The sequence below is a fragment of the Lissotriton vulgaris genome, chromosome 3_1 (genome assembly GCF_964263255.1).
Source record: "Lissotriton vulgaris chromosome 3_1, aLisVul1.2, whole genome shotgun sequence".
Classification (NCBI taxonomy): Eukaryota; Metazoa; Chordata; class Amphibia; order Caudata; family Salamandridae; genus Lissotriton; species Lissotriton vulgaris.
Genome location: NC_141689.1, coordinates 1,566,269,998 through 1,566,414,176, shown reverse-complemented (window position 1 = coordinate 1,566,414,176; position 144,179 = coordinate 1,566,269,998).

The following is a 144,179-nucleotide window of genomic DNA, read 5'->3' as shown; positions in this document are numbered from 1 at the left end:
GCGTGGGAGGTGAAGCCTGCTGCTACTATATTCCCCGCCAGCCCTCTAACCTGCAACATCTTACTATGGACGGGCAGGTGTGTCTCTTGCAACAGGGCTACATCCACATGGTGTCTATTAAGAAAACTCATTACCTTCCGTAGCTTTCGGTGATCATTTAGCCCTCGCACGTTCCAGGTCAACAGGGACAGCGCGCGCTGGGTCTGCGGGCGTTCAGGCATTACAGCAGAAGACATCGTAAAGCACAATGCGCCATAGTAACTCCATCGGGAGGTGGTGAACCCTCAATCAGTGCTTCATCGCTCATGGCAAGCAGACAGACACTCCGCCCACGCGCACTCACTATTCGCCAGATACTCACTGCAAACCACAGGCCCTTCAATTTACGAACAGCGACAAACCCCTCAACTTTAGCCCCACCACCCTCCCCCCAGTCCCCACCCCACCCACAGCTGACCACCCCCAACCCGGCCAGACAGAGCCCCCCACAAACCCCCATCAACTCAGGTACCCCAAAGTAGCGGGCGATACAAGTCCCAACTCCCTGGGGAGTGTCTCAACCAAAAGCACAGGGGCAAAGCGTGCCGAAACTGCATAAAACCACCAGCGGTGTAAAAGTTCTTTTTCCTCCAGTTCCGCATCCCCTCTTAGCCCCCCAGTGTTGCAATGCCGCACACTGAATTCACCCAGTACCCCCCCGCCCCCCCGCCCGTCCCTGAGTACAACACAGTGAAGGCCTCACCGGCATTAGCAGATTGGTCCCGCAACCACTAGGCAGTAGGAGCCGCTGCGAATTTACTCCACCCGTCTTCTAGGAAATGTCTCCAGTTGGATCGCAGCTCATAATATGGAGACTCACAGTTTATCCACAGTAGCATGGCCTACAGCGACCCTTGCAAATAAGTGCAGAAAAAACTAGGTGCACTGCCTCAGTCCTGTTCCTCCAGGGTCGACGCCTCCCCCGAATCCTCTCCGTGCTGCTGTCGGTGCTCCTTGCGTTCTTTGGCCCAGTTTTTCAGTGATTTCTGTAGTTCCTTAGGGTCCGTGAAGAAGTACGATTTCCCGCCGGTGTTAATCCTCAATTTGGCCGGGTACAGCATCGCATAGTCGAGGCCCAGCTCGCGCAGTTGTTTCTTATGCGGAATGAACTGGCGGCGCTCCTCCTGTACTTTGGCCGTGAAGTCAGGGTACAGCGATATTTTCATGCCTTCCACCTGCAGTTGTCCCTTTTCCCGAGCCAGCCGCAGGGCCGTGTCTCTGTCCCTATAGTTTAGGAGCTTGGCAATGATGGGCCGGGGTGGCAGTCCGGGTTGAGGCTGAGGGCCCAAAGTACGATGCGCCCTCTCCACAATGAACATTGGGGAGAAGGCCTCCTCCCCAAGAAGCGTTTTCAGCAGGTTCTCCACGTAGAGCTCCATCTTGCCTGTCCGAGTCGATTCCGCTACTCCCGTTATGCGAATGTTCGATCTGCGGGAGCGCGCTTCTAAGTCCTCTTCCTTATCACGGATCACTTGGAGCAGTCTGCCGAACTGTCTACGGTCTTTGTCCCACTCGGTCTGAGCCTCCTCCGCCTCCGTGAGGTGTCTTTCTGCCATGTCAAGGCGCTCCGCGTGTTTATCTACGCGTTCCGCCATGCGGTCCATGCGGTACGATAACGCGTCTATCTTGGAGCCCACTGCCTCTATGCTGTTCTGGATTCCTTTCTCCATCGCTGCCAGCAGATCGCGAAGATCCGTAGGTGCCGTGGACGCCGTGGCTCCTTTCGGGGAGGCTTCCGCCGCCGGGGGCTCCGACCCCTTCGTCTTCCGGCGGTCAAAGGAAAGTTTGGCCTGCGTAGCATCATTTTTCCCCATGATGAAGATCCAGCACCAGGGAGGGTTTCTGTCTCACGATAACCACCCCGTAAACGTCCGGGCAGTGCCGCAGGGGCAGTGCGTCGTTCACTCCTCGGCCCCAGAAATGTTGGTGTTGGCGGGCCAAAAATGGCGGCTGCGGCGCAGGTGTAGCCTCCGGGGTGCGGCTTGTGTCGGAGTCCGCCAACCGCCAAGAACTGCGCCGGCCCCGACTGGGCGCGCTAGCGGCAGTGTCCCTGCAGTTGTAACGCCGCTGCGTGTGGGCTCCCAAGTGGCGATCACACGGACCGTGCGCCGCCCCAGTTTCAGCGTGTTGCGCTCTCCGGCCCCTCTGGAAGACGAGGCCGCACGTCAGGTGACGTCGCGCGGCCTGCTCCGCGGGGCAGGTCGCGGCTTCAGGCCTGGTCCGCGCCTCTCTCCGTCGCCGATCGTGTACGGGTCGTCACCCACAGCTCTCGGTCACCCCTGGCCACTCAACCGGGTCGGGGGGGCACCAGGGGTCACCAGGCCCCGAACTCAGCTAAATTGGCATTCAGTAGGATAGTTTATCAGGATAATTTAGGGGCTTAGGCGAGGAGCCGAAAGCTCACGCGTCCGCCATCGACGCCGGCTAGCTCCGCCCCCCGAATAAGCTTATATATTTACTACCACCAATGGCTTTTATGGTGATTATGAGGGATCTCTAAAATTGGTGAGGATGTAGGGAAATGTGTTTAAGAGATGGGGACACTATTTCATCGGTACCACAAAAAGACAAGAATTTTGTTTTTGAAGTGCAAGTGCACTTAGTGAAGAAAAAAATGCAAGGTTTCTTCTTTCCCGCCTGGACTACGGGAACACCCTTTACCTCGGAGCTCCGGTCTTGACCTTCACAAAGCTCCAAACGGTGCAAAACTGCGCTGCGCGGATGCTTATGGGGATCTCGAACCGGCAATCTGCAAAGCCCGCACTGAAGTTCTCCATTGGCTCCCTGTTCAGAAGAGAGTTAACTTTAAGGCCATGTGCATTGCTCACACAATGCTAACTGGGAATGGTTCCGCGATCAACCACTCCATGGTCCAGCCTTATAGACGATCTATACCTGGCCGCTGTTCCCAGGATTAAGAAGGCCAGGAGTGGCGGACGCCTATCCGCTTACAATGCTGCTGAGCTGTGGAACCGACTACGGAGGGAACCCAGCCATCTAGCCTTCTGGAAATCACTGCAGACTTGGCTCTTCCCCTAAGTGTGCTGCTATGTCCTTCACTGTTACAGCCATAGCCCTGGGATGCCCCTGGGTAGCTAAGCGCTCAATAAATGCTGGTTTCATTTAATTTAATTACAGATGTATTTTATAAAGAAAAAAAATGTTTCAAGTGCAAATATACTTTGAATCTCATTTCAGCATTCGTTAATGTACACCTGTTGCATTTGCCTATATGGAAATAATTACACATTGGGCTGGAAAAGTGTGAACGGTGCAGTATTTCAGAGTGCTCCTGGAATTCATTGTGAACTCCCGGAAAGTTGGAAACTGCGACTTTTTTTAGGGAGTGAATCGTGGGTGGGTTACTCATGTTATGTTATGTTATGTTATGTTATGTTAAAAATGGTTATACAGTGCAACGTTTACCGGATTGGTTTCTTGGCGCTTCAGGAACACGGCAGAGCTAAGCTAAGTCAGTGGGCTATTCATCGTACGCTTTTAGGAATAACCAGGTTTTCAGTTGTTTTTTGAACAGAAGATGAGCGTCGGTGGTGCGTGTTGATGGAGGAATAGAGTTCAAAGTTTAGGAGCTAATGTAGAGAACCTAAGTCCCCCATGTTTGACGCGCTTAAACCTAGGAATAATTAGGAGGTTGTGTCTGGAAGATCGAAGGATGCGAGGAGGGATGTACTTCTGAATTTTGTTCTGCAATGAACTTTGGGTCTTTTTTTAGCAGCGCCTTGTGCGTTATGCATTCAAGTTTAAAAGCGCTGCGTTGAGCCACCAGCAGCCAATGAAGTTGTTTCAACAGAGGTTTAATGTGCTGACGAGCAGGAGGTTGGAAAATAAGCCATGGCAGCGTGGTTCTGGATTAATTGCAAGCATCTCGCTTGAAACGCGGGGATGCCAGCATAGAGGGAATTGGCGTAATCTATTCGTGAAATGATGAGCGCCAGGACAACCAAGGTAAGGGCTTCTGTTTAGATGTGTGCATGACTTACATGTCACAGGTTCAGATATTGGGCTTGCATGATTAACACAACCTTGGCCCATCCCTCATTTGGTGTATGACACTAGTCGAAAGGGGAAATTATTTTTGGATAAAAATGGTCAGTCAATCCAGAACTGGAGCAGCGTTGCTGTGTTGGTCCATTTCCCCCCCAAAATAAACCTTGAGAGAGATCCCCTCCAGAAGCTCCCATGAGATTGGCAGTTTGCTCGTAAAACACATAGCTTCCAAACAATAATCAGACTGGCGTGAGAACATTTGTTGGGGCTTTTGTTAGTTCCCAGGCTGATCCTGTTTAGACCGTACACACTTGCTGCCGGAAAAAACAAACGTGCTTTTTGAGGGGTTTGCTGGTGCCACACGTATTAGGATGAACTTAAGCGGCAACAGGAAGGACAACCAGGCCCAACCACGGTCCACTTGTGGCGTGGAAGGTCTTACCTTAGGCTCCTGAAACCGCACTTTATATTATCCCACTATTTTTTTTTTTTTTAATCATTTTATTGAATTTTGGTACAATACATGGTCTTATACTTCCATCACACTGGTTTACAAGGCATAAACTGCATAGTTATCTTTATAGTACATTCGTCATTCCTACTAGCCCTGTAGAATTCTTGGTATCCTCATACTTGGTTATACTCGTTCGAACTCCCCCCCCCCCCCCAACATCCCCCAACTCCCCCCACCCTCTCCCGCACTGCAGGCCATTAAAAGACTTTCCTTCCATTATTTGTCACTTTCCCTTACTAGTCATTGGTGGACTGTGCAGTCTTCATGTTTACCCCTCTTTATCATAACTTGCTCAGTTCACCTTGATAAGCATATAACAAAATGCCCTTTATGGTAAGGAACAACCAAACCATCTTTTATAGTTTTAGAAAGTGGAATTTTTTTATTTTCAATATTTTAAGAAATGCACTTTATGGCTAGGAATAACCAAATAAAGTTTCTTTTTGATCTGTTGTTATTCAAACAACCTAGAAATCATGTTTGTAGGGCAAATCGGGAATTCCTTTTGTGCACATCCTATGCACATTTACTACAAAAGAGCAATATATCAAAAAAGTGTGACTTTGTTCAATTTTATGTTTTAGAAATGACCACAATGAGTACTTTGGATTTCTCATGTGAGACATGTAAATCTTATAAATCAATCTGTCTTGTATCTCTCTAGTCTGATAAATTTAAACATGCATATGTTTGTATACTGGTTTATGGTCTTCACAGGTACTAAATTTGTATATGTGCAGTGTGAGAAGTTGGCCTGATATATAATGTTCACTATACTAGTGAGCACTTTGTATCAGTCCAAACAACCCTTATTGATGATTGGTTGTAAGTCAACCGTAGACCAGCTATCCTAGTAGCATGGGCAAGAGCAGTCTTTAGGCTAGACTAGAGGGCGTGTTAAGCCAGCTGTTATACCATCACATATACCCCTTGAACACCAAGAGAAAGGACACCACACAAGTTGTTATGAAAATAAAAGGATATTTATTTAGAACACAACAACCCTGGACTCTTTATGAGGACAGGGTGCTAAGCACAATACAAAGCTCTTACGAAAATGCTTTAAGTCGCACAATTTACACAAATGCCCGAGGGGCACGAAAAACCATATACTCTAAAAGTGGAATGCGAAATTACTAGCAGGTAAGTATTACTGTAATAGACTTTAGGATCGCTAGGACTGGACTACTGAACCTTCAGATTACTAGCAGGAGGCCTAGGGGGATCGGGTGCAGAGTGTGCACTCTCACGCGGGATGCGGGACAAAAGTCTATGGATGCTAGATTTCGTAAAGTTAGTGTTATCGGACGAATCCGACTAGGTAGAGCTGAAACGAAAAAGGATCTGGACCTTTGGATAGTTAAGCTATGCTGGAGCACCGAAATGCTCAGGTTACCTAGCCCAGGGGCTGCAGCTGCATAGGTCTGAAAAGACGTCTGGAATCCTCGTTGCAGTCTATGGAGCCTGAAAGAAGAAGTTGCTGGCAGGCGACCAGTGAAGAGATTCAGAGGGATCCAAGCCTGGATCGATGATGGAGGATACCTGTAAGCAGAGGGGACCAAGTTCTGAATCACTAGCCAGTGATTAGATTGGCACCAGGATGGCACCGGAGGGAGTCACCTCGACCAGGTGAGTGGGCGACGCTGGGCTCTGCAGTCTCTCGTACCAGGAGGCGTTGTCGGCAACCAGGATGGAGGTGCGAGCTGTCCCACGAAGGTATCTGCTGTCGGCGTTGCTGGACCCAGGATTGGGGCAACAACTCTTGGCAAATGCAAGCCCACGCGGTGGACTCAAGATGGCGTCTGGAGTGGACCAGGAGGGTCCGGGGTGCTCCTCTGTTGAAGGGGAGCAAGGGCCAGTCTGGAGCAACCAGACCAGCGGTGTTGTCGTCGTGGTGCGTCGTCAAGAGGGCCACAAGCCAGCAGGCAAGTAGCTGGACAACGCGGTGAGCAGCAAAGAGCAGAAGGGCCCCACGCAGATCTGGTGGATGCTGGGGGGCTGGACTTCGGTGCTGGAGCTGCTCAGGGTTAGGGCTTCTCGAACCCCAAAGCACTCACTCGAGGATCCCTCGGCGGTCGTGCTGGATAAGCGTCGTGCAGTTCTGAAGATGGCCGGTCCCTCGAGGTCTCGTCACACCCACGGATCTCAGCTGGGCTGATGATGTAGGTAGAGGTCAGAGGTGCCAGGGAAGCTGGGTCTCGTTGTGCTGGTCGGTCGGATTCCAGAGGAAGGACGTGCAGCAAACCGCAGTGTTCTTAGATGGTGCCTGCGGGTGCAGGGTGACTACTCCTTAGTCACAAGGGAGAAATCTTGAGAAGAAGTCTTGAGTTACTTTCGTAGAAAGTAGTTTCAGGATTCAAAGATGATCTAATTTGGAAGGGGGCCCGCTCATATCTTTATACTAAGGAAAGGGGCTGGCACGCGACTAGGTCCTGCCCATGGGTGGGACCAGGAAGGGGGGTGGTTACACCACTCTCCCATGCCGGACTTTCCCCAGGTCAGGGGCTGGTGTGCCCCTGGAACTGGTTCTAGCCGGCCTATGCATAGTGAGCACCGGGGTGCCACTTGCAGTCACCTTCCTCTAAAGCCCTGCCTACCCAGGATACACAAAACCCTGTCTGGGATGGTGCTAGCACCGCCCCTGACAGGAAACCCTTTGTCCAAGCCTCCCTCGCTGGAAGGACTCCCAGCAGCAGGAGGTTAGACTTGTGTCTGTGGTGGCAGCATCCATTTTGTGATGCTGAGGCTTGAGTTAACTTTAACCGGGGTTCACAGTTACATACATGTTGTGTCCCTCTAGAAGGGTGGAATGCTAACCCCGTTGCCAGAATTGGCGAGGGGTTAGTATTCCAATTCGTATGACACCTTACTCGACATGTTTTGATAAAGCGATACCAGAGTTGGCATATAACCGCGAGGATTATAATGCACTTAAGAGTATATGGTACGCGTTATCATGGAACAGCTATTAGGACTTGGTTCCGCAAGCTGCAAACGGGCCCAGCTCATGCCAGAGCACCATCTCACATGATTCCAAGCACTCTGCCTTTAGGATTGTTAAGGCCTGCCATAGGAGTGACTGATAGGAATCTATGTGTCCCTTTTTAGGTCTCGCCTGTCGATGCGCATGCGCATCGAGCAAGCGAGACTATGGGGGCTTATCCACTCTTTATCCACTGCAAGGAATCGTGGCGATTCCTTGCAGTGCCCGTGACTTTTAAGCTCAATGCGCATGCAAGTTCCTTGGAGGAAAAAGAACTTCCACTACAGGCACATTCAGAAATATCTTGTTTAAACGTGTACTCTGGGTATGTGATTAGAGCGGGCAGCAGCTGCTCCTGCGGCGAGGGCTGCTGCTGTTCGCTCCTGTTAGTGATGCTCAGAGATCTCTTCAGCCTGCCCCGTACCCCCCCCCCCCTTTGTGCCTCCGTGCACAGTCCCCGCATGATAAGGCCATCGCGGCAGTTTTTGTTCAGATCGCATGGGCCTTTTCAAAGGAAACATGCCAGGCATTTGTTCACGTCTGACACGGCAAAGGCCCTTAGGCTGCTTAAACAAAACCTCCTTTAAAGCCACCTATGTTCATTTGTAACATGACTTTTGTGCTTTTGTTTACTTGTCAGTCCTGCTGCTCTAACACTTCAAGTGTTTTCTGCCCACATTTGCTGCCTGAAGTGTGCACTGATAAAGGGAACAAAAAACCTGCTCTCATGATTTTATTTGTAGCAGCCAGGGCATTAATATACATGTCATGCCAGTAGAAACCCGCCTGCCTGCTGGAAACCTTCATTACATTCCTGGAATCCTGGCGCACAGCCCTAGACAATACTTCTCAGTTGCTGCTCGAGTCAGATCTTTCCACTGGTGCCAACTGCGTTCCCAGTATTAAGAGGTACCCGTTAAATACCTCAGGCCGATGCGAACATTGTTAATTATATCTCCACCATTGTCATTGAATGCCCAAGGAATTTATTTTCATACACAGCACTAATTGTAGCATTTCCCTTTACGGCCCCAGCTCACTGTTTTCATGTTTTATGCACGAGCTGATGCTTTTCTTTCATTCCCACCCTGCATCCTGGCCTTTCCAACAGATGCAAAGTGTCACTCTTAGCATTATGGGCCATTGCATTTTTCATGAGGAAAATCAGTTCGCTCAGCTCCTCGCTCAGATAACATGATCAGTATCGGGAGTCGCTGCAGCACCAGTGGCTCGTTTATGCTTTTGCACACTTCCAACAAAAATAAGAATGGTATCCATTTATTTCATTTACAAACGCCTAATAAATGTAGCAATAATAGTAGTAGATTTTAGAGTCTATACTTTAAAGCACTGTACAGTACATACTAATTTAAATGCCTTTACCAAGTGTTTACAATTTCCTTGCCCTCTGTTAATTATCCTGTGGTTCGAGTGATGTTCATGATCCTCCAGCATGGGGAGAGGACACTTTTACAGAACGACAGTCCGGGCAGGTTAGCATTTTAAAAGAAATTATAGCAGTATAGTGTTCAAGTTTATGACCTGCAAGCTGCATATCTCCGCAGTGGGCGCGTAAGCCGCCTGAGCTCCTTTACAGATTTACTAAGGCACGAGCCTGCAGGTGACGTATGGCTGTAATTTTAACTGATAATCACTAATTGTTTTCTTCTAATAGCGCCAAGCACGTTATTGTCCTCAGCACACTGCACTGTGCTCATTATGTGTTGGCTCACAATAGGAACACGAACACGCTGCTTCTGTCTCCCTACTTACCAGTCCATTTGAAACCAAAGAAACTGAGGCACATGGATGCTTCACGTTCTATTTCATTCTGCATTTCTTAAGGGGATTTGCTTTTTTGAGATGATGTGACTATGCAGTCACCCCCTAACCCTCACCCCCTCACTCTCACCCCACACCCTCACCCCCTCACCCTCACCCCTCACCCCCTCACCCTCACCCCCTCACCCCCTCACCCTCACCCCCTCACCCTCCACCCTCACTCACCCTCAACCCCTCACCCTCACACCCTCAACCCTTCACCCTCAACCTCTCACTCACCCTCACTCACCCTCAACACCTCAGCCTCACCCTCACTCACCCTCACCCTCACTCACCCTCAACCCCTCACACTCACTCACCCTCACCCTCACTCACCCTCAACTCCTCACCCTCACTCACCCTCACTCACCCTCACTCACCCTCCCTCACCCTCACCCACACTCACCCTCCCTCAACCCCTCACCCTCACTCACCCTCAACCCCTCACCCTCACCCTCAAACCTTCACCCGCAACCCCTCACTCACCCTCACTCTCACTCACCCTCACTCAGCCTCAACTACTCTCACTCACCCTCAACCCCTCACCCTAACTCACCCTCACCCTCACTCACCCTCACCCTCACTCACCCTCACTCACCCTCACCCTCACTCACCCTCACCCTCACTCACCCTCACCCTCACTCACCCTCACTCTCACCCTCACTCACCCTCACTCTCACTCACCCTCAACCCCTCACCCTCACTCACTCTCAACCCCTCACTCACCCTCACTCACCCTCACCCACCCTCACCCTCACTCACCCTCACTCACCCTCAACCCCTCACCCTCACACAGTGCAATAGGTCTCGGAGCATTTGAGTTAGAGCTTTTAGAAATGTTTATGGCTTTTTTTTTTAATTCTTTAGCATTGGCTACAGGAAACAAAAATGCTAAAGATTTACAAAAAAACCCATAAACAATTCTAAAAGCACTAACTCTAATGCTGCGAGACCTATTGCATTTCCAATGCTTGTTTGGGTTAGATATAGGTATACTATATCTAAAGCAAAGGGTGATTACACCACCTTGCCCCAGCTGTTGTGCAGCCAGTTGTGTCAGATTTAGATGGCCAGCCAGGGGTGGCATAATACATGCTGCAGCCCCTGGTAGGCCCTGGGTACACCTATGCCCTGAGTTACAGGGTCTGATAAGGTGGCCCAGTACCAATTGGTAAATGCACCTAAGGTACACGTGTCAATTTAGTGAGAGAACAGCTAGGCTGTGGGTCTGATTAGCAGGCCCACAGCCAGAGAAGTCGTAAACCAGTAAAGCAAAAAGCAAAAATCTGGGGTGATCATAGGATTGCAGACCCTACTCTCCTACATGACCCCCCCCCCCCAAACTTTGGGACAATAAACTAACCTTGACCAGGTGAGTCTTCTTGCTCTAAGTGGAAATACCTGGAGAGCCCATCTGCATTGCCATGATCAGTGCCAGGTCTATGCTCCACTGTAAAATCCATCCCCTGTAGGGAAATGGACCACCTAAGCAGTTTGGGGTTTTCACCCTTCATCTGATTTAGCCACAAGAGGGGCTTATGGTCGGTCTGAATCTTGAAATGAGTGCCAAACAAGTATGGCCTCAGTTTCTTCAGGGCCCAAACCACAGCAAAGGCCTCCCTCTCAATAGCTGACCAATTTTTCTCTCTGGGGGTCAGCCTTCTGCTTATAAAAGCAATGGGCTGGTCATGACCATCAAAATTCAGCTGAGATAGAACGGCTCCCACACCCAACTCAGAAGCATCTGTTTGGACAATGAATGGTTTGGAGTAGTCTGGACTCTTTAGGATAGGTGCTGTGCACATGGCCTGCTTTAGGTCATCAAATGCTTTTTTATTTTTTTATTTCAAAAGATTTTATTGTTATAAATAAACAAATGAAGATACAGAATATAAATAAAGTGATACATTTGAGAGCAAATAAACAGACCATCAGAAGATGAAATCCAAAAATAATTCATATGAAATGCATCCATATATAGTAAATAAAAGTATTCTGCCAGAGATAAAAATATGCATTCATGAAGACCAATCAGGTTAGCTTATATGTAATCCATCCACAAATGTATCACTATCAGCTGATATAGTCAGAGGAGGAAAAAAGCAGAAAAAGAAGGAAGAAAAGCGAGAATAAGAGGGAGCAGATGGAAAAAAGAGGATACAGAGAAGAAAGAGGGGGAAAAGGAAAGAAGGATTTTCCAATGGATAAACCTTAAAAATAATGAATAAATCCGAACAAACAAGACACCATTCAGCCAGACATACGAAAGGGATATTGATCAACCAACCCCTGTGATGACAAATCCATGTAATTGTCTAGAGCGGTCCATACCCCACTAGCAATCGACGGAGAGAGATGAGCTTAATCGACCGAAGTATGAGCACTGCGTAAGAAGGCAACCCAAGCCCACCAAGTATGATACGAAACAGAGGAGAAGGATTTCCAGTCCATAAGAATTACTTTCACAGCAACGGTCAATAGAAGATCTAATAATTGTAGCTCCATGGGCTCCAAGGGGAGAGGAGATGGAGCCGCAAGAGGGCCCAATAAAATTAATGGGAGAGAAAGTTGAAATTTAATATCAAAAATGAGCATAATATGTTTATGTATGAGGTCCCAAAAGGGTTGGAGTAGAGAGCAGTCAAAAAACATATGTGAAAAATCTCCTGGCGATAAGCCACAACTCCAGCATAGATTATCTTCTTTGAGACTAAGCGAATGTAAGCTCACAGGCGTCCAATGAAGAAGATTAATAGAGAAAAATTTAGATTGCGTTAACGATGGGGCGATTTTATTGCGAAGAGAAAGTTTACTAATCATCTGCCATGTATCTGAAAAAATATGATCGATGACACTATGGTCAAAATGACGTAACCATTTATGTTGAGCAACCGTATGAGGGGAAGATGAAGACGTAGATAAAAATTTATAAATTTTTGAGGCTACATGACCAGATTTCAACCAAATCTGAAAAATGAGTAATCGTAGAAGAATTAGGATGAAGACGTACTTTAGCAAGTGCCACCTTGATTTTAAGAAAAGTATAAAAATCTAAATTAGTTAAGGAGAATTGTTGAGCTAAAGAGGAAAAGGGTAGAGGCTCATCATTAGGACCATAAAGATGTTTAACCAACGATATCCCTTTAGCCGCCCAGTAGGAAATCAAGGAAGGATCAATATTAATTTTAATTTTAGAGTTCCGCCAAATAGACGACCATCTAGATTTATGAAGTGGAAGCGCCACCAACTTTTCTACCTTTCGAACCGCAGACAGAGTTTCTAAAATAATAGAGCGGGAAAAAGGGATAGATAGAGTAGACGCAGTGCAAAAAGATGCAGTCGGTAATGGAGAAGCCAATTCCTGCTCTATGAACAACCAGGAAGGCACGTGACTAACGGGACAAGAAAACCAAAGAGCACCTTGGGAAGCCAAAAAGGCAGTTTGGTATTTATCCCAGTCAGGCAGATTAACCCCTCCCATATCATAAGGCTTCCGTAAAAATTTATAAGCAATTCTCGCTCGTTTATCATTACATAAAAATTTAGACGTCAAAACGTCAATTTCATGAAAAAAGGAATCTGAAAGTTTCACCGGAAGCATAGAGGATACGAAGTTAACAATAGGTGTAATCATCATTTTAAGAGTCTGAAGACGACCCCACCAGGAAATGTGTTTCGGTGACCAAGTATCTAAAAGGCGGCGAATTTTAAGAATAGTCTGGTTTTCATTATAGGCAATTGTATCATCTAAAGTAGAACAGAAATAAATACCCAAATATTTTAAGTGTTTAGACTGCCATTTGAAACCAGCAGAACCCATATGTGTGGGGAAGCAATAGGCATTCAAGGGAAACAACTCCGTTTTATCCTTATTTAAGGTGTATCCAGAAACCTTTGAGAAAAGGGCAATCGTATCCGAGATAGCAGGTATAGCCACAGCAATATCATCTGAAAAAATAAGGACATCATCTGCGTACGCCGCAGTTTTAATGCAATGAGGACCAAAAGAAAACCCTTTAATATCCGGATTCAGCTCAATCAATCTAAGGAGAGGGTCAATGGATAACAAGAATAAAAGAGGGGATAAGGGACAACCCTGTCTGGTACCCTGGCGAAGATTAAAAAAAGATGACGTAGCACCATTAACTCGTATATTAGCTCTGGGCTGGGCGTATAAGGACATGACCATGTTAATAAAGGAGTCACCAAGATTATGTGCATATAAGACAGCCCGCAGAAATGGCCAAGAAACCTTATCAAAGGCCTTTTCAGCATCAAGCGCCAAGGCCGCAGCTGGGAGATTAGACCTTTTGGCAGCACCAAGAATGTGAGAAAATGTGCGAATATTGTCACGCGCAAGACGGCCTTTCACAAAACCGGTTTGAGAGGAATGTACCAATGTAGGAATGAAGGATTCTAATCTCTTGGCCAAAATTTTAGCAAAGATCTTAGCTTCCATATTCAGAAGGGAAATGGGGCGAAAATTTTTGGGATCTGAATGATCCTTTCCCTCTTTAGGGATCACCACAATCGTAGCATCCGCCGCAGTACCAGAGACAGATCCATTCTGAATAAAAGCATCAAACACAGACTGAAGTTTGGGAACAATCACAGGAAGAAAGGTTTTATAAAATAGAATAAGGTAACCATCAAGCCCTGGAGCTTTCCCCGAACGAGTAGCCTTAATTGCGGAGGTAATTTCATCAGAAGTAATAGGGCCACCTAAAAAAGTATTATCTTCTCGAGAAACCGATTCCACAGGAACAGATTTTAAGAACTCTTGACATTGTTCAAAAAAGCCTGATCAGAAGGTGAGTACAGGTTATTGTAAAAATCCCGAAAAACTTCAAGAATTTCTCCGGTCTGAAATTTTTTAACACCAAGATGATCAGTAATAGAAGAGATTTGGAAAGACTTGAAGGAAGAATCTTGGACTTTCGATGTAGCTGCGAGCATCTTTCCAGCTCTATTTTTTAACAATAACCTTTTGGATTTCTGAGCTTGAACCCCAATATAGGCTCTCTTGGTAACTATAGTGTTGTATTTGTATTTTAGGTGCTTAATTGACTGAAGGCAAGATGTATCTTTAGAGTGACGAAAGGAAGATTCCAGAGTTTTAATGTTAGTAGCGAGATCCGCAAGTTCTTTTTTAATATCAGCATTCCTTTTAGACATACATTTAATAGCCTGGCCTCGGAAAGTACATTTGAACGAGTCCCAGAGAACAATCGGGGAGGAAACTGATCCTTCATTCTCCAGAGAAAAAGTGTCAATCGCGCTAGAAAATTCATCAACCTGGGTAGTGTCATATAGAAGTTCTGTGTTTAACCTCCAAGATCTAGCTTTCGATTTGGGAGCAAAGGACAAGAGAGTAAAAGTAACCGCGGCATGGTCAGAAATCAGAATAGGATGAACAATCGGAGAGGAGGAAGCAGGAACAAGGGAAGAATGAACTAGTAAGTAATCAATACGAGAAAAGGTAGAGTGAGGTGAAGAAAAGAAGGAAAAATCACTACCAGTAGGATTATGAAGGCGCCATATGTCTTGCAGATGAGAAAGGGAACACATATTAAGCATTTGTTTATGGGATTTTGGAGGACGAAATTGAAAAGCTGAATTCCTATCAAGAATGGGAAGCCAAAGTTTGACCGATGCTGTAAAATCTATTATTTACCTTCCCCTACACCTGTCAGATCACTCAGCGATTTTTTTGGTGTATAAAGGGTCGTCTAGAATAGTTCCAAGACGTTGGTCCTTTGATCGCTCTCTCCTTACGAACTCTGAGGATGTCTCCTATCTCAAAGCTGAGGTCCAAAGCTTTATTAGCATTAATGTTGGCTCAGCTGCCTTGGATGTTGTTTGGGACTCCCTAAAAGCATGTTTGAGAGGTCTGATCACAGGGAAAGTGTCTTTCCGTGCTAAACAATACAGGGAGGAGGTCGCTACCATCGAGGCAGAGATAGTTAAGATCCAAGCTGATATCGATTTACTGTCAACCCCGTCTGAGGCTGTATACAAGCCGCTTAGAGAGAAATTGTTGAGTTTAAAATCCTCTCTGGGGACAGTTCTTGGTAGGAGAATTCAGCAGAGATGGGAGGCCAGTAGGCTGGCGCATTTTGAGTATGGGGAGGGCGCGGGTAAGCTATTGGCATGGAAGGCCAAAACAGAGCAGGCTCGGAACAACATTGCCAAAATAGCTTCTGGAGGTTCTATAATCTCCTCAGACGAAGGTATTAGATCTGCCTTTAGAGATTTTTTTAACGGGATATATCATGAAGATAAATCCATTAACCCTGCTTTAGCCAAACAGTGGCTTAGTAAAATCTCTCTTCCTGCCTTATCTGCCGAGAAAAGTATGCTTCTAGATAGAAACATTTCAGAGGATGAGGTCAGGACTGCCATTCGGAGCAGTAAAAAAGGCAGAGCTTCAGGACCGGATGGTCTCCCGGCTGAAATGTTTAAACTTCTGGAGCAAGAGATAACACCTCTGTTGGTTGCTCTATTTAACTACATCTTGATAGAGGGTCATTCTCCCCCTGAGTCATGGAATGGTGCCTCCATTACGCTAATTTTAAAATCGGGCAAGCCCGCCACATCATGCGGGTCCTATAGGCCAATTTCTATACTTAATGTAGACTATAAGATATTTACTACAATATTGGCCAGGCGGTTGGCAGGGGTTGCTCCGGAGTTGTTACATCAGGACCAGAAGGGGTTCGTAAAAGGACGACAGCTGTACGAGTTAACCTACGATCTTATTGGGGCCATTGATATGGCCACGACTGCGTCCCTCCCCTTGGCAGCTATAACATTGGATGCCACCAAGGCCTTCGATATGGTAAATTGGATCTACCTTGCGGAGGCCTTGGTGAAATGTAACATCGGGGAGGGTTTTCGGCGCACTATTGAACTTTTGTACAAAAGGCCCTTTGCTCGAGTCCTGGTTAATGGGGTACTTTCGGATCCGTTTAATATCTCTAGAGGGACAAGGCAGGGCTGTCCCCTTTCCCCTTTACTTTTTGATTTATACATCGAGCCCCTAGCACAACGCTTGAGGGATGCCCTAAATATTAAGCCTTTTGTATATCATGGCTGGGAGCGTAAAGTTGCACTCTATGCGGACGATGTGCTTATTTTGACATCTAATGCACAATCCGCACTCCCAGAAGCTCTTTTAATAGCTCAGGAGTTTGGGGATATAGCGGGCTATGAGGTGAACGCTGCAAAAACGGAAGTCCTGGTTTGGAATGATGACATCGGCGATACTAACATCTTGCCAGGGTCTTCAATGCGATACTTGGGCTTAAATATCCCGAAGGATATAAACAATCTAGTTACATCTAATTTTTCTGCTGTAGCAAAGCATTGCCGCCAGTTAATGCGTTCTTGGGAAATGCTTCCATTAACTCTTTTAGGAAGGGTTAATTTAGTTAAAATGACCATCCTACCTAAAATTTCTTTTTTATTTAATACAATACCATTATACTTTGAACCTGCCATGATTGCGAAGTTACAGTCCGACATTACATCTTTTATCTGGAACAGGAAACAATCGCGGATCTCCTGGAAAAAACTTAGGAGGCGTAGAGAGAAAGGGGGGTTGGTGGCTCCGGACCTCCAGCTCTACGCCTGGGCTTTTCAATTATCGCATGTTAGAATGCTTTTAAAGATGCCATTAGATTCGGGGGTGGGTGCCTTGTTGTCTGCCTTGATTGATGGGGAGGGTTTAGGTAATTCAGGTTTATTATTTAAATTTGGAAATCAACGCTTTTTTAAGAAAATTAAGTTAAAAATCCTACAGGGTGTATCCAAAACATGGGCCAAACTGATGGGCACATTAAAAATAGGTTATTACTGCGATAAGACTCCCTTATGGGGATTGCCGGAAAGTCCGGAGTGGCTGGGCGATAGCTTGGCGATTCCGATTAAAGATGCAGGGTTGCTGGTTTGGGGGGACTTGTTCTCTGAGGGCATCCTGCTCCCATGGGAGTGCTTGAGAGAGAAAGTGGGTCCTAACTTCTCAAGATTTAAATATCTTCAGATATCAGGTTGGATGCAAGCCTTCTTAGCGCGGCCATCTTTATTGAATAGGTTTCCTATTGGAGGCTATAGTTATCTGGTCTCACAGCTAGTCGACACTCCACCGTCTAAGAAAGAAGTTTCCTTGTGGTACAACTTGATGCTGGATGAACTTGATGGCGACTTTTTGTTACCAGAACATCTTTGGGGTTCTACGCTACCGGGTCATAAGGTGACTGAGTTGTGGTCCATTTCATTTAAAACATTGTGGGAGTTTGTAAAACCAGCTTGGTTACGTAGGAACCACCTATATACGTTGCATAGGGCCTACTACTCCCCACTCAGGCTCTCGAAATTCAATCCCGGAAACCCTGTAATGTGCCCAAAATGTGGATCACCGTTGGCGTCAGATGCCCATATGTTCTTCGAATGCCCCTCTCTAAAACCTTTTTGGGAAGATATTGTCCGTTTTCTCTCAGATGCTCTTGGAACTATAATTACTTTTGATTTGGCTATGGTTATCTTTGGGCTCTCGCCTGAGGTCCAAGGACAGGCAAAAATTATTTTGTTCTATGCTGCTTTGCTTGCCCGGAGAGAGATCTGCAAAAAGTGGAAAGAGGTTACACCACCTGCATTTTTAGATTGGCAGATCTCGGTTTTACATGTTTCAAGAATAGATCTAGAAAGATCTGGTAACCAGGCTAAGAGAGCCTTTTGGCACCGTTTGGTATGGGTAAACTGAGGCCCGTTTTTTTTTTTTTTTTTTTTTTCCCCCGGTCCAATGATTATTCACTGTTGGGGCTTCCGAACCTGAATACCCGGACTCTCTTGTTTGGTGTCCTTGGTTTATATTAGCCCCATCAGCCGGGCATGGTGGTGGTGGCACTTACCCCTTCCTATCTTGATTCCTCATTATGTGGCCCCTGAAGGCATATCTTTCTGAGGGTAGTGTTCAACCTTGTGTTGTTACAATCTATACCCTGCCTGGTTTTTAACCTGAGACGGACTGTTGTGTTCTTGTAGGTGGCCACATCTGGAATCAATAGTGATTAATGAGGACAAAAAAAAAAAAAAAAAAAAAAAGAATGGGATCCATCACCAAATTAAAATCTCCCTCAACAACAAGGTTACCAGAGTGAGGCGTATCATTCAATTTTTTGGCAACTGATTTCCAAAAGGCCGGATCATCCTTATTAGGGGCGTAGATGTTCATAACATAAAGATCAGAAGAACCATCAGACAATCTAGTTAATAACCAACGACCTTCAGAATCATGATCAGAAGAAACTATGGACAATCCTGAATTCCTGGAAACCAAAGTGACAACCCCATTTCTTTTGCCACACGCATCAGAGCAAACAACATCTGAAACCCAATCTTTCTTCAAGAATAATGCTTCTTTGGTAGATACTTTTGTTTCCTGAAATAGGACTAAATCTGAAGAGAGATTTGCAATAATCCAAGATCTTGGATCGTTTCACAGGATGATTTAAGCCCTTAACATTAAGGGACAACACATTCAAGCCAGCCATCGACTAGTATGGAAAACAATAACATAGGCTATAAATAATAGACAGAAAGCAACCCACATGAAGACAAACATCCAAGCATCCAACAACAATGTCCAAAAAGGAAAAACTATTGGGGAAATCCGAAAAGAGAAAAGAGAAAAGAAAGAAGAAGAAAGAAGAAAGAGAAGAGCCAGCATAGGGGGTCTGAAAAAGACCAAATTCATACTAGGGGGAACGTGGGACGACAAACAGGGGAGCCGTCATAAGAGCAACTATAATAGAAATCAGCAATCTACAACCCCACTGTATAGCAGGACGAAGTATAATTAATAGGGAAGAGAGAAAACATGACTATGGAATAAAGTTAATTAGAGGATTATAAAATATCTCAACATGAAAATCTATGAGAACAACCTGCGTATATCATGCATGTATCAATATAATGGAGAGGTATAAAGACATGTTAAGAGTAAATAAAGCACATCCATAAGAAACAATATACCTATCAGGGAACAATACAAGAAGGAATTATATCATATAAGCAATATGCAAAAAGCGAGAGAAAACAACTAATCAATCAATTGACGTAAAATATGTAGAGCTGGTTATGTGTGATGGAGAAACTCATGTAAGAGTATGGCAAATATAATTGAATATACAGTAAAGTATTAGAGAACTGTAAACTGCACTATTGACATAAACATTAAATCTAGTAAAATTATACAATAAGGAAAGAAATAAGCATTAAGTGAGTGAACAAGCAGGAAATAAATAAGTGAATTGGACAATTATTAGAAGCATAACTCTAGATACATAACTGGAAAGAATAGGTAGCAGCGTAGCAATAACTGTAACAATCCATAAGACAGGACCGAAAAGAAATAAATGATGGAAGAGTCAAAATACATAGCAGCAGAAGGCACACAAGAGTTTATCAATCAAACTCATATTAGATGGAGCAAAGGGAAAGAAAGGTCAAATATAAAAATGAAGACAAAGTAATATCATGGAGACTGCAGAGAAGGAATGAACCGAAACATAAATGAAGATAAGAAAGGAAAAGAGAGCTGAAATAAACCAATGGTAACCAAAAAAGAAAGGAAAACATAGAAGCACGAACAGGACAGTCAAATTGAAAGGTAACCTAGAAAATAGGCAGTACCACAAAAAGAATCGAAAAGGCACAAAGAAAGTACACCAAGACATTGACAACCTATAGCATAAAGGGAAAGGGGAACAGGTAAGAAAAAACGAAGAAAAAGAAGAAGAACCACACCACCGTATTAAGTTAAAACATCGTATATAAACTAAGTGACTAAAAAAAAGAACAATATTCGTGTACGCTAACACCACTACTCGAAGGAAAGAGACAGACCTACCAGCTCTTAAATAGAGCAAGCACATTACATGGACATGCACTGTCTCAGGTACAAAGACGTCAGGAGTAAACGAAGCCTCCAGTTGCAGATCCGTCTGCAACAAGAGAAAAGACATGTATAGAACTAACAAACACAATAGAAGCAATATAGAAAACAAGCAACCCACAGAAGAGTAGAGAGAAAATCAAGAGAATATCTCAAACGTGGGAACGAATGAAACAGAAGAAAGGGAGGAAGAGTAGAGAGAGTGAAGGAAGAGAACACATCGCACATTTAAGTGGCAACGTCAAACAGAAAACATCAGAACACAGAGAAACATTAAGAACGGTGGACCATCATGCTGTAGAAAAAGGTAGGGCTAGGACCTTTCTCAAGTTTTGCCCGGCGCTAACCGCCCTTGTACCATTCAAATTTACCAAGCAATGAGGCAGGCGCCGGAGACCAGAAGGCAGGAAACAGAAGTTTATTCCGACGGAGCAGAACACATCAGATCAGACAACAAGGTATCGTCTCGAGGTGCTCTAATAGCCTCTCGGAGGCCTGGCCTCTTATACACTGGTTTATGGCATGTGACCTTCCTTTATTACAATCACAACTGTGTAAGGCAAGGAAAAAAGTCATCCCCGCAATCCTCGTGTTAATCCCACCCCCATATACCTTCACAATGGAGGTCCTCAACCTGCTGATAAGAGAGAGAGTCATCACGCAGCTGAGTGTTTCGTCGAGTCTTAGGATGTGTGCGCCTGATCATGTCACAGGGGGTGGGGAGGCCTGGATCAATAGAGGGTCCTTTGAAGGAGAGCGACCTCATACAATAAGGGCCGTAAATGATATCTCTCGGCTTAGGCAATGGCCTCGGACCTGTGTGGACAGTCGGACACGGGGTGAGGGGCCATCAATGGAGTGGTATTCATGCTGCGTGGGCAATCCAGCGCAGAGGGGAGGTTTATCAACAGAGGGGCATTCATGGGAGGAGAGGAGGTGTTGGTCAGGCGCTGGCGTGACTCCCAAGGACAGGGTCATGCAGATAAGGAGGAGGGATGGGGGAGCCAGGGTGCGCGGAGGATGCTTGCTGGGTCAGAGGGGCGCGCTGGCGATCGGTCGTGGACAGGGAGACCATGATATCTAAAATGGCTGCCGTGCACGTAATACATAGGTGACCTAGAATGGCTGCCGTGCGCGTAGTGCATAGGTGACAAGCTGGCGCAGATGATGTTCAGATCGCAAACTAAAATTCCACAGTCCTCCCTTTTAACATGTCTCGCCAACTTGTCAGTTCGGATTTATCCCCATAAGGCCACGTATTTCTACTTCATAGAGGGGGCTCATGTGCTCATTTCGGAAGTCCAAAGTCTTTGGGCACATACAGCTAGAAAGAAGGCCGAACAATGGTGGCAGACATTGGATACCTAAGCAACACCCACATAATATTACAACAGGTATCAGCACGAAGGAAAACAACTTCCAACCCCAATTTTTCAAAGTGTCCCAAAACCAGCTCCCAAGCGACCATCCTTCCTGCTCTTGGTGAACCTCTGAGGACAGTCTGTGGAGGTGTTCAATGGCTTTGTAGACTGAAGGCGAGTTGTCAGGTACGTAGGTGCAGCAGCTAGATCCGATGATGCGGCATGCTCCTCCTCGGTCGGCTAGGACTACGTCTAGGACGAGTCGATTTTGAAGGGTCACAAGGCGGACCGCCTGAAGTTCCGCAGTGTTGTTAGCGAGGATGCCAGCCGTGATGTTGATCGTTGTTTCTACGGCCTGGGTCAGGTGTCGGATAGCACGGCTGTTTGCCATTGGACCCCACAGAGGAACAAGTCCCTTTGCTGCATCCAGGAACTGTGCTCCGGTGGAGTCGGTTTGTCCAAGGTCGTCTGCACGCCTCTGCCGGTGGTGGTTGGCAGGGGCTACATATGTGGGTGGAAGAACGAAGGCAATATAACAGGTGCCCTTCCATCCTCTTGGGAGCCAGGTGTAAGCCTTGGTGCCACACACAAAGTACATATTCGGAGAAGCAACAAAAGAAGGGGGTTCAGCTGAGTCCAATGTTCTGGTGACTCGGCAGGCGCTGTAACCCACCAGCTGTGTTCCCTGGCCTTCTAGGCACACAAGGCCAGTGACATTGATCACGGACAGAGCCACAGTCAGGGTGGCGGTAGTTTGTTTCTGCAGATGAGAGAAGGTGGTTCTGGCTGGATTGTGGAGCACCTGTACTTCGACTCGTTCTTTGGCTGGAATGTCTTTGATGAAGGTGGTGCCTGCGAGCGCAGGACACAGGGCAGCTGGAGCCTTTCCTGTTTTGTTCAGCCAGAACCCAGAGTAGAAGTGTGACACTGTCCGGCTGGAGGTGGCATTGTCCCGGTGGCTCTCTTGCATGAGGATCAACCAGGCGAGGCAAGAGCCGTGAACTGAGAAGGGTGAAGGGATGAAGGGGATGGAGTGTCCAGTGGCATGCGGGAGCAACCCGCAGATCCAACAGTTCGTAGCATTTGCAGCAAGGTTATGTTGGTGCAACAGTTGCACGAAGGAATTTTTCCAGAATTCCCTGCGCCTTTCTCGGAGCTGAGGCGACAGAGAGATTAGGTGATGCTCTTTCAGGGGTGTTGGCTGTGCGGTGGGTAGCAATGCCTCATGAGCCGGTGTGCTTTCCTCCAGAATCCAGAAGGAGGTCATGAGGAGGAGGCAGAAGAGGAAGACAATGAAGAGTGCAATTGTCTTTGATTTGTGCAGGTTGTCAGTCTTTGGATTTCTATACTGGGTATTTCCCGTTGTTTCCATCATCTTCTTATCTGGCGCTTCCATCATCTTCTTATTTGGCGCTTCCATCATCTTCAAGGGGCTCGGTAGTGGGCAGAACCACAGACTTCGTTTAGCTTCTCTCCCGGCAACCCTTGATTGTGTGTAGGTCACCGTTCTGAGATTTTAACTTAGTCCGTGGCCTACTTAGCCGAGACTCCCTCCTTTCGACGCAGGAAATACCCTTCTCTGGTGGGCACAGTGGGATCAGAGAATTTTGCAAGTTCGAGTGCCTCAGTATCTGGGTAACAGTCCAATATCGGTCGGTCTTTGCTCAGGAGCTCTTCTTGGGTGCTGACATTTTCCGTCGTGGCCAGGTTTGCAGAGACCTTCCGGCAATGATGCGCGTGCAGCCAGTGCTTCTTCCCCTCCACTCGGAGTGCCGTTCGGGTGGTGATCAGCACTTGCCAGGGGCCCGTACACCGAGGTTCCAGACTCTTGGTTCGCTGGAAATTTCGTATCAATACGAAATCTCCCGGTTGGATGTCGTGACCGGGGCCCCTGGAAGCATCGGGGATGGCCTGCTGCACCTGTTGATGAATGACAGACAACGTTTTAGTTAACTTGCACAAATAATCAGATAGTAGGACGTCTGGGACGTCATGAATGGAGGTCGGTTTGGGAGCAGTCCAGAGATTCATTGGCCGCCCGAACACGACCTCGTAGGGGGTCAAATGGTGCTTGGTGGGAGTGGAGCGCATTGATAACAAAGCCAGTGGGAGGGCATCCGGCCAGTTAAGTCCAGTGGTGGCCACTATTTTTGCCAGTTTCAGCTTGAGTGTGGCATTGTGGCGTTCCACTAGACCAGCGGATTGGGGGTGGAAGACCGCATGGAATCGTTGCTTCACCCCCAACCCCTTCAGGATTAGTTGGATAACCTCAGCTATGAAGTGGGGGCCATTGTCGCTCCATAAAATTCGGCAAAGGCCATAGCGAGGGAAGAATTCCTTCAGTAGTACTTTGGCAGTAGTCATGGCAGTGTTGTCACGGGTTGGATAGGCTTCTACCCATTTGCTGAAGGCACATACGATGACTAGTACATACTTCAGGTTTTGGCATCTCTCTAGTTGGATATAATCCATCTGAAGGACCTCAAAGGGGTGATTGGGGGTCCCAAACCCTCCCCGGGGCACTACAGTTCCTTTCCCGGGGTTGTGTTGCAGACAGATAAGGCATTGCCGAACTAGGCGTCTGGCTGAGTCAGGGATTTTGTCGTTATGCCAGACTTTGGAAATGAGTTCAATCATGGGTGCAGATCCTATGTGTGCGGGGGAGTGAGCCATGGTCAGTATGGGAATCAGATATGAGTCGGGCAGCATCCATTTGCTTGCATCCTTCGTTCGCCAACAGCCTTCCTCATCCTTCAAACCCACCCCTGCCCACTTAGTCAGCTCGTGAGGGGTGCTGGCCGATTGAATGTCCCTGATCATTATCCTTGTGTCACTCCATGTTTCTGCTTGTGACCTGGTCACGTACATGTGTGTCGCTGTCCTATTCTCGGCTGTGGTTCGTGCAGTGATGTCGGCCAGTGCATTCCCTTGTCCAACTAAGTCTGTCACCTTTTTGTGTGCCTTACATTTAATCACCGCTAATCGTTTGGGGAGGAGAACTGCTTCAATCAGAGCGGAGACTAGATCTCCGTGGAGGATCGGGGTGCCGTGGGACGTCAGGAATCCCCTCTCTCTCCACAGGAGCCCAAAATGGTGGACCACTCCGAAGGCATACTGGCTGTCCGTATATACATTCGTGGTGGTCCCTGCGGCTATGGTGCATGCTCGGGTGAGGGCTATCAGCTCTGCTGCTTGGGCAGATCGTTGTGTGATGCAAGCTGTCTCAACTACTGTTCGGGCTGTCGTTACTGCATAGGCAGCTGAGGTGGTGCCATCTGGGAGTTTGATGCAAGAGCCGTCTACCCATAGCTCTCCATCGGGGTCAGGGAAAGCAGTGTCTCGGAGGTCAACCCTACTCCTAGTTTGTTCGTCCGTGAGGGTCACACAGTCGTGGATGGGGGGGATGCCGGGGTCATTTTCAGGCAGGGGTAACAATGTGGCAGGATTCAAAGTCGTGCATCTCTTTAGCGTGATGTGGGGTGCAAGTAGCGTCAGTTCATACCCTGTCAGCCGTGCGCTAGTCAGGTGCTGGGTTTTGGTCTGGTTCAAGAGGGTGTCAACTGCATGGGGTACTAGCACTGTGAGAGTGTTGGAAAGTACAATTCCCTCGCTCTGACGGATAGAGACAGCAGCGGCGGCTACTGCTCGAAGGCAGGCAGGTAAAGCTCTGGCTACAGGATCAAGAGTGGCGGAGAAGTAGGCACAAGGGCGCTGCTTAGGACCAATTGATTGCGTTAGGACAGACAATGCGCATCCCTCCCTTTCATGGGTGAAGAGGGAGAAGGGTTTGGAGTAATCCGGAGTTCCTAGGACAGGCGCTGAACAGAGTGCATCCCGTAATTCCTTAAAGGAGGCTTGACACTCAGCGGTCCAAGGAAGCGGGGAGGGGGCATTTTTGGTCAGTAGGGCAAGTAATGGTTTCACAATGAGGCTGTAATTAGGCAACCACTGTCTGCAAAAAGATGTTAGGCCAACCAAAGAGCGGACCTGCTTTTGTGTTTTCGGGATGGGGGTATCTAGGATGGTTTGGATTCGGTCGGGTGTAAGTTTCCTCCCTTCTTTGGACAGAAGATGGCCTAGGTAAGTCACCTGTGGCTGACAGAACTGTAACTTCTTTTTGGAGACTTTATGGCCATTTTCTGCAAGAAAGTGTAGGAGTTGAACGGTGGCTGTCGTTGCAAGGGGGGTGGTGTCGGCCGCCAAAAGGATATCATCGACATATTGGATCAACACCACTCCCTCTGGAAGCTGGAAGGCATCCAGCTGTCTTTTGAGGGCCTGGCTGTAAATGCTGGGACTTTCAGTGTACCCTTGGGGAGCTCTACAGAATCGGTACGAGCGGGATTTTAGAGTGAAGCCGAAGAGGTAACGGCTGTCTGGATGGATGGGGATAGAGAAAAACACGTTCTTAAGGTCGATAACAGTAAAGGTGGTGGCAGTGGACGGGATGAGGGTCAGAATGGTGGTGATATCAGATACCACAGGATATTGGGGTACAACCACTTTGTTAATCTCTCGCAAGTCGATGATGAAGCGGTACGCTTTCTCATCTCCTTCACCTTGCTTCTTAACAATAGGTAGGATTGGGCTGTTGCAGACGTTGCTAACCACCTCTTCAACCACTCCTGCGTCTACCAGAGACTGAATGATCGCTACCAGTGCCTTCTCACCCTCTGGCGATATCCGATACTGCGGGAGTTTCGGGAGCATAGCGTCCTGTCGTACAGTTATGTGAATAGGATCAATCATCATTCGCCCCACATCAGAGTCATTTTTGGTCCACAGGTACGACGGTAGGGTGTCAAGCAGGGATAGGTCAGCGTCAGTTATAGAGCACATGTGTCGTGGGGGACGGGATCTGGGCATGTCTGGGTTGTCGTACAGGATGACTCGTATTCCATCTGGGGAACACCTAATGGTAGCTCGAAAATGCTTCAGTAAGTCAATGCCCATAATGGCGTCAGGGGAGTTGGAGGAGAGGAGAAATGTCGCGTCAGTAGTGTTGTTTTCTAGGTCAAAGGTAATAGGTACGGACAGGGGGTTAGTGGAGGGCGTCCCGTCGAAACCTATCGACGTTATGTGTGAGCCAGACAAGGGTGCCCTTGGAATCAGTCGTTTCGATAACACACTACGTGTCGCCCCAGTGTCTACCAAGAATGGAGACTCTGTACCCAAGACCTTAGCGGTGACATAAGGACCTTGCTGGTCAACACAGAGCTCGACTGGATCCCTCCCTTGCCCCTGGCAGTCCTATGCAAAGTCGGGGGCATGTTCACCTTCGGATAGCTGATATTGGTTCTGTCGGGGACGGTCAAATGTGTTCAGTCTTCCTGATCTGTCATTATTGGTGTCGTTGGGGCTCCCTCGTCCCTGTATTCTATTCCTCGGACCACCCGCCACATCCCTGGACTCCCTATTTCTGTTCATTTCTATCAGAACTGGACACTGAAATTTCCAATGACCGAGCCCTTTGCAGAAGGCGCATTGGTCATTGCTAACGTCTCTACGTCCAGTGTGGGGTGCCGGGGTGTGATCTTTAGGAGGTAGATCTCTGGGGGTGGTTGATTGGTAGTTCCCCCTTTGGTGTTCCCGTCCTAGCGCTATACCCTGTATCTGGGCTATCATTACCCTTTCCTTCAAATCTTTCTTCTTTTTCTCGGACGCCCTATCATTCTCATTCTTTTGGTGCTCGTAATACTGAGCCATCTGAAGGATAGCTGCGGGTTTGGAGGCCCCCCAACTACTCTCACTCCTCTGTATTTTTTGGGAGACCTCCTGTGTTAGTCCCTTTACGTAATTTTGCACAAACAGGTGCTGTCCGGTTGCGGTGGTCATATCTTGGCCACTGTAGTCGGAGAACACGGTCTCGAATCGGGAGAAGTATTCTGACACATCCTCCTGGGGTTTCTGTCGACAGGCCGTGACTATCGACCAGTCTACTTTTCTTTCCGGGACCAGGGTTTTTAACTTCTGGACTAGCTTGTCTGGGAGTTCCAGTATGTCCTTCACTGGTTTACTCCCCGGCTCTCGCTGTCTATCTAGTTTACCGAGTTGGTCCCAGGTATGTCCAAACAGATCCGTGTGGTCGACCTTCCGGATTTGCTTCCACACATCAGCTGGCAGGCATAACCCAAAGAACAAGTCAATATCTGCTAAAGTCATTATTGTCGAACCCAAGGCTGTGCCTAATTCGGTAAAAAATGCCGTCGGGTTCTTCCTTAAGTCGGGCAAGGTTTGCTTAAAGGTTAGGATGTCTTGTCGGTCCCATGGCTGGTAAACCCAATTGTACACAACCCTCCCCTTTGCATTTTCATTATTAATATCATCGCTCGTTCCCTGGCCCCGTGGCGGGATCCAGTAAGGAGCCGCTTCTCTGATAGGCATCATAGTATTGGCTACTTCTACCGAGGTCGTTTCAGGGACTGTAACCTTGGCTTCTGGTTTCTGTTCCGCGAGGTGGCGGAAGACCTCAAGCATTTGCATGAAGAGCTCCGTCGCCTCACGTTCAGTCCCATCTCCAACATCAATCTTCCTATACAGTGTTGTGAGTTTAGCGGGACCCTTACTCTGATACCTATCTTCATACGCGTTCAGGGTGTGGTAGCTGAACCGCAAAATGAAATGCCGTCTATGGCTGTCGGCATGTGAATTATATACGCTCATTGTGTATTCTTCGCTCTCCCTTCGTTCTACCAATGTCTTTGCTATTTCGTTGATCCCATCCCGCTCATCTTTGCTTAACCTACTTAACCTGGCGGATGATTGTTTGCTAGCCTCGGGGTCGTCTGACGAAGTTGTTAATGTGGCTGGTGCGGAGGCCGTGAGGGCCGGTGCACTAGCACTAGGGCCACTTTCACTCACACTCGGGGCTTGCAAGTTTTGTTGGCTGGGAGCATATGGAGGGGGCATGTAGATGATCGGTGGACCTAGCAATAGCTCATCGTTTGCCCGTTGTTTGGAGGGTAGTTCAGGGTAGAGCGCAGAGGGGGTCCTAACAGGACATTGGCCTGTTGACCCTGATTCTTGGTTTTGTGTAGCTTCTTTTCTTTCTTTTATTTCTTCTTCTAGTTGCTTTGCGGCCAGATGGGCTGCCTTTCGTAATTCTTTCCCTATTTTTGCTTCTTCTCTTTTCTTTCGTTGTTCCGTTTCTTTGCGCCACATGCCGATACTGTCGAGCATAGTGGGCGTGGTCTTATTCTTCTGGAGCGCTATTTCTAATGTTTTTATTTTATTTTCACTAAAGGAACCTATCAGTGGCCACTGACTTTCAGGGTTCTTTTTCGTATATTTATGCCATAGTCTAGTGTAGGCTATAGCGACTAGTCCATACTTAGTGAACATGTCCTTATTAGGGGTGCCCTCCAGTGGAGCTGGATGGTTCATCTCTAATAAGCGGTCCGGGCTAAACAGGCTACCAACCAGTGGGGAGAAGATAGGCATGACGGTTTACACCGGGGACAAAAGTCTGCACTACCTATCTTATCACGGCGGGCAAAGACTAGACAGAATATTTCTATTCTCCGTTGTTTGCCGGCGGTGAATACCTCAAACGAGCCAATACCGAATAATCGGTCAATCAAAACAATTCAGTGGGGAGAATAAGTGGGCACGAAAAGTTATCGTTACCTACTCTTTCTCTACCTGCAAAGAGAGACCTTGTTCTTCCCCGTTTGCAGAAAAAGAATCTCCAGACAATAATCCACGAACGATAGTTCGGGAAACAGTGGGGGAGGAAGATAGGCACGACGGATTACAATAGGGACAAAAGTCCGCGTTACCTATCCTTCACTGTTTGCAAAGAGAGAGCCTGTTTGTTTTTCCCCGTTTGCAGACAGCGAATCTCCAGAGGTTTCAACAAAGCGTAATACTAGTATTATCCAAACAAAACAATTTTCCTCAATTCGTCGTGTTTACACGACCTTACCCGGACCGCATGGACGGTTTCCTGTCCTCTGGATCCAGCGCCCGATTGTCCTCTCTCCTTCGTGATGTTCGCGGCACTCCTGATGGTTCCCAGTCAGGACCGTAGATCACTCGAGAGAGGTCTGTTCAGAACTAGTGAAGGTCGGATGATCGGCTGTCAGACGAGGGTCTATCGGACATGAGCTCTTCCCGATCGTTGCAGTCGTTCACTCTGTCATTGGGACCTCTCCCACTGGATCCACGTGTCGCTGATGGGCCCCACGCTTTGGGACGCCAATTGTAGAAAAAGGTAGGGCTAGGACCTTTCTCAAGTTTTGCCCGGCGCTAACCGCCCTTGTACCATTCAAATTTACCAAGCAATGAGGCAGGCGCCGGAGACCAGAAGGCAGGAAACAGAAGTTTATTCCGACGGAGCAGAACACATCAGATCAGACAACAAGGTATCGTCTCGAGGTGCTCTAATAGCCTCTCGGAGGCCTGGCCTCTTATACACTGGTTTATGGCATGTGACCTTCCTTTATTACAATCACAACTGTGTAAGGCAAGGAAAAAAGTCATCCCCGCAATCCTCGTGTTAATCCCACCCCCATATACCTTCACAATGGAGGTCCTCAACCTGCTGATAAGAGAGAGAGTCATCACGCAGCTGAGTGTTTCGTCGAGTCTTAGGATGTGTGCGCCTGATCATGTCACAGGGGGTGGGGAGGCCTGGATCAATAGAGGGTCCTTTGAAGGAGAGCGACCTCATACAATAAGGGCCGTAAATGATATCTCTCGGCTTAGGCAATGGCCTCGGACCTGTGTGGACAGTCGGACACGGGGTGAGGGGCCATCAATGGAGTGGTATTCATGCTGCGTGGGCAATCCAGCGCAGAGGGGAGGTTTATCAACAGAGGGGCATTCATGGGAGGAGAGGAGGTGTTGGTCAGGCGCTGGCGTGACTCCCAAGGACAGGGTCATGCAGATAAGGAGGAGGGAGGGGGGAGCCAGGGTGCGCGGAGGATGCTTGCTGGGTCAGAGGGGCGCGCTGGCGATCGGTCGTGGACAGGGAGACCATGATATCTAAAATGGCTGCCGTGCACGTAATACATAGGTGACCTAGAATGGCTGCCGTGCGCGTAGTGCATAGGTGACAAGCTGGCGCAGATGATGTTCAGATCGCAAACTAAAATTCCACAATGCCACCACCACTGTTCCCTCTAGGCCGCGCGCGCGCGCACCTTCAATGACGTCAGCGCGCACCACCTATCGTGGAGCGCGCACACAGGCCGTCGCAAGAGATTCGCGCCGCCCGCCGCTTTTAAAAAGCGAGCGGCGCGACCATGACATGCAGCACATTTCCAGTGGTGGTGGCGGCGGTTGGCGGCGGTGCGGGCGTGAGAAGTTGCAGGTAAGGAGAATGTATTTACCGAGGCGGGAGGCGGGAGGAGAATGTATTTACCGAGGCGGGAGGCGGGAGGAGAATGTATTTACTACGGCGGGAGGCGGGAGGGGAATGTATTTACTACGGCGGGAGGCGGGAGGGGAATGTATTTACCATGGCGGGAGGCGGGAGGCGGGAGGAGAATGTATTCACCACGGCGGGAGGCGGGAGGCGGGAAGCGGGAGGCGGGAGTGCTCATATCGGGTGAGGAGCCTCTCTGGCAGCATTTGGTTTTCGGTATAGGAGAGGGCAGTGAATGGACCTGGGGCAGCGAGGGCAGTGAATGGACGTGGGGCAGGGAGGGCAGGGAGGGCAGTGAATGGACTTGGGGCACGGAGATTCATAGACCGATGCCATCGTACAAGTCATTTTGAAGGTGCTGCCGCCACGAGTGCGCACCACTTTCTCCTGGTTTCAGGCTTTTCGAAAACTTAAACAACACGGAGGTTTGTAGACGGCACCGAATAAGATCGATACACACTATCGGTTGGGGTCGTTTCAATCTAAATTTCATTTCTGCCTGTAACGCCAAGATAAAACTAAAATAGGTTGACTGCCACATACATTTTACCGTCAATCTTTCTCCCCTCAAACTTAGTGGTAGAGGATATAATCTCCATGATGTTATTAGACTCCCCGAGATAATCAACCGGATTGTTGTCTTTGTGTAGTAACACAACATCAGGTCAGTGTCAGTAAAATATACTTTGCGAAATAATGGTGTATGCAACCTGAATTTATTACCAATTTGTTAATTCATCACAAAATCAGCTTTTGACCTGAATGTTCTCCCTTTCTCTTGTTGGTCACACATAACACACAAGATCCTTCCAGTCCACCCTTCCAAGCTACTTTCATCATTCACAAATGCTACTTTGAATTTGCTGTGCAGCGAGGGCAGTGAATGGACGTGGGGCAGGGAGGGCAGGGAGGGCAGTGAATGGACTTGGGGCAGGGACAGGAGGGTAGTGAATGGACCTGGGACATGAAGGGCAGTGAATGGACAGGGAGGCGGAAGGAGAATGTATTTACCGAGGCGGGAGGCGGGAGGAGAATGTATTTACCACGGCGGGAGGCGGGAGGAGAATGTATTTACCACGGCGGGAGGCGGGAGTGCTCATATCGGGTGAGGAGCCTCTCTGGCAGCATTTGGTTTTCGGTATAGGAGAGGAAGAGAGACCTGAAGAGAGAGACATAAAGCGCACTGAATAGACACAGGGTCTCCAGGGCAGGACTTGACTGGACGTGGGCAGGGAGAATATTGAAGGAATTCGACTTGAAGGACAGTAGACAGGGGCAGGGAGGGCTCTGCGTGAAATGAATGAAATGCAACATTCCTTTCTCTGTTAACTGAATCAGTTTAGAGTGTCAAGCAATCTTTGCTGCTAAAGGACAAGGCTGAGCTGAGGTCAGCTTTTCAAACATGCACGTCCTTACACTTTTATTAAAGTCATTATTTTAGCAAGTTGTTTAAGCACATTTAAGATTTCCATGAATTGCGTTTTATAAGTATATAGTGATTAGTGAATGGACCTGGGGAAGGGATGGCATCAAACGGACATTGGTGAGTGGACAGGGTAGTGCACTTGGAGGCAGGGAGGGTACTCTATGTAGATGAGGCAGGGCGAGCAGCTGGGGGGTGGGACAGGAGCGCCCTCATTCATCATGGTACAGGGAGGGCAGCGAATGCACATGGGAGGAAGAGAGACCTGGGGGGGTGGGGGGGGCACGAATGAAACACTGGGGCATAAAGCGCACTGAATAGACACAGGGTCTCCAGGGCAGGACTTGACTGGACGTGGGCAGGGAGAATATTGAAGGAATTCGACTTGAAGGACAGTAGACAGGGGCAGGGAGGGCTCTGCGTGAAATGAATGAAATGCAACATTCCTTTCTCTGTTAACTGAATCAGTTTAGAGTGTCAAGCAATCTTTGCTGCTAAAGGACAAAGTTTTGTTTTTTAAAATAGCTAAATGGATATCTTTGTCATTTACAATGCATTATGCCAATAGTTATAACTTTTGCGAATGTGACACCTATAGCATTTGGAGTGCAACATGTTTTGTATGTACGTGACTTAGATGGCAGCTCTGGTTGTTAGGCCACATCTCTAGAGAGCACGAGCGTGCAGCAGGGGAGAGAAGCACAGAGAGTGCAGCAAGGAAGGGAAGCACGCAGAGGGAGCCCAAGAGTGAAGCAAGGGTGAGATGCACGGACAGGGAGCCTGAGAGTGCAGCAGGGGACAGAAGCATGGAGAGGGAGACAGAGTGTATCAGGGGCGAGAAGTACGGACAGGGAGCCCAAGAGCGAACCAAGAGAGAGAAGCAGGAGAGGGTGTCTGACATTATAGAAAGGGAGAGAGTTGAGCATAGAAAGGGAGAAGATGAGTTTGGGAGAGAGGCATGAGAGGTGAAAGGCAGAGCAATGGAGATAGACCTGGGAAAGGAGTAACCATGGGGCAGATGAAGATGAGAGCAACAGGGAAAAACTAGTGGTGTTGACTAATGCCGAAATGGTATAAATGATGCTGTGTTAGTGCTCATTGACAATCGTGTGTACCTTGAGGAGAGACAATAACATACTCCAAAGAGATGTAGTGGCGCCAAAACTTCCACTGTGCTAAAATCTAATGATGGTACCACCATTGAAGTCTTGTGCTTTTCTAAACTTGAAGTGTACTTGCCAGTGTAACCAGTTCATGTCATGGCGTGCTTATCCAATATTGCAAACTGCCCTTAAGACCCTTATTGTGGCGCTGTATGTGTGAAAATGCACTATCTTTTAGCTTTTTAAAGAAAAATTTTGGAGTGCCATTTGGCGCCGCAGACACGCGCGGTTTGGTTCCTGGCGCACATAGCCATGGTTGCAGCGCACAGAGACCCTCCACTGCCGCACACAGAGGAAAAAAATTAGAGGGAACATTGGCCACCACCCAGATCTAAAAAGACAAACTTAAGAGATCTGAGAGAGAACAAACACATTACAGGCATGGACATCCATCTCAAGTGCCGGAAGTACTAGGAGTACGCAAAGCGTCCACTTGAAGATCCATCTGAAGCTCCATCCGATTGTCCAAAAAAGAGGCCAGGTCAGCAGGCTCATCGAAAACTCTAGAACGGCCTTTGAAGGTAATTCGAAACTTTGAAGGACCAGAGAAGGAAAAGGGGATATTCATCTCAAATAATCGCTTCCGTAGGTTTAGAAAGCCCTTCCTTCTTATCACTGTGTCTCTGGCAAAGTCTTGAGAAATGGAAATACGATGGCCATTCCAGGAAACATTCTTAACCTTCCTCATGTGCGCCAAAATTTGCTCCGTATGTTGATGATGCAGTGGCTTAAAAATTATAGCCCTTGGTTGTGAGGCCGATTTGGAGCGGAAGGTGGGGACACGATGTGCCCGCTCTATCTCAATATCTCTTTTGAAAGAAATTTGCAATGTAGCAGGAAGCCAATTGGATATAAAATCAATCATAGAAAGAGCCTCTTTCTCAACTTCCTCAGGAAGGCCAAAAATGTGTAGATTGGATCTACGATTGCGATCCTCTTGCTCAGTGAGGTCTCTCCTCAATGCCGCCATTGAACGCTCTAGTTGGCCCAGAGATCTAGATTGTTTCTGCACAACATCTTCTGCACCACTAATACTTGTCTCTGTGGCGGATACACGAAGGGAGAGAGCCTTAAATTCATTCCTGATGGCAGACACTGGAGTTCTGGACTAATTAAGGTCCAGAGGTGCCAGGGATACAACACCCGAAGACCCCTGAGTTCTACCTGTCTCGGTGCACAGATAAACAGAAACACGGGCTTCTCGATGGTGGCGTCAAAGACCAAAGGTTTATTACTGCAGGGATACAGAAGTCACAGAAACTACACACGGGCAGATTCTAGGAGCCTGTTCGATTTGTACTAAGTGGGTTGCTCCTTAAATACACAATTTTTAGCTGTAGGCAACATTCTTCACATTACTCGTACATTTCTTAAACTTTGTATCCTAAACAATAAATATTTGGCGTCTAACAGTAACAGTCAACGAAGTTCTGATGTCAAACATTACAAATGAGGGGTTTCCACGGTTCAATCATAATCCCGTATCATCTTCTCATTCAAGAGCCGGACCGCCTCATCGTAAATTTCGTTACCTCCCCATAGTAAAAGCCCAGAAGGAAAGGAGCAGAACCAGGTGTAGGAGATAGGAAAACAGGATAAGAGATGTTTGTGGGTCGTAAATAGGCAAGGCTACTGTCTTCGGCCGCCTAATCATGATCAGGCCAACGAGCACGAGAACCAGTATAGCAGGACTGGCCTCAGGCAGAGGAGACAGCATCTGTCGAGTCATGCAGCCACAGCGTTTCTGAACTAAGGTTTACGTGTCATTAACAAGGTGCATCGCCGGGCTAAAGCCTACGTGTCCTTTAGCGAAATGAATTGATCAGAGGTCACTGTTTGTTCATTGACTATGTGAGGGCAAGAATACAAGATGGATGCCGTATTCCGAAATGGATGCCATTGGTGTACCGGAAGTGTGCTCATAATGAGAGTGCTCTTGCTCGTAGCATAGCGGAAACACCAGGATATACTATATGGATCATTTACGGTTCACTGGTACCGGAATTATAGGTTTACGACAATGTCGAAAACACGGGTTCGAATCGTCACGGAACCTCAGACCCTCCTTTTGCCCTTACATAGGCAATTACTCACTCTATGTCAGGGTCTATCTCGATGTTCATCAGGTCAGTGATATGTTGCTGTAGCATTATTCTTTCTCGTACCTTGTCTCCCAACACAGGCGGTTTCCTTAAACAGGTTGCAGCACAGAGGCTACACAAGGCAGGACCACACTGGATAACAAGACAGCATGAGAACAGGAATACTAAGACAATACCGATGACCATCAGAACCTTCCATCCCCACGCTGATAACAGAGTCCAAAGCCATTCCATTAATGACCAATTTCCCTTGTCTACATGAATAGAGTCGGAGATCTTATGTAGCTTAGAGATTGCTTCGTACACTGTTGGAGCATTATTAGGGATATAAACACAGCAGCTCGATTGGATCATTTTACATACCCCACCTCGATCTGCAAGTATCACATCAAGAACCATACGATTCTGTAATGTCATGAGACGATCCGCCTGGAGCTCAGCTGTTAAGTTACTAAGGGCACCAGCAGTTTCTGTAATAGTAGACTCAACTACCCGTGTTAGCTGACGTAAATGTCTACTATTGGCCATAGGCCCCCAGAACGGAAGGAAACCTTTGAAGAAGTCTCCTGCTTTCTGACCAGCAGTATCTTCCTTGTCAAAGACACCTCTTACAATTCTGGTCTTGTGATAATTTGGGGCAGCTGTGTATGTCGGAGGCAACAGTCGAGCAATATAACATGAACCTGAAAAGTCAGTAGGCAACCATGTATATGCTCTATCTCGACAGATGAAATAGGTACCCTTAGCAGTTAGGAAGGCAGGGGAAGAGTTTGATGGATACACATAAGTTTCAACACAGTCACTCTTCCCTAGCCGAGCTCTTGGATTCCTCCCATTACCTTGCAAACAGACTTGACCTCGGTGAGGTACGACCCAAACTGGAGTGGAGCTCTTACGCTTGTTTTCACCCAAACTAATGCTATACTCCGTAGCATTCCAACTCAAATAAACTCGTAGCTCATCCTTAGGAATGAATGGGGTGTTATTGACGTCTTTAATCATGTCAGTTATTCCCTTTATCAAGGCTTTATTAGCGGAGTTATACTTAGTGGAATGTGGAGGACGCGGGGGATAGGTCTCAAGGGCATAGACAAATACAGTCTGAAAGGCCCGATATGATCCATTATAGCTAAAAGGCAAGACCAGGTAGGGGATGCCCTTATCCATGGTATGTGGTATCAAACCACACACCCAGCAGTCCATTGTGTTAACTACCAGTTGGTGTTGGTGCAAGAGCTGTACAAAAGTGTTATTTATAAATTCTGAGCGTCGAGCTTGCTCATGTTCAGGAAACGAATGAAAGGAATGGAGAGAAACTACAGTAGGAGAAACAGGAACATGGGGAGATACTGTAGTTGTGATCGGTGCAAAAATCAAGTGAATACCAAAGGCAATTCCACCCACCAACGTTATTAAAACAATCAAAAATGTAATTGCACAGTGCATCAGAAAGCATTTGTTATGTAAAATTTTGTATAATCTATTCCTGCGAGCATAAATTACATTCTCTCGACGCAGCTCAGGAAGCTCCATCTTCTACAACCGCTCGTGACCACTGATGATTTGTACGTAGTTGAAAATGCCTCTATCAGCCCTGGGGGTTCCCAAAACTAACAGAAAGACCGACCTTGTGTCTGGCCCCCGCAAATTCAACTAGGCACAAAGCCACGACCCTACGGCGACCCAGACGGCAAGGTAACAGAAACAACAGAAGTAAACAGAGGAATACAAAAAAAATGTTTAGTAAACTTCATGGCCGGAGGTAATGTAATAGATCAAATATGAAAAATGCAGTTTCCTGCTTTTATTTGTCCTTAGAATGAGAACGAAGGTTGTATCTCAGTCTTCCTGGCTTCGTTTGATCCGGGAATAGTCTATTTCCAGCAGGAGCAACAATGTTCGAATTCGCAGGTGGCAAATGTTCGTTCGATGCAATGTTCTGGTCAGTAATCAAAGAAACAGCTTCAGGGGGGAAGTCAGAGTTCGGTGAATCAGCTGTCAGTTCTGCATCACTAAAGGGAACATATCTAGGAACAGATTCTGTCTCAGAGGCACCAATTCCTTGTCTAACCCAATTGTCATGAGGGAGTGGAAGGGGTACACGCTTAGTGTGAGTGGTGTGGACCCAATTTTTTCGGCCAGCCACACGTACAGCAGTCCTTGTCTCCAAGAGCACCTGAAAGGGGCCCACAAACTTTGGTTGGAGATTCCTGGTCCGTCCGAAGTTCCGGATGAGGATGAAATCTCCGGGTTTCAGCTGGTGACCTGGACTTTCCGGTGGCTTTGGCAATGCATCGAAAACCTGTTGGTGAATGAGACTCAATTTAGCAGTCAAGTCAAAAAGGTAATCAATTAACATTGGGTACTCTAGCTGCTTAAATACTCGTGGTCTTGGTACCCCCCAGACATTTGCAGGGCGACCGAACACAATCTCATATGGGCTAAGCCCTACTCGAGAGTGCACAGTCGCTCTAGTGGATAACAAAGCCAATGGCAGTGCGTCTGGCCAGGACAAACCCGTGGAAGCTTGGATCTTAGCAAGTTTCAGTTTAAGAGTACCATTGTACCCTTCAACTAAACCTGCTGACTGGGGGTGGTTCGCACTATGACATTTTTGTTTAATCCCTAATCCTGCACACACACTCTGCATAACTTTCCCTACAAACTCACTTCCATTGTCTGACCATACAATCCGTGGCATTCCATACCTGGGGAAGTACTCTTTTAGGAGGATTTTAGCAGTGGACAAAGCAGTGTTATCCTTTAGCGGATATGCTTCAATCCACCTCGAAAAAGCACAGACTACCACTAGGACATATTTAAGGTTATTACATCGGTCCATGTGGATGAAATCCAACTGAATCACTTCGAAGGGACAAGAAGGAGGAGCGAAATGTCCAGCGGGTGTGGGGGTTCCCTTACTAGGATTATGCATCAGGCATACCATGCAGTTCCTAACCACTCTTTCTGCACACTTACTGATTCCATCATTCCTCCAGACTGGGGCCAACATTTTACAAATCCCTTTTGAACTGATGTGCGCTGCTCCATGCGCCATCGTTACCACCGCAAGCACATACGCATCAGGCGACATCCAACGCTGATGCTCCGACAAGTCAATCCAACATCCACTCGAGTCCAATTTACCCATTTTCTCTTTCCATGCAATCTTTTCTTCTTCAGTCACCTCTTTCTGAATTGCTTTCACACTTTCCACTGTGTCCTCACACATTCCCGCTTCAGCAATCCATCTCGCAGACGTCGCAACGTACATCCCACTCATCGTATTTCTGGCTGTCTTTTTAGCTATCTCATCAGCAAAAGCATTTCCACGACCAACATCATCCGTAACCGCTCGATGAGCACTGCACTTTACGATCGCAACTTCAGTCGGTAAGGTTAGAGATTCCAACAAGTCATTGACTAACTGACCATGCTGGATCTTAGTCCCATGGGACGTAATAAAACCTCTTTTCTTCCACAGTCGACCAAAACTATGCGCTATGCCGAACGCATACTGACTATCTGTAAACACATTCACTCTCTTTCCCTTAGCTAAAACACACGCTCTAGTCAATGCAATTAATTCTGCAGCTTGGGCAGAATTCTGACTCACTCTTGCAGTCTCCACAATCGTACTCAAAGTCGTTACTGCGTAGGCAGCTGTCACATCACCATTCTCCAATTTAAAACAAGACCCGTCAACATATAACGTGCCATCTGGATTTAGTAACGGAGTGTCCTTAAGATCAATCCGTCCTTTTGTCTCCTCCTCGGTTCTAAAACAACAGTCATGAGGTTCAGAATCACTCGACTTCTGGCTAGTCGGCAATAGTGTTGCTGGATTCAGTACGTTGCATCTTTTAATCTGAATGTGACTCGCTAGAAGTGTCAGCTCATAGCCTGATAATCTAGCACTGGTGAGGTGCTGAGTTTTCGTTCGGTTCATGAGTGTATCCACGGCATGTGGAACCATGACTACTAGCATATTGTTCATGACCAGACCAGCAGATTGTCGAATGGACACTGCAGCTGCTGCTGTAGCTCTTAAGCAACTCGGCAACGCTCTGGCTACTGGGTCTAAAGTTGATGAAAAATACGCACAAGGACGTTGTTTATCACCAAATCGTTGCGTCAAAACACTCAACGCACAACCTTCTCTTTCATGAACATAGAGTGTAAATGGCTTGCTGTAGTCAGGTGTACCCAACACAGGAGCTGAACACAGTGCATTTCGTAACTCAGAGAAACTCTGCTGACATTCGTCAGACCATGGCACCGGACTCGGAACACCTTTTCCAGTCAAGGCCACCAATGGTTTTGCCAAGAGGGAAAAATTCGGGATCCATTGCCTGCAGTATGAAGTGATACCTAAAAACGCACACACTTCTCTCTGTGTGCTAGGAGCATTCATCTGCGTAATTGCTTTTATTCTCTCCGGGGTCAACCGTCTTCCCTCCTTTGACAAGAGATGACCTAAGTAGGTCACTTCTTGGCAACAATATTGCAGTTTGGAAGGTGACACCTTGTGATGTAAATCCGACAAATGATGCAGTAGGGAAATTGTAGCTGTTTTGCAAGTTTCCTCGTCATCAGCAGCCACTAGAAGGTCATCTACATATTGCACCAAAGCAGAACCAGGAGGAAGCACAAAAGAATCTAACTGACTTTTTAATGCCTGACTGTAAATGGATGGGCTTTCACAATAGCCTTGTGGAGCGCGCTTAAACCTAAAACTACGACCTCCTAGAGAGAAGCCGAAAATATCCCTGCTTTCCTCGGCTATCGGAATGCTGAAGAAGGCATTCTTCAAGTCGATCACTGAAAACCATGTGGCTGTAGCAGGAATCAATGTCAATAATGCAGTAATGTCTGGAACCACAGGAAACTGTGGAATCACAATTTTGTTAACCTCTCTAAGGTCAATCACAAATCTGTAGACTGGAGGTTTTGAAGGATCAGTGCGTTTCAGAATCGGCAGGACAGGGCTGTTACAGATATTCCCTCTAGTTTCTTCTATTACGTCTTTCTGGATCAAATCTTGCACTATCAATAAAAGCACATGTTCACCTTCGCTAGAGATCCTATATTGTGGAATTCGTGGGAATTTAACATTTGCTTTCAAACTTACTACATAAGGAGGAATTTCCAAAAGACCTACATCATTAGGACCAGTCCCCCAAAGAGTATCAGGGAGAGAACGCAGCTCCAGTGGGAGCGCATCCTTTGACAAGTACATTGGAGAGATGACTCTCTTACCCAACGTAAGCTGTACTCCTGAAGGAGAACAGTACAGTGTCGCATACAGACGTTTTAACAGGTCTAAACCAAGTAGATTTTCATTGCAACCGGTCGTCAAAATCAGGGGTGCTTTTAATTGACAAGGCCCAACAGAAATAGACAAAGGACCAGAAACAGGATTGTGAACAGGGGCGCCTGAAAAACCTACTGAAACGTTCGTTAAGCCGGACAAAGGTGCGCCAGGGAGTTTCGCATGCATGATAGAACTTTTTGCGGCACCAGTATCCAACAGAAACGGTTCGACCACACCTGATGTAGCTACTGCAACATAAGGCCCACTCTGATCTACTGGAACTGATACTACTCCCTCTCTTTGTCCATGGCTGTCCTAGTACTCATTTTGTCGAATTTCCTCGCTAACCTCACAATAATCTTCAACATGGTACTGTTGAGATCTACTAGGCTGTACAGATTGTCCGTTTCGCTGATCGAAATAATTAGAAGGACGATCATTAGTCTGCGGAGGCATAGTACCCCGTCCTCGGCCTCTAGGGGTTTGCGTAAAACCACCACGACCTCTCTGAGCTGGACCACCACTAGTTTGCGCATTTAGGACTGGACACTCATTCTTATAATGACCTTCCTTTTTGCAGTAAGCACACTGATTCCATTGTACCTGCTGTCTTTGGTAACCGTAATCAGTCCTCTGATATGGTCCTTGCTGTGAGTTTGTCTAATTCGTGCGAGGCGGATATGCCTGTTGCAAAAGGACTTTAGTTTTTAAATCTTTTGTTTTCCTTTCTGATTTTTCTTTCTCTTCTTTATCCCTATTTTTATAGTACTGAGCGGTTGCAAGGATTTGCGCAGTCGTAGAGACAGCCCACGCACTTTCAGAATCTTTTAATTTATTACTAAGCTCTGGTAACAAATTATGCACAAATTTATCGACAAACAATCTCTGGCCTCCCTTCGTGCTCATATCCTGACCACTGTGATCTACGAAAGTTTCTTCAAATCTAGTGAAGAAGTCGGAGACGCTTTCGTCTTTCTTCTGCTTGCATGCGGACAGTTTGTCCCAATTAACGCGCAATGCTGGCATCAAAGTTTTCATTAAATCAATTATCCTGCCAGGTAAATTAGCAATTAGAGGTTCGGGCTTAGAACCACCAATCTGTTGACCATCTGCCGCTACTATAGCTGCCCAATCACCCCCTAGGGCAACTTGATGATTTTCGTTACGAATTTTAGCCCAAATAGGTTGCGGCACTACATTGCCAAATAGCATGTCGATGTCTGCTAAGTTCATAACACAAGCTTGAACCGTCTGAGTCAGCTCTTTATAATATCCGGCTGGATTCTTACGCGGTTCTGGCAAAGCCTGTTTTACTGCTAACACTTCAGCTCGTTTCCACTGAATGTGTATCCACACTCTCTGGAACTGTGCTGGAGCGGCTACAATACCATTGACCGCATCAGCTTGAATGGCTTCGCGCCATATTGGCGGAACCTCCCTCATCGGGTACTGACGACCTTTTTTTGTGCTACGTTTCTCTAGGTCCCTTGGTGAGCGGAGAGAAGGATCAGACCTATAGCCTAAAATCAGTTCCATCGCTTTTTTTACGTCCTGACCTACTATCATACCTGCAGCGAATTTTTGCTGAACATGAATTAAATCATCCGGAACTGATTCAGAGTCATCCTCATCCCAATCCTCACGCAAAAGGGAACACATTACATCGAACACATAGCGCTGTGTCGGTTCATTCCATTGCATAAATGTATCCAATACATCTCGTACATTATACCTTCCAACTTTCGAAATCCACCTAAGGGCCGTAGAATCTAATATTCCTCGTTCTTCAATATTAGGAAGCTGGCTACGTCTCTGAGTAGATTCAGAGGCAGGGGTCTTAATTAGAGTTTTGTAAAAAGGAGATAGAATATTAGTGACAGATTCGGTGATTTTCCGACGGACAGAAAGCGGAGACATATAGCTTGCAGAAGTTTTGAGTAGAGTAGTAGTTGGAACAGATGAAACAATAAGAGTAGGGGTAGCAGGCAAAGCAACTTGCGAAACAACAGGTATAGGCGGAGCAGGCATAGGCAAAGGAGCAGGCAACCCTGGAAGAGGGGGTGCCGGAGGAATGTTGTTAACCACAGGGAGTGCAGGAACTGGATTCAAGGGAACAGGAGCTGGTATCCTAGGCTGACCAGCAGCCGGTAACAAAACATGTGGCAAAGGTGGAGCCGTAGCACCCTGTGCATACGGTGGAGGTGACCTCAACAAATAAGACAACAGGGGATCCTTTTCAGGGTCCTCTACTGGCTTAGCAGCACATGATGGCAAGGCAGGGTAGCACTTGTCAATAGCTAAATTATGTTCTCTATCAGATATCTCTCTCGCTTTCTCAGTTTCATTTAGTTGCAGCTGCCTAGCAGACTGCATTAAGGTCGACCCTTGCTCTTTTTGCTCTTTCTTTAATTTCCTAAGCTCTCTTTGTTTGGATTCTTTTCGCCAACAACGGAAAGAATCAAACATTGCCGGCCGGGCTTTCTTCTTAAACAATTTTATTTCCAAATTATCAAGGATTTCAGGTTCAAAACTACCATGTAGTGGCCAACTAAGGACGCCATCCTTTTTCGTGTAACGGACCCACACCTCATTGTAAGATATGGGACCCACACCGTGTTTGCAATAGAGCTCCTAAGTAGGAGTTCCAATCGGAGGAACCGGGCATGAGTCCTCCAACCAGGAATCCCTGTTGCAACCAAAACACGAAAACATACAGTTTTTCCGACTTACCATTTTGACAAACTGGAACACAGAACAAACACAAACAAAAGATGCGCAATCGAACTTAGAACTTAGGCCTACCAAATGAACGAATGTATCGATACCCAAACCAAACCAAAGATTATCGTAACAACCAGTGATAATCTACAAAACCAAGTCAAATCAGAGAACTGAAAGGATTATCCGAACAAAAGCAACCAATTGATAAATCCTTACAAAGTAACCAAAAACAACTAGCAACCACTTAATACTTAACTGAGGCACTGAAGACGTCACCAAGGAGAAACCCGTCTACGTCTCGCCGTACTAAGGTCTGCACCTCGGGTCCAAGACAGGGCGACAGTCAAGGTAGCGGTCTTTTGCAGCCGTCTGAGCGGGAACCCTCGTGGAAGAGAACGTCGGGCCACTTTTGCGATATACCGGGATCGATGAAGTGGGGCGCCTCCCTCTGGAATCTTCACACGAAGCTTCTCGAAATCTTCAGGCTTTTGGACCGGTACCGAATGACGTCGCCCCACGTTGGGCGCCAATTGGAGTTCTGGACTAATTAAGGTCCAGAGGTGCCAGGGATACAACACCCGAAGACCCCTGAGTTCTACCTGTCTCGGTGCACAGATAAACAGAAACACGGGCTTCTCGATGGTGGCGTCAAAGACCAAAGGTTTATTACTGCAGGGATACAGAAGTCACAGAAACTACACACGGGCAGATTCTAGGAGCCTGTTCGATTTGTACTAAGTGGGTTGCTCCTTAAATACACAATTTTTAGCTGTAGGCAACATTCTTCACATTACTCGTACATTTCTTAAACTTTGTATCCTAAACAATAAATATTTGGCGTCTAACAGTAACAATCAACGAAGTTCTGATGTCAAACATTACAAATGAGGGGTTTCCACGGTTCAATCATAATCCCGTGTCATCTTCTCATTCAAGAGCCGGACCGCCTCATCGTAAATTTCGTTACCTCCCCATAGTAAAAGCCCAGAAGGAAAGGAGCAGAACCAGGTGTAGGAGATAGGAAAACAGGATAAGAGATGTTTGTGGGTCGTAAATGGGCAAGGCTACTGTCTTCGGCCGCCTAATCATGATCAGGCCAACGAGCACGAGAACCAGTATAGCAGGACTGGCCTCAGGCAGAGGAGATAGCTTCTGTCGAGTCATGCAGCCACAGCGTTTCTGAACTAAGGTTTACGTGTCATTAACAAGGTGCATCGCCGGACTAAAGCCTACGTGTCCTTTAGCGAAATGAATTGATCAGAGGTCACTGTTTGTTCATTGACTATGTGAGGGCAAAAATACAAGATGGATGCCGTATTCCGAAATGGATGCCATTGGTGTACCGGAAGTGTGCTCATAATGAGAGTGCTCTTGCTCGTAGCATAGCGAAAACACCAGGATATACTATATGGATCATTTACGGTTCACTGGTACCGGAATTATAAGTTTACGACAATGTCGAAAACACGGGTTCGAATCGTCACGGAACCTCAACACCTCAACTTGCAGCATATCCGTGTTTGTTTTGGTGGACTGAGCAATGTCGTGAACATCATTCAAGCGCGTCAGAATAGTCTCTAGCGTGGACGCAGTGTCCTTCTGAGAAAACTCAGGCGTGGGAGATGGTTGTTTCAATCTCTTTAAAGATGTTTTAGTATCTTTGGCATTTGAGGGCAAGCCCATATTCTCAGCCATAAAGGTAACGCCCCAAAAAGCGACAAAGCAACAAACACTGCAGGTATTCAAGAACAGCAAAAGATTAAGGAGAGTGGGAGGGAGCCCACGACACGCGAATAAATTCTCACTCAAAAACAATAGTATAGCGCCTCACAACCAACAGGGCAGAGCAAAATATATTGCCAAACATATGCGAGGAAAAAACAAGATATAGCAGAACTCCTCCAAAATAAGCCACTGCGTAGTAAAAATAAAGGGCTGTCACAATGTAGTATTGAAAAGGTAAAAAATCATTGACCAGATGAGAAACATCGTAAAAATAACGAAAAGAGTCATGAATAACCAACCAGAATCTGTTCCGACGTATTCTGTCAAGTGTGTGACAAACGCGCTGTCAGCTGAGGAGAAATTCTGATCTCCGTCACAGGAATGCAAGATGGCGGCCACTCGTGAGAAATACAGAGCAGTGCAAACAGCCGGTAAAATACATCATTCCACCAGCTGTCAAGGACGGAGAAAGACCGTAAGTTACACACGACGTGTTCATGCAGGCAGAGACGTCTCTCTCGGGAGATGGGGCTCCTGGAATCAGCGTAAAAAGCTCCGACGGACCCTGTTCGTCGCAGAGCTCAAGCGCAGACCGCCATGTCAACGCGGCGCGCAAGCCACGCCCCGGTCATCGAATGCTTTTTGACAGCCTGCTGTCCACTGAACTTTCTTTGGCATCTTTTTACTTGTCAGTTCATTAAGTGGAGTCACAATTGATCCATAATTTCTGACAAATTTCCTGTAATAACCAGTCAGGCCCAAGAAAGCTCGAACCTGAGTCTGGGTGGTTGGAGGAGCCCAGTCCTTGATGGACTGTATCTTGCTCTCCAGTGGCTGAACCTGGCCTCCACCTACAAGGTGGCCCAGGTATACAACCTGTGTCTGCCCTATCTGGCACTTTGTGGCCTTGATAGTGAGACCTGCTGCTTGCAGTGCCTCTAACACTTTCCTCAGGTGGACCAGGTGATCCTCCCAGGTGGAACTAAAGTCATCAAGATATGCTGCACAGAAGTCATCCAGCCCAGTGAGAACTTTATTCATCAGCCTTTGGAAGGTGGCAGGTGCATTTTTCAAACCAAAGGGCATTACCACAAATTGATAATGCCCACCAGGGGTAGAAAATGCTGTCTTGGGCTTGGCATCCTCAGCTAACCTGATTTGCCAATACCCAGCTGTCAGGTCAAATGTGCTTAAGTAGTTGGCAGAAGCCAATCTATCTATAAGTTCATCTGCCCTTGGTATTGGGTGGGCATCAGTCTTAGTGACTGCATTGAGGCCTCTGTAGTCTATGCAAAACCTCATCTCTTTCTTACCACCCTGGGTGTGAGGCTTTGGCACTAGAACTACTGGACTAGCCCAAGGGCTATCTGAGGGCTCAATGACTCCCAGCTCCAACATTTTCTGCACTTCTGTCTTAATGCAGTCTCTAACATGATCAGGCTGCCTGTAGATTTTACTCTTAACTGGCAGGCTGTCACCAGTGTCAACCTCATGGGTACACCAATTAGTTTGACTGGGTGTCAGAGAGAACATATGTCTGAAGGATTGAAGAACTTGTTTGCAATCCTTCTGTTGATGGTCAGAGAGGCTGCCAGAAAAGACAACACCATCTACTGATCCACCATCAGGATTCTGAATGAGCAGGTCTGGGAGAGGGTCACTCTCCTCTTCCTGTCCCTCATCTGTGGCCATGAGCAAGCTCATGTCCTTCCTGTCAACATATGCTTTGAGCCTATTCACATGGAGTACCCTGAGGGGACTCCTGGGAGTTCCAAGGTCCACCAGGTAGGTGACCTCTCCCTTTTGCTCAATGATTGTGTGGGGCCCAGACCATTTGTCTTTGAGTGCTGCTGGGGCCACTGGCTCCAACACACACACCTTCTGTCCAGGCTTGTACACAGTCAGGACAGCCTTTTGGTCAATGCAAGCTTTTTGGAGTTCTTGGCTTGCCTCAAGGTTTTTAGAAGCCTTTTCCATATACTCAGCCATCCTGGAGCGAAGACCAAGTACATAGTCCACTATGTTGGTTGCAGGCTTTTTGAGAGGTTTCTCCCATCCTTCCTTCACCAAACACAGGGGTCCTCTTACAGGATGCCCATACAGAAGTTCAAAAGGGCTGTAGCCAACCCCCTTCTGTGGGACCTCTCTGTAAGCAAACAAAAGGCAGGGTATCAGGACATCCCATCTACGCCTGAGCTTTTCAGGTAGTCCATGAATCATCCCTTTTAGGGTCCTGTTGAACCTTTCAACAAGCCCATTGCATTGTGGATGATAGGGTGTGGTGAACTTGTAGTTGACACCACATTCCTTCGAGATAGCAGTCAAATATCCTGACATGAAGTTTGCACCTCTGTCAGAGACAACCTCCTTAGGGAAGCCCACTCTGGAGAACACTCCAACTAGGGCTCTTGCCACAACAGGTGCTGTAGTGGTCCTAAGGGGAATAGCTTCAGGATACCTGGTGGCATGGTCCACCACCACCAGTATAAACTTGTGCCCTGATGCTGTCTGGGGTTCCATTGGACCAACAATGTCAATCCCCACTCTTTCAAAGGGTACCCCCACCACTGGCATTGGTATAAGGGGGGCCTTTGTTGTGCCACCTGACTTACCACTGGCTTGGCAAGTGACACAGGAGCGACAAAACTCCTTGGTATCTTCATTCATGTGAGGCCAGTGAAAGTGTGAGACAATTCTGTCCCAAGTCTTATTCTGGCCTAAGTGACCTGCAAGGGGAATCTCATGGGCCAAGGTGAGAAGGAAACCTCTCAGAGACAAGGGGATGACCAGCCTCCTGGTTGCACCAGGTTTGGGGTCTCTTGACTCAGAGTATAGGAGTCCATCTTCCCAGTATACCCTGTGGGCACCTGTGGCGTTCCCTGCAGCCTCAGCAGCAGCCTGCTGTCTGAGGGGTTCAAAGGAAGGGCAGTCTAACTGTGCCTTCCCCAGGTCTTCTCTGGAGGGTCCCCCTGAACCCAGAAACTCAACCTGATCAGGTTCAAGTTCTTTAGGCGGCTCAGTTTCCCTCAGCTCTTTGAGGTCAGTCTCCTCTGAGACTTGATCCACAACCTGGGGCAAGGGGGAAGGCAATGCCTTAACCCTACTACTCTTCTTCTTGGAAGGTGTCTGGTCCATTGTTCCAGGATCCAGCACCTGTTCAGTGGGGCATCTTCTGGCCTGTGACCTAGTCACAGCAAGGACATGTGCTGGCACACCTAACATGTCCACGTGAGTCCTCTGCTCCACTTCTGACCATAGGGATGACTCCAAATCATTGCCCAACAAACATTCAACTGGGAGGTCTGAACTAACCACAACTTTCTTTTGGCCACTTACCCCTCCCCAGGAGAAATCAACAATTGCCATACTATGGTGGGTAGTGACATTGCTGGCATTGGTCACTAGGTACTCTGGTCCTAGCATGATCTGTCCAGGGTCCACAAAGTTAGGTGTCACCATTGTGACACTGGCACAAGTGTCCCTGTAGGCCTGAGCCATCTTTCCATTTATAAAAGGTGTCTGCCTGTATTTGCCCAAAGTATTGGGACTGGCATCAGGAGATATATCCACATCCCCTGTACAGACAAGGACAGCCTGAGTGAGTGTGCCAACTAAGTTGTCATACCCCTCAGAACCCAAGGTTAACCCAACTAATCCCTTGGGAGGTGCACTACCACTACTGGCTGTACAAGGGGGTGCAGTTGCCTTAGGGGCTGTAGTGGTAGGAGTTTGCCCTCCTTTCTTGGTGCACTCACTAAACCAGTGAGTCTTACTTTTACAGTATTGGCACCACCTTTTAGACTGGCCTTTTTGAGTCTTCTTTTTCTGCTGTGAAGCCTGACCCCCACCCTCTTTGGTTTGTTGGGGGCCTGTCGAAGACTTCTGGTCATTTTGCTCATTCTTAGTATTACCCTTTTGGTCTGCTTTCTTCTGACCACCCTGGTTCTGGTCCTGGTTCTGCTTAACCCTTGTTCTGACCCATCTGTCTGCCTTCTTTCCCAATTCTTGGGGAGAGGTCAGATCTGAGTCAACAAGGTGCTGATGCAACAACTGGTTCTGACAATTATTTAAAATCTGTTCCCTCATGATCAGATTGTACAATCATGTATAATCAGTAAACGTACTGCCCAGCAACCAGCCCTCCAAAGCCTTAGTGGCACAATCCACAAAATAAGACCAATCCTGAGACTGAGTTTTCTGGGTATCCCTGAACAGCAACCTGTACTGCTCAGTGGTTAGGCCAAACCCATCTATCAGTGTATTTTTCAGGACTTGGTCATTGTTAGCATCCTCAGCTCTAGTAGTGAGGAGCTTATCTTTACCTTTGCCTTCAAAGGAGAGCCACAAGACAGCTGCCCACTGACTCTGGGGGACGCACTGGACAGTGCAGGCCCTTTCCAAAGCAGTTATCCATTTGTGATATCATCCCCTTGTTTAAAGGGGGGCACTATCTTACTCAGGTGTCTAGTGTCTAAACTCCTGTCCTTTTCTCTAGGTAAAATGCTGCCACCAGTGGGATCTACCCCACTCAATTTCTGCTCTCTAGCAAAGGCAAGTCTCTCTTTGGCCAGGGCAAGTTCTTCCCTTTCAATCCTCAGATTGACTTCCCTCATCTTGGCCTCATGCTCTCTCCTCTGAGGGGATGTCATCCCTCTGTGAGAATAGGTCTGAGAGCCATTGGTTCTAATGGATCCGTTAGAGCCTCTGGATAGAGACCTAACTCGTCCATTACCAATGTTAAGCCTGCCTGAGAGTGATCCTGGGGGTCCCCCAAATCCATTCTCATGCCTGCTTAAGTTGGTCCTGGTGAGTCTACTGACTTCTACCTGACCTTTGTCTGCCTCATCCCCTAACAACTCCTGATCCTCTTCCTCCTCATCACTCTCTGTTCTGATGGCGTTGAGGTCAGGGTCCCCAAGGGTTCCCTCTAAGGGGGGCATGCTCCCATCTGGATTAGAAGGGCCTGTGTTAGAAGCCCTCCTGGCATCATAAGTCTCTAAGAGACCAATCAGGAATGGGATTGTAGGGTTAGAACCCTGTTTTAGCTTCCTGGAGGTACACAAATGTCTCATCTCCTGGAAGCTAAGAGCAGCATATCTGGAAGTGACCTGTGGAGGGTCAACTGACATAAGGGGGGCCTCGGAGTTCCCTCCTTTGTCTGACATGCTTCTAGTGTGGTGTAAGTGATGCACCTACCTACACTATTTGTTTGCCTACTGATCCCTTGCTAAGAGTTGTAGTCAGGGTGTGCTAGGCCCTGTTGAACTACAACAGCTGGTTCAGTAGAACTCAGAGTATTCTAAGCTAAGTTATATGTACCTGGGTACTTATGTGATCTTTCAAATGATATTCTTAGGATACGTGTGGTAAAACAACAGCAAGCTCAAATCCCAACCGCTGCTCACCAATGTGAGAAGTTGGCCTGATATATAATGTTCACTATTCTAGTGAGCACTTTGTATCAGTCCAAACAACCCTTATTGATGATTGGTTGTAAGTCAACCGTAGACCAGCTATCCTAGTAGCATGGACAAGAGCAGTCTTTAGGCTAGACTCTAGAGGGCGTGTTAAGCCAGCTGTTATACCATCACATATACCCCTTGAACACCAAGTGAAAGGACACCACACAAGTTGTTATGAAAATAAAAGGATATTTATTTAGAACACAACAACCCTGGACTCTTTATGAGGACTGGGTGCTAAGCACAATACAAAGCTCTTACGAAAATACTTTAAGTCGCACAATTTACACAAATGCCCGAGGGGCACGAAAAACCATATACTCTAAAAGTGGAATGCGAAATTACTAGCAGGTAAGTATTACTGTAATAGACTTTAGGATCGCTAGGACTGGACTACTGAACCTTCAATTTACTAGCAGGAGGCCTAGGGGGATCGGGTGCAGAGTGTGCACTCTCAAGCGGGATGCGGAACAAAAGTCTATGGATGCTAGATTTCGTAAAGTTAGTGTTATCGGACGAATCCGACTAGGTAGAGCTGAAACGAAAAAGGATCTGGACCTTTGGATAGTTAAGCTATGCTGGAGCACCGAAATGCTCAGGTTACCTAGCCCAGGGGCTGCGGCTGCATAGGTCTGAAAAGACGTCGGGAATCCTCGTTGCAGTCTATGGAGCCTGAAAGAAGAAGTTGCTGGCAGGCGACCAGTGAAGAGATTTGGAGGGATCCAAGCCTGGTTCGATGATGGAGGATACCTGTAAGCAGAGGGGACCAAGTTCTGAATCACTAGTCAGTGATTAGATGGGCACCAGGATGGCACCGGATGGAGTCACCTCGACCAAGTGAGTGGGCGACGCTGGGCTCTGCAGTCTCTCGGACCAGGAGGCGTTGTCGGTGACCAGGATGGAGGTGCGAGCTGTCCCACAAAGGTATCTGCTGTCGACGTTGCTGGACCCAGGATTGGGGCAACAACTCTTGGCAAATGCAAGCCCACGTGGTGGACTCAAGATGGCGTCTGGTGTGGACCAGGAGGGTCCGGGGTGCTCCTCTGTTGGAGGGGAGCAAGGGCCAGTCTGGAGCAACCAGACCAGCGGTGTTGTCGTCATGGTGCGTCGTCAAGAGGGCCACAAGCCAGCAGGCAAGTAGCCGGACAACGCGGTGAGCAGCAAAGAGCAGAAGGGCCCCACGCAGATCTGGTGGATGCTGGGGGGCTGGACTTCGGTGCTGGAGCTGCTCAGGGTTAGGGCTTCTCGAACCCCAAAGCACTCACTTGAGGATCCCTCGGCGGTCGTGCTGGATAAGCGTCGTGCAGTTCTGAAGATGGCCGGTCCCTCGAGGTCTCGTCACACCCACGGATCTCAGCTGAGCTGATGATGTAGGTAGAGGTCAGAGGTGCCAGGGAAGCCGGGTCTCGTCGTGCTGGTCGGTCAGATTCCGGAGGAAGGACGTGCAGCAAACCGCAGTGTTCTTAGATGGTGCCTGTAGGTGCAGGGTGACTACTCCTTAGTCACAAGCAGGGCCGTTTCTAGGTATTTTGCCACCCTAGGCGAGAATTGAAAAATGCCGCCCCCTCCCGTTTACTACCATCACTCCGCATCTCTCTCTTCTGAAGTTCATATCGAGCCCTCCCTTTAGAGCTCCCTACTCTGCACCTCTCACCCCTCCACTGGTTCATTAACTCTCCCTGAGTCTATCACCTTTTGTTCCAGTGTTCCTCGTTCCCTTGCAACCCCCCCCGCCCTGGCCCTATTCAAAAGGTCCTTTCCTTCCTGTTTCACCAGCTCCCATCTGTTCACAGCCCCTGCACTCCTGATACTTCCTATCATACCACCTTCTCCCTCAATGATTCCCTCATCGCCTCTTTCATCTCTGCTCTTGGTGTTTTTTATCTCCACTGAACTTAGAGTACCCAATATTCCCCCTTTTTTAACCCCTGCCTCCCCGTCACCTTTCATCACTTCCTGATGTCAGTGGTCCTCACCTTTCGCCTTAATTCAACACTTACCCCTCCCCACGCTTCTCTAATATACTCCTTTCTGCGAGCTCACCCATTCTCTCAGCTGTGCCCCCGGTGGCATTGGGAACCCCCCACTTCAGCAGCTTAAGCAGAGGCAGCACTGACCCCATGGAATGGCGAACTTGTACCTACTTAAAAGTGAAAAGGTCATTTGGGGGCCTCTTCTTCCTGCAAGTAAAAATACCAGCGTTAGCGAATATCAGGATGAGGGCGGATGTGTGAAAGGACGGATGCACACATGCAATGACAGATGGATGGATGGAAACAGTATGGCTGAATGGGGCAAGAGGTCAGTGTATGGAAAGGTGAAGGGGGTGGATGGATGAGTAGAAGGAAGGGGGAATGGATTGACCCTCCGAAGGAAGATGAAAGGCTGAAAGGAACGCTTTTAAGCAGGGTTGGATTAGCAGGCTTTGCGAGCTCGGTGTGATTAGAGGTAAGTTACAAGTGAGGGGTCTTTTAATTTTCTGGATACTCACTTGTGTCCCTTCCTTCAGCACCCCTGCCCTCCATTCACCAGGTCATGCTCACCCTTTCTTTCTTGCCTGCCATCACCCACTAGCTTTTCTTCTCTCTGCTTCTGTGCGTGCCTTCCCTCCCTTCAGTGGTTCCTGCTCGCACCCTGCTTCTTTCGTGTTGCATTGCCCTTCCTTGCTTCCCTAATGCACCAGATGTGTCTCTTGTTCATGCGTGGTCTGCTCTCTTCTACTCACCCCTCTTTTGCAGTTCTTGATTTCTCATCTTTCTCCTCAGCTCTCTCACCCCCTTTCTCGTCTGCCACCGCCTTGAGCCCCGCTGCCTCTCCCACATGCACCTGCACACCATTCTTCACTTGCTGCTGCCCTACTACGTTCATTTAGACCCCACACACCCCCTCCTGCCTACCAGTGCCTTAGCAAGGGTGCCAAGGGCCCTACTGTGAGCAAGGAAAACAGCCCCCGTGGAGTAAAAAAAGAAGCTATATTTGGACCCTTCTGTGTCTCGGTGCCACTGCACCCACTGAACAATTAACAGCTAGGCCTCTGCTGCCCATTTCAGCACCCCTCCCCTCTCCCTCTGTCACTGCAACGCTGTGCTTTCTCTGCATTCTCGGCCTCCTAGAGGAAAGGAGCTCCGTGGTTGGAAGGGCTGGAGCGGTAGGCCTGTCGCCTTGTGGACTGCCGGGGCAGAGCAAGGCAGGGCGGGTCAGGTGGGTCACAGGAATGGCAGGCCATGGTGGCGCCGTGTTAAGTGGGGGACCAGCGGAATAGTGGATGCAGGCGCTTCTGGTGGAGGTGGAGGGGGGGGCGAGGGCGAGGGCTGCAAGTGTGCGAAAGTGTGGGGACATGGGCGTAGGAGACACTAAATTTCTGGGGGGGACAGGGACAACCTTGTGGACTTTCCAGTGACCCTATACAAATCGCCCATTGTGAGAGACCGTACGCGCGTTAAATGTATACAATCGCATAGTTATGAAGAGAAATATTAAGAAAGGCAGGAAAGTAGTGGACTTGGAAGATGTACTGGCTACTCAAATGTGGTACTAAGATCATCCTTCTCAGTTGCTAAATGGTGACAAGTACAAAGAAATGAAACTGAGGGACTTGAGACAAAAACTTCACTAGCAGTATCCTGAGCAGAGATACCATCAGGTGTAAAACTCCACATAGTTTTAAGAGCAATAGAGAATTGTGAAACACAGAACTAGGAGAGAGTGTGAGTGTGTGTGAGCCTCCACGAAGGCTCAAACATGGTGCAGGTAACCTCTAGCCTATAGTCCACCAGTACTCTGCCATAGCCTGCCCTTGCACCCAAAATATGTAAGGGAGTGAGTAAAAATTTAAAGTCACTTAGCTGAAAATCTACTTTGTACAGTGTTCAAAAGCATAATTTTTCCTGAAATCCCACTTGAGTGTCCCTAATTCAAGATGACCCACAGCTGTCACATACAAACACAAACAGAAAGCTTGGAGGGCATGTGGCACTTGGCACATGTTTTATCAAGAAGATGCCCATGCAGGGCTGACACTTCTAAAGGTGGACAGGCACCGACTGGTGCAGTAAGGTCATAAGGGCTACACACATTTTAAATGCTGGTTCAAGAGTGTGAGTAAATCTCTTGCACTTTTTGTGAATCACAAACACAAGCAGCTTAAGTAGGAAAATCAATTTTTAATTTGGGAACACTGTCAGGCCATTAATGGTAAAAGATTTGAAAATGGACAGTGCTTTAAATGGGCCGGTACTCACCGGTACTGAGTACCGGCACTTCCGAATTTTCTGTCCGCCAGTACCGGCACTTTTCTTAGTTGAGGGAAGAGTACCGGTACCCTCATTGAGAGCACAGCAGGCTCAGGTTCAGTGACTCTTCCAGCTCAGGGCAGACGCCGCTTTGCTTACGAGGAGCTTGCAAGTCACAGAGCGCATGAAAGGCCGTTTGCAGAGTCGCTGCTGGAGATTACAGCAGTGCTCAATTGAATGGCCCCCCTGCAGAGGTCTGAGAGGGCTTGCCCTGTGTCATGCTGTGATCAACAGGACAGGGTCTAAACCGACCCTGCACTGTTGATCAGGTGCGCAACGGCTATCAGCTTAAAGTGTTCCTCCATCAGGCATGTGAAATGGGCTGGGGCTGCCAGTCATTAATCCTGTCCGATTTAGGGAAGTGCACGAGCAGCAGCGCCAAACAATCCTCTACCTTCCCAAAGATGTTTTTTTCACCTTTTAGTTCAGCACAAAGGCTGCTTTCCTTTGTGTGCCCCTCTGTTGAAGCAGGAAACGAAGATGTAAAGTGGATAAATTATGTTTATTCAAGTAGTAACATCATAAGGGGCCAAACGCAGGTGGAAATAGTAACGTGTGAAGAACAGCTCTCAAACAATCCAATCAGCAGAACATTCTATAACGTTATTTATACAAGATAAATGAACGTCCCAACAGATGCCATAATCAACACTAGTCTACCAATGAAATAAAGATGTGTTTTTTTCAACATAAACGCATCCCTTATGCGTTTTGATATGTGCTGTAACTGATATAGAGGTCATTATGTATCATCATATCTTACCCTTAGCCCCGCCCCTTTCCCGCACCTCTAATTTTAATGAGTACCTGCACTTATTTTTCCCATTTAAAGCACTGATAATGGGGCAACTCAGTTTACACTTGCCGCGCCTGCAAAAAGGGCCCTCATATTTTTCTCCGGGTTCAGAAAGGTTCTGCCTGAATAAATGTAGCTTACCATTAATGTTATCAGCGTACTCTATAATATCATTAGATACACAGTGGTCAAGCCATGGGTCTTCCATTTCCCTTGTTGTGGAATGTCATTGCTGGCCAGCACACTGGAGCTGAGTCTGCGTTACACAAGAGGAGGGTATGGGTTTTAGGCAGAGCCACTGGAATCCTAAAACTGGGGAGCACAACATTTCACTGTCATGTCACACCTGGCTGATCACATGTCAATGTCAGGTAAAATCAAAGTTCAGCAAATAGCAAACTAAAATTGGAGTCAAAGAACAGAAGAGAGGGAGAGGCGCAACGAGAAAGCAAGAAGGAGGGAGGGGGAAAAACGAGTACAACAGACCGACAGATGAATGCAGTGTAACAGCCCTTGGCTTTACTTACAAGTTAACCGAACCAAAAGTCAGTCACTTCAATGGGATAGGTACTCACGCAGGAGGGACCTCACACTTAGTGGGAGCGTGCTGCTGCAGCCCTTTCGTCTTCAAGCCGGCAACAGACACGGGGGCGAGGAGTCCGAGGTCAGCAAATCAATCAGTGCACTGCCACTGGCTAGGTTGTATGACGATCCATTGGCCTCAAAGTCATCACGGGCGTTCGCATTGTGGCAATTACATCGTAAAGGCAGTTACACCACCCATTTTCACATCGCACGTAGTTGCGACGCAAATGTGGCCATGTAATAGGATCGCGTGTCACATCGGCGACTATACTTAGCACGTCTTGACAACGTTTTTGCGTGCCCTTCTGCCTTATGTTGCCCTCGTTTTTTGTGGCCTTCTGCCCTCTGTTTGCCTCGTTTTTGCGTGCCCTTCTGCCTTATGTTGCCCTCGTTTTTTGTGGCCTTATGCCATCAGTTGCCCTCGTTTTTCGTGCCCTTCTGCCGTATGTTGCCCTCGTTTTTTGTGGCCTTCTGCCCTCTGTTGCCCTTGTCATTCACCCATCCATCCCATCTATCTGGGCACCATACACCCATCCATCCATTTTGCATCTTCTGCCCTCTGTTTGCCTCGTTTCTCGTACCCTTCTGCCCTATGTTTCCCTCGTTTTTTGTGGCCTTCTGCCCTCTGTTTGCCTCGTTTTTGCGTGCCCTTCTGCCTTATGTTGCCCTGGTTTTTTGTGGCCTCCTGCCCTCTGTTGCCCTCTTTTTTCGTGCCCTTCTGCCCTATGTTTCCCTCGTTTTTTTGTGGCCTTCTGCCCTCTGTTTTCCTCGTTTTTCGTGCCCCTTTGCCCTCTGTTCCACTCGTTTTTCGTGCCCTTCTGCCCTATGTTTCCCTCGTTTTTTTTGTGGCCTTATGCCCTCTGTTTGCCTCGTTTTTGCGTGCCCTTCTGCCTTATGTTGCCCTCGTTTTTTGTGGCCTTCTGCCCTCTGTTGCCCTCGTCATTCACCCATACACCCATCCATCCCAGTAATCCGGGCACCATAAACCCATCCATCCATTATGCATCCATCCATTAATCCACCCGCCCACTCCACCCACCCAGCACCCATACATGCACCCATGCATCCATTCACCCATACACCCATTCATCCCAGCCATTCAGCCACCATCCACCCATCCACCCATCATGCATCCATCCATTAATCATTCATGCATCCATCCATGCACCCATGCATCCATTCACCCATACACCCATTCATCCCAGCCATCCAGCCACCATCCACCCATCCACCCATCATGCATCCATCCATTAATCATTCATGCATCCATCCATGCACCTATGCATCCATTCACCCATGCACCCATTCATCCCAGCCATCCAGCCACCATCCACCCATCCACCCATCATGCATCCATCCATTAATCATTCATGCATCCATCCATTCACCCATACACCCATCCATCCAGTATGCATTTTTAAATGGCATGTGACTGTGATGTTTTTAATATTCCGTTTTGCCATCAACATCGCATACAAATCCCGTTTTGCCAAAACCCCTTGTAAAATCCGCAGCATTTTTATATGGCAAAACGGCAAAACCATTTTTATAATCCCGGTCTTTTATAATAAAACCCCTTTAATAAACCACTGCATTTGCCAAATATAAAACCACCACTTAATCCGCTGCATAAACCACCGCTTAATCCGCTGTATTTGCCAAAGATAACCACCGCTTTGCGCTGTAATGCCATTAACATCGCATGCATTGTAATTGCATGCGATGTTAATGACATCGCGCAGTCTTAGCATGCGTACTAAAAGCTTGCGATTTGAAGGACGATGCGATGTCAAAGTCGCGGTGTTTTGACACCGATGCTCTGGGTGCTTCCCCACTGGCTACAGGCAGCTGAGGTGAGAAATAAATAAATCCCGGAGCCTCAGGGGTGCTGCGCCACACAAAGAGTTGAACAGGGCATAGGCAGGGGGGCGAGTGGCCTCTGACGTCACCTTATGCTGTGACTATCGGATCATTGGCGGCTCACAGACAGGTAACTGGAGAGGCGCCAGGTCAAGTGCAGAACCATTAGGTCACGCAGCTCCGCTCGCACTTTTTTTCGTGAGCTACAGGCCTGCTAATCTCCCTCTCAGAAGGTAGACCCACCCTTGTCCCCTGCGTCCCCCCCACTCCAAAATCTGGGGGGGATATGTCCCCTGCGTCCCCCACAGTTCCTACGCCCATGTGTGGGGAGCAGTGAGAGGAGTGAGCAGCAGATTATGCGTGAACATTGGGAAAGTTGCGACTAGCAGAGTGAGAATATGTGTGTACACTAGTACCGCCGGCCGCTCCACACACCACTATGCTAGGGTGCACTGCACAGCATGGATGTACAAGCAGGTGCGCTTGCACTCACTGCCTTCAAATTTTAAAAAAATCCCCCGTTTTGCCGCCCTAGCCCTTTTGCCGCCCTAGGCGGCTGCCTAGTCCTGCCTAATGGTAGAAACGGCCCTGGTCACAAGGGAAATCTTGAGAAGAAGTCTTGAGTTCCTTTCGTAGAAAGTAGTTTCAGGATTCAAAGATGATCTAATTTGGAAGGGGGCCCGCTCCTATCTTTATACTAAGGAAAGGGGTTGGCACGCGACTAGGTCCTGCCCATGGGTGGGACCAGGAAGGGGGGTGGTTACACCCCTCTCCCATGGCAGACTTTCCCCAGGTCAGGGGCTGGTGTGCCCCTGGAACTGGTTCTAGCCGGCCTATGCATAGTGAGCACCGGGGTGCCACTTGCAGTCACCTTCCTCTAAAGCCCTGCCTACCCAGGATACACAAAACCCTGTCTGGGATGGTGCTAGCACCGCCCCTGACAGGAAACCCTTTGTCCATGCCTCCCTCGCTGGAAGGACTCCCAGCAGCAGGAGGTCAGACTTGTGTCTGTGGTGGCAGCATCCATTTTGTGATGCTGAGGCTTGAGTTAACTTTAACCAGGGTTCACAGTTACATACATGTCGTGTCCCTCTAGAAGGGTGGAATGCTAACCCCGTCGCCAGAATTGGTGAGGGGTTAGTATTCCAATTCATATGACACCTTACTCGACATGTTTTGATAAAGCGATACCAGAGTTGGCATATAACCGCGAGGATTATAATGCACTTAAGAGTATATGCTACGCGTTATCATGGAACAGCTATTAGGACTTGGTTCCGCAAGCTGCAAACGGGCCCAGCTCATGCCAGAGCACCATCTCACATGATTCCAAGCACTCTGCCTTCAGGATTTTCAAGGCCTGCCATAGGAGTGACTGATAGGAATCTATGTGTCCATTTTTAGGGTTAGATATAGGTATACTATATCTAAAGCAAAGGGTGATTACACCACCTTGCCCCAGCTGTCGTGCAGCCAGTTGTGTCAGATTTAGATGGCCAGCCAGGGGTGGCATAATACATGCTGCAGCCCCTGGTAGGCCCTGGGTACACCTATGCCCTGAGTTACAGGGTCTGATAAGGTGGCCCAGTACCAATTGGTAAATGCTCCTAAGGTACATGTGTCAATTTAGTGAGAGAACAGCTAGGCTGTGGGTCTGATTAGCAGGCCCACAGCCAGAGAAGTCGTAAACCAGTGAAGCAAAAAGCAAAAATCTGGGGTGATCATAGGATTGCAGACCCTACTCTCCTACATGCAGATTAAAAGAATTCTTATAGAATAACCTCTATGGTGTAGTGGTCCTTGTTTGGCGCCGACCTAGGTTTTCTCATTCTGTGCATTTTCATGATTTCCTTGGTGTTTGTCAGGCATATACTCTTCAGATTAGATGGCCTGGAGGTCTTGCTTATTATTTTGTTACGTAATAATTTGCCATTTTTATTCTGCCTTTCTCAAGAAGGAAGATGCCAGTGGTGAAGGTGCATCAAGAAATGCAACTGGGTTTGTTGTTATTCACTGGTTTTGCTTATCTCTTCACTCATAGGGCCTAATTACGATGTCAGGTGGACTTATGTCCGCCCAACACTGTTGTGGTCTTGGATCCGACTGACCTCCGGTCGGCGGTCCCGACACCGCAATTACAATGTGACCGCACATGGTGCGGTCGCGTACTGCCATTTTTCTATGGGAGCTTGTGCTGTGGCCGTAAACCAGCCTCAGCACAAGCTCCCATAGAGAAATGGGAGAATCTGTTCATCCCTGCACCATGTGACAGGCACACCAGGATGCTTGCCACATGGTGCAGGGATTAACAGGGGGCCAACAATGGTGCCTCTTCGACCCCAAACTGGAAGCCGCAGGGTGAAGGGGGCCCTGCTAGGGGCCCTCAATGTCTCTTTCCGACAGGCTTTCCATATTGGAAAGCCCAACATTGAAAGCCTGTCAGAAACCGACTTCATAATTCCTATGGCGGAAACGCCGATAATAGGGATTATGGGCAGGCCTTGCGTCGGAAGCCATCTGGAATGACCGGACGGTTTTACTTTCGACTGCCTGCATCGTATTGCGGTGGTTGAAAGTGAAACCCGCGATGGGACCCAGAATGCCTCCGACCTGTGGTCGGAGGCTTTCCGGGTCTCATCTTAATGAGGCCCTTAGTAACAAACAATTAGTACTAGGATTTATGGTTTTATTTTTTCTATTGCATGTGTACTCTACTGTTAATATGAACAGAGAGGGATCTATTCACAAACTGCACTTAGTAGTACATTTAGTAGTACTACAATAGTACTACAAAATGCTATTCATAAACCTACAGCAGGACACTTTCGTCTGCCTTCCACCTCCTCCTCTCCTATTTATTCAGGGCCTCATTTATGAAAAGTGTTGCATCACTGGTTCAAAACAGCGAGGCAACACTTTTCATTGCGCCCTCCTTGTGACACATCCATGTCACAAGGATTGACCAGATACGTCAGAAATCCTGACTTATCTGGTGGTGCAGTAATGCTGTATTGCTGGAGTGTCTCGCTAAACAGACGCAACTCTAGCAATGTGCCATTACACGTGGGTGAGCCCCATGTAAAAGAGCCTTCGTCAGTCCTTATGCCTTCTGTGAAGAAGGCATAAGGATTTGATGCAGTGAAATCTCACAGATTTTAATGCACCACTTCTACAAGTCTTTTTATGGGGGAATGCCCACCCTGCATACATTATACCTGGCACAGGTATAATATGGCTCAGGGGTTTAAAAAGTGACGCATCTACCTAGATGCGTTACTTAGTAAATATGGCACAGTGTAGCCTATTTTTTACGCCGCTGCAGCGTCACAAACAGTCACGCAACAGTGGCGTAATTCCTTCATAAATAAGGGTCTCTATACGAATATCTTTGCACAAGTAAGTCTACATTTTCGCAGTAAATGAAGAGGGATTTGGGGAGTGGCTGGAAAATGAGATATACTACGAAATTGGAGGGGTTTGGGAAAGAGTAAGGATAGGTTTAGGGAGACTAAGGCGGGGTTTAGTGAGGGACAGAAACCTACCCACAAAAGAGCACGCCTGTTGCTAATCACAAACTCTGCTTCTGAAACTACTACAGCTAAATAGGTTCCAAAACAGTCATACATTTCAGTTCAGACCAGGAGTAAGTCCTGCACCACACAAGACCAACCACTGGAACTGCAAAGTCCTTACATAGAAACAAATGGAGGCAGAGACTTAAAATAAAACCTCATTGGAAATAATGATACAAATAAATTAACATTGTCAAATATAAAATGTATATACATTTTATTTAATGTTAAAAAAAATTATATAGAATTTAAAAACAAATATTTCTTTATTATACATTTAATATTATACATCTAAAAAAATAGATTTTAAAATAGATGTAACTTTTAATTTTTGGTAAAACAGTTACATAAAATCTAAATCTATCAGTAACATTTAGTCATTTTTTTAAATACTTATTAAATTAAAATAAACATTTTACTGCAGGTGGGATTTCATCTTTAAATAAATTGTTACATTTACATTATACATTATTTTAATATATTTAAATTAATGTTTTTTTATTATACATTTAAGATAATAGTGCATAAACATTTTTAAATGTGTTCTAGGTTTGAAAATATATAATATTTCACATTCATTTTTCAAATTAAAACATTTTTAGATGTTTTTAAACTTGAATAAACTTTTCTACATTTCCTTATTCTTTACCACAGGGAAAGGCTCCACCTCAGTAGTTAAATCAGCTTTGGAAGAGACGCGAAACGTTTATGTGTTACACATGTATTCATATATTTAAATATTCTGATTGATTAGCTTCTTGTTTATCATTTCCACAGACCCCTGAGGAAGAGTCCAGGGAGTGACCCGAAATGCATTGGGTGGTTGAATTTATGGATTGAAAATACCATTTGATGTCCACATAATGCTGAGTGGATTGGAGTTTATTGAAGCAATTGAATAACTTCTGAAAATAAAGAAGAGATGATTCATTAACGAGATGGTTTATGACCGTTTTTTAATTTTAACGTTGCTTGAAATATAGATAAGGAACTTCTTTAGTTCCCTGTAATAAGTGTGCACATTCTTCGGGGAAGGATTTTCCTAACCAGACCACTAATCTCTTATGACTTTTGGCACTCCGACAAAGTGTAACGGATGGAGCAGCACAAAATGAACTTGAATTAATCTGTTTATTGGCATACACAAAAGGGTGCCCAGAGAACCATTAAAAAAACATATTACTGGTGCCATAGGATATAACTCCTTTGTAATACACTGGATTAGATATCCTGTCTACCAAACTCTAAATCAGACCCTTATTATTTCTGGCTGAAGAATCTTATTTCCATTTCTAATTCTGAGATTCAGAATTCATCCTGAGCTCTCAAGAGAATTTAAATCGGCAGATCCTGACTGTTGTGACATTAGACCTAATCTCACACAAATTTTCATTCATCATTCCGGATAAACTCAGTAGCACCATACCTAGAAATCAGAACTCCACCAAACTGGACAATGCACTTGCACAAACTACTTTATTTATATATATTTCTATTATGGGCAAAAGCATTCAATATAACCGCCTTCAACACCGGATAACCAATATTGTTTTTTTTTGTAACATTCCCATGGCATTGTTGTTGCAAAGAGTACAAATTGATTTATGCTTAACAAGAGGCAGAAGACTCTGAAAAACAAAACATTTATTGGGAGTTACTATTGTTGGAGTGATTAACAGGACACAATCCCAGTGTAACTGATAGTGATAAAGGCACAACTTTGTTGAATAGGAGTGGAATTAAGTCCCAATAAAGAGGAGTATAATTGGATGATTCTACTAAAACGAATTTTTATGATAATATGTACTATCAATATGTTAAAGACATCTGGTGGCCTGCATTTTATTTGAAGAGAAAGGGCCAGATGTACTATCATACTAGTCGCAACCAGTTTCGAATTTTGCGAACCGGCCTATGTACAAATAGCTCAATTCATAAAATTCTGAATCGAATAATCTCATTAATATTCAGGAGGTAGATCTCAAATTGCAACTAACCAGTATAATATACTATCACAGGGATCGTGGCCTGCAAGAGTCCACAGACCCCTTCTCAAAGTCTGTGCAATGCAATAGCTGACTATTTTGATGAAAAGGTTCACACACTTACCAAAGATTTCCCGCCTCCGCCGGTTCAAGGTGAAACAGGGGACTCTAGAGCAGACACAGCCACGGCCAGTATGTCTACTTTTTATCCGATTAGTCTAGAGGAATCCCAGACAGCAATTCTGGCAATCAAATCAGGCTCCCCTTTTGATTCCTGTCCGCCCCTTGTCTTTCATGCAATGATGGATACTGTCAACCCCATCATAAACAGTATTATAAACTCCTCACTCCACCAGCTTCAGTCCCTGATGACTGGAAACTAGTAGCGGTAAAACCATTACAGAAAAAACAGCTACCAGACCCAACAATTCTCTCGAACTTACGACCCATCTCTCTACTACCGGTCCTCTGTAAATTAACAGAGAAAGCCGTAAATAAACAGCTCACTGCTTTTTTGGAGGCTAATAACATATGGCACCCAAACCAAGCAGGTTTTAGGGCTCAACACACTACGGAGTCAGCTCTCATTTTCACCTCTGAAACCCTGCGAGCTGCAATGGACCAGGGAAAGAAGGCTGTACTGGTACTTTTAGACGTGTCCGCGGCGTTTGATATGGTCTCGCATACCATCCTTGTGGACTGTCTAGCCGCGGCGGGGATAGCTGGGAATGTCCTGCGCTGGGTAAAAAGTTTTCTAGCTAACAAGTGATCACCCTAGGAAATTTTAGGTCGGAGGAAAAGCGGGTCACCTCAGGAGTACCGCAGGGCTCTTGTCTGAGCCCTACGCTTTTCAATGTATATATGGCCCCCCTGATTGCACTGATATCATCCTTTAACATCAACACCATTTCGTATGCGGATGATACGCAGCTCATCCTGGTGTTGGATGACAACACCGGCGAGGCTGAAATGAATCTCAAAAACTGCCTCAAAGCCACGTTCCAATGGATGAGCAAAAAACACCTTAAATGCAATTCAGGGAAAAGCGAGATTCTGGCATATGGGAAAGATAATTTGCTTAGCCCCACTATTTGGTGGCCAGAGGATGCTGCCGTTAGAAATCTAGGGATCAGATTCGATGCTACCCTAGCTTTTAAACAACAAGCATTAGCTGTGTCAGGAACCTGTTTCAGGATCATAAAAGGTCTAAGAAAATTCTTCGACCTGATACCGCTCCCAGCACGGAAAATGGTTGCAGTAGCGCTCATTACATCACGTTTGGTCTACTGCAACAGCCTCTATGCAGGGACAAACAGGTCGGTTGGCCATAAGCTACAAATGGTGCAACACGCAGCTGCTAGACTGGTGCTGAGATGGCATAGGAGGACATCAGCCACAGCTGCAATGGATGCCCTCCACTGGTTGCCAATACACAAGAGGGTGCTTTTCAAAATCCTCTTAATTACTTTCAGGGCATATCATGGAAGAGGACCCAGCTACATCCAGAGCATGTTTAAACAGTACAATCCCTCACGAAATCTGGGTTCTGCAAAAGCTAACCTCCTTACCATCCCCAATTTTAGATTAAAAACTAGGGGAGGAAAGGCACTGGCGGTTCTGGGCTCAAAGGCCTGGAATAGACTACCTTCGCCCCTTCGCCAAATCACATCTGAAGCAGTTTTCAGGAAGACCCTAAAACATGGATATACAGTCTACCTGACGTCTTGTGCAAAAGCCTAGTCTGAATTAATACACTGGATCTGGCCGTCAGTTGACTCAGTGCCTCATTCCATCCCTGCCTAGTCTCTCTCGTAGCGCCAAGATGCTCCCTGGAGTGAAGGCCGCGCTTTATAAAAACCCTATTACATTACATTACATTACTGTGTCTGTGACTGTGTGTGAATAAAGACAACTTAAAAAAATGCAACCCATTTTCCTTTATAAGAAACAGGACTGCATTGAAAAAAACGCTTTTTAATTTTTCACTGAGAGTAGGCAGTGACCTTGATGACCACTGCCTACTCTCCCTGAAACCTTTTTCAGCATTCACAAAGGGAACAGGGGTCTAAAGAAGAACCCTTCCCTTTTGTAAATGGGTTACTACTCTAGCTTGGGGTTCAGTAACTTTTCAACGGTTTGCAATTGGAATTCCACTTACAAACCACTGATACATTGCATACCGATTTAGTATTTGGAATGGATCCACACAACACACTCCTTCCAAATACCACATCAGTCCCAAATGCAATCACCCAAAAATGTAATTGTAAAACATTAGTGACTCCTACAATGGGATTTGTAAATTATAACATAACATTTTGTGGTTGCAAATTCTGATTCTGTGTGGTTGTAAAAATGATTAGTGCATGTGGCCCTAAGTACTTGAAGTAACCATTGTGGATGGTTGGAGGAGAGGAAATGATAGACCCTCAAGGCTGACCAATATTTTTTTTAGAGGGAATCAAAGACAGCAGGTCAAAAGATTGGCTTTGTAAGATTCATAGGCAGAATATTTTTAAAGAAGTAGTTTAGAAAACTACTGTGTAAGTTGGAATGGACCGGACTTCAGCCCAAGTATTAAAGGTCTAAATAAGAATGTGTAATATGAGTAAACCTGGAAATCATATAAGGAAGCGCTTGAGAAACATCAGAGGACAGGAAAACGTATGCCTCCAAGTATATATTATTTGAGCTAACTAGAACTGCGACAGAAAATTAAGTTATTGCCATGGAGAACTGCATCAGTCTGTTTCAAGTACATTTTACTCTACTGAGCGCCTTGAATTGGTGGGCTTTGTGCTTGTTGGGGAATGCTAGTTCTGTGATTATGTGAGAGCAATGCAATGCCGTTTTGATAACAATGTGTGCCAAACAGACTTAAGAAGTCACATAGGTTTCTGCTAAAACATTTGTTTGCAAAAGAACTTGGAAAATACATCATGCAGGTTTAGATCCCTCAAAGCTCCCAAATGTATGTGCAGTAGGTTTTTGACAGCAATGGCCCGAATTCACAAAGAAAGACAGAAGATTATAGAGAAGAGATTCGCATGGACATATGTTTCAAATTTTGATAATTCACACATTTTCAATGAAGAATGCTTGTGATGCAGCACCAGTTTCTGGAAATGTCATGTGCCATTCCCATCAGGATCCTAATCATGTAGTGTGGAGTTCTCCACACAGTGAACTCTGTCCAGGGAAATTGATCCCGATCTGGGATCCACTTCTGCACGTAAATTGCTCATCTTCCCACCCTATTGTTTCCAGGGTGAACGAGAAAGCTTTGTGACTGTCCACAAGGGTGCATGTTGGTGGGTTTTCCAACTTCTAAAAAAAAAACTAACTACATCTTTGAACGCCTATTTCTCCACTCTTGAGTAGGATTTATGGGGGCAGAGACACTCTTTCGGAAAAAACTCAAGACCTGGCTCTTTCCGTACTTAGGCCTGCCCTTCTAATTTGTATCACTGTACTGCTCCCAACAAGGTCTTTTAAGCCGCAGTGCGGGGACACACTAGTTAGTGTAGCTGTGCGCTTTATAAATGTGTTTATTATTATTATTATTAACTCCCCATTCGTGGTGGAGATATCAACACATGTAAATGAGTTTACTTCTGCCAAGAGTAACTCTGTCAATTTCTGGCAGGTGCAAAGCACATACATTAAGATGTAAACTTAAGTTTACAACCTCATTTACCTTTGTTAATAGGGATTTTGTCTTGAAAATGGATGGAAGAAGTAGGACATGTACTTCTGCCTGAATCTTTCAGTATGCTCTCTTATTGTAAAGGGCTCTGATGCCCTTAGGCCATGTTCGTGCTCCATAGAACTGCACAAAGGAATGATTTTAGAGAGGGTCCGTATATCAAAATGGTCAACTGAGCTCTCAGTTTGATACCAGACTCTGGTGCTAGAGAAGTAAGAATGTTAAGAATTGAGGAGGAGCTTAGCGCGCATCCAAGATGGTCGCGTGAGCTGTGAGCTCCCGAGACCCTCGCTGCCTCCACCGACTATCCTGGCATTAATCCTCTTTTAGACGACGGGTTCTTCTAGCCGCGACTCTCCTGATCTGGAAGACTCTTTTCAGAATTTGATTTGGACGCCGGATGCCTGACTTGCTCCTTCCTGGAGCCTAGAGGCCTACGTTGTGGCTAGTCCCGGACCTTGGGCATTAGGAGCACCCCGAAAGTAGTTGAACAACAACGGCCTGTGGCATGAGACGGCTGCCCGGGGCCTACTTTCGGTTTCGTTTCTCCTTGGCCGCGAGGATTGGAGATAGCTGTTTTCGAGCCTGCTGGCGACTGCCACTCCCTGATTGATCCCCATTGACGCCCTGTGTTTCAATACTTTGTGGATTTTTCCTTCGAGGGAGCCATTTATACCAGATCTCGGAAGTCCCTGCGGGGCGGGCAAATCACCATGGCGGCTAAGTCTGAGGGTGACAAACGGTCTCTCAAAACTACAACTCGTGGTGGCGGGACCCAAGCCTCCATCATGGACAGATTTGCACGTAACAAGGGCTCGCCGAGTGGGACTGGTAAAACCTCGGAAGGCATGGTTAGTGGCCCCCCGGATTCGGACGAACCGACTCTTCGAGACGTCATGGGTGCCATTGCCAGCATACAATCGTCGATGGGCCAACAATATGAGACCTTGGTAGCCAAGATCGACACAGTGGCGGTGAACGTGGGCCTGATCAGGGCCGATCTGGCTAAAACCAACGAGAGGGTGAAGTCGTTGGACATTAAGACTGCCAGTCTCACCACAGATATATCCGAGCTCCAGACTGAGGTTCGTACCCTTCGATCCTCTAGCGATCAGTTTGCCCGCCGGCTCGAGGATTTTGAAGGTCGTGCTAGGCGCAACAACGTACGCATAGTCGGAGTTCCGGAGACATCGGCGGATCAATCAACGGACCTTCTTGTTGAAGACCTGATCGTAAACCATCTTGCCCCCAAAGGCTTGAGCAAGCTATTTGCTGTGGAACGCGCCCATAGGATTCCGGGTGGCAGACGCACGCAGGGGACGGCCCCGCGGCCCATCATTGCGCGGATCTTCAATTATAGAGACAGAGACGCCATTTTGCAGGCTTCCAGGACCAACGGCCCCACCGGGTTGGAGAATGCCTCCGTCAACTTTTACCCTGACTTTACTCCCCTGGTGCAGAAACAGAGACTGGCGTTCTCCGGGGTGAAACGAAGACTGCGTGATTTGGGCATGAAATATGCCATGCTTTTCCCTGCTCGACTGCGCATTGAACACAATGAGCGGGTGCTCTTCTTCGATATGCCTGAGGTGGCCAGTGACTGGTTGGACACTTTATCTATGCCTAGAGACAATGCGGATCACACTGGTGGTGCGGAAGGTGGCCGACGGGACCAGGAGGAGTAGAGGCACCGGTGTGTGCCTCCATTGTACTGTGCTACGATGGTTTGTTCTCCTTGTCTGGGTCGATGACTTTTATAATTTGGACCCCGGGGCGGCGGGGTGTTCGGGACTTCTCCTCCTCCGGGGGTGTTTTTCCATCCCATCTGTAGTTTAGTTTTTGGGGTAGGGCGACAGGCACACTGCTGGATGGGGTGGTTACTTGGTTCATCGCAGGGGTGCAGGGTGGGGGGTTGTTGTTCTGGGGCTTTGGGGGAGGGGGGCTGGTTTTTTCTTTCTTTGTTCATATTGCATTTGGGGCTACGTATTGCTGCATATTCTGTGTTTCCTTCGTGGGGTTCGGTGGACCTGATTGCACGCTTCCGGGATGGGGGGTAGGGGGCTACGGGTCTTGAGCTGGAATGTCCATGGCTTGGGGGACAAGATAAAGCGGGGGATTGTACTCCAGTATGTGAAACGTCATTCTCCCGACATCGTACTCCTGCAGGAAACCCACCTGGTTGGGAATACGTTCCATGCTATGAATCGGAGGGGCTACATGTTGGTGGCACACTCAGGGTTTACTTCGGGCTCCAGAGGAGCTGGTATTATGCTTCGTAGTTAACTTCCCTTGGAGATTGACGACATGATATTGGATGACAGGGGTCGATATGCTGCAATTGTCGGGAGGTGGGAGGGAAGAACTGTAATTGTCCTCTCGGTCTATGTCCCCCTGGCCTGCAGGCTACTACATTTGTTGACTTGGGTAAATTGTTGCTGGGGCTTCCTGAGGGGCTTCTAGTGATGGGAGGAGACTAACTCGGTGATGGATGGTTCGCTGGATCGACATCCTCCCAGGGTTCTCACACCATCCCAATCCTGTCTCAGTGGGTTCCTGGATACGTTTGGTATGGTAGATTGTTGGCGGATGCTTCACCCGGGACAGGCCCAATATATCTTTCACTCTGGGGCACATGGGAGCTTGGCTATGCTTGACTATCTTCTTGTGCCCGCTGCCCAGGCCACGACGGTGCGAGAGGCCTACAGGCATTTCGGACCACTCCCCGCTGTGGGTTCATATTGATCTCCATCTGAATGCCGAGGGCCGGATCGCCCCAGTTAATCCCTGGCATCTCCGGGTTCCGGAGACCAGAGCGGGGTTGGTTAAAGCCGTAGACCTTCACTTTGCTGAGAATGTGGGATCTGTGTCGTCCTCGGTGTCCCTCTGGGAAGCTTTTAAATCTGTGATACGAGGCCAAGCGCTATCGCTTATCACTAGCTCCAAGAAGCGACACAATGAGGAGGTTGAGTGGCTGGAGGCCGAGGTGGAAACTCTAGAGAGAGATCTTGAAACTGGAGTCACGCGAGAGAAGTTGCATGTTCTGCAGTTAAAACAGTCTGATTATAAGGCCTTGGTCACGAATGCAGCGAAAGCTATGAGTCGGGAGCAAATGGGCCGTCTGTATGATGTGGGCGATAAAGCCGGGAAGTTGATAGCGTGGTTGGACAAGCGAGAGAGATTGAGTCGTGTGGTGCCTGTGATAGAGCGAGTGGATGGGGTACGTGTGACGGATCCACTGGAGATAGTGGAGGAGTTTGCCTCCCACTTTCGAACGGTGTATGCTCCGGTCTCGGACCGGCCAGAGGAGGACTCCCGTCTTTTGCTTCGGGATATCGTCTTGCCTTGTCTGTCTGATTCTGATAGAGAGCTAATGGAGGCGGATTTTTCCACTGATGAAGTAGCGCTTGCTATCCGCTCCATTCGCTCGGGTAAAGCTACGGGACCTAACGGCCTGCCCATCGAGCTGTACAAGTTGTGCCCGGACAAAATGTCGTCGTATCTCCGCTCAATGTTTTTGGAATCTAGAGAAAGAGGCCAGCTTCCGCGTGATCAACGACTTGCTTCCATTGTGGTGATTCCTAAGGAGGGTAAACCACGAGAGTTCTGTACTTCGTATAGACCTATCTCTCTCCTGAATGTCGAACCTAAGGTTTTGGCGAAAGTGTTGGCCAACCGGTTGATAGGTGATCTGGTGCACCCGGATCAATCCAGTTTTATTCCTGCCCGTAATACCGCGCTGAATCTACTTCGCCTTCATGGCGTGCTGGCGAGGGCGGATACATTGCGTGAGCCGGCCATTTTGGTCTCGTTAGATGCCACCATGGCGTTTGACACTGTGGAATGGCCGTACTTATGGGCGGCTTTGGTTAAGTTTGGCTTTGGGCCAGTATTCATTGGCTGGGTCCGTTTGTTGTATGAGGAGCCCTTGGCCCAGGTGGTCGTTTTAACGGTAGAGTATCGGCTCCTTTCGCTCTAGGTCGCGGTACGCGGCAGGGATGTCCCCCCTTTGCTTTTTGCGCTGGCTCTGGAGCCTTTGGCAGCCTGGTTGAGATGGGAGCCATCCCTTAAGGGCATCAGGTGGGCCCCCGGTTTTGAGGATCGCATCTCGCTTTATGCAGATGATATTCTTCTTTACCTTACTTCCCCTCGGAAATCCTTGGGAGTACTATTTGACGTCCTTAGTTCCTTTGGTAGGGCCAAGTCCTGTGTGTACTCGCTTATGGATGATGTCCCACTTGTACCTCGTAATTGTCCGATACAGATCTGGTCCACCGGATTCAAGTATTTAGGCATCCACATTTCGCGTGACCCGACTACTAGATACCGACTCAATTTGCTCCCCCCGCTCGCTCGGTTAAGAGCAGACGTGAAGGCGTGGAGCAGGCTGCCTCTGTCCCTGGTGGGTAGAGCAGCCTTATTCAAGATGATGTCTCTCCCCAGATTTTTGTATGCTCTCCAGAACACTTTAGACCTAGTACCCTCCAGTTACTTTCATGAGATAGAAAGCTTGCAACGGAAATTGGTGTGGGCCGGTCGTCCTCGGATTGCCTTGGCCAAGCTTACGCTACCATGGTACGATGGCGGAATTGCGCTACCGGATATCCGACGGTATTACTGGGCCTCCCAACTGAGCCCAGTTAACCATGCGATGTACGGTCCGGCTGCTAATCCGGCCTTTGTGATGGATAAATGGTTGCTTCCGGGCGGAGACTACAATAGGGCACTTTATTCGAAACGGTCTGACGTGACCCTAACCAGACCTACAAAGGTCGCGGTACGGGTTTGGTACAACGCCACCGCTGCCACGGGTTGGTCGGATGCCCTTACTCGGGCGACCCCACTCTATGCGTCTGAGAAGTTGGGTAAATTGTGGACGACTAAGGGGTTCGACAAATGGGGTCTTATTGGAATCAGTGTGGTTGGTGATCTCTTGCGGAAGGACGAGATTAAATCGTTTGAGGAGCTGCAACAGGAATTTCAACTCGCCCTCGCGAACACTTTCGTTATCTGAAAGTTCGACACGCCCTTTCTTCTGCAATGGTGCCTGGGACGTCTGTCCCGGACTCCTCGCCCCTAGAGGATAGAGTACTGGATGGGCATATCCCGGACAGTACTATTTCGCTAATATATAAGAAATTAATAAACCATAGGGCGGACCTTCTTTTACAGCTTCGCACGTCTTGGACCGGCGATGGAGTGGAGCTTGATGATGAGGACTGGCAGGCGGCGATATCCTCTCCAAAGGAGGTGGCGATCTCGGCTCGTCTGAGATTGGTGCAACTAAAAATCTTACACCGAGTGTACATGACGGGTCCTCGATTGTTGCGGAAGGGGTTTGTTTCGGATGCTTTGTGTAAACGTGGCTGTGGTATGGTGGGTACATTCCTCCATATCATATGGGAATGTCCTGCGGTAGCATCATTCTGGACTCATGTGCATGGTGTTATGTCTGAGGTGACGGGTGTCTCGCTTCTGCCTGAGGCCCGGAGATGTCTGTTAAATGTATGGGAACCCAACGACTATAATGTGGCCCAAACGCAGTGGGCCACCTTGGGCAACATGATTGCTAAACGTGACTTTGCGCAATTGTGGGGGTCGGCAAAGCCACCGAGTCTGTCGGCCTGGTCTAGGAACATGGATTGGTGCATGTTCCGCGAAAAAACAGTATATATTGCCAGGGGCAGACCCAAGAAGTGGGGTAAAATATGGGGTCAGTGGAATCAATACCGCGGTGAGATCTGCACCCCTCCCTTTGAGTCGCCACCGGAGCGTTTACAGTCCCCTTAACATGACATTCCCTCTTGTCCAGGTTTTGTTTACGTATTGTTGCTTACTACCTGTTCCCTCTCTTTTCCATTCCGGACATTCATTTTGGTGACTATATATAATTGCAGACACGGTACCCCTATCCAGAAGGATTCGCCAGGATTGTTCCCTTTTTATGTTGAGCCCTTGCAGTAGTTTCTTATGTTTGTCTGTTGGGGGGTTGTTTTTTCAAAAAAGATAAAACCAAAACCTTACTTCTCCTGTACATTACGTATGGTTTGACATGATTTCTTACTTGCCGCCGGGCCCTATGGGTTGTCGGCTGAAGGGCTGTGTACTTTTCATCCTACATTGATTTGGAACCGTTACCAGCCGACCCACAGTGGCTGTATGATTGCTATTGTACCTTCATGTCTTTTTCAATAAAGGTTTTTACAAAAAAAAAAAAGAATGTTAAGAATGTTAAGAAATGTAGCTCCACCCAAGCGACATGGATGATTTAAAAGGGCCCATGACAAAAAATATGCATCTCTATAGAACAAACTAACTACAAAGTTAATTACCTTAAAAGGAATAAACAAGTTTGTTTACATGGCAGAATGAGTCTCTACATAACTCTTTTGTGTGTTTTTCCAAAAAATAGTTTTGTAATACATGGTATTCTGTAATCCCTGTATAAATGGCAGTTTCTAATTTCTTTATAATTGCTGACTTGTGACACACCAAGTCGGCAATTATATAGAAGAAACATCAGAACTCGACTATTATAAGTTATTACGGTCCAGTTCTGTCACAATGTTTGCTACCAGAGCCAGCAACTGAGGTGAAAAGCATGTCAGGTCCTGCAGAGTAATGTGAAGCAGCTGGTTAAAGCAACAAAGAGAACATTGCTTTTCTTTCTTCTGGTCCATTTTAGTAGCTGAAAATAACAAGCTGAGAAAATATGTTTCTTTTTTGCACTCCATAGAGAAAAGCTAGAATCTTTCTGCATGTTTCTACATGTTCTGAGCTCCTGCAGCTTTTTTTTAACTGACTTGTATTGAACTGTTTCTGATATCTGTTTGAAGCAAATATTTAACAGGCTGCTGATGTGTTTTATTTGCACTAGGGGTTTTATTTTTATTCTTCATGTTTGCAAACATGCTCGCTCTTTCAAATGAAAGTGCTACACACCAAGGGGCTGATTCACAGAACTAACTTAAGACAAATTCCTAAACTTACTACTTTTGGTATTCACAGAAGTTAGGATTTTGTCTTAAGACAGACTTAAGACAGACTTAAGACAGAATCCTAACTTAAATCTGTCTTAAGTCTGTCTTAAGACAAAATCCTAACTTATGTGAATACCAAAAGTAGTAAGTTTAGGATTTTGTCTTGTTAGTTCTGTGAATCGGGCCCCAAGGTTTTAACTGGTTTGTGGGAAAGGTGATGGTGTGACAATGTATTATATGGGATAAAGTACCCCCTGGCGTACATGATAAGAATATTGCAAGTCATTGAGGAGTTCCTTAGTCTTGTAAAGGAACTCGGCCTTCAGCCTCATTCCTCTATATTGTTATGGAACCATTCTATGACTTGCAATAACCTTATGATGTACTGCAGGGTGTACTTCATACTTAATATAATGTGTTTTCTATGTGTTACTATCTAGGAAAAGGAAGACATTTATAAAAACTGTTCAACATTTGAATTCACTTATGCTGCTTATGTTCACATGTTCTTTTCATTCATGACAGATTAAAAGATGGTGCTTTTGGAATACTTGTGCTGGATGTGGGTGACTCTAGTGGTGCACATGTTGAACTCAGGTGTTTTTAATTACTCAGGCGGAGTACATTCGAAATGAACATATTTGTCACACTTATTTAGAGTTGAGCGTCAAATGTAGATGGAACCCATCGAGGGCAGTAAACTTACTGCTCAGTATTATCTCCAAATTTACCACTCTGCCTAAATAAATGAGGAATAACATATGGTAAAATAGTTACTGCCTATTGTTTGTTTGCCTTTTTCGGTCGAGGACCGTAGGCTGCGCTTGCGCAGTTCGGTCCGAAGATTTAATGTTTTTTAGTTAGGGGGCTTGAACCCGCCCCTCTTCTCCATTGGCTGGCCTCGTAAATGCTGGCCAGCCATTGGAGGAGAGGGTCGTCACTCCCTTTAAGCCCCGTCTTTTTCGGTTTCGGGGGCGTGTTTTTTGCGTTCTTTCTCACTTTGACGTCATCCGTCACTCAACAAAAAACACGCCCCAGATTCCGAAAATGTCGGAGCTTTGCGGCAGCCATTTCTGCGTCCTGTTAATATTCTAAGAAGCTCCCGATGAAACCTGACAGTGGTTTCACGCAACCTTTGCCATATTTTGCTGTGACAATGTGCTAGAAATGGAATTTCTTTCACCACGCTCTCCTGGCATGATAAAGCTTAAAAGACATACATACTTAAGACCTTCACTCACACCCATTGCATGGGCACTGGCATCCCCAGTAAACGGGTCGTTTCGCCCAGTCCGCTAAGGCTAATTGTCCAATAGGGGGCTTCAAATGCCATCTTAGAAGCGCTGCCTGTCAGGAGGAGGACGAGGCTAATGGAGCGTCTTGCGGACAGACCACGAAGCCGCTTTTCCTAAGCCGCGTAGGGCACTGCTCTTTTTACTATGTTGGATATTTAAAACAATAGCAACACTATCGCTGTGTGTTTTCGCTCTGCAGTCACATAGGATCCACACCTTTAAAGGGAAAAATGAATGTCATTCACTGGAGAGTACCAGCTTCTGAGGTGCGTGTAGGTAATTGTGTGCCCCCATCCCCGGGTGTATTTATTTCTCTCTTGCTGGTAGTAGGGGCAGTCTCTGTGGCAGCCGGCACAGGGAGGAGCTGCGAAAGAAGAGTGGAATACCGCGCTTTGTACATTATTATCCACTGTTGAATTACGTGAAAGGAAGAAGAAGTGTTGTTGTGACTGTATGTTTGTTTTCCCTCTGCAAGTTTCCAAGTTCAATTACAGCATGTTTCTGCTGGCAGAGGCACGGACAGGTGTCTGAGGGCGGGGGAGGGAACCTCCGTGCCAACCCGTCCCTCAACTGGCACTACAGCATTTTCCGCACACTATCACTGGCGACGAGGCATAGGGCAGAAGCGCACAGAGAATCGCCCGGGTAAAGAGAATCGAAAAAACCTATGCAGCTGCATACTAAGGGTGAAAGCAGCGGACTGGGGGGGTGGGGCATACAAGGACCCCCTGGAACTTGATGCGGTGATGTGTGGACAAGCGGAAGCGACTGCTTGAAACCAATGAAATACACAAAGCTGTTCCTCTGCGATGAGCACCGCACTGCAACCATGGCACCCGGGGTTTGCTGCCCATGGCTGAGACCTCACCAAACTGCAAGGTGCGGTTAAACCAACGACAGGCTGCTGGAAACTTTGGGAACTGAGAGCTGGCCACAGGGATGGCAGATGGGGACTGTGGATAGAGGATAGCCCTATAAGACTGTGCCTCTTGCCGCTCAGTTTCACCCTGATTCACCGTCTTTGACAATCTTCGAGCAGACATTTAGTTTGATTTTATGTGCACTGCACAGCCCGATATTCTCGTCCAAGCACACCCTTTTTTAAAGGACACACTGCGATGGCAGGGCTAAAAATCCAGCAACGTCGCTGCTGGTGCGCCAACCACCTGCCTCCGAAAGCATGGCTTTAAACCGAGGGCACTCCCACAGGCCAGATGCTCTGAGCAGTTAAGGAACTCATTGGGAAAAAAAGCAGACTGATAGATTCTGATGCCGGAACTCTTCACGTACACCGCTGGCAGAGGAGCCTTCTGGGCGGAAAATACGCAGGTTTTTGAGCAACACACTGCATTGCCAATTCACTTCAGCTCCAAGTTGATCGTCGGTGGACCTGCGTTAGATGCAGGCATGTCCTCTCGTAGGGTCCTTTACTGAGGTTTTTCTTTTTTTAAATATTTCCGGGTTGTCGGAGGTTACAAACAGTTGATTTTGATGTTGGGAGGGTGGTGTAGCGTTTGAAACGCATGCCTCCGAAACCTGAGGTGATCTGCAGGTCAAGAGCATGAATCCCAGCCACCCCCCAGGAGTAGGTAAATTGACTATCATATTATTGTGTTGCAGTAATACCTGTTATTTATAGCGCTTAGAAACGGAGATTGGTGACTGCTAATACTGAGAAGATGCACGACCAGGGACGGGGAGTCCCCCTCCCCACCTGATCTGATTTGCGAGCAGGTTTTCGGAGAAGGCTTCCCGTCCCGCTGCTGCACTTCATCACAATCTGCCTCCTCTGAACGACCCTCTCGAAGGCCTGTCTCCCGCCGCCTCGGTCGCCCGCAGCCTGCCCGGCTCATCAATATTTATCAAAGGCAGCCGCCATTCTGCAGCTTCCCGCCTTTTATTGTTGCCCATATTTCCACTTTATTGTCTTCTCAGACAGTGCCTGGGGCAATCATTCCCTCCCCAGCCTCATGATTCGATATTAACAACCTGTCGGAGATGTGTTTCCTTCAATGTCGTAATCACAGACGGATATACGATACATCCAGTTCCCTGTGGACTTCCAGTACGCCCAAGCCTTTCAGAGCACGTGCCGACCGCTGCGCCGCCCTTGTAGCAGCCGAGGGCCCGGGCTCGGAACCCCTCTTTTGTTTTTAATCTAGTCCAATACGTAATGGTGGCAATACAGGCTTTTGATCTCACCAAAATAAACTTTTTTTTTCTCGACAAGCAGCTCCTAGAAAGCAGTTATGGCTGAAGAAACGTGTGTGGGGCTCTCTGTGTATGTGTGTGTGTGTGTGGTGCTCTCTTTGTGGGGCTCTTTGTGTGGGTTTCTCTGTGTGTGTGTGGCTGTGTGTGGCTGTGTGTGTGTGTGTGTGGCTCTCTGTGTGTGTGTGCCTCTGTGTGTGTGTGGCGCTCTGTGTGTGTGGGGGGGTGGCTCTGTGTGTGTGTGTGGGGCTCTGTGTGTGTGGGGGGCTCTCTGTGTGTGTGTCTCACTGTGTGTGTGTGTGGCTCGCTGTGTGTGGGGCTCTGTGTGTGTGGCTCTGTGTGTGGGGGGGGGGGGTCTGTGTGTGTGGGGGGGGCTCTGTGTGTGTGTGGGGCTGTGTGTGTGTGGGGGGGGCTCTGTGTGTGTGGGGGGGGCTCTGTGTGTGTGTGTGTGTGTGTGTGTGTGTGGGGCTCTGTGTATGTGTGGGGCTCTGTGTGTGTGTGTGGCTCTGTGTGTGTGTGTGTGTGGCTCGCTGTGTGTGTGTGTGTGTGTGTGTGTGTGGCTCGCTGTGTGTGTGGGGGGGGGCTCTGTGTATGTGGGCGGGCTCTGTGTGTGTGGGGGGCTCTGTGTGTGTGTGTGTGGCTTTCTGTGTGTGTGGCTCTGTGTCCGAGAATACTCTCTACTACTCTCTAATGCTCACCTATTGCCATTGTAAATGACAATACCATTTATTTATGGTTTTTTTTTAAATGTCATGAGCAATGCAATAGCTCTATCTTTAATAATACCGAGACCATTCCATTGTAAATGCTTGTTTGAAACCATTTAGGGATTCTAACTAAAACACCCAAATATACATGAAGTATATACGGTTATTTGTCTACTGTTACCAGTTATGCATTGCTTTTGTTCCTTGGGGTCTACATCAAAATAGTACCTACCAAAGTTTCTTCTATTGATAAAATCAAAAAATAATCCACATAAAAGCTAATGAGATATAGGCCGACACCTTTATTGTGAAACATGCATTCTAGTGTTTTTTAGTCATCTTTCGTCATAAGAAAAAATCTAGTGGGGCCTAGTGACAGAAGCAGGCTGGAGTACATAAAATAGTACTACTCCAATAGTTGTTTACATACTTTTATGTGCCTTTGGTAATTGGTTCCAAAACTTCTAAAATGGCAAGAATATTCAGGAAATATTCACATACGAGTGTACAAATAAAAAGGATTGTGTCCTCTTTGCACTTTTACTAATAAAACATTCTGGGGCAAATTCAAAAGGCATGTATTAGTACTCCTGTAGTGACACTTCCTGTCCTCATAAAGGGCCATATGTATCAAGCCTTTTGCGAATCGCAGAGGTCGAAATTCGCAGAATTTCGGCCTTTGTAAATCGCAAAAGGCCTTTTTGCATGTTTTGGTATGTATGAAATATTTGCAGAATAAGGAATAGCAAAGATTTGCGACTCCTTATTTTGCCATAGCATTTAAGGAATCGCAATTTTGCGATTCCTTAAATACTATGTATGTAGCATTTTTGGGCTGCGAATTATGGTTAAGAATTCGCAAATTACCACCAACTTGTGGTTGATGGTAACTTACGAATTCTTTAAAAAATGCACAATTTGGCATTTTTGAAGGTGGCATGTGATGCACACACATGCCCATAGGGCATGTATGTGCGCCATATGCACACTCATGTACATTTCAGGGTTGCAGCAGGGTGTCTTTGAGACACCCCTGCACCCTTGAAATAATTCTCAAATTGCGATTAGCAAATTGCGAATTCGCAATTTGAGAATTATTTCGCAATCATTCCTATGGGCCTCCTGGCCCATAGGAATGCATTGGAAATTATTCCTTAATTGCGAATTCGCAAAATGCGAATTCGCAAATAAGGAAGATTAAGGAATCGCTAAAAAAAAAGCGAATTTCTTCATAGATACCATTTTGCGATTCCTAAATAGCGATTCCTTAAAAATCGCTATTTAGGAATCGCAAAAGGGTTTGTTGATACATATAGCCCAAAAGCTCTTGTGAATAGACCAAATTGTCTTTATCGAAATGCAATGCAGATTATTTCTCATTGGGCACTACAGAGCTTTGATTTTCTGAGATTTGTGCTTGCCTTTTCAAAGGAAAGCAAATCGAAGTAATGCTTTACCCAGTTTGCACCACGAGCACCTGCGCAAAAAAATTGCAAATGTTACATTAAAGAATTTGTACCGTACATAACAGCCCAACAAACGTTTGCCAGTGCATAAAATGACCCCCTTGATGTATTTCTTAATTTCGTATTACCCTTGATTTTGGATTTCAAATGTTTGTGGGCAGGTCTGTCCTTTAGATTCTGATCTGGTAGGTCCCCTTCCTTTCTCTGCATGTTTTGGGAAATGGATCCTTTTTTCTATCCTTCACTCACAAACTCATACTCCCTCATCACAGTCGTTAATGGACAATGTCTCTCGACTATGGTAACACTCATGTTACAAATAGCGCGGTTACGTCATTGAACAACTGATATGTTAAAGAGGTTGAACAACTATGTCCCCTGCTAAAAGCAGGGAGGTGGAACACTCAGTATCGGAAGCACAAGAGGGTAAATGGCCAACTCAGAGTCCATTAGGCGCTCTTACGCAGGAGCAAAGTCGTGATGGATTCGCAGAAGCCATTCCTCCTCGTCGAACAACCACATGGCTACCTTTGTATGCTTTTGAAAGGGAAAAGGACTTGAGTGGGCTATAGAAATAGCCCCAGGCATGCACCAATAAGACCCATCAAAACAGGGGTTATTGCATTTTCTAAAAAAAGGCGGACAATGGAATGCGTTAAAGGAAGGAGGGTGAAAAAAGAAAGTGTAGCAAGGACGGACAGCATGCCAGTAACGATGACTGGAGAAACGAAACGTCAATGCAAAGACTGTTTATTTCATTATCTTTTGTCCCATGCATATAGGTGAAACTTCCCCCAGGGTCATTGGAGAAGACTGAGTCCCGAGCTTCAGTCTCCTGTGGGCAGATTTGCAATTACTGGCGCATCTCTGCATATCGGCAGGGATGCGCCAGTAATTGTGCGCCGCAACTGCGCCACCCTTGATGCTTGCGCCGCATTTACAATGCGGCGCACCATGGGGCAAAAACGGCACAGATGCGTTACACATCTGTGCCGTAAAAGTGGCGCATTGCTGGAGTTGCGTCGCAAGCGCAGCGCAGCTCCAGCAGTGATCGGGGGCCCTATGTGCACAATGCTGTGTCAATCCTTACGTCTGCTTAAATCTTGTAGATTTCACTCAGCCACTTTTGGGAGGCGTTCCAGCGCCGGAACGCCTCCCCCTGCGATGGTACGCCTCTTCTGGCGCAGGGCTTTACAACGTGACGCATCTGGGAGATGCGTCATGTTGTAAATACCCCGCACCATGGCGCATCTTTTATGCCGCCGTTGCGCAACGGCGGCGTAAAAGTGGCGGAAGTGGCTTGTAAATCTGCCCCTAAGTGACTATGGAACATTCAGCTAAAGGGCCTTCAGGGCGTCAATGACACCCAGTAACCTTTCACTACTTTACCTGTGATAAATTTGGTTGCCTCAGTGGTGGCTGCTAATAATGACAAGTGGTGAGTCGGGCGGGACATGGTGCGGATGGGGGTAAATAAAAAAAATAAAAAATTATTACTTGCCGGTGCCGGTTGCTGTCTCAGTGTTCCTCTGCTGCGGTCCAAACTCCTGATTCCCCACGGGTTGGTGCACACCGCGCAGGCTCCCAGATTCCAATTAAGATGCTGCTCTCATGCTGGTAATACTATTTACCAGCATGAGACCAGCGCTGTGATTGGCCTGAGCGGGCTGGTTTAACGCACAGCTCGGGTGGAGAGATCAAAGTGCGCATGTCGGTTTGGTCATCCTTAGACAACCAGCCAAACCAATATGCGCACTTACAGTGCACACTACACCTCATGCCCCTGCTGTCATCATGGCTCCGCCCTACACTCTGCTGGCTCTAGCGCCATAAGAAAAATAAAATGATAATAAAATGGTTTTATTATTTTATCTTTCAAGTTTCTCCCTGCTGGGTCCCAGTTGGGTGAGGGGGGAGGGGTGACACTCCTCCGCCATAACAGAGGAGCCACCGCTGGATTGCCTGCATTGGGCGCCGGTAGTCTTTTTTTGGGAAATGGGGCTTGTTGTTTATCATCAGTCTTTCACTCAAAGCGTGAGAGATAATGGGGGCAAAGAAAGTAAGGAGGATGAGAAAGATATGAAAACAGTGGCAAAGGGAGAAAGCAGGTATGAATGAACCTTCAAAAGTGAGATAGAGACAGGAAACAGAAGTGTATGGCGGTGGAGAAGAGAGCATAAGGTTTGATCAAAACCACACAGCCAGGTAATTCGGAAATGCCAGTGGCGGGCTAGGAAAACTTTGGGCTCCTGCATTTATGTTTGTTAGAAATCAAGAAGTGCATTTATCATGCAAAGGGAGAGACAAGGACAATGCCCAGAAAGTATGATACGCCTTCTTCCTTCACAAGGACCAACAAATCCAAGTGACACACCACACACTGAAACTAGTAGACACTATGGACAGGAAAAGACAGAAAGTGTTGTTAAATAATTATCATGACTGGCAACCCTCACCGCAGAGGATGTTTGAGATTCATGACAGGCCCCTACAGTTACATTTATATTGAGGCTCCCGTTTTTGGGCATTCAGTATTTTATGTGAAGTATTTTAATGAGTAAGTAATGTATTTAGTTCAAATAAAAAAAGTTTGTAAATGGTTCGAAATTGCTGTTTTATATTGAAATGGATATTAGTTTGAATCATTTTGTTTGAATCCATCTTTAGTTTGATTTTCCTTCTTTAATCTCCTTCATTTACAACATTAACTTGAACTCTGTTTACCCTAATCCTAAGCATAACTCTACCACTCAACCCTAAGTATGACCGCATCTCTAATACTAAACTGTTATGTGATCCAAACTTATACCTAAATCCATCTCTTACCTAAACCTATTCAGCCTCAAAGTGCACAGAAAGAGACCCTGGGGCAGATTTACAAGGACTGGCGCATCCCTGCATATCAGCAGGAATACGCCAGTAAAGATGCGACACATCAGATGGCGTGAGGGTGGCGCATTGCTGGAGTTGTGTCGCAAGTGCAACACAACTCCAGCAATGCTCAGGGGCACCCTCTGCCTAACATGCTGCGTCACTCCTTAAACCTGCTTCAAGCAGGCGCAGGGTTTTGATGCAGCATGGATATAAAAGTGACTCCGTGAAATCTTGAAGATTTCATTGCGTCACTTTTACGGGGCTTCCTAACGACGGAACGCCCACACTGCATACATTAAACGTGTCGCAGGCTTGATGTGGTGCAGGGCTTTACAACGTGATGCATCTCCCTAGATGCGTCACGTTGTATATATGTTGCAACGTGGCGCATGGTTTACCCCGCCGCTGCGACAACGGGAGTGACACAACGGCGACGTAAATGTGTCGCAAGGGGCTTGTAAATCTTCCCCTGTCTTTCTGTGCACTTTCAGGCTGACACTCTTCCTTTCTGCGCACTTTGAGGCTACCAGTAGAGCATGCAAGCACATGATTCACACTGTGCTCGGCACACACACAGTTGCATCACACTTACCTTCCACCCACTGAGGGGAGTTGCCGGTTGCCCCAGCGGTCATCACATTTCCAGGCACACTGCTACTACCCAAACTATATTTAGGCTTCTTTGAAGACATCAGTCCCTTGACTGATTTCATGCTGTCTACTGTTCCATTTGTTGGTCAGGAGACATGCCATGTTTTCAGTGACACGTGATCTTGTTGTTTGTTTTGAGGAGGACTTTACACATAGGTGGAATCGTGTCAACACTTATCCATAGGAGCACAACCAATAATTAGAAGAAAATACATAAAGACTTAAGACCTGGAGGGAACTGTTTCACTATTAATTGGACATTCACACTCCTACAGGTCTTTACATCATGCTACCAATAGGATGTAGCACATAGCTTATCCAGTACGTGAACATCCTGATATTTAAAGACTGTAGAACAAGGATGGAGCGCATCTGAATTGCGTACAAGTAATGGTTTAAATATTGAATAAATAAACTGCAATGTAAATACTCTGTATAGATTTCAGAACTTGCTATGTACGAAGATTTTAATGCGTTGTAACCTTGATGTGAAAGGACGTATATATGTAGGTGTTGAAGTGGTCCCGGTTTTACCGATGCTGAGCTTCACTATCCCTTTTGAGACACTCCTCAATTTATTCATTCTATTTAATATATTTAATATAGATACAGTAAAGGGATGGTACATCAAAAGTTTGGGAATTAGAACTTTGTTTACTCTCCTCATCCCCTGCTGTACACTCTACAGAGTGTTTAAATGACTTTTGTAACATATAGATGTCTAGCTAGTAAAGGTAGTGTAGTTCGACTGGGCCCATTTATAAACTGTGCTATGGGATGGTTTATGTTTTACCCTCCAATTTGGATGTTTGAATACTTTTTGCTGTTAAGTGTTCCGGCAGACACTTGTTAAAATGAACGTTGCATATGGGTATAGTGGTGCTACTGGGAATGGTGGGGGTTTCTGTTTGATTTCGTACGGTTAACCAAGGGCGGGGTGGATGTGGGGGAGGTGGTTATGTTGCTGATTGAAACACAGAATATACTAACGTGCAGATGTCGAGCTACTAAAGGTGATCTAGTACCACTGGGAGCACTTATAAAACGCCGTAGGGCATTGGATATGTTTTAGTCGCAAATTTGCATGCTTTAAAACGTTTAGCTGATGAGCGTTTCAGGAGACATCTGTTGAAATTAAGCCTCTGTATGGCTATAGTGGCGCTCCTACGTTTGCTGGGGCTCTTTCTTCCAATGCGTAAAGTTAAGCAAGGGCGATTGTGTAGTGATACTGTGACTATTTATAAATTGTCTTATGGTATGGTGTATGTTTGAGTTGCAAAATTACAGGTTTTAATAGATTTTGCTTATGAGCGTTCCGGCAGACACCTGTTGATATTAAGACTATGTATTGCTATAGTGGTGGTAACGGGAGCGTCTGATTTTGTAAGGTTAAGCAAGGGCATAGGTGGGGGTCGGGGAGGTGTGTATGTTGCTGATTATGAGACAGACATTTGTAATGTGGGCATGTGTAGTTAGTAAAGGTAATGTAGTTTCATTGGGCCCATTTATAAACCGTGCTACGGGTTGGTTTATGTTTTACTTGCCAATTTGCATGTTTGAATAGTTTTTTTCTGATAAGTGTTCCGTTAGACACCTGATAAATGTAACCCTTTGTATGGGTATAGTGGCGCTACTAGGAATGGTGGGGGTTTCGGTTTGATTTCATGCAGTTAACCAAAGGCGGGGGTGGGTGTGGGGAAGGTAGTTATGTTGCTGATTGAAACACAGAATATAGTAACGTGCAGATGTGGAGCTACTAAAGGTAATGTAGTGCCACCGGGAGCACTTATAAAGCGCCGTATGGCATGGTATATGTCTTACCCTCAGATTTGCATGTTTTAATACGTTTTGCTGATGAGCGTTTCGGGAGACATCTGTGGAAATTAAGCCTCTGTATGGCTATATTGGCACTTCTACGTTTGCTTGGGCTCTTTAGTTTATTGCGTAAAGTTAAGCAAGGGCGGGTGTTGAGGTGGTATAGTGGTACTGTGATTATAAACCGTCTTATGGTATGGTGTATGTTTGAGTTGCAAAATTGCAGGTTTTATTAGCTTTTGCTGATAAGCGTTCCGGCAGACACCTGTTGACATTAAGTCTATGTATGGCTATTGTGGCGGTAACGGGAGTGCTGGGGCTCGTTGTTTGATTTCGTAAGGTTAAGCATGGGCATGGGTGGGGGTGGGGGAGGTGCGTATGTTGCTGATTATAAGACCTACATTTGCATCGTGGGCATGTGCAGTTAGTAAAGGTAATGTAGTTTCACTGGGCCCGTTTATTAACCGTGCTATGGGATGGTTTACTTTTTCCCGCCAATTTGCATATTTGAATACTTTTTGATGATAAGTGTTCCGGCACACACCTGTTCAAATTAAGCCTGTGCATGGGTATAGTGGCGCCACTAGGAATGGTGAAGGGTTTTGTTTGATTTTGTACGGTTAAGGAAGGGCGGGGAGGGTGTGCGGGAGGTGGTTATGTTGCTGATTGAAACACAGAATTTTGTAACATGCAGATGTCGAGCTACTGAAGGTGATATAGTACCACTGGGAGCACTTATAAAGTGCCCTATGGCATGGTATATGTTTTACCCGCAAATTTGCATGTTTTAATACGCTTTGCTCATGAACGTTCCGGCAGACAGTTGTTGAAATTAAGTTCCTGTATAGCTATAGTGTGTCTACTAGGTTGGGTGTGGCTCTTTGTTTGATTTTGTAAGATTAAGGAAGGATGGGCAAGAGGGTGGTGCAGTGGCAGTGTGCCCATTTATGAATCGCTGGCAAATTCCCATGTTTTAATACCTTTTGGTGATGAGTGTTCCAGCAGACTGGTACACAAATTACACAACATTTCTGTGGATAAGAAATCTTTGTGCTGATAGACACTCTTGTACTGTGGTAGAAGGCTGATAGCTTTGATGGAAAATTATGAAACTTGGTGCCATTGTAGATTTCAATGGTAGCTTACACTGTTTCTTTGTTACTATGGTGCAGTTGGAGTTCTAAGTGGGAGAATAAAAGTGGGGGTGCCCTAAAAAGGGGGGCAAAGCTCTTAAAGGGGTGTGGGCTATGCAAGTTGGGCCGTGGTCTAAATCAAGTTAAGTATCATTGTGTGCTTTAGAAAATCCTCTTCAATTAGCCTACGTTTGAAAAGAAAATTCTTTAAAGGATTTCCCTTCCTTCTACAACGTGGGTAACCTAGCGTGATGTCTCCAGTTCTCAGTAGTGAGCAAAATAAGCATGCGTACATCGATGTGCATGGTCTCACTGCAGTGCAAACATTTTTTTTTAATTGACTATGTTTGCGAGGGCCGAAAATAGAGCCCGTTAGAGACTTGTTTGGAGGCTCCCTGAAAATAAATGCAGGTCCTCAGACCCGGCCCAATGAAAGCCTAGCATCCATCCATCCTAAGCACTGCGCCATCCAACTATCTTTTAATTGATGCATACATTCCTACTTAAATACATACATACATCTGTTCCTGCACTTATCTTAAGCATCTATGAGCCCACTCGCCTATTGTAAGCACTGTGCCATTCATGTAGCCATACGCTTATATATCCATAGATACATCTGTCCCAGAACCAATCCTAAGCATCTATCAGCCCACCCGTCTATCGTAAGTACTCGTCCCTGCATTCATTCATCCTTCCATCCATCCATACATTGATACATCCATCTATGTATCTATGCATTGATGCATCTGGCCATGCATCCACTCGCCCTTTATTCAACTATACATTCTTATTTCCGTGCATCGTCCGCCCCCGATCGTAAATACGACATATTATACTCATCCACCCTGCCTCTTAAGGGGTCGAAAAGGCTTGCGAAAAGTATTGACAGGCAGATTTTTCAATAAAGAATAACAAAGCTTTGAGTTGCTCTTTGTGGAACACACTTCACCGCCCTTCTCTGGTGGTGTTTTAAACAAAGGTACATCTAGCAAAAAGAATGTAAAGGAGCGTTTAAGTGTAAGACGTTAATTTAGAAACATAACGTTTTGTCAAGTTGTATATAGGTACACTGTTTTAAAGTGGCCGTGACTGACAGATACTGAATACCTGTACATCTTACATTTGAGAAAATATACCAGAGAGCTAATTTGGGGTGGTGAGAACCTTGAGTTCTATATTTCCATGTGAAGCACAGTATAGGAATATAAAAGTAATTGGAAAGCTTTTATGTTCATATTAAAGAGGGGGTGTGAGAACTAAGTGAGGCAGGCAAAGCGTGTGTTTTCGTAGCACTAAAAGAAGAGAGTGTATAAGGTCAGAGCACGTTCATGCTGGAGTTGCCTGCTTGTGGTGGTTTCCAGAGGCGCAACCAGAGCGACATTTCGGGGAAGCCTAATTCTTTCAGCAATATGCAGAGTGGGGATGTAGGGGCTGTAAAAAGGGGTAAAAAAGAACAGAGTCTTCTTTACCAAAAAATGATCTTTTGAACACTTGTGAAGTACTTGGGTGCGGCTGTGTGTGCTCCCGGGAAGCTGGGGCAATGGGCGATGCGCGCCTGGTGGTCTGTTTGCTAATTACTCCACAATGATGTTGCTCCTGCGTTGCAAAAAGAGAAGGGAAATTCTAAGAGAAAATGTGTCTTTTTAAAGGATTTCCCTTCTCCTACAATGCGAGTCACCTGGCATGATGTCTGCACTTCTAAGTAGTGAGTAATGTACATGCTCTCACAGTCTCACTGCAGTGCAATAAAGAAGAAAAAAAACGGATTAGGTTTGCGAGGCCCGGAAATAGACCCCCATAAAGACCTGTTTTGAGGCCCCCAAAAATGAAGTGCTGGTCTCAGACACCCCTACAGACACCCCACCCCCACTTAAAACCTGGGGTGCAGTGTTATGTTTGGGAAGTTGTAGATAAAATTGTAGGTTAATAATGGTAATTTTTGTGTGTGCTATTTGGTTGATAGGATGCCTGTTTCCAGTCCAGGGAGGACCTGGCTTGGCAGTTCAGACTGGACTTTTCCCATGGGGCACAGGGTCAAGACTGATTTGCATATGGCTGGGTTCAAACTGGAATTGCATGGTGAGCAAAAAAACGATGGATTTAGGCCCAGATCTCTGTACTGGGCTGAATGTATGACTTTGTTCTGCATTCTGTCCATCATCTGTTGTTTTTGTGTTTGGTTGATAATATCATCCTAAGTACATAGATTCAAATTTTTTAAAATACTATCTATAAAGTTGTCTGCGGTGAGTTACAGAGAGAGTGGTGTGGGGTGGTGGGGTGCGGTGAGGTGCGGTGGAGAGGTGAAAAGTACGAGGTAGTGTAGTTACATATAAATTGTAGAGGTGTATGTAAATAATTAAATAAATACTTGCTGTATGTTCTATGGCACTACTTGTCATCCTAGTGCTCCTCTGTCGTGCTCCATTATGTTGCAGCACTGAGTGTGGAAGTCGTTAGTGGAAGTTTTGTAATTGTATGTTATTATTTTAACATAGTGAACAAATGTGAAAAATAATTGAATCTATTTTTTGTTTTTCAGAAAATTATTTCGTTTGGATTAAAATTTGGAAATGCCAAGAAGAAGTGAAAAAAAAAGAAAAGAAGAAAAATATATATTTCAGCAAAAGGCAAAATCTTCATTTAGAAAAAAATGCGAGCAGTACAGAAACAGTTTGTTCTACTATAAGTACAAGATAGTTTGGGGAAAAAAATATTACGAACATTTAATGAAAAAAGGATCACACAAGAGGAAAAAGAAGAATTTTTCAAGTAAGGTGAAGCAGAGTTCAATTTCAAATACCAGGAAAAGGAAACATGATAAAGAAATAGTATCTGTTACTCGGAGACAAAAGCAGTTTTATGAAATTCGTCAGAGACTTTTTCGATCTAGAGTGATTCAGAATTCAATGAAAACATGCTGCAAATATAAAACGAAAGTGTTTGAATTGAAAGAGAAGCAGCATATTGAAATAGTGGATAGTGCTTTCAATTTAAAACAGAAGTTATTCCTTGTGATTTTGAAGAGAAAGTATTAAACAGAACGTTAAGTTGTTACAAGGACTAGATTCATGTCATGTAAGAAAATATACTGAGATGTATGGGCATTCTCTGACTTGTCTTTCAAGAAAAGTTTGTAAAACTTGAGGATGTTAGCAGTACGTCATTCAGGAACGCGGAAGTTTGTGAGAAAGGTGTATGTAAAAAGTTCTAGATTATTTTTAAGTGAACTGAGTACAAGTCTTTTATATGCTTCTTTATTAGGTGTTCAAAAAAAAGTGTGATGATATTGAAATGCGATATTTTGGTTCAGAGGTGCAGTTCATAGAAAGTGAAAGTTTGACAATTACAGATGTTGAAGGAGATGAGAAAGTGATTAGCACTGATCAGTTTGAAGAAGAAATTGGAAAGGTTAATGTAGTGTGGTCTGAAATACAAAACTATTTTTGTGTTTGTTGTCGACGTACTCATTATAAAAGTCAAAGTAGGAATGTTGATTTGTATTTGAAAAGTGAAAAGGAGAACAATGGTAAGTGGGTAGACTTTGCAATTTGTTGGTGGAAGGTCAATTTGAGTTAGGTGGTGATCAAAGTATATGTAAATATTGTAACAACAAATTAGAAGAGAACAAATTGCCTTTTAAAGCAGTACATAATAACTTAGAATTAGTAGCTATTCCGGAGGAACTGGCAGAATTGAAAACATTTGAGTCTGTTCTAATTCAATGAGTTCATTCTTTTCAAACTATAATTCGGATGGAGCCTAAAACAGGTAAACTGCCACCAACAGACTTACAAAGAGGTTTGAAGGAAGAGTGGTGTACTTACCTTTGGATTTTAAGAAAAAGATTGAAACTATTGCTGGAGTGAAAGAGGAAAATTAGGCAGTAGTCATTCTAGTAAATGGTGTAGTAACAAAAAGTTGGAAAATATTGCAAGAATTTGTGGGTGTTAATAAAGTTGAAAAGGCTACCTTATATCTTATAGAGAACAATATTTATTAAAAAACTGTAAATGTAGGTGAACAGGTAATAAGTTAAGAAGATGAACCTTGTTTACCGATATTCTGAAGCTGCAATCTGTACAGGTCGATCATTATACCGTCCACCTTCTCCTGTAGGAAATAAGTGTGGAAAATAATGACCTTCCAAGCTTTTCTCCCATACACTCATTGGAGTTCCCTGTGCTTTTTTCATTTCAAATAACTCAATGCTGCTTCCTATTACTTATTTTGAATGCAAATGATATATTGTGTAATGTTCAAAAATATCTTCCATCCTTGACTTGTCCACTTTCTCAATTTGACCACTTGAAATTTCAGATTATATTCTGATGCTCCTAGATTTTGACAGTGCATTTCCTACATATTTCACCTTTTGTTTGAAAGTGATCTGTCTTCTCTGTCGTATGCAGTGAGCCACATACTTAAAACTAAAGCTCATCAATAAGTTCTTTCTGCAAAAGTTCAAGAAACAGATGAACATTTAGAAGGACACTTAATCAATTGGATGGCATGTCAACGTGGAACAAATGAGTATTGGTATTGTCGTCATGAAGAACTCTAGTGTATGTTACAGAACTTAGGTACACCAACATGGTTTGTCACACTTAGCTGTGCAGAGTATGCATGGGAAGATTTGCTTGACTTTTTAAGAGAAGCAAATTCCAATATAAAATTTTTGAAATAAAGACTCGTGGTGAACTGTGTTCATTGGATCCTGTAAATGTGTGCAGATATTTTAATGATAGGTTTCAAGCTATGATGTCTTTTATCTGCATTAAAAAGAATACACTTCTTGGAGAGGTTACCGTTTTTTTTTGGAGAAAGGCGTATCAAGTAAAAGGTGCACCTCATATACATATGCTACTATGGATCAAGGATGAACCTAAATTTGGAAATGATTCTGATGAAACAGTATTGTCTTTCATTGAATAGTATGTGACATGTGAGATACCAAGAGAAGAAAAAGATAGAAGCTTGAGATAGCAAGTTTTACGTTTCCAAAGTCACAGTTGTTGAAAGTATTGGAGATGAAAATACACGTCTAAAGGAAAATTTTACACCAGATGTCGGGTTGGTTTTTCCTGTCCAGTCATTTGTAAAAGAAGAGTACATTTTTTTTTCTTTTGTAATGCACACAGTAACTCGTAAATCTCCAAAGAATAACTACGAGTTACAAAGAACATAAGTGTATATCAATGATTACAATCCATTTTAAAAATGTGGAATGCGTACATGGACATTCAGTATGTTGCAGATAACTCAATTGCTGTTGCATGTTATGTTACATCGTACATAACAAAATCAGAAAAAATAGAGATGAAAGAAATGTGGGAAGAAATTGCACAAGTCAAAAGCCTTAGTAAAGAACTGTACGGCTTTATTTTGAAAATGCTTTCCCACCGAGAAATTGGATTGTATGAATGTTCAGACTGCTTGTGCTCTTCAAGTTTAAATTCAAAGTCATGAGGAATCATTTGGGTAAGTTTAGGTCTTGCCTGCAAATAAAAAAGAGTCTTGAAATCATGTGAAGAAATTGAAGAATTAGCAGTAAATGAAACAGACAGTACAGACAATCTTAAAACTAATATGTTGGACACATACTAACTGAAAAGGAATCAACATCTAGAACAGCTATGTCTGTATGAAGTACTTCAACATTACAGCTTGAAAAGAAATGTTAAACAGAATGTAAAAGAAGGAAAATATGCAGTAGTTGGTTTTCATGGTTGTTTAGTAAAACATGCAAAGAGTAATCTCATAAACCACAAGAAAGTTAGTTGTGAAACTTTAGATAAGCGAGAATTTTACTATTTAGCACTTCTGCAACTGTTTAAGCCATGGTGTAGTGAAAGTAAATGTTTTGGAGACTTTGACTGTTACGAAGATTCTTGTAATACATGTAAAGGTAGCGTTGCATGTACAATTTTTGCTATAGGTTTAAAAATGTTGAATGATGAAGTTGAACAGGAAAATACTATTACAGCTGAAATTAGTAATGAAAGTTCTCAAGATAGTGAAACTAGTGGTCCATGTAGTCACAATCTTCTTGGACGACCAATACTGGAAAATGAAGATGCCATTGCTATGCATGAAGTTAAAATTGCAATGCGGTACAGAAGGTCCAAACAGTGAAATGGGGCCTTGATTCTATGATTGAGGATGTCAAAAGTTAAAGCATCTGATAATTTCTGTGTAACCCCTCTGACTAGGTGCAATCAACTCTAGGTCCCAACAGTGGAATGGCATCCTGATCCCACAATGGACGATGTTAGAACTGAATCTGAGAGTGTAGATGAAGATACTCCCTTTGACCGGGTGCAACCAACTCTACGTTCCAATAGTGGAACAGTGTCTTGATCCCACAATGGACGATGTCCGATCTAACGTGCTGCTTGCTTTTCACAGAACTCCCTCCGTTGAGGTGCATCACACTCTGTGCTTCCGTAGCTAACTGCTGTACAGGACTATTGGGCTTGGTTGAGTGCAGTCGCTGGACTACACAGCGGTACAGCAGGTCCGAACACTGAAATGGGGTCTTGATTCTATGATTGAGGATGTCAGAAGTTAAAGTCTGTGTTTATTTCTGTGTACCACCTTCAACCAGGTGCAACCAGCTCTAGGTCCCAACAGTGGAACGGTGTCTTGATCCCAGAATTGAAGATGTCCGATATTACTTGTTGCTTGGTTTTCATAGAACTCCCACAGTTGAGGTGCATCAGACACTGTGCTTGCGTAGCTAACTGTTGCACATGATTTTTGTGCTTGGTTGACACCAGTAAGTGGAGTACACCGTGGTACAGCAGGTCCGAACAATGAAACGGGGTCTTGATTCTATGATTGAGGATGTCAGAAGTTAAAGTCTGTGATTATTTCTGTTTACCACCTTCGACCAGGTGCAACCAGCTCTAGGTTCCAACAGTGTAACGGTGTCTTGATCCCAGAATGGAAAATGTCCGATATTACTTGTTGCTTGGTTTTCATAGAACTCCCTCCGTTGAGGTGCATCAGACTGTTCCTGCATAGCTAACTGTTGCTCATGATTATTAGGCTTGGTTGACTGTAGTCGCTGGACTACACTGCAGTAGAGCAGGTCAGAACAGTGAAACGGGGTCTTGATTCTATGATTCAGGATGTCCGAAGTTAAAGTCTGTGATCATTTCTGTGTACCCCCTCTGACCAGGTGCAACCAACTGTAGGTCCCAACAGTTTAACAGTGTCTTGATCCCACAATGGACAATGTTAGAACTGCATCTGAGAATGGAGATGAAGGTACTCCCTTCGACAGGTGCAACCTGCTCTAGGTCCCAACAGTGGAACGGTGTTTTGATTCCACAATGGAAGAAGTCCAATATTACTTGTTGCTAGAACTCCCTCCGTTGAGGTGCATCAGACTCTGTGCTTGCGTAGCTAACTGCTGCACATGATTATTGTGCTTTGTTGACACTACAAATCCCAATACAAAGTACACCATGGTACAGCAGGTTCGAACAGTGAAATGGGGTCTTGATACTATGATTGGGGATGTCAGAAGTTCAAGTTTGTTATTGTTTCTGTGTACCCCTTCTGATCTGCTGCAACCAAGTTCATGCTTTTGAATTGAACGGTACATGGCTGTCAGGTGTTAATAAATAGTGAGTCTGGCTACAATGCAGACAGAAGTGTTCACAATGCAGATCGAGTGCTGATTGTTTCATTATAGAATCCAGTAGTCAAGTAACTACAACGTCTATTAGAATATACATATTATGTTTTTAGTATACTTGCTTGAAGACATTTTTTTTAATGACTTATAGGCTTACTACAATGACCAAATTTAATTTGCAAGTGCAAAGGAACACTGAATAGTCTACACTGTAGACAGCAGAAATGGTATTTGAATTGTTTTGTTTTATTTATTGCAGATTTTTCTGCACTTTATGTTGTTGTCTTTTGTGAAGAGGAAGTGAGAGAAAGTATTCATGAATGTCTTTGTGAGTACTGTCTACAATTAACACTGCAGATAGCAGTGTTCACAATTCAGATTGAGTTGGTCTTGTAGATGACGCAGTTCTGTAGGAAAATACATTGCTCCAGTGCGCTCTGTCTACACCATGCATACGTATTATTACAGGCTCCAGACATGCTTTTTGTTGCTTCGCGTATGAGAAACTGTGTAGCTGAATTCCACCTTACATAGCTGTGGGCCCTTGCTGACCGCTTTCTCTGGCCTACACTGTAGACACGACACCGGTGTTCACAATTTAGATTGAGTTGTTATTGCAGATGATGTTGTGTTGATGGCAACAGATATTACTCCTAGTACGGCCCGCCCATCTACAGTACACATCATCGCTGGTTGTTGACATGCTGAATGATTTGGATGTGGCAATCTGAGTGCACTAGAACTGATGGACCCTTTATGACACAATCTTTTGTGTATTATTTCAGATCCTTTAATTGTGTCTCAGTATACCACAAGTTGTGTTTCTTTTACAATAGAATATTTTTCTGTATTATTTCACATCTACTGTCCCTACCTTACTGCAGCACAAACTATTGATTCTTTTATTATTGAATGTCTGTGTGTGATCTAATGATTACTGTTATAGTTGATGATAGCAGCAACTATTCCCTGAGGGCTGGTTAACACTGACTCCTCACGCATCCACCACAGACGTCACTGGTTATGTGACCCTGGTAATAAAAAGGTGTCGAGCGTACATGCCCATACCCACTTACACTATCTATCTGTGTGCGTGTGTTCATTATCTATGCATGATAGCGCCCCTGGGGCATATTACATTACATTGTGCTGTGGGCAGTGAATGTAACTATGTTACCTCTGGTAGTGGGGAAAACTTTGGTTATGTAACTTTTAGGTGTATGGCTATCATAGGTGGAAGGCTACTTTGCCGACGAGGAATATTGATGAAGATGGTCGTTGAATCTTGTGTGTAGAGCAAGATATGTGTACATAGCAAAACGTTTCAAAAAAGCTCTCTGAGCAGAAGAGGTGTGTCTCATGAAATGCTGTAGAGAGAATGACTAAAATGGGTGGCGTCCTTCAACTGCTACAATGGGAAATGTTATGAACTAAACAAAAGCTTTTTTTTTTTATTTCAAATATTTTTTATTTGAGAATACAAATAATACAAAAAATAAAAAGGTACAAGAATGCACAAAAAAGAAAATATAAGAATGGCTCACAGAAAAATGGGAGACAGAAAATAATGCATGGGTGGATACATACGGTACTGTCAATGGAATGATAATATGGCCAGGATACAATATCGTTTAAGAGATACATGAAGCGGATCCTTGATGAACAATTGTCATTCGAAAGCAATGTTCTTACCATCTATACATAAAATATTGGAGCCGTAGAGCAGAGATAGGGGGAAAGGTGAGGGGGGGGGCTAGGCAGCAGCAACATGACGCGAAACAGTATGCATAAGAGAAGACTGCGAGCTCACAACATTGGTGTAAATAATCAGTGTGCTGTCAAAAGCTTGGTGTGAGACAGTTTGCCTAAGGCGGATCGTAGCAAAGTTGTAGTGAGTCAAGTAGGCTCCATAGTTTGGTGTGAGGTTTTCGCCAAGGGGGTGAGTGGAGTACGTCATTATCTGCTCCCCTCAGGGACGCTAGCCATTCCTGCCAAATTTTGAAGGAAACATCGGAAGCACTCTTCCATTTACTTAGAACGACCTTGCATGCAAGTGTGATCATGAGGTCCAAAAGGTGTCTGTTGTGGTCACTTGTTATGTTCGGGTCGATCGCCCCCAGTAGGACATATGTGAAATCCCTGGGCGGCCTATAGTGGAAGGTACGTTGGATATAGTTATAGATCTCATCCCAGAACTTTTGGAGTAACGGGCAGTGGAAGAGCATATGTGCTAGGTCATCCACTTGTGACTTGCAATTCCAGCAGAGGGGATTATCTTTGAGTTTGAGCTTGAAGAGTTTTTCTGGTGTCCAGTACGACCTGTTTATCAACATAAATTTGGTCTGTGAGAGTATCGGGGATATTTTGGTGTAGAAAGGAGTAAGGTAGATTTTATCCCAGTCAAAAGCCATATTGGAAGAGTTAGGTTCATTTTCCCAGTCCCGTTCACACTTTCTGTGTGCTTTCTGAGGCATAGGAGGCAGGATCTTATAGACTTTCGAAACCATATGACCTTTTGACATGAGCTGGATTCGTTTATTGCAAAGTGTAGGGTTCTGTGGTGGGAGGGCTCTGGCAGATACAAGTGCTTTGAGGCGTAGGTATTTGTAAAAATCGAGTGGTTGGAGATCAAGCCGTGTTTGTAAGGTGGCAAAAGTTCGAGGTGTGGGTCCTTCATAGATATCTTGCAATAAGTTCAGTCCCTTCTTGGACCAGTTCTCCCAGAAGAGGAGCCTTCATCCTTTAAAGCCGGGTTAAACCAAAACGATGTTAAATTGGATTTGGAAAACTTTATTTTTGCTTTACAGTGTCTCTCTAGATTGAGGAGAGCCCTTTTAGTGTTAAGGAATATATACTTGGAGTGAGGGAAAGCTGTGGCATCCATAGTCATTATGGCGGGGAGCTGTAGGTTGTTGACAATAGATTTTTCAACTTGGATCCATACAGGAGTATATTCCTGATGATTATGGAACCAATTTGCTCCTTGCTTGCATAAATTAGGCGTCTGGTAACATCTAAAATTTGGTAAGCCTACGCCCCCTCTATCTTTTGGCAGTTGGAGTTTACGTAAGGAGATTCTTGGTTTCTTATCTTGCCACAGAAAAACATTAAAAAATCTTATGTATCTTGGTGAGGAAGTCATCAGACAGTAACATGGGCAACATGCATTATTAAATAATTGACAAGTGGCGTGATCATCATTTTCAGAGTTTCCACTCTGCCCCACCAAGACAAAAACTTTGGGGACCAGCCGTCCAATAGTGACGAAATCTTTTTATATGAGGCAAGCTTGTTAATTTTAAGAGTACTGATTAAGTCTTTCTTGAAATCAATGCCAAGGTATTTAAAGCTCTTTGTTTGCCAGCATAGTCCGGAGTCACCCAGAATGCTTTTATCACCTATATTGTTAAGCAGTTTTACCTCCGTCTTGTCCTTATTAAGTTTATATCCTGACACTTCTGCAAATTCCGCTATAGAGGACATCAGGGCCGGGATTGCTAATTCCGCGTTCTCGGAGACTACCAAACCGTCATCGGCGTAAGCCGAAATTTTGACTGTGACACCTCCGAAACCTATACCTTTAATTAGGCCGTTGTTTCGTAGAGAGTACAAGAACGGCTCGATCGCTAGGAGGAAGAGTGAAGGAGAGAGGGGACAGCCTTGTCTTGTGCCTTGTTTTAGATCGAATGAACTCGAGAGGCATCCACCCGCCCTTACTCTTGCTGAAGGGTTAGAGTATAAGGCCATCCCCATACGGATGAACTCGGATCCCAAATTAAATTTATGTAGAGTGGCCTCTAGGTAGGCCCAGTTGACCTTGTTAAAGGCCTTCTCGGCGTCTAAGGACACGGCCACCATGGGGGAGGTAGTCAATTTTGCTTTTTCTAAGATATGCGCATGGGTTCGCGTGTTATCGCTGGATAGTCTGTTTTTGAAGAACCCAACCTGTGATGAATGAACCAGAAGGAGCAGCACTTTTTGAATCCTTTTGGCCAAAATCATGGCATAAATCTTACAGTCGAGATTGATCAATGATATCGGCCTGTAGTTTTTCGGAGACGTGGGGTCCTTCCCGTCTTTTGGGGGAACAGCAATAATGGCCTCTGCAGGGGTGCCGTGGACTTGACCACTTGTGGCAAACTGCTCGTACAGATCTTTTAGCGGCTCCGTTAGGACAGGCGAGAAGCTTTTGTAGAACATTGCACTAAATCCATCAGGACCCGGGGCTTTCCCAGTTTTGGGGGATTTAATGGCCTGGGTGATGTCTTCCAAGGATATGGGGCGATTGAGTTCGATTTGGTCGTTCGACGGAAGAGAAGGGAGTTTACAGTTATCTAGATAGTTCCCCAACTTGGATCCATCAATATCTCTGTTTTTACTGTATAGATCATTGTAGAAATCCTTAAAGATTTCAGCGATTTTGTTGGGGTTCGAATGTGGTGTCCCTAGTTTGTCTTATAAAAAGAGAGAGTTTTCCCTGCTTGACCCAGAAAGGACCGGGAGATAAAGTAACCAAAAAGAAAATTCCTTTCTGTGTATTTAGATTCTAGGTAAACAATAACATTTGTTTTGATCAATTATATCAACAGCCCCCCAAACATTGCATTTAAGTCAAAACATGACATTTGATGTATCTAAATATATTTTATTATTTCTTCTTAAAAACAGTTTCTTTCATATACTCAGTATACACAATTTATTTAAAACAAAATCATATAGATTTTTTCAAAAGGACATTTTACATATATCCACTCAATTTATCATAACATAATACATAATCAAAAAACAATACAGTTAAAAAGTTTGTCGACGCGTTTCGGTGCTTCTTTGTTTGGAACACCTTCCTCGGGACTATTTATAACATCTTCTTTCTAGAAGTAGTACATAACATTTGTTAGTTTTGAAATGTATGGGGAGATTTTTATTATTTAGCTGTTAGAGAAAGAGACTTAAAATTATCTTACATTTAAGGCAATATTATTTTGTAGTACCGGAATCGGTCCAGGAGTTGTGGTAAATTTATTGACTCCTCATCTCTGCTATTTCATCAGGTAATTTTAAGGACTCCTCATCCCTGTTGTTTCGTCAGAGGATCTGTACATAAAGTGACATCGTATTTAAAATTCAGTAAACCAATATAGGGTTGAGCATTGCGTAAACCAGACTTATTTAGCATTGTCGCTTACTTATAGTTTATGCAGAAGCAGTTCGTGGCATTGGCTGGAATCTTTCTGACTTTAGAGGGTCTTTTCTTCCGTTATTTGGTCTGGCTTGGCGTGGTCCTTAATTCTTCACGGAATCGTGCATAGATCCGTCCTCTTTTTTAATTGAGGCGATCAGCAGCGTCTAAATAAATAGTATACATGTTGTAGGTATTCTACCATTTCTGATTTAGTGTATACAAATTAAATCGTGACGAATTTCGTGAATATTACATATTGCGCACAGTCTTATAATCCTTGAGTGGAAAAATGGGCCATTAAGTTCCCCATTCCTTCCTGATATTGCATAATCAGAATGGGATAAAAACCCCTCTAAATTTCGATAGAAGTTATATTATTGAATCGAGTTTGTATAATGAAAAACGATTGTTTTTTTGAATTTTTTTTAAAGTAAATTCACTATGTATAAAGTGATTCTTAAAAAAACGCCCGACTGAGGGGTTGGTTCCTTAAGGGCAAGTTACCACAAGGCTAGGGAGAAGGGGAAGTATCAGTAGATGGACCCCCTTTGGTTGTTTTCATCAAAATTCCTCTTACCTCTCGTGTCAGAGAACGCTCCGCCTGTCCGGTCTCCCTGGTTGCCCGTACCAGTTCAACTACTGCACTGAGCCTTTGCCTTATATACCAGATTCGGTTATAGTTTAAAGGCAATTCTAAACACCTGTGTTTACTTAAGTCGTAACAGGTCCAATTTTAGCGCCATGATTGTAGTTTTTTAGAAAAGTCCAATCCACATTAGAGAACGGACTTATGTACACTCAAACCCACGTTCGTCGATTTACCTGATAAGTTTATCTATTGCTTCTTTTCAACTTATCACTTTTTTGCATGTTTCTATGTGGTAATCAAGGTGGCTGTTTATGTTTTATTTATGGACAGCCATCGGTTGTGAGCTTAGGCGATAATTTAGTGTTTTCGGTCATACAGCGAAATGTTGTCCGCCATTTTGGTAGTTTTTTAGGTTCAAGAGAACCTAACACCTTCTCAGTCACAATATAGCTACAGTAATGCTTATATATACATCAATCCTAACGAGTATGTTAATTATTGAAAAACTGACGTTTTCACTGCCCTTGATGAGTCGTAATAAGTAGCTAGTCATATCATAAAGATGAACCCTCCGTCCCTATGGTTTTGTTGAGAGATAATTTCTTGATATGATTCGGGACCCTTATTTTCTCATTTAAGTCAATACAAGATACCAGGTTAAGCGAGAGCGTCCGTTTTTCTACCAATTGTTGAAGGTACAGTGTGTTAATATACAGTTGGCTCAGACGTATTTAGGGCAATATCATTATGTCCCGTACAGAGTACATAACAGTAAACATAAGAACAGAATATGTTTTTACTAAGAAAGATGATATTCTCCGGTTAGTAGTACATTTATATATCCCGCCCGGGAATTTAAAATAAAATACATATTTTTACCATAATCAACATTTTTTGTGCAATACATATGGTTTCTTAAGCAGTTCTTATTAGATCCATTATTTCATGGAGACAAGTAATATTCTGAGTGTCTCATTTTATTCCACCATAATGGAAATATACAATCCATATATTAAAGAGGTTGCATTTGGTCTACAGCACTAACACTCCATATGGAAAGCTCACTTGATCTGATTTTAACAATTTTACATTTCTACAACGTCAGGGTTATACATCGAATACACAAGTTGCCTCATACGTATTTCTGATTTTTCTAATATTTCTCATGCTAAATAGGTGGAGTTTATCCATTGTATGTTTATCCAATGTATACAGTCAGTTAAGTGCTACCTCACCATTCTTTCCCATTCTTCTCTACTGTTAAGGCCTTCTGTATATGATCTAAACTTTGACATAAAACATTGTTCTCTCTGTTTGTGTCTTTTCTCAGTATTATCCCCTCTCATGGATGTCTTAATTTTTTCCAATATGAACCATTTAAGGTCATCTTCTTTATGGTTCTCTGTTACCCAATGTTCGACTAAGGGGGCATTTTTCTTTTGATTTTTAAGGGCTGATCTATGTTCCGATAGACGCAAACGCATTTCTCGGCCAGTTTCACCAATATAACCCTTTTGACATGGGCATATCAATAGGTATATAACATTGGATGTCCTGCAGTTGACATGTTCATTCATCCAATGTGATATACCATTGAGTTCAACTTTGCCAGGTTTAATGATGGATTTGCAGTGGGAACACGTTCCACACGGCAAATTCCCACGAATTCCTCGGCTCCTGTAGCCAGAGAGATACGAATAACAATATGGACACATTACGAACCTTCGGGTTCTCTGAAGATCAATGCAAAAAACTCCTAGGAGGGTCTTCCAAAAGTATCAATGCAGTAACCCTATCAAAAGGAGATGATGATAGGTGGAACAAACTGTGGAATCTTAAGAAAAAACTGATTCGAACTGAACTCCATGCAGAATTTATTATCCAGTACTGCAAGAAGGGGGTTATTCCAAAAGGTTTACAGATTACCAATGAGCCTGGATTATTTGTGAAAGATGACAAATTTAAAGATAGCTGGACATTAATTGCGAACCGATGCAGTCGCGATTGGATGTTACTGATTATTGACACAGCACAGGGACTTCTAATAATCGAACGTGAAGAAATAGAGAAGTTAGAGAAAGAACTTAATGAATTCATAGCCTTGGATGATGCCATAAAAAAACTAGCGGAAATAAAAGAAGATATTACTGGTTACCAGGAGTATATGATAAACAAAAAAGTAACAAACTCAGAAAAGATATAGCTAATTTTAAGCTTGAATTGGTGTACCCATATCTTCAAAAAGATTACTATGACCAACCAGTCCCTAGTGAATATAACAATCGTCCCTATAAATATAATAGGAATAAATTCTTTAAGAAAAATGTGATTTTCTCAGACACCTCTTATAATACTAGTGATTCTGAGGCTGAGAGAGTTCCAGAAAACTCTAAACGTAATGAATCAAGAGAAGAATGTGCAGAAGATTTTCATGACTACCAGGTTTTTTTAGGTCAACAACAGAAGAGACAGACGCGTGGTTTCAGGATGCGGGGGAGGGGCCGTCAGGGCTTCCGCCAAAAGGAGGGAATAATGAGGACTACATGAGGACTCGCAGTCACAAGGACTGGGAATAAACAGCCATACTCAAAAAGCACCAATAATAAACCTCTCTGATAAAGTATTGACAAAAGAAGAAGTTGTTATCTTAGAAAAAGGGTTAGGCTTCGCCCCAAGTACCCTAGGATGTAGGTATTCAATAGAAAAAGATGTACGTGACATTTTTTGTAAAATCAGAATAAAAAGATTCTTTGAAAATAGGGAAAACAGACCAAAAGAGAACAAATCAGGCCTAAAACCACCCTCCACCTGGACCCCGAACATCAATATGGTTAGCCAGGAGGTCGATACATTCGAAAAGGTGGTGTCCATAGGATTAGAAAAGTTATTAGCAGAAAAAACCTGGACCAATAACAACCTATCCAAAAGCGAGAGGGAAGCACTTAAAAACTTATCAGAGAGTGAGGAAATAACAATAAAGCCTGGAGATAAAGGTGGAAGTGTTGTGATCCTTAATACTGAAGACTATAATTTAAAGATGTATTCCCTTTTAGATAACAAATCCCACTACAGGAAATCTAATATAGGAGAGTGGAATAATTTAAAAAAGAAAGTGAGAGATATAGTACCTCTAGCAAAAGAGGAATTTATTATATGCGAGGAAGAATTCAGATTTCTTGTCAACGATTATCCAAAGATACCAGCCCTTTATGGGCTTCCAAAAGTCCATAAAGTTATGAGGGACCCTCCTATGCGGCCAATAGTATCCGGAATTGACTCCATCACGGAGGTGGATCACAACACTTCCACCTTTATCTCTAGGCTTTATTGTTATTTCCTCACTCTTTGATAAGTTTTTAAGTGCTTCCCTCTCGCTTTTGGATAGGTTATTATTGGTCCAGGTTTTTTCTGCTAATAACTTTTCTAATCCTATGGACACCACCTTTTCGAATGTATCGCCCTCCTGGCTAACCATATTGATGTTCGGGGTCCAGGTGGAGGGTGGTTTTAGGCCTGATTTGTTCTCTTTTGGTCTGTTTTCCCTATTTTCAAAGAATCTTTTTATTCTGATTTTACAAAAAATGTCACGTACATCTTTTTCTATTGCATACCTACATCCTAGGGTACTTGGGTCGAAGCCTAACCCTTTTTCTAAGAAAACAACCTCTTCTTTTGTCAATACTTTATCAGAGAGGTTTATTATTGGTGCTTTTTGAGTTTGGCTGTTTATTCCCAGTCCTTGTGACTGCGAGTCCTCATGTAGGGTCTCCTCATTATTCCCTCCTTTTGGCGGAAGCCCTGGCGGCCCCTCCCCCGCGTCCTGAAACCACGCATCTGTCTCTTTTGTTGTTGACCTAAAAAAACCTGGTAGTCATGAATATCTTCTGCACATTCTTCTCTTGATTCATTACGTTTAGAGTTTTCTGAAACTCTCTCAGCCTCAGAATCACTAGTATTATAAGAGGTGTCTGAGAAAGTCACATTTTTCTTAAAGAATGTATTCCTATTACATTTATAGGGACGATTGTTATATTCACTAGGGACTGGTTGGTCATAGTAATCTTTTTGAAGATATGGGTACACCAATTCAAGTTTAAAATTAGCTATATCTTTTCTGAGTTTGTTACTTTTTTGTTTATCATATGCTCCTGGTAACCAGTAATATCTTCTTTTATTTCCGCTAGTTTTTTTATGGCATCATCCAAGGCTGTGAATTCATTAAGTTCTTTCTCTAACTTCTCTATTTCTTCACGTTCGATTATTAGAAGTCCCTGTGCTGTGTCAATAATCAGTAACATCCAATCGTGACTGCATCGGTTCGCAATTAATGTCCAGCTATCTTTAAATTTGTCGTCTTTCACAAATAATCCAGGCTCATTGGTAACCTGTAAACCTTTTGGAATAACCCCCTTCTTGCAGTACTGGATAATAAATTCTGCATGGAGTTCAGTTCGAATCAGTTTTTTCTTAAGATTCCACAGTTTGTTCCACCTATCATCATCTCCTTTTGATAGGGTTACTGCATTGATACTTTTGGAAAACCCTCCTAGGAGTTTTTGGCATTGATCTTCAGAGAACCCGAAGGTTCGTAATGGGTCCATATTGTTATTCGTAACTCTCTGGCTACAGGAGCCGAGGAATTTCGTGGGAATTTGCCGTGTGGAACGTGTTCCCACTGCAAATCCATCATTAAATCTGACAAAGTTGAACTCAATGGTATATCACATTGGATGAATGAACATGTCAACTGCAGGACATCCAATGTTATATACCTATTGATATGCCCATGTCAAAAGGGTTATATTGGTGAAACTGGCCGAGAAATGCGTTTGCGTCTATCGGAACATAAATCAGCCCTTAAAAATCAAAAGAAAAATGCCCTCTTAGACGAACATTGGGTAACAGAGAACCATAAAGAAGATGACCTTAAATGGTTCATATTGGAAAAAATTAAGACATCCATGAGAGGAGATAATACTGAGACAAGACGCAAACAGAGAAAACAATTTTTTATGTCAAAGTTTAGATCATATACTGAAGGCCTTCAGGGCCGTTTCTAGGTATTTTGCCACCCTAGGCGAGAATTGAAAAATGCCGCCCCCTCCCGTTTACTACCATCACTCCGCATCTCTCTCTTCTGAAGTTCATATCGAGCCCTCCCTTTAGAGCTCCCTACTCTGCACCTCTCACCCCTCCACTGGTTCATTAACTCTCCCTGAGTCTATCACCTTTTGTTCCAGTGTTCCTCGTTCCCTTGCAACCCCCCCGCCCTGGCCCTATTCAAAAGGTCCTTTCCTTCCTGTTTCACCAGCTCCCATCTGTTCACAGCCCCTGCACTCCTGATACTTCCTATCATACCACCTTCTCCCTCAATGATTCCCTCATCGCCTCTTTCATCTCTGCTCTTGGTGTTTTTTATCTCCACTGAACTTAGAGTACCCAATATTCCCCCTTTTTTAACCCCTGCCTCCCCGTCACCTTTCATCACTTCCTGATGTCAGTGGTCCTCACCTTTCGCCTTAATTCAACACTTACCCCTCCCCACGCTTCTCTAATATACTCCTTTCTGCAGAGCTCACCCATTCTCTCAGCTGTGCCCCCGGTGGCATTGGGAACCCCCCACTTCAGCAGCTTAAGCAGAGGCAGCACTGACCCCATGGAATGGCGAACTTGTACCTACTTAAAAGTGAAAAGGTCATTTGGGGGCCTCTTCTTCCTGCAAGTAAAAATACCAGCGTTAGCGAATATCAGGATGAGGGCGGATGTGTGAAAGGACGGATGCACACATGCAATGACAGATGGATGGATGGAAACAGTATGGCTGAATGGGGCAAGAGGTCAGTGTATGGAAAGGTGAAGGGGGTGGATGGATGAGTAGAAGGAAGGGGGAATGGATTGACCCTCCGAAGGAAGATGAAAGGCTGAAAGGAACGCTTTTAAGCAGGGTTGGATTAGCAGGCTTTGCGAGCTCGGTGTGATTAGAGGTAAGTTACAAGTGAGGGGTCTTTTAATTTTCTGGATACTCACTTGTGTCCCTTCCTTCAGCACCCCTGCCCTCCATTCACCAGGTCATGCTCACCCTTTCTTTCTTGCCTGCCATCACCCACTAGCTTTTCTTCTCTCTGCTTCTGTGCGTGCCTTCCCTCCCTTCAGTGGTTCCTGCTCGCACCCTGCTTCTTTCGTGTTGCATTGCCCTTCCTTGCTTCCCTAATGCACCAGATGTGTCTCTTGTTCATGCGTGGTCTGCTCTCTTCTACTCACCCCTCTTTTGCAGTTCTTGATTTCTCATCTTTCTCCTCAGCTCTCTCACCCCCTTTCTCGTCTGCCACCGCCTTGAGCCCCGCTGCCTCTCCCACATGCACCTGCACACCATTCTTCACTTGCTGCTGCCCTACTACGTTCATTTAGACCCCACACACCCCCTCCTGCCTACCAGTGCCTTAGCAAGGGTGCCAAGGGCCCTACTGTGAGCAAGGAAAACAGCCCCCGTGGAGTAAAAAAAGAAGCTATATTTGGACCCTTCTGTGTCTCGGTGCCACTGCACCCACTGAACAATTAACAGCTAGGCCTCTGCTGCCCATTTCAGCACCCCTCCCCTCTCCCTCTGTCACTGCAACGCTGTGCTTTCTCTGCATTCTCGGCCTCCTAGAGGAAAGGAGCTCCGTGGTTGGAAGGGCTGGAGCGGTAGGCCTGTCGCCTTGTGGACTGCCGGGGCAGAGCAAGGCAGGGCGGGTCAGGTGGGTCACAGGAATGGCAGGCCATGGTGGCGCCGTGTTAAGTGGGGGACCAGCGGAATAGTGGATGCAGGCGCTTCTGGTGGAGGTGGAGGGGGGGGCGAGGGCGAGGGCTGCAAGTGTGCGAAAGTGTGGGGACATGGGCGTAGGAGACACTAAATTTCTGGGGGGGACAGGGACAACCTTGTGGACTTTCCAGTGACCCTATACAAATCGCCCATTGTGAGAGACCGTACGCGCGTTAAATGTATACAATCGCATAGTTATGAAGAGAAATATTAAGAAAGGCAGGAAAGTAGTGGACTTGGAAGATGTACTGGCTACTCAAATGTGGTACTAAGATCATCCTTCTCAGTTGCTAAATGGTGACAAGTACAAAGAAATGAAACTGAGGGACTTGAGACAAAAACTTCACTAGCAGTATCCTGAGCAGAGATACCATCAGGTGTAAAACTCCACATAGTTTTAAGAGCAATAGAGAATTGTGAAACACAGAACTAGGAGAGAGTGTGAGTGTGTGTGAGCCTCCACGAAGGCTCAAACATGGTGCAGGTAACCTCTAGCCTATAGTCCACCAGTACTCTGCCATAGCCTGCCCTTGCACCCAAAATATGTAAGGGAGTGAGTAAAAATTTAAAGTCACTTAGCTGAAAATCTACTTTGTACAGTGTTCAAAAGCATAATTTTTCCTGAAATCCCACTTGAGTGTCCCTAATTCAAGATGACCCACAGCTGTCACATACAAACACAAACAGAAAGCTTGGAGGGCATGTGGCACTTGGCACATGTTTTATCAAGAAGATGCCCATGCAGGGCTGACACTTCTAAAGGTGGACAGGCACCGACTGGTGCAGTAAGGTCATAAGGGCTACACACATTTTAAATGCTGGTTCAAGAGTGTGAGTAAATCTCTTGCACTTTTTGTGAATCACAAACACAAGCAGCTTAAGTAGGAAAATCAATTTTTAATTTGGGAACACTGTCAGGCCATTAATGGTAAAAGATTTGAAAATGGACAGTGCTTTAAATGGGCCGGTACTCACCGGTACTGAGTACCGGCACTTCCGAATTTTCTGTCCGCCAGTACCGGCACTTTTCTTAGTTGAGGGAAGAGTACCGGTACCCTCATTGAGAGCACAGCAGGCTCAGGTTCAGTGACTCTTCCAGCTCAGGGCAGACGCCGCTTTGCTTACGAGGAGCTTGCAAGTCACAGAGCGCATGAAAGGCCGTTTGCAGAGTCGCTGCTGGAGATTACAGCAGTGCTCAATTGAATGGCCCCCCTGCAGAGGTCTGAGAGGGCTTGCCCTGTGTCATGCTGTGATCAACAGGACAGGGTCTAAACCGACCCTGCACTGTTGATCAGGTGCGCAACGGCTATCAGCTTAAAGTGTTCCTCCATCAGGCATGTGAAATGGGCTGGGGCTGCCAGTCATTAATCCTGTCCGATTTAGGGAAGTGCACGAGCAGCAGCGCCAAACAATCCTCTACCTTCCCAAAGATGTTTTTTTCACCTTTTAGTTCAGCACAAAGGCTGCTTTCCTTTGTGTGCCCCTCTGTTGAAGCAGGAAACGAAGATGTAAAGTGGATAAATTATGTTTATTCAAGTAGTAACATCATAAGGGGCCAAACGCAGGTGGAAATAGTAACGTGTGAAGAACAGCTCTCAAACAATCCAATCAGCAGAACATTCTATAACGTTATTTATACAAGATAAATGAACGTCCCAACAGATGCCATAATCAACACTAGTCTACCAATGAAATAAAGATGTGTTTTTTTCAACATAAACGCATCCCTTATGCGTTTTGATATGTGCTGTAACTGATATAGAGGTCATTATGTATCATCATATCTTACCCTTAGCCCCGCCCCTTTCCCGCACCTCTAATTTTAATGAGTACCTGCACTTATTTTTCCCATTTAAAGCACTGATAATGGGGCAACTCAGTTTACACTTGCCGCGCCTGCAAAAAGGGCCCTCATATTTTTCTCCGGGTTCAGAAAGGTTCTGCCTGAATAAATGTAGCTTACCATTAATGTTATCAGCGTACTCTATAATATCATTAGATACACAGTGGTCAAGCCATGGGTCTTCCATTTCCCTTGTTGTGGAATGTCATTGCTGGCCAGCACACTGGAGCTGAGTCTGCGTTACACAAGAGGAGGGTATGGGTTTTAGGCAGAGCCACTGGAATCCTAAAACTGGGGAGCACAACATTTCACTGTCATGTCACACCTGGCTGATCACATGTCAATGTCAGGTAAAATCAAAGTTCAGCAAATAGCAAACTAAAATTGGAGTCAAAGAACAGAAGAGAGGGAGAGGCGCAACGAGAAAGCAAGAAGGAGGGAGGGGGAAAAACGAGTACAACAGACCGACAGATGAATGCAGTGTAACAGCCCTTGGCTTTACTTACAAGTTAACCGAACCAAAAGTCAGTCACTTCAATGGGATAGGTACTCACGCAGGAGGGACCTCACACTTAGTGGGAGCGTGCTGCTGCAGCCCTTTCGTCTTCAAGCCGGCAACAGACACGGGGGCGAGGAGTCCGAGGTCAGCAAATCAATCAGTGCACTGCCACTGGCTAGGTTGTATGACGATCCATTGGCCTCAAAGTCATCACGGGCGTTCGCATTGTGGCAATTACATCGTAAAGGCAGTTACACCACCCATTTTCACATCGCACGTAGTTGCGACGCAAATGTGGCCATGTAATAGGATCGCGTGTCACATCGGCGACTATACTTAGCACGTCTTGACAAGTTTTTGCGTGCCCTTCTGCCTTATGTTGCCCTCGTTTTTTGTGGCCTTCTGCCCTCTGTTTGCCTCGTTTTTGCGTGCCCTTCTGCCTTATGTTGCCCTCGTTTTTGTGGCCTTATGCCATCAGTTGCCCTCGTTTTTCGTGCCCTTCTGCCGTATGTTGCCCTCGTTTTTTGTGGCCTTCTGCCCTCTGTTGCCCTTGTCATTCACCCATCCATCCCATCTATCTGGGCACCATACACCCATCCATCCATTTTGCATCTTCTGCCCTCTGTTTGCCTCGTTTCTCGTACCCTTCTGCCCTATGTTTCCCTCGTTTTTTGTGGCCTTCTGCCCTCTGTTTGCCTCGTTTTTGCGTGCCCTTCTGCCTTATGTTGCCCTGGTTTTTTGTGGCCTCCTGCCCTCTGTTGCCCTCTTTTTTCGTGCCCTTCTGCCCTATGTTTCCCTCGTTTTTTTGTGGCCTTCTGCCCTCTGTTTTCCTCGTTTTTCGTGCCCCTTTGCCCTCTGTTCCACTCGTTTTTCGTGCCCTTCTGCCCTATGTTTCCCTCGTTTTTTTTGTGGCCTTATGCCCTCTGTTTGCCTCGTTTTTGCGTGCCCTTCTGCCTTATGTTGCCCTCGTTTTTTGTGGCCTTCTGCCCTCTGTTGCCCTCGTCATTCACCCATACACCCATCCATCCCAGTAATCCGGGCACCATAAACCCATCCATCCATTATGCATCCATCCATTAATCCACCCGCCCACTCCACCCACCCAGCACCCATACATGCACCCATGCATCCATTCACCCATACACCCATTCATCCCAGCCATTCAGCCACCATCCACCCATCCACCCATCATGCATCCATCCATTAATCATTCATGCATCCATCCATGCACCCATGCATCCATGCACCCATGCATCCATTCACCCATACACCCATTCATCCCAGCCATCCAGCCACCATCCACCCATCCACCCATCATGCATCCATCCATTAATCATTCATGCATCCATCCATGCACCTATGCATCCATTCACCCATGCACCCATTCATCCCAGCCATCCAGCCACCATCCACCCATCCACCCATCATGCATCCATCCATTAATCATTCATGCATCCATCCATTCACCCATACACCCATCCATCCAGTATGCATTTTTAAATGGCATGTGACTGTGATGTTTTTAATATTCCGTTTTGCCATCAACATCGCATACAAATCCCGTTTTGCCAAAACCCCTTGTAAAATCCGCAGCATTTTTATATGGCAAAACGGCAAAACCATTTTTATAATCCCGGTCTTTTATAATAAAACCCCTTTAATAAACCACTGCATTTGCCAAATATAAAACCACCACTTAATCCGCTGCATAAACCACCGCTTAATCCGCTGTATTTGCCAAAGATAACCACCGCTTTGCGCTGTAATGCCATTAACATCGCATGCATTGTAATTGCATGCGATGTTAATGACATCGCGCAGTCTTAGCATGCGTACTAAAAGCTTGCGATTTGAAGGACGATGCGATGTCAAAGTCGCGGTGTTTTGACACCGATGCTCTGGGTGCTTCCCCACTGGCTACAGGCAGCTGAGGTGAGAAATAAATAAATCCCGGAGCCTCAGGGGTGCTGCGCCACACAAAGAGTTGAACAGGGCATAGGCAGGGGGGCGAGTGGCCTCTGACGTCACCTTATGCTGTGACTATCGGATCATTGGCGGCTCACAGACAGGTAACTGGAGAGGCGCCAGGTCAAGTGCAGAACCATTAGGTCACGCAGCTCCGCTCGCACTTTTTTTCGTGAGCTACAGGCCTGCTAATCTCCCTCTCAGAAGGTAGACCCACCCTTGTCCCCTGCGTCCCCCCCACTCCAAAATCTGGGGGGGATATGTCCCCTGCGTCCCCCACAGTTCCTACGCCCATGTGTGGGGAGCAGTGAGAGGAGTGAGCAGCAGATTATGCGTGAACATTGGGAAAGTTGCGACTAGCAGAGTGAGAATATGTGTGTACACTGGTACCGCCGGCCGCTCCACACACCACTATGCTAGGGTGCATTGCACAGCATGGATGTACAAGCAGGTGCGCTTGCACTCACTGCCTTCAAATTTTAAAAAAAATCCCCCGTTTTGCCGCCCTAGCCCTTTTGCCGCCCTAGGCGGCTGCCTAGTCCTGCCTAATGGTAGAAACGGCCCTGGTTTCAGAGAGCCTTACATTAGTATCTTTAATGACCTGCCTTACATCCGCAATTTCTTCCCTGGTAGATTTCGTGATTTTGTGGACTTCAGCAAGTTTGAGGAGTATCGTGTCCAGCGTCGCGTTCATGTCCCTCGTCCCTTTGGTTGGTTAAATTGGATTCGGTGGTTCGGCCTTCAACCTTTTAAGGTTTTTAGCTTCCTTTTCCCCCATGGTTAGCGATTGATCTGCGGGGGCTCCAGGCACTCAGCAGTTGCACCAGATAGCGTTAGTACCGGGATGGGAGTTTGCGTGCCGTAGGTTTGTTGGGCGCTGTTACGTTGTCAGCAAGCGTAGATTCGTGGTAGCCTATATGATGACTGCCTGGGGGTTGAGATAGTAGTTATGTATATTCATCGGTGACCTTGCGATTTGTGACCATCATCTAAATACTGCAGCATCGCAAATGTCGTCACAGCCAGTGACATAACACAGCGTTCAGGCAGTGTTCCTATATATCTCAGAATGTAGGTGAGTGTACATTGCCCCTTCAGTAAAATGGTGGATCAAATAACAGCATTAAGACCATCAGCAAACTTTAGCAGATAAGAATGTCCCAAGCGTCGGCCATCTTAGAGGCAGGCAAGGCAAAAGGGGGACACTTTCCTTCTTTCCATTAATTTCCAGATACACCGAGCATCAAGCACATAGGCAGCTTTGCAGCAGAGCAGGCAGAAAGCGGACTCGATCTTGAGCAGACACTCAGGGGCATTAAATAAGCATAAAGATCATGGCAGCGTTCCGCAATTAAGGTACGGTGAGTCTGGTGCACCGAGGTAGAAGCATGCGCCCCGGCCGACATATTTGTTTATCTGCAGTGTGTGCTAAGGTATTGCTCATTTGACGTGCCTTCCCTGCTGAATTTCGCACTCAGCTTTCAAGAACGCTTGATACAGCCGCTTCGCGGGAGTGGGCCGATGCAGAGCTGGGCGGCCGCCAATTTGCCTGCTGCCAAACACGGTATCTGTAATTATCGGCAAAGTCCCAAGACGTCCAATTATCCAATTTAGTTGCACCTCGAGTGTGTCCGAGTGCGCGGTTCAGCAGTGAGGGTCGCGGGCATCCAACGGTCGCACAGATAGATTGAGGGAGTGCTCTGGTAGGTCAGCGGTGCGGGCAGAGCCCCGTGTCAGGGACCATGCGGCCACAGCAGTCGAGCGTCATTTAGGCTTCCATGCACCGACCCTGATGTACGGAGATCACCGTCAGGCTCTTGATACGTTCCGCCACCTCACTGCATCGATTGGAGTAGTCGGTAGTCGTAGGAGAGCACCAATAATACTTTTAAGATCGGCGCCACGGGAGACGGCACCCGATGCAATTTTGAAACAATATATTTACTATAATATGTTTATTACAGTTAGAAAAATATAAATGTTTGAAATATTTTAGATTATCGATTGCTGTCATATACACTTTAAAGATATTTACATATAATTTTGAGACATAAAAATAATGAGGGAATGGCGTACACTGCGCAACACCATACATCTATGATGTAAGACAGGGCCTGACAGTGTGCACTTGTTGCATACGCAATGCGCAGCGGGTGCGATTCCATACATACATGATGTATTTCGTGGCTTGGTACTGCATATCCGTCGCATACCAAAATAGTAGGTGGCGCAACCTCATCCGTATATGTTGTTACACAGGACGCAGTGTCACAAACGTGTTGGATTCCAAATGCGCAATATTTCAAAATGGTGGATAGGATTCGCGTGCTGATGGAGCTTCGTAGACTAGCGGTACGGGACCTTAGTTTTCTCTAAAAAAAAGAAAAAGTGATATATATATTTTTGGGGGGAAGATATAAAATATTAATTAATTTTTAAGCTAAAAAAAGGATAATAGAGTTGCAAAATATTAAAAAACAATTTGAAAAAATATAGGTTTTATAAATATTAAAATCTGAAATTAAGTATTAAAAAACCTTTAAAATTCACTGAAAAAACCATAGGTTTTACAGAAGTTATAGTTAGGAATTAGCATTTAAAAAACCTTAGAAATTCACTAAAAAAACATAGGTTTCAGGGACGTTATAGTTAGTTGGACTTTTCACTCAGACATAACGATAGTACTTTCCCTGTTATTGTTAGTTGAGCTAACTATAACTCACGCCGCCGCAATGCACTGCTGATGTGTTTTGTAAATGTGCAGTATTATGAAGTAAGTCTTTGTAAATAGAACATTGAGAAAAAAATCCTTCCCTGCTTTTGCTACCCCTGCCCCGCCACTGACTGCAATAGGGAAAATAAAATTATAATAACGATACATTATTATCATTTTATTTTTCCTTTTGAGCAGTGGGGCAGCGTTCTTCAGTCTTAGTGGAGGAGCCGCCAATGTGCTCAATGATTAGCTAATCATCACTAAATGTTAGAAACAAGGGGGCATATTACCAAGCAATAGCGATAATTATCGCTATTGCTTGGTTAGAGATAACAATTTACCGCAGCGCTGCGGCGATTTGTACCGCAAATAAACCTTGGTATTACCAAGGTTTAACGCAAATGCGGTAAAAATCGCCGCAAAGCATGAATATCGCTGAAAAGTCAGCGATATTCATGCATTAGCGAGCTAATACTCTTAGCCATGATATCCACCTCCCATTGGATAACATGGCTAAGAACTGCTCAGGGCAGGTGTTAGCTTTTGGAGATATTCCCGCTTAGCGCGAATAGCTCCAAAAGTTGGTAATAGGAGATAGCGATGTTAGCGACTGTTTTCAGTCTCTAACATCTTGGCACGCCCACTTTGCATCTCATTAGTGATAAATATCACTGACATGCAAAGTGGGGCCCAAGATGGTCGCTATCTCCTACTAGCTGTCGCTAACTGGTGTTAGCGGCAGCTAGGTAATAGGGAGATAATTTTATCTCTGCTTTCTTGGCTTTTAAAGCCAAAAAAGCGGAGATAAACCCCCTTGATAATATGCCCCTGCATGTCTGCAGAGAAAGACTTGATGAAATAACATGAAGCACTATTTTTCTCTTGTTGTGCAGTTAAAATGGCGGCACACTTGCGTGACCACTGCCATAACCCTGTATTGCGCTCATTGTGTGACGTGCAGATATTAATGATATGAATAGGTAGAGCATGTTAATGCAAGTCATTTCGAAGTGACGAGAATAGAGGAACACACGAGCGAACACTGATCAAGCATGCCAGTAACAGCTGCTCAAATGTTTGAATGTCCCTACCGTTATAAGGTCGAGGTTGCACCTTGCGACAAAATTTTGTAACTGCGTTATTGTTTTTCGTAAAAATAACATTTGTTTGCTCCTTCAGTGTATCTCCTCTAGTATGTCTCTTATACCAAACAGCTCACACATCCAAGACAATAATCCTCAATGCATCATGGTGACCAAAACTAATGATGTGGTGGGTTTGTGTAGATAAATATCTAGGGATGCAGACCTAGCTCGTCACCAACTTTGTTGGGTTAAATTACATTACTCACCTAATAAGTTGCATTTGAGTAATTTATTGCAGCCCCAAACTCAAGTAACCGATCATCTCCATTGCCGGCTTCTCTGTAACTGCTTCACACATTCTACGTTCTAAGAATGTAATAAAATACAATGTTCCATATACAGTACGCACCGAGGATTACATTTATTTGCACATTAATGTACATCTCTTGGTCTCCTGATTGAAGGAGTGATGTACATCTTTTCCCACATAAAACAAATTCTGCAAAATATTTTGTTTACATACAAAGAACAATCACTGACAGGCTACAAGCATTTTGGCTGTGTCAATGCTTCTTTTCTCATGGTTTTGGTAACATTTTATTGTTGAGTAGGTTTCCTGGCCCTCACAAATATGAAAAAAAATGCTAAAAACAAGACTGTTTTTCCCTTTCACAGCAGGTATTGCCAAGCAGCCACTGGCACTGAATGGAACTACTTAGTTTGGAGAAGTGCTTCTTGTGAAGGAACTGAATGCCACAACTCAGAGTGAAGTCATGGCTGAAGTGGGCTGACCCATTGTCATGATCACGGAAGCACCGCAAACTACATTTCCCGGCATCCTCCGGGAAAGAACTACCGCTCCCGGCATCCTTCGCGGCGCTTCGCGCTCTCGCGAGACTGTTCAAAGGGCGAGTGGCGGCCGGGGAGCGGTGTCGGTGATTCCGGACCGGTAGCTGTTTGTGTCCTAGGAGTTCTGGTAACCGGGTGCGGTAAGGGTTTTGGTTGCTGCGACGCTGAGAGGTTCGGACTTACCTTTCAACAAACCGATCCTGAGGACAATTCGCAACATAATCACCGACCCACAAAATTTTGTCCTCCCGGTCGGGTTGTGCTGGTATGGCCAAGTTAGAGGATGTGATAGAAGCTCTGGGCGCACTACAGTTAGAGGTAGATGCCTCTCGGTTAGAAACAGCGGATTTGCGGGCACGTGTTGATGTGGTCCAACGTAATCCCTTTGATGTAGGGGGTACACCTCCTCCGCAACCGGTTGTGGTAGAGATGCCAGTATCAGTACCATTGGCTTCACCCGAAAGGTTTAGTGGGGATTCGGATAAGGTGCAGGTGTTCCTCACCCAGATAGCGTTGCACTATTCCTGTAAGCCTAGATCGTTTCCCACCAATCAGGCGAAGGTAGCTTTCCTGATTTCTTATCTGGCAGGCAATGCTGCACAGTGGGCGTCCCATTAGTAAATCGCAACGATCCGTTGTTGCATGATTGGGAGGCTTTTAAAACGGAATTCTTGAGGGTGTTCGACAGGAGGGCCGATTCCTATACTGCCGACAGAGAGCTATTAGAATTAAGGCAGGGAAAGAAGGATCTCGTAACCTATTTGAATGCCTTCAGACGTTTGGTAACGGAAACCACTTGGCCTGAAAACAAACAGGCGTCTTTGTTTCACCAAGGTTTGAATGACGAACTGAAAGACGTGATTGCGCAAATCGACCCCCAGCCTACCACTTGTGAAGGGTTGATTAACTTGGCCCTGCGCTTCGACCATAGGCTGGGCGAGAGAAAAGGGGATAACCGAAGGAAACCTGTGGCAGAGACACATGTCTCTAAAGAAGCTAGTTCTGGTCCTTCAGCTGAGCCTATGGAAATAAGGGCAGTTAGAACAGCCTTGACACCAGCCGAACGAGAATCAAGGAGAAAACAGGGCCTTTGCTTATATTGTGGTAAAAAGGGCCACTATGTAAGGGAATGCCCTGTGAAGCCTAAAACTAACCGATTCAGGGGTAACCGAGTGGCCGCTGCTGATGCAGAAAAGGCATCGGAAAACTAGGAGACTCTAGGAAACAGGAAGGGGTTTCTTGGAGTCCTCAATACGTCCCTTCACTGAGTAATAAAAACCAGTATGTGACTAATCATTTATACATGTCCATCGTGCTAATGTTGGCTGGGAAAGAGATAGCAACCTCCGCTATGGTAGATTCTGGGGCAACGGGCATGTTTATAGATTATCAGGAGGCTAAACGCCTAGGAATGGTTCTGGTTCCTAGAGAGATGCCGGAAGAAGTGTATGCTGTGGATGGTAGGAAGCTGAACATGGGTCCTATCAGTTATGAAACCGAAGCGATCGAGGTGAGGTTGGAAGACAAGCATGTGGAGATGCTTACCTTTGGTGTGATCAGGGCCCCTCAGTATGGCATCATATTTGGACTGCCCTGGTTGGAGAAACATAACCCCAAGATAGATTGGGACTCGAGAAAGGTGCATATGAGTTCGGAATACTGTTTGCTTCATTGTTTTCAGGGGGCTGTGAGACCTGCTCATAGTCTGTTAGGGGGGTCCTGTATTGCTACTGCAGCTGAAAAAAGTGTACTACTCCCTGCTGCATACCAGTCGTTCGGCCAGGTATTTAATGAGGAACAAGCGGAGGGGTTACCGCCGCATAGACAGTATGACTGCCAAATCGATCTGGTTCCCGGTGCATCTATTCCGTGCGGACGGATATATGCTCTCACAGAACCTGAAAACTTGCATCTTAGGGAATATCTGGACAAGTTGTTAGCCTTGGGTTTTATACGCCCATCCAAATCCCCAGCCGCATCGCCTCTCTTTTTCATTCCTAAAGCCAATGGAGAGCTGCGCGCATGTGTGGACTTTCGCGCATTAAACGCCATCACTATAAAGAACAGGTACCCTTTGCCCTTGATCAGTGTGTTATTAGAACAAGTGAAAAAGGCTACGATTTTCACAAAACTTGATTTGAAGGGGGCGTATCATCTGGTCCGCATGCGTAGCGGGGATGAATGGAAGACGGCATTCAAAACCAGATACAGACTTTTTGAGTACAGGGTAATGCCTTTCGGCCTCTGTAACGCCCCTGCGGCCTTCCAGTACTTTTTGAATGATGTGTTCCGTGACATCTTGGACCGTTATGTGATAGTCTATATAGACGATCTACTGGTCTATTCGGAATCAGAGGACTTGCATTACCAACATGTCACCAGCGTGCTTGCTATCTTGCAGGAAAATCATCTATACTGCAAAATCAGCAAGTGCGATTTCCATGTTCATGTAGTGGAATTTTTGGGTGTAATGCTGAGTCCGGAGGGTCAAGAAATGGCGGAAAGGAAGGTGGCAGCGGTACGGAATTGGCCTGTTCCAACTAGTGTGCGGGAAGTACAATGCTTCATGGGCTTCGCCAATTTCTATAGGCGTTTCATCAATCAATTCTCCCGGTTGGTGGCGCCTATCACTCATCTGCTGAAGAAGGGAAAAAGATTTGTGTGGACGGAAGAGGCGCAATCCGCCTTTTCGTCTCTCAAAGAAGCATTTTTGACAGCCCCTGTGTTGTCGCATCCTGACCCGGGCAAGCCTTATATTGTGGAGGTGGACGCCTCGGAGGTGGCAATTGGGGCGGTCCTGTCTCAACGCAATTCGAATACGGGTCAGTTACACCCGGTGGCGTATATGTCACGTAAATTGAATCCAGCGGAATTAAACTATCACATAGCTGAAAAGGAGTTGCTGGCCATTCGTGACTCATTTCAGGAATGGCGTCACTTTCTGATGGGTGCCCGTCATGTGGTTACTGTTTATTCCGACCATCAGAACTTGCAGTTTATGTCTGCTGCGCGTCATCTGTCTCCTAGGCAGCTCCGATGGATGATGTTTTTCTCCGGATTCAATTTCATCATAACCTTCCGCCCGGGTGCGGACAGCAGGAAGGCGGACGCTCTCACACGCCAGTCTATCTGCAGTCCGACTGAGGAAAAGGCTGAGGCAAGCATCGTGGCTCCAGAGAAAGTGGTGTGTGTGTGACAGCCAGATACTTTCCTGAGGGATGTTCGGCAGGGAGTGAACTCCTTTGTCTGGAAGACTTGGTTGGGTTGTCATCCGGAATGGAGAATGCATGGGGGCCTGCCGATGTGCCGTAACTGGTTGCTGGTGCCTACACGGGCTCTGAGAAGGCAGGTGTACGTCTGGTGCCATGAATCGCCCAGTGCAGGACATCTTGGTGTGGCCAAGACACTGGAGCGAGTATTGAGACAGTTCTGGTGGCCATCGGTGAGACTTGATGTGGGGCGCTGGGTGTCCGCCTGTGCCCAATGTGCCAGAATGAAATCGGACCACGGCCGTACGCAAGGGTTGCTGCAGCCTCTCCCTACTCCGACGATTCCTTGGGATCGAATATCGGTGGACTTCATCGTCGGCCTTCCAGATGACAGAGGTCATATGGCCATTATGGTGGTGGTCGATTTCTTGTCCAAAATGGGACATTTTGTGGCCTGTAAACAGGTACCTTCAGCGGGTCAGTTGGCAATGCTGCTGATGGTCAATGTGGTGAGGTTGCATGGATTACCAAGTGTCATTGTCTCCGACAGAGGGTCGCAGTTCACTGCTCAGTTCTGGAAGACATGGTGTTCTTCGTTGCATATAGAGTCCGCCCTTTCAACCAGTTTTCACCCACAAACGGACGGACAGACTGAGCGGTTGAACCAAACCCTTAAGCAGTATCTACGATGCTACGTGGACAATGACAAGGAGAATTGGGTGGACTACTTATGGTTGGCGGAGGTGGCGTACAATAATGCCTCGCATGGTTCCACCAAAACCTCCCCTTTCTACTGTTTGTACGGCAGACATCCTCGTTTTCTTCCCTTTGTGCAACCGAAAACTGACTCCTTGCTTCCGGGGGTGGTCCATAGAGTGGCACATATTAAGGAGACGATGGTCAAGGTTCAGGAGCATCTACGAGCTGTGAAAAACAAGTATAAGGTTGCAGCGGACAAACACCGGAGGCAAGGTCCTCTATACTGTGCGGGTGATGAGGTTTGGTTGTCTACCAGGAATTTGCATTTCCGGAAGCACAGTGTGTTCATCCCTAGATACATTGGACCTTATAAGGTGCTGAAAAGGATAAATCCGGTGGCAGTGAAACTTAAACTCCCCTCTCATCTCCGCATACATCCAGTTTTTCACGTTTCTTTACTGAAAGCATCCTTGTCGAAGGGCCTGTGTCGTCTTCCACCTGTTTTGGTTCAGGGCGAGGAGGAGTATGTGGTTCAAAGTATCCTGGACTCCCGATTCAGGAGGAGTAAGTTGTGGTATCTGGTGTCCTGGAAGGGGTACGGGCCGGAGGAGAACTCGTGGGAACCGGCTCTGGGTGTACATGCCCCGAGGTTGGTATCCGCATTCCACAAGAGATGTCCGTTGAAGCCGGGCCCTGGTCCCCGCGGTTGAGAGAGGAATGTACTGTCATGACCGCGGAAGCACCGCGAACTACATTTCTTGGCATCCTCCGGGAACGAACTACCGCTCCCGGCATCCTTCGCGGTGCTTCGCGCTCCCGCGAGACTGTTCAAAGGGCGAGTGGCGGCCGGGGAGCGGTGTCGGTGATTCCGGACCGGTAGCTGTTTGTGTCCTAGGAGTTCTGGTAACCGGGTGCGGTAAGGGTTTTGGTTGCTGCGACGCTGAGAGGTTCGGACTCAGCGGCGGCTTGTCTCTTGCACTCCGCTTACTGTGAAAACTTACTGTGGAGACTTTGCTTTGTTTGTACTCTTGCTTTTGGGCTTTGGATTTTGTCCCGGTTGATATTTTCGGCCAACGGCGGTGTGCGTTGTGTAACTATCGAACATTGGATGGTTTGATTGTAGATACAACACTGTGTGTGGAAAGGGTATCACGGATCCTATGTACATATATATGTGTAACTTGATTTGTTGACTTCTTTATTAACAGGGGATTAGGAGGTGTGGTCACACTCTACCCCTGTGATGTTTAGTGGAGTCATATTTAGGTAGGTGCATAGAACTGGAATAGTTGGATTGTATTAGACACTTGTACATGTTTTTCTAGACTATTTATGTTCCTGCATGTTCTATCTCCTTATAGTTACCTCATATCCAACCCTACGTTGCTTCTACACATCCACAAGGCTTTATCTTTTCTTTTACAGGTATGAACCCTCATAGCAACAATCACAGAATTGAACTACAGTATAGAGATTCAGTCTTATGCCTGTGTTCTGTTTATGTCTTACAGATCTCCTCCCTGCTGTCCCCATCCTTTCCTTCCTTGTTATTCCTTATTTTCCCCTCACTTAATCCTGTCAACACTCTGTGCCATAAAGGCTATCCAGGTGTTGGCTAGATTTAGAGGTGGGCGTACCTTTCAACAAACCGATCCTGAGGACAATTCGCAACACCCATGCTGGATGCTGTAGTGGACAGAAGAAAAAAATGAATGACAAAACAGACCAATAGATGAACAAGGCTGGCTGAAAGTCCCTATAACTAACTACATTGTACATATAATTTTTTTAACATCAAAAGACCTGACTAACACCATAAGAGCCAGGCAATGGTGGCCTAATGCCACCTACATTCAGGTTCCAATTAAATCTGGGTGTCACCACAGTATACGGCTACCCAATACTTTCAGTTCCTTCTAAGCTGGGTAAGAAAATCATACGAGCGCATAAGTACCTAAATTGTATCAAGTTATGAGACTTACTCCGATTTGAGTGTTATCTATGAAGTACATTGGTACAAATGAGCTCCCACAGGAACTACAACAAATGCCAACACATTGCAATTGAAACACACTTGTGGAAGGCATTATTACCCACAGTGGAATGGCACTTCTACAGCACAGAATGTGTCATGTCAGAGCAGTGATTATTTATTAATTTAACTCGAAACCTGATCATTTAGGTTCTCTGATAACATCTAAAATAAAAAAACAGGACAAGTAAAGAGAACCATGCCTCACAGGAGAGTACAGCAAAACAATCACTGCAAATAAACATGAGTACTGTAAAACTAAGTAAATGTGGAACAGTGGTGGCCATGATAATAAAGAAATACAAAAAAGAAGCCTACAGAAAAAAACGTTTGGGCACAAGTTAGTACCAGGAACTAAACCTCTAAAGAGTAAGAAAGAACTGGGAATGCTTCCAAAATCTAATACCAAGCCAGCAGATCCTGACAAGCTTGCAGTGCAGGAACTGAAGATATATCTGAAGAACTACCTGTGTGTTGTCATACCTGATCAATCAAACCCGTAATTCTGCTTGTACGGCTTCTATCACAGATCCAGCCCACTTTGGTCCTCCATTGGACACATTTAATTAAAATGGCTACTAACTAACAAAGCTACCTGTCCTTTCATTTTCATTATAAAGTCCATAGCTTGAAAATTAGAGTTATTTCGAATTGGAACTTAGTTGGGCTAGGAAGCTGAAGCACACATTTTTGACAAGGGCGGGCCTTGAAACATCAACAAATTGCTAGTAGGCTAAAGGATGAGTAACATAATCGAGCTAATTAAACTCAAAAGTTCTACACTCAATCAACAGTGGAAGGAAAATATATCTTTTTTATTTTTTAATTTGTCAAAAATATTGCATTTTTTTAAACCAGTTTTTATTGCAATCAGTAGAGCTATAAAGGCGGTAGAATTCATTACAGTATCAAGGTATATTATTCAATATATTGACATATAATAGTCATGTCCACATCTAGCCCCATAAGTCTGAAAAAAGGAGAAACGGTCTAGACTGTCTAATTGCAGGTCATCATTATGATACTATAAGTCAAGAAAACACCTCTTTGAACAAAACATATGTATTTACAAGCAGCATCAACTAGACGGACAGCACCTCACTTAGGATTTATGCCCATATTTCCGTTTCTTTGGGGGGGGGGGGGGGGTGAGCATGTGCATGGGGGGGGGGGGGGGATACATAACACCAAATAACAGAGAGCCATATTGGGTAGGTTCAGGGGGAGGGGGGGGCTTGGAGGAGGCTGAAGCTACCCTGGATACAGACCCCTTCCAACAGGTCACCCACATCCCCTCTTCCTCTTAAAAGTATGTGTACTCACTCTTAATATCCCTGTCATCCCCCTGTACCTCCCCCTAGGCCTTGTGGGGTGGGGGGTCTCTTGCACCCGACCCCAGGTTGTCAGTGGACTCCATGTCTGACAGGGCTTCAAGGATGGCACCCCAAACTTCTAAGTTGGTGTCTGCATTGTCATCTGTGTATCCGGCGCGCAGTCGTTGTTCTTCCGCTATGCCCCATTCAACCCCGTCTGTCATCCATTTAATGTTTTTACTGTCATAGCAGTGCTTTGCAGGCAGTGAATGGCCACCTGCCTCTTCGCTAACATGAATCTGTGGTTTATTTTGATGCCCCGTTTAGGCATCGGAAGGACCCCTGGTAAACAATGGCCGCTGTTATCTCCCGCAACACGCTTATGTCGCGCAATAACTACACTCCACACTGTTACTTGTTGAAGCGTAAAAGGCCATTTTATTAGGACAAGGTTGCACTCATTTAGACTTTAGTAACAGTACATAAATGCAAGAAATATACTTTTTCCATCCCATACCGACTAATTCTCCCTTCAGCCTTCTGAAACCCTTCTCACCTGTTTGACTCTTCCCCATTCACTTGGTGACTTCCTTCCTCTCCCCATTCTCACCTTCACTTGCCCTCCAAGCATACTCTGTTGAATTTCCTTCATCACTCATTGCCTCCAGCATCCCGCTATCAGTCACCTGTGTACCGTTCTCCCCCCCCCCCCCTCCCCCCCGAGTGGTGGATCCGCACGTATGTGGCTCACCACCCCTCCAAAGTACCGTAAAGTGGTTACTCTGCAACCTGCCCTAAACTGGCACGCTAAGCCCAAATCCAAACCCAACCCCTTTGCCTAAAACCTGTAGGGTGGGTGGACAAACTTTTTCTCTTTCCTCACAGTGATGCTAAGGTGTCAGGAAGAGGCAGGATCCTCCTCTCCTGACACCTTTATACCCTCCCAACTCCCGCCCCTTCCCCCTATTCTTCCAGTCCCTCCTCGCCTTTTCCTTCGGCCATTGCGTGAAATGCCCCGGGCGAAGACTTGAAGCGTAAATGCCATGTTATTAGGACAAGGTTGCACTCATTTAGACTTTATTAACAATACATAAATGCTAGAACTATACTTTTTCCATCCCATACCGACTCATTCTCCCTTCAGCTTTCTCAAACCCTTCTCACCTGTTTGACTCTTCTCCATTCACTCGGTGGCCTCCTTCCTCTCCCCATTCTCACCTTAACTTGCCCTCCAAGCATCCTCTGTTGAAATTCCATCATCGCTCATTGCCTCCCGTACCCGCTATCAGTCACGTGTGTACCATTCTCCCCCCGACGGGGGGATCCACCCATATGTGACTCACCACCCCTCCAGAGTATCGCCAACCAGGGAACACCCATAGGGCAGTTACCTGCACCCCCAGAGTTCCTGTGCACCTTTCGTCTCCCTTCTTCCGATCCTGCGGCACCTCGTGGACGACCATCCACCACATGAGAATTGAGTCCCGTGCTCCAATAACATTTTTGTGACCTGCCCTGACCGCGAAAGGTGCACCATCTTCAAAAATCTATCCAGTTTCTTGTGGGCCCTTTTTCCTGGAGCATGTTCGACAGTCCCAATTCCTTCCTCTGTGAAGCACAATTTATTCACATAACAACACCCCAAGTTCACTTCCTTTGAACCTTACCCCCTGCATGTTTATTTGCGTAATGCCAGTCCTGACATACTCATGCATACCTTCTTTCCCCATGTATCGTCATATCTGTGCAGTTTATTGTTTGACATGGTTTCACCCCTATCGGCCACAGCGCCCCTCATTGCATTCCACTTTCACCCCACCGTATCACATCCTGGTGGCTGTGTTCCCAGCCCGGTGACATCCGTTGCTACCCAAGGTACGAAAGAATGGCCATCTATCCGGGTAACCGTCATGGTTCCCTGTCTACCGCCTCATCCTGTAGAAGAAAAAGAACAATCAGTCCCGTAATAAAGCATTCCCCTTATCAAAAACCCTCTGTTCGGCTGATCCAACCTAGAAAGAAAAACCCTGTTAGTACCCACATCGTCACATGCAACTTTTCTGCTCCCCTCCTCCTTCAACTTCCTCCCTTCCCCATGGTCCCTTCTGACAAAGCCGTTGCTACAGCCCTAATGCTTAGAAACTGTATCTCTCCAACGCTGGCCCTCCCCTGTCCTTAGCCCTTGCGTAGGACTTATGATGACCGGAAAAAAAAGTTGCTCTAGCTCTCAACTTATGGGAAAAACAACTCCCGCCCCCCCCCCCCCCCCTCCCAGCCAGAGGCCTTCCCGTTCTTGCCCGCACGCCATTCTTATCAGGCCCTCTGCGCTCTTCTCCTCATCTAAAAAACACTCTCCACTATTCCCCCATCCATTGCATCCGAACAACTCTACCAACCCTCATCGTCCTTGTCCCAAACACACTCCCCCAACCGTTTCCACGACTCAATTAAGCAGACACCGCTCTGACAAAACACCCCGCCGAATTTTGCCACCACAAAAACACTAGGCTCACTCAAAATTCCTGTTCACATCATCCGATCTCCCCAGTGAACCAAACAAGCCTATCTCCAAGTTTCGCACCCCCAGACAACCAGTTCCACCCCACCTGGGAAAATTGGCCATACTTTCTATGCTTTGACCACTATGTGATGGCCCACTCTCCATACACCCTCAACCGTCCCACACATCTCTTCTCCACACGTTGTTGCATCTACCATTTGCACCTGCCCAACCAAGTCCTTCCTCTCCTCATCCTATAACACCCTTACATTCCACCTCACTTTCTTGCGCCCGCCATCCGCTCTCCCCCCAAAACCTCACCCCTTGGACCTGGCTATGCCTGTTCCTCGGCCCTCGTTCTTCCTTTTATCTACCATCCGCTTACCCCTTGTGTAAGTTCCCCCCTCAGCCCCTTATATACTGCCCTCAGCTCAAGTGTCCTCTCTCCCCTAGCCCTAGCAAAGAAAAAACTGGGGCAGCCCCTTTTCCTTGCGCAACCGCACACTCCCTTGTAAATCATCAAATGTACCACTGACACAGACTGCCCTGAGCCCAACCATTTTGACCCGCACCAAGGGCCCTCAAACCTAATAATCTCTCTGCCGCACGGACCAGTCCCTTCACCTAAACCGTAGGCTCCCTTACAGCACCAAAACCCCACTGAGTGTGCTGCAATGCTCCAGACCAGACTCCCCATCCATGCACGGTCCCTAGGCAAGTCCTTGCCTATATATTATACAACAATACCGGGAGAGAAAGGGTCATAGGGAAATTTTAAAGACCAGCTCAAGTTCACAAATATTAACTTGTAAACAACACAACAAACCGTGGGTCTTAAGGCCAGTACTAGGGCAGACTATCTACACTTTCACTGAAGTAAAGTGGTACCTAAGTCACAAATAAGCCATAAAATAAAGAACTTACAACAAGAAAAGACCGCTATAGTGATATGTGTCAAGATCCAACCTAGTTTGTCTGGATAGCCATCAACTTCTCGGTGTGATCAGTATTATCATTTGGTCAACTAGATAGAGAAGTGGTGTGTCTCTTGATCATAGAGACCACCATTCCTATGGTAGTGGGCTGGATCTTGCCCATATTCACTTTGGGAAACACAATAAGCAACTAAGTAGTTGACCACCAACAAGGTGAAGTGCAGTGCAAAAACGCAAGAAAATGTGGTGAGTTAAAATAGGGTGATGTGACACAAAGTAGAGAACATTTTATTGAGGTGTGGACACATCCCCTAATTTAAAAACAGAACAGTGCAACAAGCAGTTTAAACAAATAGCTGCCAAAAAAGGGCCAACATGTTTCAGCCAAACGGGCCGGTAATCCCAAGGCTTTCTTCAGGGCCTCTGCTCTCTAATATTGCTAATGCATATACAAGTGATAATCATAATCAAAGAAAATATGGTGCTGATCAAAAAACGGAAATAAGGTTGGAATGAATACAACCTGTAGTTAACAAATCCTCCGCATCAAGGAATGCAAATCGCATCTACAACAAATTAAGTAGGAAAATCATAAGCGTTAATTTCTTTGTTAAGTTCACAAGAAAAAAGTGTATGTAAATCAGGGGTCTCCAACCTTTTCTGTAATGAGAGCTACTTCTGGTCAGTGAAAATCGTCGTGAGCTACTTAAGGCCAAGCAACTCGCGCATTTTTTCGAGAGACGCCGCACGCCCAGTTTCATTGACTTTAAGCCTAATTTCTTCGGAACCCTTACTTTTGTTTGAAGAAAATGGGCCACACTCCCTCTTTTGAAGTGACAGACAGCCGTAGGTTGTGCTACCTGAAGCAAAACCTTGTCTTGCTTTGAAGCATTCCTGGAAAGTATAATGAGCTATGTGGGATACAAGCCTAAAATCTCCTTTGGTAATCCTCAATCAACTTGTTCACACACTGCAAAAGTTATTCCTCAACATATATATTCCTTACCAAATGTGATTTATTGAAGTCTAGCTTAGATGTGCAGTCACTAGTTTTCAAAAAAGAGACTCATTTCGTAAGAACCTCAATTATTTCCCCTTCACCACATACTCTTTTTTTTGTAAAGTTTTAAAATCTCCCATCCTGGTTCATATATATATAATTTTTAACATTTGATTTATTAAGGATTTTATTTTCTAACATGTTTTCTTTGTAGGGGTGAAAAGGGATTTTCCTTTAAGTAGAATACATATTTTTCAACATTATACATGGCCCAATCAAGTACAAGTTTCACTGAGTTTGAGGAAAAATAGAATTTCAACAGTCACAGATGATCTATGCCCGTGGCCAATGGGAAGGTTTCCAGTTTTGTATGTGGCTATTCTGTTTAGGCAGGTAGGTACCCTCCCATAGCTTCCTTTGTAAGCAGGATAACTTCTAAGATAGATGCTATTTTTTTTGTCACCTGGAAGTATGAAAAGTTTTAAAAAGCACCAACAAAATTCAATTTTCTAAAAAAGACACTTGTGATGCTGGTTTTCTTCAACAGAAGGTTTTGAGGGCTTACCAACACTCATCATACCAGAAGTGATGGTGAGAAGCCCGGGTGCTAAATAACTTGGGCAAATGAGTCCAGAACTGTTTTCAAGAACAACAGCCAATTGTGATTAACTAATCACATCACTCTGTTTTCTCCCACGTCCCCATCTTCCCTTTCCCCTAGCAAACTTAACACGTCAGTTCCTCCACCAATTGAGGTCTTTAAGGTCCCTACACCTCGAGTAAAACAACAACAGCATCTTGAATTTGCTCAGCAACTGGTGAACACTTGTGCCTCCCCAAGTCCTCAAGAAAGTCTTTCCCTTGACTCTGAGCAAATAGCTAAAAAATAAATAAATAATATCGATAATAAAGGAAACACAGGTAAGGTAATAACACAAAACAAAACAGAGAGAGACTTGGAATCTGGGCTCTGCACACAAAATGGACTTGACTAGAGCTAGTTCTTACTGGCACTCAGAACTAAAGGTACACAAGGTTGCAGATATACCACAAGAAAAGTATGAGCCTTTTTCTGGTGTCGGAGCCTATGTTAGTAGATGAAGGTAATCAAAAGATTTCTGAACTCAGGGTTGAAGTAGTTTGCTTTCTCAGCTCTGGAACAATCTCGGATATGTCACAAAGTCTTACATCTACAGATCTCTTACCCGAGCAGTCTAGCCTGAATGAAATACAATCTGCAAAAACCCTGTGCAAAGTTCGGACAACATTGTACCATCCTGCCCAATTGTTGTAAAAGCCCCTATTGGATGATAGAAACAGTAAGCTTGCTATTACAAATTAATTCTGGGAAACTATAATGAAAAAATCACCGCTCACTGTGGATGCTTAAACAAATTGTTTTAAATATCATTTTCCTATAATTTATTATGAATGTGGATGACGTGTGACGGTCTGCTACAGACCTTTTGCGGAGAGTTTTTGTGTTAATATTCATGCAATATCTATAAATAAGTTTCTTTTCATCCAAACACATTACATTTTAGAAATGCGACCGCATCACAGAGACTATTTGCATTAAGTGAGCTGCTGCTGTGTCAAATATTGAAAACACACATCCCTATCCCTGAATATTGGATAAAACAAATGCATAATTTAGACGAGCGTGCCTGTGCTCTGTCAATGACCAGGCCACAGAGAGTATGAAAAGAGTTCAAACTGGATCATAAAATCGTAGCTTTCTGAAGAGAGGAACAATTACGTTGTTTTCAGGAGTGCAGATTTATCGTGTGCCTTCAGCCAAGGAAACTGGAACTTGGCAACACACTACGGTCCTGTTTATAACCAAGAGCTGGAAAGTGGGAGAAAAAGATATTTCCAGTCTTTCAAGAGCCCGTGGCATACCAACGGCCAAGGTTAGAAGACGCACATTGCAGCTCGAGTCTAAAGAGCAATGGATTACTATGGTGTTTACGGGCCAGGCCAGCGCTTACCGTTTGATCTGCTGATGATAGGGTGACCAACCGTCCGTAAATTTCACGGACAGTCCGTAATTTCGGTCGTCTGTCCGTTGTCCGTGAAGGAATCTTTAACGGACGCCATTTGTCCGTCATTTTAACAGGGCACCGGTTGCTCCACCCTAAAGCCGGCACAGCTTGCACCCACCTCTTTTCTTCACTCCGATGCTGCACCAAAGCTCCTCAGATGCCCCGCAGCATTGGAGAGGCGCAGCGGGATGGCTACCCTCACACCTCCAGCCCTTGATGACCTGTTAAGAGGTGCTTCGAAGGTGACTGAGAGGGAGGGGCTGCCGGTTCAGGAGCAGCGACATCTATTCACATGCAAACAGCCTGAATGTGTCATGTCTCTGCTATTTAGAGGGGGGCTCACACATTCCATTTCTACCCAGGGCCCCAAGCATCCGAGACTCGGCCAGATTACACCTCGGTTCTTCAAACATGCAGGCTATAATGTAAGAAAATAAAGAAATGGCACAATCGCACCCACACTGATTAACAAAGTATGGAGGACAATCAGTTCAATCAGTTCTCTTAGAGTATCTCCTGTAAGTACTGTACATCACAGTGGGGGATGGCATTTTGGACAGAGAGCCCGTCTTCTCGTTGTCTTGTGCAGGAGAGGAGCCCAAGATGATACTAGAATACTGCATGCCCACCCCTGTGTTCCCTCTCCTGTGATGGCTCCTGCCCTCCCCTCAGTGATGGCACCTGTCCCCCCATGTGGTGGCTCCAGTCCACCCCACGCCTGGGATGGCTCCTGTCCCCCCATGTTGTGGCTCCAGTCCACCCCCACCTGTGGTGGCTCTTGTCCCCCCCTGTGGTGGATCCTGTCTCCTCCCTGGGTGGCTTCCGTCCCAGTCCTGGAACAGCAAGTTCTTGATGGGCCTCTTCTCAAAAGGGCTCAGCTCAAAATTAATATGGAAAGGTCGGCGAGTAAGTAAGTGAAGGGATGGGGGAATGGCTGGATGAAAGATTGAATGAATGGCTAATGAGAGAGGATGGATGGATGGATTGATGAGTGAGGGGAAGGATGGATGGATTGATGAGTGAGGGGAAGGATGGAGAGAAAATGTAAATAGCTGGATGAAGGGTGGAAGGGTAGCTGGATGATGGATGAGGGGAAAGATGGATGAGGGGAAGGATGATGGATGAGGAGAAGGATGGATGGATGAGGGGAAGGATGGATGGATGGAGTGGATGGATGGAGGGGAAGGATGGATGGATCAGGAGATGGATGGATGGATGAGGGGAAGGATAAATGGATGGGATGGATGGGTGAGGGGAAGGATGGATGATGGATGAAAGGATGGATGGATGAGGGGAAGGACGGATGGATGAGGGGAAGGATGGATGGATGAGGGGATGGATGGATGAGGGGATGGATGGATGAGGGGATGGATGGATGGATGAGGGGAAGGATTGATGGGTGAGGGGATAGATGGATGGATGAGGGGATGGGTGAGGGGATGGATGGATGAGGGGATGGGTGAGGGGATGGATGGATGGATGAGGGGATGGATGGATGGATGAGGGGATGGATGGATGGATGGATGAGGGGATGGATAGAGGGGAAGGATGGATGGATGGGTGGGTGGGTGAAAGGATGGATGGATGATGAGGGGAAGGATGGATGATGAGGGGAAGGATAGATGATGAGGGGAAGGATGGATGGATGAGGGGATGGATGGATGAGGGGAAGGATGGATGGGTGAGGGGATGGATGGATGGATGAGGGGATGGATGAATGAGGGGATGGATGGATGAGGGGATGGATAGAGGGGAAGGATGGATGGATGGGTGGGTGAAAGGATGGATGGATGATGAGGGGAAGGATGGATGATGAGGGGAAGGATGGATGGATGATGAAGGGATGGATGGATGGATGATGAGGGGGTGGGTGAAAGGATGGATGATGAGGGGAAGGGTGGATGGATGATGAGCGGAAGGGTGGATGGATGGATGATGAGGGGAAGGGTGGATGGATGGATGGATGATGAGGGGGTGCGTGAAAGGATGGATGATTAGGGAATGGATGGATGATGAGGGGGTGGGTAAAAGGATGGATGGATGATGAGGGGAAGGATGGATGATGATGAGGGGAAGGATGGATGGCTGATGAGTGGGTGGGTAGAAGGATGGATGGATAATGAGAGAAAAGGATGGATGGATGATGAGGGAAAAGGATGGATGGATGATGAGGGAAAAGGATGGATGGATGATGAGGGAAAAGGATGGATGGATGATGAGGGGAAGGATGGTTGATGAGGGGAAGGACGGATGGATGGATGGAGAGTCGGTGGGTGAAAGGATGGATGGATGATGGGTGGGTGAAAGGATGGATGGATGATGGGTGGGTGGGTGAAAGGATGGATGGATGAGTGGGTGGGTGAAAGGATGGATGGATAAGTGGGTGGGTGGATAGTGGGTGGGTGAAAGGATGGATCAGTGGATTGGATGGTGGGTGGGTGGATAGTGGGTGGGTGAAAGGATGGATCAGTGGATTGGATGGTGGGTGGGTGAAAGGATGGATGAGTGGGTGGGTGGATGGTGGGAGGGTGGATGGTTGGGTGGATGATGGGTGGGTAGGTGGATGAGTGAAATGATGGATGGATTGATGGATTGATAAGTGCAAGGGTGAATGAATGGACGTATGAGTGAAAGGGTGGATGTAAGGATGGATGAGTGAGCGAAAGGGAGGGTAGATGGACAAAAGGATGAATAGATGTGTGAAGGAGTGAAATGATAGATGGATGAGTGATAGGATCAATGGATGGATTCATGAGTGGATGAGTAGATGGGTGGATGGATGGGTGGGTGGATGGATGGGTGGGTGGATGGAAGGAAGGGTGACTAAGTGAAAGGGTCGATGGAGAGAGAAAGTGAGGATGGATGGATGACTAAAATAGTGGATGGGTGGAAGGATTGGTAAGTGAAAGGATGGCTGGATTGGTGAAAGGGTAAATGGCTGAATGGATGGATGGGATAAAGAGTGGATGGATAAGTGTACAGATGGATAGGGTGAAATGGTGGATGGATGGATGGATGGATGGATAATGGAGATGAGTGAAAGGATGGATGAGGGGATGGATGAAGGGATGGATGAGTGAAATGATAGATGGAAGGATACATGATGGATAGGTTTGCAAACGGTTGAATATGTTTGGAAATGGCTGGGCTTACTTATATACTATTGCGCGACCTCTGATGTGTCTGTAAAAAGTACCTATTGTCCTGAAGTTTTGTCCTGAATTTTGACCTCCTGTCCTGAATTTGTGTCCTGAATTTTGACCCTTTGTCCTGAATTTTTACACTCACCGTCCTGAATTTGCACCAATGCCAGTTGGTCACCCTAGCTGATGACGTTCCAGGCAGAAAAAGGCGGCTGGTGGGGTTCGTAGCAGTTCAATACTGCTTGCGCCACCTGCATCTAGCAGGCTTTCTGGGACTTCCTGCTCCACTCCGACCCACCTGGTGCTTGCTCCGGCACATGTCCTGACTTTCCACAGTCAAGACTGCGGTGCCAGTGTGTGAATGCAGGTGGCGTGGAGCAACAGCGTCATCATCTTTGCCCTGCCCACCCCAGCTAAGCTCAGTTAGTGACAGCCAATCAGTGCAGGTGGTTTTGTTTATGGCAGGCAACGGCAATGAAAAAAGGACTGAGAACACTAAATGATGAGAACAGGCTACACAATTGAGATGCAAGGCACGAGCTACTCATGGGGGTTTGGCGAGCTACCGGTAGCTCGCGATCGACCGGTTGGAGACCCCTGATGTAAATGTTAAAAACTTTAAGATGCTCACCCAGCTTGACCGGGGACTAGACCTCACTTCACCTGGACTGTGCTCAGGATTATAAGAGGCCTCGCTCTGTAAAGTGTAAGGAAGAAGAGGAAACTATAGGGTAGATATACAGAGTTGCTCATCAACCCTTCCCTCCATTGCCTCAATACACCAAGTCCCTCCAAAACAATAAGGACCCGATCCTATGAGCCCTGGACACCCACGCAGTCCCACGAAACCTCGCTACCACAGCCCATGGTAACCACTAACATGCAGCTAAGTGGATCACAAAGTTTTTCTCTTACATCCCAGTGGTGCTAAGGTGTCAGGAAGAGGCCAGATCCTCCTCTCCTGACACCTTTATACCCTCCCAACTCCCGCCCCTTCCCCCTATTCTTCCTATCCCTCCCCACCTTGTCCTTCTGGCGATTGCGCAAAATGCCCTGGGGGAAGACTGGTCTGTGAACTTCACTTCCCCCGGGGGCCGTCAATCTCGCTCTAAAACCCCTGTAGTTTGCTACAAGTCCATGTCATATGGAGGACTGACGGTGGGGGTGTCCCACACTTTGGACAGTCTTCCGACCGGGCTCTATTGATTCTGTGCAAACGTTGCGGGTCATATAGGCTTGATGCAGGTAATAAATCTGTGTAAGTTTAAACCTTCCGTTACCAGCCACCTCCCTGGCCAATGTAAAGGCCCTTTTCCATGCTCCTTCCGATTGGGGCTCTTGTAAACACTCTGTCCATCTGTTTTGGACCCCAGACCTGTCTATGAGGCAAATAACCTTTAAGTGCCTTATAGATGCGATAAAGCAATCCCCGAGTCAACCTGGGGTCTAGCATCACTTGTAATGTCTGTGACTCCTCCGGTTCAGCCGGGAAATCGGTTCATATCTCCCGAAAGGTACAGGATATTTGGGCATAGTACAGAAATTGACTAAGCATGAGCGAATTTTGCGGATCTCGCGTTCGCGAATTTTGCGGATTTGCGGATTCGCAATCCGCAAAATCCGCGAATTCCCGCGAATTTGCGGATTTTTTTTTTTTTGTGTTCGCCCGTGTTTCTGCCAGTTCGCGAGGGTTTTGTACACTTTCGCAAATTGCGAACTTACCTGTCGGGTCGCAAGTTTCGCGAACTTGTTGTTTCTACGTGTCCAGCCTGTTTGGGACACTCTTCTTCATCACTGCCACTCTCTGTCACCACTGCCACTCTCTGACTACTCATGCCACCCTCTGGCCCACCCATGCCACCCTCTGTTTCATCACCACACCCTCTGGTTGTCCAGTGTACATTATTTTCGGCAAAGCAAAGCACACCTTCCCTGCCTCAAGTGACCTGAATTAATTTGGGGCTGATTAATGTGTCACAGAATATTTTTTTAGCTGGCACCTGTTTCCTTAGTGCGCCCTGATTAGTGATCTTTTGCACTTGCTAAGTGCTTTCATTGTTGCAAAATTAGTTACAACACCTGCCCTGCCCCAACTGACAATAATGAATTAGGGGCTGATTAATGGATTTTAACTTCCAGCCTGGCTCCTGCTTGTCTCCCTTAGCTGTAATTCAGGACCTTTGTGGCATATGTGTAACTATTCTGAGGTTCAGAGCAGGGTCACATAATAGTTTCAACTGGCAACTGAACTCTGGAGGGGCCCCTCAGGAAGCACTACAGGAAATGGCTACTAATGATGAGCCTGAACTTTTGAACCTGGTAAGTAGTTACTTTCAGTTTTGCTAAGATCGTATTTCTGCAATTTTGCACTTATTCGCGGGGCGCGAACTCACGCGAACTCACGCGAACTCACGCGAACAGTGCGAGCAGTGCGAGCAAAATCCGCTGCTCGCGGATTTGCGGATTTTGCGGGAGATTCGCAAATCTCGCGGATTGCGGATTTCCCGAAAATCCGCAAAATCCGCTAGCGAAACGGATTTTCCGCCCATGCTTAAAATTGACCCTGCGGAAGATCAAAGGCATCCTGTGTCTCTTTCCACGTGAGAAGGTATAGCTCACACGCAGTGCTGCAGCCGTCCCCCAAACTACTGTGAGATGTCCATTAGGGACTGTATGGCCCGAATTGGCTACAGCCAACGGAGGGGTACAAATTTGGTGTAGGGTGCTTGCTGTATCACCCAGGTCGCCTCCAGCTCCCATGCCACCACCTCCTGTGTAACAATGAAGGGGTGATCACCCGGAACACCCATTCCCAGCATGAGGCACTGTGGGAGGCCTGCCTCCGCTCCCCATATATTCTTTTATTTATATAGTGCCTGAATCGATCCCCGAAGGGGTATCTGTGCACTTCAGATGGTCAGCATGTACGTGGGGCTACTACAGCAAAATCAGAGGCAGAAAAGAGTTGTCTTGAGCTGCTTTCTGAATTGTAGGTGATCTGGACATTGTCTCATATGCAGAGAGAGCACATTCTAATAGCGGGGGCCAAGATGGGAGAGGGCCTTCGCCCCTAATCTGGCCTTCACAACTTGGGTAACCACAAGGAGAGACTTAGATCCCAAGCTAAGAGACCTGGAAGGCAGGTAGGGTGCAAATTTCTCCGAAAGATAGGTGGGACTGAAGTTGAATAACGTTTTATGGATGGTACAGCAGACTTTGAACTTTACCTGTTGGCGCCATGTCCCCAGGAGTTTCTTTTCTGTATTATGCCCTCCATGCACCACTGCGCCACGTATTGCAACAAACGCGGTAGGTGATACAATTACAGATCTCCTAGTCCCAGATCTCCCTGCCCGCTCTCCAGCAAAAGTACTGCATTCTTAAACTTTAATGTGTGGTGCACATGGGGAGTTTGTGATTTGAAAGACTGCTTCAACACTATCACCCTTTCAGGTGCTAAACAGACTGATGCTGCCATAGTGCAGCTGTCCTTTCAGAGGAGTCTGGGATGTGACTGGATGTACCCAGTACTACTAATCTTTCAGTCACTGGGTTGACATGCACCTGAATATTAACCAGCCCTACCAGTCTTTCAGAAGCAAATCTGTCATGCACTCACTCCTAACAAACACTAATGGTGTTTTCTTGTGATCATAGCAAGAGACTGTGACTCAGGCCTGCCAGCATGCCAGGGGAAAAGCAAACACGCCATAGACTCTGCTCCACGTCTGCCCCTCTTTCAGAAATTATTCTGACAGGTGACAGTAATGATGTCAAGTTGTACCGGTGACATTTGTGACATCTTCAGGTATCTCATTTGAGAAGTTGCCTTTTAATAGATTCCTTCGACGAACTCCACTCTCTCAGGGGCAGCTCCTCCATTAGGGTGGAGGAGCATTGCCCCACTGCTTTCGCGCAGTGCGAGAAGCAGAACATAAAATGGTAAAACCAGCATTTTATGTGCGAGAAAGCAGAAGGGTTTGGTTGGGGCAGGCAGGCAGGCGGGTCTGCTGGAGGGCAGGGGCAGAGTGGCTATCCCAATGCAGTGGGCTGTGACTGTTTGGTCAGCCCCCTGGGGCCGACCGAAGCAGTCATGCACACTCTCCCTTTTCTCCATGTAGGCTGCATGCAGCCTACATGGAGAAAATGGCCTCCCCATTGGCACCTTGCTGGGCGCCGTCCCCACCAATCACAACACTGCCATTGCAGCGTTGTGATTGGCTTAGGGAAGGGGAGGGAGGCTGTGTGCTTCCTGATCCACGGGACCCGGCCAGGAGCTGAGACGGTGTGGGACCCGGGAAGGTTAGTTTATAATTTATTTTATTTTTTTAAATTACATTAACCCACTCCACGCGAACCCCCGCGTGACCCTTCCCCACTGCGGGTAATGCTGGCCGCGACTGCTCTCTCTCCTCCCTTTGCATTATTTCCTGCATTGGCTTCTGATCCTTTTCCATGTAAAAGTCAAGGCCCTTTGGCTAGGTAATACCATCTTTCATCGCTTAGGCCCTACACACTTTCCGCACAGGTTTATTCACCACTATGGGGCATATTTACAAGACCTATCGTCACCGGAGCGTCACATTTAAAGATGTTCCTGTGGCTATAGGGGCTTCATCGTATTTACAAGGTGGCGTTAAGCCACTTGACATGGCCTAACATCGCCTTGTAAATAAGGCCCCCTTTTACACTATACTTAGCGTGAAAGAGCAATATGCGGCGCAGTGGTGCATGGAGGGAAAAATACGGAAAAGAAACTCCTGGGGACGTGGGGAGCGGAGGCGGGCCTCCCACAGTGCCTCATGCAGGGAATGGGTGATCCGGGTGTTCACCCCTTCATTGTTAGACAGGGCAAGGAGAGTCTCAGGGGTCTGCCTGGGAGTTTAGCACGACTTCTCCGTGCGAGCTAGAAGGTCCTAGGTAGTGGGACTGACTGCACCAGGTCGCGCATACCAACCAGGATTGATAAAGGCCCGTCGGCTCCCGTGAAGGAGAGTCTTGGGAGTCATGCCAAGGCGGTATGGAACTGATTCATGGCGGCTAGGACGTGGTCTCAGTGCGGTCTCTGTTGGTCCGCCTGGCCTAACAGGAGGGTTCAGATGGCTCTGCTTGAGTGTGTGTAGTCAGGATTAAGTGGGATGACGGGGCTCCTCTAAGCTGCTGCTCCCATGTTCAGCGTCCGTCTAGAATTTATCTCTAAAATATGACTGGCTGAATTTTCTTAGAGGAGCAGAAAAAAAAACAAAAGTTATGGATCTTTTTTTTTTTTTTAATCTTTTTATTACTTTCAAAACAAAGAAAGAAATAGACATATCAGGTGCCATACATTCAGACATAATAATAAGGCGAGCAGACGTAAATACAGGATAGATATTAAGCAATGAAGAAATGGTTGAGACCCCTATGCTAATGTATGAGAAACAGGATGTGCCACAATACACATTAAGCGCAAGCCCTCAGAGTCTGCCCACCCATAAAATCAGGATAATAAGAGAAGCATGAGCACCGGATGCTGGAATACCAACGAAGTCAGGATGTTCCACCAACTATATTTGTAAAAGGAAAGTGAGAGAGAATGTGAAAAAAACAAAAATGAAGACAAAACAATAAACCCATCCCCCCACTCTGCACCCCTGCATATGGCTATCGCCTAACCCCAACGAGCAGTGTGCCTGTCGCCCCAACTAACTAAATACTAAAAGTAGAAAATGGAGGAGGGCATCTTCATACATGCCCCCGGTCTCGCCTCCCCTCCGCCAGAGCCAAGAATCCCCAGACTAAGGTCTCGAAATCTATTAAGTTGCAAATACGTAGCGCAACAGGGGAAACTCCAGACACCGCCCAAACTCCCGGAAGCATCATGGTTGCAAATCCCGTGTCCAGTAATACCGATGTCGCACTCAATCACGCAGTCTCATCCTTGACCCTTCCAATCAGACATATGAGCCCCTTCCGGACGAACTGTCTTTTCCGCAGGATAGTCAATGCACGAAAAAGCTGTAGCAAAGTTCAAACTGACAGGTAGCAAAGAAATGAAAGTGTTGAGAACTCCGCTAGGTCTAAAGACTCCCCATACCGTCATGGATTCCCAAGGTTGTTTCGTCCGCCATCTTAGCGGTGCTGATGTATAGGGGAGTGACGCAGTTTCAAACTAACAACAGTTCCCATCAAAAGTCTCCGGAAAGGGAGCATCAAATAGTCCTTCCATAGTCGGCAGCGATCGTAGGCCTGACAATCCATTTGCGGCATCAAGCTTGCTCACATCCCCAAGAACACTGGTCAGAGGCCCCAACGCCTTCCATAGTATGGGGTCTGCTTCCTCCATCGAAGTGGCCATCTCGAGTCATTTTGTTTCTTGTAGTGGACCAGGGTCCGGTCCCATCTGCACAATTCCAGACAAACACGCTATTATTTTATGAATGTGGGCTTCAACGCAAACATGAAGTGACCCTATGGCTGCCAACACAGTTCGTAGTGACGGGTTACTCTCGTTCCGCTCCACATCATCTTGCTCGGTTTCGGTCATATTTGCGTCCCCAGAGAGCCCGGTCTCCCCGGGGGGAACAGGAGGATGCGGGATGGACGACTTCAGAGGGGGAGTTATTGTTGGGAATAACAATCCAAACTCAGTCACCGCAGGCGGAGAGCCCAACCCAGCGAGCACCGGCGGGGCCCTAACCGGGCCACCGGGCCAGGGACCAATGTCCACCGCTCAAAATTGTGCATCGTCACCCCTCCTTCGATGTTCACCAATTTAGCCTACCATCGTCAACTTCGGTCCAAGAAATTTTTCCCACCTCGGTAGACCGGACCCTGTCACACAACTACAGCCGATGTTGTTCAACTGAGACCCGGCTGGGCCAGTACTCGAGACCCCGGCTTCCAGACTGGTCTGGCCACAAACTGCCCCACGACATATCTTTGTCTACCAAACTGGTAGAAATCTCGGGATTGCACCGTTAAGCTCCAGTCCGGTTCATACACAAGGAGGCAGGGCGCAAAATCAGGATAAGTAACAGGATCTTCTGGCAAGAGTCGGAGGTCGGCGGAGGCGGGAGCTTATGTGGCCATCTTGTTTGCTAGCGTAGCTCCTCCTCCAGTTATGGATCTTTTGAGAGCAATGTGTAGAACAATTAACGAAACTTCTGCACACTGACCAATACAAATAAGACTTTAAAAAAGAGAAAATTGCATCCGTTTCAAGTTTATTTTATTTAGCAGTGTTACTTAAAACCATTGCTATAAAATATCTCATTACGTGTCATCAGTTATTAAAAATATTAAAAACCCATTAAAAGACATTATAACCAAATGAGGTTTACAGTACATTAAAGGAATAAGCAGTTATTTAGCAGCGTCCGACTTTTCCTTGTTAGCTGTATTGCTGTCCTGACTGGGCATTTTCTTCTCCACTTGTATTAAGAATTTTACAAAGCGGTATTTAAGCTGCCTGTCCTCGGGTGCAAACATTCTAGCACAGCCTGCCTCCGTGTGCGAATACCTCTCAGGTTAAAAAATGGTTTTAAAAGCTGTCTCCTTTCCTTTGTTAGTTCCTTGCAAGTGCAGAGAAGATGCAGCATACCTTCGTGCGGTGTACCACATAAACAGCAATTGGGATCAGATTGGTTTTTCAGCCAATATGGAAAGTGCTTTGTGCATGGCAACAAGCCTAATCTGTAGTTTAAAATTTTTTGTATGTTTGGCAAAACCTGAAGCTAGATACGTTTGTACGCCAGGAAGGAATAGGAGCTCAAGATCGTCCAGCCATGCGACCTCCGTGTTCGGGCTGCATTATCTTCAATCTAAGATTGATTCTTTACTATTTTCTTTGTTAATTTTTAGGTCGAGCCTAGAGAAGCGAATTTGCTGCTTGCTCGACTATAGTAAGTGGGTTTTCAAAGTGAGACCCACAGGGTTTTGCTGGCCTAATGCCTGTGTTCACGAGAGCGTGCACGTGCACAGCTGCCATTTGGGGGCCCGATTCACAGAACTAACTTAGGACAAAATCCTAAATTTACTACCATTTTGGTATTCACAGAATGTACTTACTCATTTCGGTATTCACAGAAGTTAGGAGTCCTAACTTTAGGAGTCCTAAATGCCTTCTGTGAATACCGAAAGTCTTAAAGTTAGGTTTATTCTCAATTTAGGAGTAGTAAAATTAGGACTCCTAACTTTAGGACTCCTAAATGCCTTCTGTGAATACCGAAAGTCTTGAAGTTAGGATTTTTCTCAGTTTAGGAGTAGTAAAGTTAGAATTCCTAACTTTAGGACTCCTAAACTGAGAAAAATCATAACATTAAGACTTTTGGTTTTCACAGAAGGCATTTAGGAGTCCTAAAGTTAGGACTCCTAACTTCTGTGAATACCGAAATGAGAAAGTGCCTTCTGTGAATACCAAAATGAGTAAGTGGTAGTAGGTTTAGGATTTTGTCTTAAGTTAGTTCTGTGAATCGGGCCCTGGGTTTTTCAAATGGCTCCTTTGCTAGCACTCCCCTCCCTTCTACCCCTCCCTTCTCGTCAGCTTGAACCAGGCTCCTTAGTTTGCATTACCCCCTCCCTTCTTGTCAGCTTTATTGAGGCTCCTCTGCTTGCTCTTCCCCCTCCCTTATCCCCCCGCCCTTCTTGTCACCTCTGCTTGTTAGTCAATTTTCCCCTAGTTTTTCAATTTGCATTTTAGGTCTTGTAGTACAGCCTATCCCACTGTGAAATCTGGACTAGAGCACTGGCATAACTAAACTTGAGGGGGCTCCGCTGCAAACTACAAGGAGGGGGCCCCCCTCCCATCCTCCGTGCCATTCTAGAGCTCTCAGGCCAGCGACCTGCCATACTGCAGGGGATGCGGGGCTACTGTTACGCCACTGTCACAAATCCAGCCTTTATAAGTAACACTGGATGGTGGAGTCAAAGGTTGGGCTTAGTCTGCCAGCAAGCTATCATAGGTGGTCGTCTATTCATAACAGAGTCCCTGCCATCAGTACACCGGGGAAGTTTGCTCTATTTTAGGCGGGTTTCCTGATGCAGACTCATGTCATGATATACAACATCGGGTCCACTCATCGTTCAGTGTTGACAAAAGTGCATCCACTGCTCCTTCTCTTTTCCGTTTTCAAACATTAGACAATGCGACAATGGAGTATTTCAAAAGCAGACGTAACTACAAAGAGCACATTTTGATAATACATTTTTATTAGTAGACCATAGCAATCTTAAGAGGCATTGCATAGCTTCATACACACTGTGACCCCAATTCCACCACAGTCTCTCTCTCTCTCTCTCTCTCTCTCTCTCTCTCAGTGAGTCAGTCTCTCTCTCTCTCAGTCAGTCAGTCTCTCTCTCTCTCTCTCTGTCATTCAGTCTCTCTCAGTCAGTCTCTCTCAGTCAGTCAGTCTGTCAGTCAGTCGGTCTCTCTGTCAGTCTCTCTATCTCTCTTTCTGTCAGTCTGTCAGTCAGTCAGTCTCTCTCTCTCAGTCAGTCAGTCTCTCTCTCTCTCTCTCTCTCAGGCAGTTTCTCAGCCAGTCAGTCTCTCGGTCAGTCAGTATTCAGTCTCTGAGTCAGTCAGTCTCTACTCTCTCTCTCTCTCTCTCCTTCTCTCAACTCTGTCCACTCTATCTCCACTGTCTCTCTCTCCACTCTTTCTCCACTGTCTCTCTCTCCACTGTCTCTCTCTCCACTGTCTCTCTCTCCACTCTCTTACTCTCTCTCCACTCTCTCTCCACTCTCTCCCTCCACTCTCTCTCTACTCTCTCTCTCCACTCTCTTTCTCCACTCTCTCTCTCCAGTCTCTCTCTCCAGTCTCTCTCTCCACTCTCTCTTCTCTTTCTCTCTCTCTACTCTCTCTCCACTCTCTCCACTCTCTCTCTCCTCTCTCCCCACCCTCGCCACTCTCTCTCTCTCCACTCTCTCTTCACTCTGTCTCCACTCTCTACTGCCTCTCTCCACTCTCTCTCTCCACTCTCTCTCTCTAATCTCTCTCGCTCACTCTCTCCACTCTTTCTGTCAGTCTGTCAGTCAGTCAGTCTCTCTCTCAGTCAGTCAGTCAGTCTCTCTCTCAGTCAGTTTCTCAGCCAGTCAGTCTCTCGGTCAGTCAGTATTCAGTCTCTGAGTCAGTCGGTCTCTACTCTCTCTCTCTCTCTCTCTCCATTCTCTCTCTCAATTCTGTCCACTCTGTCTCCACTGTCTCTCTCTCCACTGTCTCTCTCCACTCTCTCTCTCCACTCTCTCTCTCCACTCTCTCTCTCCACTCTCTCTCTCCACTCTCTCTCTCCACTCTCTCTCCACTCTCTCTCCACTCTCTCTCTCCACTCTCTCTCTCCACTCTCTCTCCACTCTCTCTCTCCACTCTCTCTCTCTCCACTCTCTCTCTCTCCACTCCCTCTCTCCACTCTCTCTTTCTTTCTCTCTCTCCACTCTCTCTTTCTTTCTCTCTCTCCACTTTCTCTCTCTCACTCTCTCTCCACTCTCTCTCTCTTCTCTCTACTCTCTCTCCACTCTCTCTCTCTTCTCTCTACTCTCTCTACACTCTCTGCACTCTCTCTCTCCTCTCTCTCCACTCTCTGCACTCTCTCTCTCCTCTCTCTCCACTCTCTCTCCATTGTCTCCCGCCACTTTCTCTCTCCACTGTCTCTCTCCACTCTCTCTCGCTCACTCCACTGTCTCTCCACTCCCTCTTTCCGCTGTCTATCTCCACTCTCTCGCTCTACTCTCTCTCCACTCTCTCTCTCCACTCTCTCTCTACTCTCTCTCTCATCTCTCTCCACTCTCTCTCTCCACTCTCTCCCTCCACTCTCTCCCTCCACTCTCTCTCTACTCTCTCTCCACTCTCTCTCCACTCTCTCTCTATTCTCTCTCTCTCCACTCTCTCTCCACTGTCTCCCTCCACTCTCTCTCTCTCTACTCTCTCCACCATCTCTCTCTCTCCACTGTCTCTCTCCACTTTCTCTACTCTCTCCACTCTCTCTCACTCTCTCTCCACTCTCTCTCTCTCCACTCTCTCTCTCCACTCTATCTATACTCTCTCCCCACTCTCTCTCTCCACTGACTCTCTCTCCACTGTCTCTCTCTCTTCTATCTCTCTCTGCACTCTCTCTCTCCACTCTCTTTCTCCACTCTCTCTCTCCACTCTCTCTGTCTCCACTCTATCGCCATCCTCTCTCTCTCCACCCTCTCTCTCCATCCTCACTCTCTCCTCTCTCTCTCCACTCTCTCTCCACTCTCTCTCCACTCTCTCTCTCCACTCTCTCTCT